The sequence below is a fragment of the Myotis nattereri genome (genome assembly GCF_964212035.1).
Source record: "Myotis nattereri genome assembly, chromosome: 8".
NCBI lineage: Eukaryota > Metazoa > Chordata > Mammalia > Chiroptera > Vespertilionidae > Myotis > Myotis nattereri.
The window spans coordinates 17,279,467-17,423,645 of record NC_138083.1 but is presented as its reverse complement, the minus strand read 5'-3'; the positions used below and the strand labels follow the sequence as shown (position 1 = coordinate 17,423,645).

Sequence of the window (144,179 nt, the reverse complement as noted above, 5' to 3'; positions counted from 1 at the left end):
ACTTTACAACCTGGAAAAATAATGAACCTGTCCTTCACCAGTTGTCTTCAGACCAGTTAGGGCTGCCTGTGAACAGAGTGAGGGGTGTCCCAGCTCAGGACCTTACACTCACCCCTTCCATCAAGGCGGCTTTGCCCTTTCATGGTGAACGTCACCTAGGATTTCACTTAAAGGATCCTAATGCAAATGTTAGATGTTGAAATCTGCCCTGACCGCTTTGGCTCAGCAGTGATGGCGAACCTATGACACGCGTGTCAGAGGTGACACGCGAACTCATTTTTTTGGTTGATTTTTCTTTGTTAAATGGCATTTAAATATATAAAATAAATATCAAAAATACAAGTCTTTGTTTTACTATGGTTGAAAATATCAAAAAATTTCTATATGTGACACGGCACCAGAGTTAAGTTAGGGTTTTTCAAAATGCTGACATGCCGAGCTCAAAAGGTTCGCCATCACTGGCTCAGTGGATAGAGCATCAGGCCGTGGACTGAAAGGTCCCCGGTTTGATTCCAGTCGAGGACATGGTTGCAGGCTCGATCCCCAGTAGGGTGCCTGCAGGGGGCAGCTGATCGATGTTTCTAAATCTCTATCCTACTCCCTTCCTCTCTGTAAAAAATCAATAAAAATATATTTTAAAAAAAGAAGTTGGAACCCACCAATGCAGTCTATTCACCCCATGTTAAATACAGGGAAACTGAGGTTCAGAAGACTGAGTCATCGACTTTTTAGATTATACAGCTAGTCAAAGACAGCCTCTACGAGGTCTGATCCAGGCAGTAATCTTTACACGACCACACCCGCCAGCATGTTCAAAACTAGAATGTCAGCCAACATCAAAGAACAGAGTCACTTTCTCTGAGTTTCTTTTGAGAAGAACCAATGTTGTTGGAGGTAAGTTATTCTGATGAAATACCTTTCAGTGCTCAGAATGTTTTAAAATAAAAGATGTTGACTTTATAAAGAATACATTTTATAGTTCTATAAAACATGCAGTGCCAGGGCCCATGAGCTATTTATAACTTTTAATACAACATGATTTAGGTATATTAGCAAGATTCAGCGTACAAATAGCTTAAATAGAGATGCCAGAAATCATATGTAAGTCCTTAAGTATGTCAAACTCCATTGCCACAGTGATTTAAGAGAGAATGACTCTAGAAACCATGTCCCTGGAGTGTTTTTTCAGCTTGGCTGGTGAGATTGGAAATAGTTTGTAATTGTAATCCTGTGCTCTTGGTTGCTGCCCATTCAACTTTTCATTGTCTCCGATATTTAAAGGATTAAAAAACATCACTTGCCTCTGAATCTGGGACTAATTATTCTTCCAAAATATAAACTAAAGGATCAAAGCCCCTTGACGTTTCACTGAAACCACTAGAATATACGCTTGATAAAAAATAGTTTCACTTCTGCTGAAATTTTTCCTATTGCCAATAGCATGTAACTGTATTACTCTCAACATTAGCCTATCATAATTCCAAAAAGTTGTTTTGTCACCTCAAGGTTATGTCTACCGCAGGGGACATAAATGCAAAAACCAGGTAGTCTTGGAAACAGGTGCGTGACTAGTGTGTGGCAACTGGGAAGGGTGCGGACTGTGACCAACTAGAGAGCGAGACTTCTGTGGGGAAGCGGGCACCTGCTCTTCCATCCCTCTGACTGCTGTCACGCGATCATGCAGCACCTGTGTTTCCAGCCCTTACAGTTTTTCAAAAGACGCCAGAAATTCAGATTTCTAAGTGGTCTCCTTTAATGTTTAAACATCAGCAACTATTCAGTTTGTCTTCTGTTTGTTTAATTGTTTTGTGACATTGGTAGATGAGATATTCTTTTACTGCCAAATAGAACAAGGACAGGGCTGAACTGCTGGAGATATTCTTAAGAGGTGATCATCAGTTCCGCTCTGTTCCTTTCTTCCTTTCATCCTTTATCTAAAGGATTTAGCATTCGTTGCCATTTGTTTGCTTTAGCTTGTTAGCAATATTTTTTCCCTAACAAAAGTCCAAGGAGTTCTGTGCTGCTCATCACCAACCCGTCTCCCCTTTCTTGTGAAGCTGTGAGTTTTCGGCAGTTCTTTCACTCTCTTTGTCCTAGGGATATGTTATAACTAAGAGTTAGTTGTAGGATCTCAGAATGTGATTTTCAGCTCACATTTTAAAGACTCGGGGAAGCTCACTGCAGAAATGTGCCTGTGGTTGGAGGGGAGGAACCCAGGCTGGCAGTGGGAGTGCCAGCCTCAGAGCCAGAGGCTGTCCCAGAACCCTGTTGTCCAGCACAGGAGCCGTGGCCACCAGACTCTTGAACACTTGGAGCGTGGCCAGTGTGAACTGAGATGTGCGTATGGGTGAAATACACACCGAATTTGGAAACAGTATGAAAAAGAAAAAGATTTCATTTTAAAATTCTTATTTATGGGTTAAAATGATATTTTAGAGATACCGCGTTAAATTATTTTTACTTTTTAACCTGGCTACTAGAAAATTTTAAATGACATCAGTGTCTCTGATTACATTCTACTGCACAGTGCCGCCACTTCTGTAAAGGTCCCGATAGCAAATGCTTTAGGCCAGGGGTGGGCAAACTATTTGACTCGAGGGCCACAATGGGTTCTTAAACTGGACCGGAGGGCCGGAACAAAAGCATGGATGGAGTGTTTGTGTGAACTAATATAAATTCAAAGTAAACATCATTACATAAAAGGGTGCGGTCTTTTTTTTCAATAGTTTTATTCATTTCAAACCGGCCGGCCTGCTGGCCGTAGTTTGCCCACAGCTGCTTTAGGCTCTTCAGGCCATATGGACTTTGTTGCAACCGCTCTGCCATTCTAGTGTAAAAGCAGCACTGACAGTATTTAAAGGAACGGGAATGGCTGTGTTACAATAAAACTTTACTTTAAAAAACAGATACGGGCAGAATTTGCTGACTCCTGCTTGATGAGAAGATAGAAGTCACTAGAGAGTGGACAGGGCGCTTCTGAGGGCCTGGTGGCTTTTGTTTTTTGGTCTGGGTGCTGCATAAGTGGGTGTGCTAATTTTTTGAAAGTTCATCAGGCTGTTTATGTATAATTTGTGTATTTTTCTATATGTATGTTGTACTTCAATAAAAAGCTGTCTTACAAAGAGCGAGAGATATGTATCAGATCTTGTCAATCAGTGACAATCCTCTTTCCACTTGTGTTAAAAACAGGACAACAGGTCAAAAATAGAGTCTCTCTTATGCTAAGATCCCTGTCAACAAACCCAGACTTAACATAATTATAGTTTTAGCACTTTGAGAAATGAAACTGTTTTTAAATTTTTTTATTATTATTGATTTCAGAGAGGAAGGGAGAGGGAGGGAGGGAGAGAGGGAGGGAGGGAGGGAGGGAGAGAGAGAGAGAGAAACATCAATGATGAGAGAGAATCATTGACTGGCTGCCTCCTGCACGCCCACCTATTGGGGATTGAGCCTGCAACTGGGGCATGCGACCTAACTGGGAATTGAACTGTGATCTCCTGGTTCTTAGGTCAATGCTCAACCACTGACCCACCCCAGCCAAGCAGAAATTGACTCTTAAACCAGTCAATTAGCAATCGCCTGATCAGTACTAGTTAGGTAATCTGTTTGGTAGGCTTCTGCATCCCCTAAAGGAAAGTACAGTAGTATCTTCCCTGCCTTATCCGTGGTTTCAGTTACCCATGGTAAACCATGGTCCGAAAACATTAAATGGAAAATTCCTGAAATAAACAATTCATACGTTTTAAGCAGCACACCATGCTGAGTAGCGTGATGAAATCTCATGCCTTCCCACTCCATCCCCCCCCAGGACATGAATCATCCCTGTGTCCCTGTATCTGTGCTGTATAAGCTCCCCATCAGTTAGTCACGTAGTAGCCGTCTTGGTTATCAGATTGACCATCGTGGTATTGCACTGCTTGTGTTCAAGTAACTCCTATTTTCCTTAAAAATGGCCCCAAAGCACAAGAGTAATGATGCTGGCAATTCAGATATGCCAAAAAGAAGCCATAAAGTACTTTCTTTAAGTGAAAAGGCATGTGCGTGTAGGAAAAAAACGAGTATCTATAGGGTTCAATACTATCTGTGGTTTCAGGCATCCACTGGGGTTCTTGGAACCTTTCCCCTGTGGATAAGGGGAAACTACTGTAATCTGGCTTTTCCCCAAGTATCTATACTAACAAAAGGGTAATATGCTAATTAGACTGGACATCTTCCGGACTTCCTTCGGGACAAAGCCATGGTGGCAGGGGCCACGGCAGAGGCACTTAGGGGTGATCTGGCCAGTAGGGGAGGGCAGTTAGGGGGCGATCAGGCCAGCAGGGGAGGGCAGTTAGGGGGCGATCAGGCCAGCAGAGGAGGGCAGTTAGGGGGTGATCAGGCTGGCAGGGAAGTGCAGTTAGGGGCATCAGGCTAGCAGGGGAGAGCAGTTAGGGGCAATCAGGCCAGCAGGGGAGCAGTTAGGGGCATCAAGCTGGCAGGCAGGCAAGTGAGTGGTTAGGAGCCAGCAGTCCCGGATTGCGAGAGGGTGCAGGCCGGGCTGAGGGACCCCCCCGCCCCCGTGCACAAATTTCATGCACTGGGCCACTACTCTGTAACTATGCCTTACTGTCCATTTGTTCTGTACAATGGTCACTACCTCTGGGAGAATTCAACAAGGACAAAAGTCAATCTCCAGGCTACTTTGGAGAGTTGTGAGGGAAAAGGATTTACTGCATATCAAAGTTTAAACTGTGTTAAAGCTGCAAATGCTTAAGCCACTAGGTTTTGCCAATTAAAGAAAAAAAATTCGTTCCCTGTGAGCTCATCTTGTCTGCAAAACGAATACATAGGTTTTACTATTTTGTCATTTAAATATAGACGGTCAGAAAATGAGACTTTTCCTCTGGACCTCATTGCCGACCAACGATGGCAGCACTGTGCGTGCATTTGTGCTTAGGTCTAAAGAGAGAGCTGGACAACCGGGGCCGAGGTCTGGGCACAGGAACTCAGTCCTCAGCCAGGTCCTAGGAGCTGAGAGGGCGTCTTCCTGCCCCTGCTCTTTGCTCCCGCTCTGCATCGAAGTTGCAGAGAGAGGGCTTCCAGAAATGGAAACATTTTTAAATGCCTTTTAACTTGTCGCCTGTGGATACAGCTGCGTTGACACAAAGCCATGTTTGAGGCGCGATGTCGCCGAAGCCTGGCACCAGGTCGTGTTTTTCTATGGGGACCCATAATGGCTGGCGTGTAAGAGTGGTCCTGTGTTCGGTTTTATCAATGTGGTGCTTGAACCGGACTTTCAGCTGACCTCCAAAAGGAAATAGTTTTAAAAGGAAGAATTTGAAGTCTGCCAAGAGTCAGATAATGGCACAGCACAGAAAAAGCAAGGGTTTTGTGGTTTTTCTATTAAAATACAAGTCTCTTAATGCCTCAAAACAGCAGCCTCCAGAAAATGTGAAGTTTAATCTATGAGGCTAGAAGAAGCCGTTTTAAGATCAGTTTTTCCCCGCTGTCCCTTGTGATTTATCGGAAAGGAAAGGAGCAAGTTCTTTCTCCTGAACCTCCCCCACCTCTATTTTTTGGTTTTCTGCAAGTGACTGCTCTATTAAAGTAAATTTCAGAATTCTCTGCAGGCGCCCATGCTGTGTTCATGGCCTCAGACCTGAGGAACTTTCAGGCTAGACACTCCGAAAAAATGTGCCCAAGGACAAAGGCCCTTAGCATTTGGTTACGCCAGCACCATCAATTATTTTCCCCATAAATTACCACCAAGAGGAAGCCCCACTGTTTGTTTTCTGAGCAGGGTCTTGCTGTCTTTAGCTCCCCCTGCACATCCCCCCTTTTTGCCCACATGTAACGGAATGAGAGCCTGTAGGACAAGGGGGAGGTGTGTTCGCTGCCCCTGCATAGTCTGTCTCTGGCTCAGTGGAGGTTGTCATCTCTCCTGAGAGGGGTCATTTGTAAGGAGAAGTGCTGTGCATCTCCTCATCAGTGAGGACTCGCACTAGATCTGGACAGGGACAGGAACACTTGTGAGTCAGTTCCAGGGAAATGCCACCTACAGCTCTCACAGACCGGTTGGCCACGACTGTCATCTTGCCTTCTGTTTGCAGCAGTCACACTGGTAGATGGGGCTGTAAAGAACAGCATAGGCTACTAAAGGAGTTTGGGGAACCCTGAACTCAGTGGCAGTGCCACCTAACCTTTATCAGCGACACATGCTCTTGGGGCAGTGGGTCCAGTTATAAGAACAGGTTCCAAGGGCATGCACCTGGGGTTAGAGATGGCTGAGAGAGGGGGTCTGCCTGGAGTGTGATGAGGCACTGACCTCCAGGCCTGCGGGAACTAGGGCAGGGAGAGAGACAGTGCAGCAAGGAGAAAAGAGGAAACCTGAGGCAGATGAGATGAAGGTCCGGGTGGTATTGATGTGACACTCAGCTAAAGAGGATTTTCCCCGAGAGGAAGGAAGGATTTGCAGTTTCAAGATTCCATTCACAGGTGAAGCTTGGAGCCAGATATACTAGGTGAAGGGGATCAGGACACATTTCCAGCCACCCCAGGGGCTCCTCTCTCCACCAGGTGCCAGGGATCCGGAGGGACAAGAACCCTGCGCTCCCAGTGGGGTGACTACACGCTGTGGGTGGGCACTGCGGCAGCTGCAGTGAGATTGGCTGGAAGGTGCATCACTTAGCTAGTCTCAAAAACACAGCTTAGCAAAGCACCCCCAGACTCAGAGGCGTATCAGCACCAGCATTTCTTTCTCGCTCTCACATCTGCAGGTTGGCTGCCGTTCAGCCATCTAGGCTGGCTCAGCTGGGCTTGGCTCCAAGTGCTGGGTTGGTTCAGGTCTACTGCCCGTGTCCCTAAGCGTCCTGAGCTCTCTGGGATGTGTTTTTCTCATGGCGGAGGCAGAGGCAGCAGAGCACAAGCCCCACTGCAAAAGCACTTTCACATGCATTTATTCTGTTGGCCAAAGCATTTCGTATAACCAAGCCCAACGTCAGTCTTTATCTCTGTTGAGGGGAACTGCAAGTTCATGTAGCAAGAGTGTGGATAGATTGGGGGTGAAGAATCGGAGGTGAGTAACATAATCAAGTTGATTTTTGTGAGAATGTTCAGGTTGTGTATGATCACTGCCCAGAGTGGGCTCCCACTAACTAAACGCACATAGCTGATGCGTAAGCCAGGATGCTGATTTGTTTATTTGCAATAAGATACCTGAACGTATTGTAGACTAGATAATCATCATCCACTCAATGTATTCTTTTTTTTTTAGTAAGAAAGCTACTTCGAGAAGGACAAATACCATGGGATTTCACTTACATGTGGAATCTAAAGAACAAAACAGAGTCAGAAAGGAGGAAGTTGGGAGCTGGGTGAAGGGATTAAGTGCAAATTGTTAAGAATAGTCACAGAGATGTAAGTTACAGAATAGGGAATATAGTCAAGAATGTCATAATACCTATGTATGGGGCCAGTGGGTACTGGAAACATCCAGTACCTGATTTACAGTACATGATTTTCTAACCACCAAGCTATGCATCTGAATCTAATACAGAATAATACTGAATGTAAACTAAAATTGAAATACACACACACACACACACACACACACACACACACACACACACTAAAGGCCCGGTGCACAAAAATTTGTGCACTCGGGGTGCATCCCTCAGCCCAGCCTGCCCCCTCTAACAGCCTGGGAGCCCTCACAGGATGTCTTACTGATGTCCCTATGGGGAGCGGGCCTAAGCCGCAGTCTGGCCTCCCTCTATGGAAGGCAACTGGCCGATCAGGTATATAGATACTTTCTGAAGGCAGCACAGACTCCTTCCTTATTTCTTTCCTCTGCGGTTGGAGAATAGGGGACTAAAAGGTGGAGAGAGAACTGTGGCCGGGCCTGGGGCTCTTGTAGGCAGCGGAAAGAGGGAGAGGGCTGGGAAAAGTATAGACATGGTTTTCTTCAATTGTCCTCCCTTCCTCCGGGCCCCTCGCTCTGTTCTCCCCTTGTCGTGGTGGACGCTTGGGCCTCGGACTGACAGGAGCCCAGCAACGGTGGAGTTCAGCCCCCTCACTTCTCAGCTGAACATCCAACCGCCTCACATTCCAAGTGGAGCTGTTTTCAAGTGGCTACAGTGCTGGCAATTCATGCCTCCCGGCCTTTCCCCTCTCAGGTTTCCTCCTTGGGTCAGTTGCAAACTTCACCGAGACGCCAAAGCAACTCTTCCCTGGTAGTTCTGCACCGGCCCCTGCCTGGGCCTGGCCGGGCACTCTTCCTTGAGATCTCTGGGTCCACAGTCTGAGCTCAGGGAGGTCACCCAGAGCCCATTCCCCCAGACAGGTGGGGCAGGGGGGCTAGCTTGAAGAGCTGGAGGAAGATGGCAGAGTAAGAGTTGGTATAAACCAGCGCCTGCTTAGCCAGACTTCCTAAGTTCCCCACCGGGCCCAGGCTGGGCCCCTTCCCCATACCAGGAGGATCCCAGCTGAGGTCCCCTCCCTGCACCCAGCGCTCTCCTCCCTGTTCTACCCCTGGGGGAAGGGAGTAGCTCACCTGCTCTGGACCCTGCCAACCTGGCAGGCTGAGGCACAGGCGGTGCAGCCTAGGGTGCTGATGGCTGCGAGCCTTCCCCCTCCCTGAAGTATGGGGCGGGGTTGCAGCAGCTCATAGCCGCCCCTGGGCACCATGCATGGAGACACTGCTCACCACTGAGCCACCATCTGCCCAGGACCTGTGGGTGTTGGGGTGGCCTCGGGCTCCCACTGGCCCCACTGAAGCCAGACTCGGCTTGGCCGGCCACCCCCGCCACCCAAGGGCTGTGCATGCCCCACTGGCCTCATCGCTCTCATGAATCGCCGTGGTCTGGCCGTCCCATCCCAGGAAGTGGCCATCCCGATCGCCATGGCTCACTCCCCGGTGCAGTTGGGTCTGCCCAGCAAGCATGTAGGCAGGAGCTGGGCCTCTGAGGGGAAGGAGGAGGGATGCGCGGGCCAGGGCAGAAGTGGAGAACTTGGCGGTGTAAACACAGGCCCCCCGCTCCCCCCACGTCATGCCGGCCCCTTGTGCTGCATTCCCAAACCCCTGGGTGCCCCTGCCCAGCACTGTGCTCTCGGGCCTGGGATTGGGGTGAGGGACCTGGAGCTGCGGCCTGAAGGCAGCCCTCACTGGCTTGGAATCGCAATGTCTCTGGCGGGCAGGCGGCAGCTCAGGTGAGGCGATTGGCATCGCTTGCCTTCTCCTGAGCCCCCACCCGCCCCCTCCCGCCCCTGGGAGTGGGCCCGTGTCCCCGGCAGGCGGGCAGGGCTCAGGCGAAGGCAAGCGATGCCGATTGCCTTGCCTGAGCCCCCGCCCGCCCCTGGGTCGCACATGGGAGTGGGCCCGTGTCCCCGGTAGGCAGGCGGGGGGTCAGGTGAGGCGATCGGCATGGCTTGCCTTCGCCTGAGCCCCCGCCCCCAGATCGCACACGGGGGCCTGGATGGTGGCTCGCACTGTCCTGCCCTGCCTGCAGTATGCAAATTAGTCACCACCTTTGTTGGCGGTTAATTTGCATATCACTCTGATCAGACAATGGCGGGCATAGCAAAGGTATGGTCAATTACCATGTTTGTCTATTATTAGTGTAGATATGGAAAAAATAAAGAAAGTTACTTAGAGCACCGAATCATAATTCAAATTGTGCTTACTAACATGTAAACAGAACAAGGGCATTGGTTGGCTGGTCAAAATGGCTTAAATTACCCAGTTCTGGCTGCTGGAGGGCTTCATATCCACAACAGGAAAATGCCTGCCAAAGGGGTAGTGGGCAGACCACCCCTGTTTAGGTGGAGACAGTGCCAACTTATGTTTTGTACTGCTCTTTTCTAACCTCTACTCTGATCATCTTTAACCTGCCTTCTTTCTTTAGGTACAAGGTAAGTGATTCCACTATAGCATTCGAATTAATATTGAAATTATTCCTCTGAGACTACAGGATGATCGCCATGTTGAGAATTAAGGCATTTGCAAAGCTCTCCAGTCACCCAATTACTTATCCCTTCAGAGAAGATGCTTTACATTTTCACTCGGGGCTCTGAAATTGCGATGGGTATTACAACTGATGGCATCTTGCAATCCTGTTGCCCATGTGGTCATGAGGTGGCTGTCATATTCTGTGTGTATATGAACTTGCTTATAATTTTGGGGGGACCTGACTGGATACCTGTAGCCCCAGTGTTTCAGTCACCAAAGCATTTACAGACCACTTGAGGAAGGAATAAGAATCTAGGTTGTTGTCTGAAATCTGGGTTGTTACATGGACCCCTTCTGTAAGAGCAAGAGAATGCCAGCATCGGAAGTGCGTAGTTGATGTCAGAGGCTTGGAGGGAACCCCAGAGACAGTAGTGGCGCACAGTAATGTTCTTGAAAGATCAGACTCTGGCCCTAGCTGGTTTCCCTCAGTGGATTAGAACATCGGCCTGAAGACTGAAGGCTCCCAATTTCGATTCCGGTCAAGGGCATGTGCCTTGGTTGTGGGCACATCCCCAGTGGGGGGTGTGCAGGAGGCAGCTGATCAATGTTTCTCTCTCATCGATGTTTCTAGCCCTAACTGGTTTGGCTCAGTGGATAGTGCGTTGGCCTGCGGACTGAAAGGTCCCGGGTTCGATTCTGGTCAAGGGCATGTACCTTGGTTGCGGGCACATCCTCAGTAGGAGGTGTGCAGGAGGCAGCTGATCGATGTTTCCCTCTCATCGATGTTTCTAACTCTCTATCCCTCTCCCTTCCTCTCTGTAAAAAATCAATAAAAATATATTTTTAAAAAAGATCAGACTCTGTATATGAAGAAGTTTTAGGACTATATTAATCAGTTCACTTTGCTTATATTTTCCTTGTAATATGTGCAGGAAAAATATATATGATAGCATTGTATGTCTAAATAAGCCTTCTAGCCTTTAAAGGCTCTTTTATAATATTAAAAAAATTCTAAGGGATAAGAAAGCATTGTGTCATGACTTATTTGCCAGTGTTTGGCCTACTAGGTGGTGCATAAAATAATAGTGCTGCAACTAATAGTGGCTTAGATGCTATCATATTTCATATTTCTCCACTGGTGCATCCCAGTGATTGGTCATCGGAAATGGAACTAGAAACATGAGTGGAGTGATTACAGACCCTGCAGGGTGGCTGGAAATGAACAAACAGGAAGAGAGACTGCTTGTTGTGTGGCCTTTTAAAGCCTTTATGTATATGTATACTGGAATATCTTAGTCTCTATCTGCCCTCATTTTAAAAAGTTTTATTATTATTTAGGTGTATTTCTTATGCAGTAAGATTGAAATCTTTGATGTACAGCTCAATGAACTTGATGTATACACCCTTATAGCCACCACTCAATTCAAGGGACATCCCCATCACCCCAGACAGTTTCTTTGTCAGTACCAACTCCAAAGGAGGGTGGTCACTATTCTGATATCTGTCAGCATGGTTTTGCCTAATCTATGGCATAAAACATACCCATTTTTTGTGACTGGTCTCTTTTGTTCAACATAATGTTTTTGAGATCCATCTACGTTGTCATATATATCAATAATTTGTTCCTGTTAATTCTTGGGTACTTACCTATTATTATATGAATATACCGCCGTTTGTTTATCCATTTTCCTCTTAGTAAATAAGTTGTTTCTAATTTCAGCTATTATGAATTAAGTGACAATGAATATTCTTGTACATATGACTTTTTGTTGACACGTGCACTCATTTATCCTGGATGTAGACCTGAAAGTAGAATTCCTTGTTATAGGGTAGACATAGATAGATATTAGTAGATATTCCAGTTTTTTAAAGTGGTTGGACCAAATTTTACTTCTACCAGCAGTGTATAAGAGTTCCAGTTGCTCCATATCTTTGTCAACACTTGATGTGGTCAGTCTTTTATTTTTATTGTTTTTTAAACTTTATTTTTATTGTTGACACTCTTAAAGATGTACCCATTGCCCCCCACACACACCTTTGCCCACCTCCACCCAGCCCTTGCCATCCCCTTCTTTCTGGCCATAACCACTCTGTTGTCTGTGTCTATGGGCTATGAATATGTTTTTTGGCTAATCCCTTTACCTCCTTTTATCCAGTGCTCCCCTATCCCCTCCCCTCTGACAGCTGGATATGGTCAATCTTTTAAATGTTATCCATTCAGATGATTAGAGGGGTGAATCTCATTGTGGTCTTATTTTGAGTTTTCCTGATGAGTATTGTAATAACATTGAACACCTTTTCATATGCTTTACATTTGTATATTCTCTTTAAAATATACTTTTATTGATTCCGGAGAGGAAGGGAGAGGGAAAGAGAGATAGAAACATCAATGATGAGAGAGAATCATTGATTGGCTGCCTCCTGCACGTCCCCTACTGGGGGGGCAGGGGGGGGGGCGCGGGGTGGATCGAGCCCACAACCCCGGCATGTGCCCTTGGCCAAAATCGAACCTGGGACCCTTTAGTTCGCAGGCCGATGCTCTATCCACTGAGCCAAACCGGGTAGGGCTCATTTGCTCCTTTTAAAAATTTGTTTTGCTTTTATTGGTTTTCAGGTTTGCTAGTTTTCTAAAATATATTCTTGTCATAAGTTCTTCGCTAGGTGTATCTATGTAGAATATCTCCCACTCTTTGGTTTATTCATTCACTTTTTAATGAAATGTTTTGTTGAATATATTTTAACTTTAATGAAGTCCAATTTATCTCTTCCTTAATTGTTTACCCTTTTTAAATGTTTTTTTTTTTAATTGAGATGGTTCATGCTTTTTACTTCCTGTTTAGAAATCTTCACCTATGCTTCAATTCCCTGGTCGGATAACCCCTGTTTCTCTTGCCAATTCAACCGCATGCCAAAGTCAATATATTTTCTTAGGTAGGGAGAATGGAAATCGGGTCAGGCTAAATCCGGGTGAAGGCAGGGTATGTGTCAGAGGTTAAGGTAGGAAGGTGAAGTCTGCAGATTTGCAGAACAGATTGAAGCAAGAGGCCTAACACTATTAGATTTTGGTCCAGGGACCTGACAGAAAAGATGTATTCTAGTGGCTTTATGGTTGGGTAACTGGACAATTTTTTGTGTTGCTGTCCAGCTCACACCGTATCTTTTGGAGTATTTTGCAAGCTTTAACTTCTTTATAAAATCAAACTCTTTTTATGTTCATAGTCCCTAAGTTATTGCCTAGAAACATTAAACAGTCAGTGAAGCCCTGGCAGGTGTGCAGGTGTGGCTTGGTGGGTTGGGCATTGTCCTGTGCACAGAGAGGTCACCAGTGCAATTCTCAGTCAGGGCACATGCCCGGGTTGTGGGCTTGATCCCCAGTGGGTGGTGTGCAGGAGGTGGCTGATTGATGTTTCTCTCTCCCTCTCCCTCTCCCTTCCTCTCACTCTAAAAAAAAAAGGAAAAAAGTCAACTAAGTTCATATTTTAGGGACATTATGTTAATGTCTAGTGACCATAATTTTCCTTCTAAGTGCTCAAAAAACATCATTTTAATCATCTTTTCTTGACCATATTCAGGAAATAAAAACCTCCCCTAACATTTACCCATCCCTAATTTGCTGACTCCCCCCCTCCCGCCATTCTCCATAAGTTTTCCTAAAAAAGATCAATGTCAATAATTCCATGATCTCATCTGTTTTCCTACAGTCCAGTGTAAATATTTGGGTCTGCTTTTCATAATGAAACCATGGCAGGGCCTGGACAGAACTGCCCAGACCGTGGGGTCAGAGCCAAGTGGGAGTTGGTAGGAGGCACATGGGAGGCAGGGAGGACCACTGTAAACTCTCTGGAGGACAGAAACTCATGTCCTTAGATCAGGTAGGAGCAACTGGGTTGAAACTCCGGGCTTGGGAGATGAGCCCTCTGGAGGCCATAGGACCATGAGGCTTTCTTGGGAAGGCAGGATGGCTTGATAGTGAGAACATAGCTTCATGCCAGGCCATCCCAAGAGTTTGTTGGGACAACAGGACTAGAGCTGGGTCTCCTGAGAGATTGTAATTGGCAGGAACAAGGTGGGAGTAGCCACTTAGCTTCCAAAAAGGTGAGTTGATGAGGCTGCAAACATGCCCTGGGGTCTGTCCCCTCAGGCATGGGGTAGATGAGCCTGGTGTAGTACAAAGAGAGGGCTCTTGGAATTAAACATACCTGGTTCTAGTTCTGGCTCTACCAATTACTAACTGTAAGACACTAGGCAAGGTGAGTCTTCCATCCTATGATTGACAAGAGGATCAAATAGGATTGTACATACAAAATATTGTTTCCCATTTTTCTCCCATTTTTTTTTGGCTCTTCCTTCCTGTTGCCACACCCAGCAGATAGCTTTCAGTCTTTGTCTTTCGGGCCTACTTTGCAGCACTTGCTCCGTTTTACTGTCACTGTGTTTTGAAATAAAACCTTCCCTTGGCTCTCATGTAGATCCCTCTATTCCACGACAACAGCTGCCATGTTGTATTAGCCTGTTAGAGCTGCCACAACAAAAAGGCACAGACTGGGTGGCTAAAACAACATTCATTTATTTTTTCACGGTTCTGGAAGCCGGAAGTTCAAGATCACGGTGCGGGCAGGACTGGATTCTTCTGAGGCTTCTCTCCTTAGTTTGCTGATGACCACCCTCTTCCAGTCTCTTCTTGGTGTCTCTCTCCCTGTCTGTCCTAATTTCCTCTTCTTATAAGGACATGGGTCAGATTGGATGAGGGCCACCTAACAGCCTTTTAACTCAGTTACCTCTCTAAAGGCCCTATGGTCAACTACCGTCACATTCTGAGATACTAGGCAATAAGGCTTAAACAGATGAATTTTGGGGGACAAATTCAGTCCATAACACATGTACGTGCTAACAGCTGCCACACTTGTATCTCCAGCACATCCCTCCCCCAATCAAGAGCCAGATCCATTAATGTACCTGCCTCTTGAACTTTCCACATGGAGGTCCTACTGATAAACTCAACAATTCCAAAATTCGCTCATTATCTTTTTTCTGAATCCTTCCCCCTCTTTGCCAACTTATATATGTATGTACGATGATTCCAATCTCATATGAGTTTTATCAATTTGTTGAATCAATTCTGATAGGAGAAATCAATACGAACAGCATGTATATGCCAGGAAAGGGCAGTATACATTTATAGCATGGTATTAAGCCTGTGGCCTCTGGAGTGATCCGTTATCTCTATCATTTACTTTCTGTTGAGTTTGCACCTCATTTCCATACCTATAAAATTTGGGCTAATTAGGATGCCAACCTCTCATGGGTGTTGTGAGAATTATATGAGACCATGTATGTGGCCCAGCCTTGGCCCAGCCCTGTACCCTATCATTTCAGCTCATACCAGCCTGACTTCTGGCTCCTAAATTTGCATCTCTCTGTCAAAAGAGAGCAGGAGCAGGCCTCAGACAACAAGTGATGGGGGCCGGTGTATAAATATTCCACCTCTCTCACCCTTTTGGGTAGGGTCACTCTGAGGTTCCTGGTTGACATTAGTTTACCAGAGTTTCTTTGTGGATTAAACTCCAGTTCACAGTGGTCATGGACTTGAAAACTGTCTTCCCTTCCTGCTTCCTCCCTCATTCCACATTCACCTACCGGTATTTTCTGTCCTCCCCTCCTCCCCAATCATAGGCTGAAATCCTCATGCCCAAGGTGATGGCATTAGAATGTGGGGCCTTTGGGAGGTGCTTGGGTCATGAGGGTGGAGACCTCATAAATGGGATTAGTTCCTTATAAACGAGACCTCACAGAGTTCCCTCGCTGCCCGTGTGAGGACACAGCAAGAAATATGCAACCAAGTACAGGGCCTCACTCGACCTTGCTGGAACCCTGTTCTTGGACTTCCAGCATCCAGATCTGTGAACAATAAGTTTCTGTTGTTTGGAATAGCTGTGGTATTTTGTTATGGCAGCTCCAGCAGACTCAGACCCAGTATGTGAAAGCTTGGCTTGGTGCCTAGTATCTAGCAAGTGCTCAGAACTGTTGTTTCTTCTGCCATTATTGTTGTTCATCGGTAGAAAGCAAAGATGCCCCCAGGCAGGAGCCCAGCCTTCTCATTCTGTGTTTATGTCCATGCTGACGGGAGAAACCTTGCGTGACATCAGGAGGCTGGGAGAACTCAATTCATAATGATCAGTGTGTAACATGCACTCTTAGTGGGAGCTTTGGTCCCAAGGAGCCAAAAATTGCTTTTGGAAGGGACTAAAAATCTTACTCTTTTTATCTGTAAATTACAGAGATGTATATGGCATATAAACAGATATACAGCATATCTGTGGTATTAAAATGCAATGAGGAGTCAATTAGAATAAAGTGTCTGAAAGGCTCCTGGAAGGGGTGCAATAGCAATAACAAAAGCCCCGCTGGTTCATCATAAGCAGGAAACGTTACTGTTGATGTTACCCTGGCTTTGGACCATCCTGGGTGGCAGTGCTTAGTTTGCAGGGTTCATGTCCTCTTTTCCGGAGTGGGGCGTTCACAGTTGAACAGTCATAAAGTTGTTGGGTTAAGTTTGCCCAGTGCAGCACCAGACTTTTTGGCAAAACATCCATCTGTGTGTGGTTAGGATTTTCCTGGTTCTTATTACAACCAGACTTGGTTACATTTTGAGAACCATGGAGCTTTGGCTCTGATGAACAAGACGACCAGCTCATCCAACACGGGTCCTTTGAATCTTTGCTTCCTGACTTCTTCAAAGCTGCTTCTCCTGGCTGACAACACTGAATTTGGCAAAAATAAAAAAAAAAGAACCAAATTCTTTAGTTCCAGCCCATATTTCCTTTGTCAAAGTATGATCGTTAAAGAGTTTTTTTAAAATAAAGTTCTCCTATGGACATATAATGAGCTTGGCTTAAAGGTTTATTTCACCCATTAAGAAGGCATCAGCAGAATGACCGAGCTACTTAAACGTAGGACACAGGGACTGATGCATATAGTGTTTAATCAGTTCAAAGCAAGGCTGCTGAAATACACTCGCTAACTGGATGCAGAACTGGTTACCATCCTACCGGGCAATCAAACCATAATCTTTGGAGTTGTTCTCTACTGGACAAATGTAATTTGTCAATTATATCTGGACTAGGGGCCGGGTGCACGAAATTTGTGCACTGGGTGTGTGTGTGGGGGGGGAGTGTCCCTCAGTCCAGCCTGCCCCCTCTCACATACTGGGAGCCCTCAGGCGTTGACCCCCATCACCCTCTGATTGCCTGATCAGCCCCTTGCCCAGGCCTGACGCCTCTGATAGAGGCGTCAGGCCTGGGCAGGGGATCCCCATCTCCCCCTGATCACTGGCTCTGGCCCCCGCCCAGGCCTGAGGCCTCTGGCCCAGGAATCATGCCTGGGCAGGGGACCCCCATCTCCCTCTGATTGCTTGCTCCACCCCCCGCCCAAGCCTGACGCCTCTGACCCAGGCTTCAGGCCTGGGCAAGGGGACCATCATATCCCTCCAATCCCTGGCTCTGCCCCCCACCCAGGCCTGATGCCTCGGCCAGAGGAGTTGACCCTCATCACCCTCTGATCACCAATCACCGGATCGGCCCCTTGACCAGGCCTGAGGCCTCCAGCAGAGGTGTCAGGCCTGGGCAGGGGACCCCCAGTTCCCCGCGGTTGCAGGCTCCGCCCCTGCCCAGGCCTAACGCCTCTGGCCTAGAAGTCCGGCCCAGGCAGCGGGGACCCGCAGTGGCAGCGGCCCCGCGATCGTGGGCTTCGCTTTAGGCCCAGGCAAGGGACCCCTAGCTCCTGGGACTGCCAGCTTCGACCGTGCCCAGCTCCCATCGCTGGCTCCACCCCTACTTCCTGCTATCACTGGCCAGGGCGGAAAAGGCACCTGATTCTCCGATCATGGCTGGGGGGCAGGGCAAAGGCAGCCCCAGGGCCGCCTTTGCCCTGCCCCCCAGCTCTTAGCTCCCCCCTGGGTTTCCGATCACTGTCAGTGGCAGGGAGCTTCTTCCTGCTTTCCCTTTCGCCTCCCTGCATTGTGCCTACATATGCAAATTAGCCGCCATCTTGTTGGCAGTTAACTGCCAATCTTCGTTGGCAGTTAATTTGCATATAGCCCTGATTAGCCAATGAAAAGGGTAGCGTCGTACGCCAATTACCATTTTTCTCTTTTATTAGTGTAGATACTTTGGGCAGTTGTTCTTATATTATCATCAAGATTCATCTTAACATTTTCTATAACAGTCTATCTGGGCTATGAAATCTTGACAGTCTTTAGTTCTTCCTTTTTCATTTTGAGAATCTGAAAGACTACATGAAAAACTTTCATTTTTCTCTTTTATATCAAAATCATCTAGAAGCTAGGTACATTCATTGATTTGTTGTAAATATTTACAACACCCTTTTATGTAGCACTTGCCTATTCCCATGGTGTCAGTCCTCCAACCATGGTGAATTTCAAACTACCCAAGTAATGTCATTGAAGGCAGAGTGGGAAGAGTTGTATACCATCACTGTTGTGAACCAGTATTTTCTGGTTCCAGCACTTCATTGTGTGTGTTCTGTGACATATACTTTATGGATTGTAGTCATGGTATTCAAGTTATTTCCAAGGACGTAGAATCATGGTCACTAGGTAGATATCTCTGAAGAGCCTGAACGATCAACCGATCTAATGGTTCTAAAGCTATAATCCCTGGGACCTTAGCAGTCTTTGAGGGTCCATCAGGAGTTACACCAACTTAATTCAGAGATACATTTTTAAAACCTACAGTGAAAGTATACACATACATACATACGTCACAAACACAAAAAGAAATATATGGGACTGATGAGTACCAAGTGTAAAAATCTTGTAACTTCTGAGAGGACTCCGAGGATATGATATGACAGGGGTGGGGAGCACAGAGGTGTGCGATTCTGCTTTTAAACTTTTCTTGCATATCTTAAATATTGCATAATAAACAAAACACACACCCACACATGCATTTTATATCAAATTTCAAAACTTTTATAAAACACTGACATCAAATTGTGCTCCCAGGCTTGCTTACTTTGTACACATGAGGGAATAAAGTGTTTCCTGTCCTGTTTAATTAAACATTTCCCAGTGCCACGTGGTGAGCTGCACAAAGGCGTTAAACTGTTCACTCAGAATCTTCTTTTACTTTGCGTAATGAGGTGGTGGAATGTGCTTTTAAGTTTTAAAGCAATTTCACACTTAATAAATGTTACAAGTATAGTACAAAGAATACTAGTATGACATTTATTTATCCAAATTAATAAATTTTAATGTATCACCACACTTGTTTTTATCATTCTCTCTTATACACACACACATCTTTCTAAATGATTTGAGAGTAAATCAATGCGTCATGTCTGTATTACTTAGTACGTCAGTGTTTACTTCTTCAGAACCAGGACATTCTTATGTTACCACAATACCACAGTTGTCAAATTCAGGAAATTTAACAATGATGCAATAATTTTATTGAATTTATAGTCCAGAGGCCAGTTTCACCAATTATCCCGATATTGCTCCTGATAGCAAGTGCATTTTTTGCTTTTTAGATTCAGGATCCAGTCGAGGATCACGCATTGCACTTAGCTGTCATTTCTCTTTAGACTTCCTCCATCTGAAACGGATCCTCAGCCTTTCTTTGTCTTTCAAGATCTTGATATTTTTGAAGCGTTCAGGCCGGTTGTTTTTGCAGTGACTCAGCTTGCTGTGTCAAATGCTCCTCTCAAGTGGATTCAGGTCATGTGCTGTTGGCGGGAATGCCACGGAAGTGCTGTGTCCTCTGTGTCTGATGTCAGGGGGCACATGGGCAGGTAGCTGATGGCGGGTGAAGGTGGTGTCCTCCAGGTTTCTCTGCAGTGGGAGTTTTTAAAAATAGTTTATTGAATTTATTTATTTATTTATTAAAGTGTATATACTATTTTTTTTATTGTTATTGTTCATCCTCACCCTAGGATATTTTTTCTATTGATTTTTAGAAAGAGTGGAAGGGAGAGAGAGAGAGAGAGAGAGAGAGAGAGAGAGAGAGAAACATCGATGAGAGAGAGACACATTCATTGATTGCCTCTTGCACATGGGGATTGAGCCTGCAACCTAGGTATGTGCCCTTGACCAGAATAGAACCCAGGACCCTTCGGTCTGCAGGCCAACACTCTATCCACTGAGCCAAGCCAGGTAGGGCAGTTTATTGATTTTTAGAGAGAGAGAGAGAGAAAAATATCGGTCAACTGCCTCCTGTACGTCCCCTACCAGGGGTTGAGCCTGCAACCGAGGCATGTGCCCTGACTGGGAATCGAACCAGCAACCTTTCCATGCATGGGATGATGCCCAACCAACTGAGGCACACCGGCCAGGGCTGCGGTGGGAGGTTTTTAAGAGCCATTATTTGGTGAAAAATAAGAGGTGAATCCAAGGGGGGTTATTTGGACCTTTCGGGGTGATGGCTCCAAAGTGGCTCTGAAAATGTCATCTCGCTGGGTGAGTCAGGCTGCTCTCTGAGCTGTGAGGCATTTTTGTGGCCCGGAAAGGGCAGCATCAGCAGCCTGGTCTGTGGTGGGGGATGCAAAAGCCGTCGCTGTCCGCATGTCTGGTGTGCGGCACCCTGGTGCGTAAAGAGCCGAGTTAAATTCTGTGCCAGGAGCTGACACCTCCCTGCTGATTGCTGAGTGTGCTTGTCCCCTGCCTTGGTGACGTGCAGTGCGGGTTTCTTGAGGTTTCCTCACTTTCCTGTATAAAGTGAAGACGGTCTTGCTTCTTAGCCAGGGCTGCTAACGTGCTGGGCCACAAGGCATGGATTGCTGACCCAGGCCGGGACTGCAGCCTCTCAGAGAAAAACAGGAAATTAGGACACATGCACTCTCCACATATTGGCTCAATTATGAGTTTCACAGTGGTTCCATGTGGCTGGAATAACAGGGCAATTTTTCTTTGGAGAGGAGAATACCCAAACTAATGAAGATGTATTTTATTGAATAACACTTTATTGCAGTGAATTATGGAGTGCCCAGCACTATTTTAAGTACTGTCACAGATTTACTCATGAATTCATTCCACAAATTTTTACTGGGCGGGGAAGCGTGAGGCGCCGTCAGGGCAGATGTTATGCGTTTGTCCACATTTTATAGAGACGCTGGTAACACTCTGAACATCAGACAATACCCCGGGCCCTGCCCCGCAGAAATGCACGGCTGGTGGGCGATAAGTAGAAACATGGAAATAAATCTTTGAGTCAGATGTCAGAAGACTGTGCATTATACGCTACAAAATGAATTGTTTTCGGGTTCAGTAAAACTGTGGTGAATTTTTAAAAAAAAGTTTGGACTTCATGTTCTGAGTGGCAGGGTGTGTTGATTAGAATGTGTGTGTTAGAGTAGGATTGTTCAAACTTAAGGGGAGGGTATCTGGCAAGGAAGACCCCCACTCACCCTTCGGAGGGAGCTGGCTTATATCGAGATGTGTAGGTTTGGGTGTGAAGCCTGGAGCCGCCACAGACATTTCAGCGCTGGCCACACTGACGACGGGGCCGCACTGCCCCCAGGAAGGCAGAACCAGGGGACAGAAATAGCCACAGAAAAAGGAACTTGTTGACATCATGCGGTCCCTGGTGTGGACTCCGCCACACCCCTCAGTCACTTTACTCCTTAGTGATTAAGTTTCTGTCTTGAAATAATTTCACTTCCAGAAAAGTTCAGAGCACTCCCGTTTGCCATTTATGCAGATTCACCGATTGTAGCTTTTTGCCCCATTTGCTGAATCTTTCTCTGACCCAGCTGAGAGCAGGTTGCAGACATCAGGCCCCTTTCCTTCTTCCATATGCAATTCTTGGGAACAGGCATGTTGCCCCGGCCAGTGCGGTTCAGTTGGTTAGAGTGTCATCCCATGCAGCAGACGGTCATGGGTTCCATTCCTGGTCAGGGCCGTGCACATGCCTGGGTTGTGGGTTTGGTGCTGGTTGGGGTACATGAGGGGGTGGTCAATTGGTGTGTCTCCCTCTCACATCGATGTTTCTCTCTCCCTTCCTCCCTCTCTAAAAAAAAAAAAAAATATATATATATATATATATATATATATATACACACACACATATATATATACTTTATATATATATGTATATATGTGTATATATATGTATATATGTATATATATAAAATAAAAAATAGGGATGTCCTCTTACATTCCCACCGTCCTATCATCCAAGACTGGAGCTTAACATTGATAATGGTATTTTTTTAATCTAAATCACAGATACCAGTTTTTCACAGTTTTCCTGTTAAAAAAAACATACTAGATAGTGTCCTCTCTAGTATGTTTCTTTCTTCAGAATCATGTCCTTTGCAGTGGGGTTTGGTTCCCTTTAATCTCTTTGAACCTGTAATGTTTACTCAGCATTTCTTTGTGTTTCATTATGTTGATTTTTTCCCCCAAAATCTAGGCCAGCTCTTTTATAGAGTCTTCCTCAGTTGGGGTGTACACCTCTAGCCAGAGTATTCTGTGACTGATGTGTTCTCGGGACATGGCGTCTGGAGGAACATAGCCTCTGTCTGCCCTCACTGGGGATATTAATTTTGATCACCTGGTCGAGATGTTGTCTGGCTTCTCCAGTGTGTGGTTACTGTCATTCCTCTTGCAATTAATAAGCAATCTGTATGGAGACATTGCTGTTTATTTTGAAGCCAGTTTGAATTGGCTCTTCTGTTACTTGAAACATAAAAGCGCCTCACTGATTCAAGGGCTCATTGATATTGTGGGATTAATTGCTGATTACCATAGAGAAACAAGCAAGGGATTATAATGAGAAAAATAAGAGGGGTTTCTTAAAAGCTTTCTTTGTGGTCAAATGGGAGCAGAGCTGAACCAAAGGGCATGGCTATCCTAAGAAATCTAATCAGTTAGTGATACTTCTTGGTCTTTAAATGTATCTTGTTAGGACTAGAACCCAAAAAAGATTCTTTATTAATAAAAATTGCATCCTCTGTTCAAAATAGTGTTATTACTTGCACTGAAGGGAACATAACATTTTCTTTGCAAATTTGCAACAATTTGCAAAAAAAAGTCTTTCCTTTCTGTTCTTTTTTTAAACACTCTTTACTGGATACTGTTGGTTACACTCATAAAGGATGGTGGTTGTTTACAAGGATATAGAAGTATTCATTCAAAATATGTTTGTTTGCTTTTTTTTTTCTGGCAAAAAATGTTTCCATTCACTGTAAGTGCAGTAGCCGTTGACCAGGATTCCTAAGAGAAGCAGTGAGCCAGACTCTGGGGCACAGATTCAAGTCCAAGTCATTTATTGGGAGGTGATCTCCGAGGAAGCCAGGAGGAAGGAGGACGGGAGACAGGCAGGGGGAAGCAGCTATTAAAGTGCGTTATCAAGTGCGCAAGTGTTTGCGTGTGTGCATGTGTGCGTGCGTGCGTGCGTGCATGCGTGTGTGTGTGTGTGTGTGTGTGTGTGATTGTCTGGGTTTGCGAGCTCCAGAAGCAGACCTTGAGATAAGCAGTCTGGTGCAGATAGTTTTTGAGGGAGACTAGTAGGAGAGTGTGGAAGTGGGGAAGGAAAGGCAGCCCTCACTGGGGTGTCTGGAGCCTAATCTCCCTGGGGACGCCTAGGAGAACACGCACCTCAGAGCTCCCCACCTGAGGGCTGAGGGAGCCGGGTCAAGGTGAGACAAGCAGTTGCGCAGTGCATGGTGGCCTTCCGATCTCACCTGCCCGGCACTGCCAACTCCGGCCACCTTCCACTCTGGTCCGGGTTTGGCAGTGTGGCTGGGAGGAGCCATAGCATGCACGTGTCACATGTGAAAATACTCAGCAAGGACGGGGGTGCCCGTGGGGATGCTCTCTGCCTCCACTTTTGTGGGATCTCTGTTCCGGAGGAGGCAGAGCCAGTCTGCACACACATCACTGCTGAGATTGCAGCACTGGGTTGGAAACAGATCATAAAGGGGCCCTGGGTACCCCGCTAGAGCAAATACATATTAAATCCTAAGAAATGGGGTGTGAGCCGGGCAGCAGAATGCTGGGGAAGGACCGTTGGTGTGGCCTGCTGGACGGAATGGAGCCGACACCGGGTGGCGATGCTTGGACGTTGGGAGCTGCTGAAACCATTAGGGCTGCGGCCTTCTGAGGCCTGGCTGGACGTGGAGAATGGAAGGAAGATGAGAGACATTTGAGCAGGAAGACTCTGGTGTTGTCATTAACGGGAGAGCAAGGACTTCAGGGGAACGGAATGTGAAGTGGAAAGTCAGCATTCGAAGTTACCTTTCAGAGGAAGAAACCAAAAATGAGGGCTTCTTTTTGTTCTTTTTTTTTTTATATAGACAGATATTACTGAGTTTAGAAAAAGACATAGGAAAGGAGGAAGAGGATGCCACAAACACTGGGTTTTGTTTTGCTTGTTGTTGATGTTTCTTTAAAGTGGAATCAGACAGAATAAATAGTTGCAATCCAGACAGCCTGCCAACGGAATGATTTGACTTCTGTCTACTCTCTCTGTACCCTTGAGGAAATAACAAAGGGATAGAACATAATCTGAAAAGGGCAGGAAGGGAAAGGCCGAATTGAGAACAGGGTCTGTGGAGAAAACCTTGGTTAAAATAGAAGCTCCAGCTGTAGGGGATCCTCGCATTTGTAGACAGAGGTGCCAGGTAGCCTGCGATGCCATAGCAGGCAGGTGATATGGGGATATATGGAGAAAAGCCCTTTGTAAATAAAAACAACGTATGCCAACTGGGTCGCTGTCCCCAGAGGAGTGAGGCATTAGCTCCCCACCCCCATTTGGGTTATGCCACTGGGGACTGTGAGAAGGTTGGTTTGGCCCAGTATTGAAACAGACAACTATCTTTCCTGGTTTAACAAAAACACTTTGAGCCTTCTGGAGAAGAACAAGAGGGTGAGGTCTTCAGGAAGATGAAAGCGTTAACCTCTAATCTTCCTCTTTGCTGGAAACGTATTATAGCCACCCAAAGAGAGGGGGTTTTGTTTTTGCAAGATAATCATTTGGGGGTGATGCTCAGGCATTCGGTCTGCTTTTATCTGCAGTACCTCTAGGTCAATAGAAATTAATTTTAGACGGTCGCAAAAGAGGGTCACCCAAAGCAAGTGTGCATATGAGGGGCTTGATCTCAGACACGGGGCTAGGGGATTTTTCAGTGCTTACTGGGTGTGTTTTGCTCTTCAAGATGGGGAGGATGATGGGAGGGAAAAGCAGCTGGTTTAGGATTAAGAGAGGATTGGAGGAGGAGGTCTAAGATGGTGGGTCCATACTGAAGGGGGCTGTGGTGTTTTAGAATAGCCAAAGCAGGAGAGGAGGTGGAGGGAGGGGCACAGTAGCTAGGGTGCTTTAAAGGAGGGAGTATGACCTCTTAAACTGGAATGAAGAGCAATAACAAAATTAGGATGCCTTAGGGCTGTTGAAGACAAGCCCATCTGTTTTCTCCAAGTGCCACAGGAGCGTAATCAGGGCCTCTAGAGCCTAAACCTCACACTCATGCAAAGCAAGATTGATGAGGCTGGGAGAAAAACAAAAGCAGTGGTGGAAGCTGTGTCCATTCTCTTGTGAGCCCTAAAATAATCCAGCCTGCTCACCCAGTAGCACCCGAAGATCTGGGTAAGAGGGACCTCGGCCTAGGCTATGAACTTGGTCCCACTTCAGCGTTAACCCTCCCCATGGAAAGAGAAGTCAGTGGGCCAAGGGTTGTGCCAATCTGGATCCCATGTTCTCCTCCCCGTCTTGCTCCAGAGTCACACACTCTGGAATCTGCCCACATGTTCAAACCTGCTTGCGCTGCCTACACAGGCTGGAAGGCTTGGGAGGGAGTGCTTGGGCAGGAAGGCTGGGGCGGCCACAGAGCTGCTGGAGGGAAGAGAAGGGTGAAGCCGTGGGGCAGGTTCAGAATCAGAACACTGTCGAGTACAGCACATAACACTGAAGAGTCTGAACATTTTAAATTGAAATTGGGCCTTCCAGTTCCTTATAAAGGTACATTTGTCATGGTAGGAGATTAGAACATATTTAGTTAACAGCTCTGTTAACATAAGAAACCATTGAAACCTGTAAAGAATTTTGTGAGTTTATTTGAGCCGAACTGTCGACAAATGCCGGGAAGCAGAACCTCAATGAATTGAGATAATGCACTGGAGAATGGCGGGTTACATCTGTATTTATACATTGAAATCAAAGGAAAGGAACGTAGGTGGGTTTCATGAAATCCATTGGTGATAGACTAGAGAGGTGGGAGAAAGCAAAGCAGGGAAACCTCTGGGATTGGATAAAAAGTAAAATGATAGACACATACTTAGGTGGGTGCAGGAATAAGTAACATAATAATGAAGGAATTTGTGGTATCTGTCCTGATGCCCAGCACATTGTTGTACCTCAAGGGGTCCAGAAAAAGGGAAGTTACAAGTTACCCAGACATTTCAAAGGGTCTGTTATTCTAGATGCAGAAAGACAGATAGGCTCAGTTAAGGTAAAGGTTGACCTTGTCAGTGAAGACACCGGCGTAGGATGTAATTATCCGCCATAACTGCTTTTAGTTAAGGTTTAATTTCAGACCATCCTTTGTGGTGACTTTAGGTCTCTGAGTTTGCAAGACCGCCATGCAGGTCTTCCCTGAGCTTGTCAGGTTAGCATGTGGCCCCTTTCGTCCACAGCTCATAGCCAGACGTAAAGTATATGAGCCTCCCTTTGTCTTCTTGCTCCAGGCCCTGCAAATATCAGTGTCCATCCAGCATCCCTTTGGGAGGCAGGAGAAGGTCAAGTCCCCCTGTCCACTCAGACCATCCATCTATGGACCCATTGACCATATCTCTTTGCCCTTCTTTTTTTCAGAAGTCTCATCCCAAGGCTATCTTTTTTTTTAAATATATTTTATTGATTTTTTACCCAGAGGAAGGGAGAGAGAGAGAGAGTTAGAAACATCGATGAGAGAGAAACATCGATCAGCTGCCTCCTGCACATCTCCCACCGGGGATGTGCCCGCAACCCAGGCACATGCCCTTGACCGGAATCGAACCCGGGACCTTTCAGTCCACAAGCCGACGCTCTATCCACTGAGCCAAACCGGTTTCGGCCCAAGGCTATCTTTATGACCTGAGTAATCTCCCTCAGATGTGAGTTTATACTCACCCTTAAATCCTCCTGGTGGGAAAGGGCTGACCCTGTTGCCTCCCCTGGCCCTTGGCCTCGATTCTAACGGTGCCTTCCCTGTCTGGCCTCCCTGCCATAACTTAGGATATGGGGGCAGACAGAGAGGAAAACCCCAAGTCAAAGAGAATCTGCAGAAACTATTTGGTTAGTTGAAGCTTGCCCAAAATTGAGGATGAAACTAGATTTGTGAAATACCTCAATCATATGTACTTGACTCTCCCAGAAAAAGATAGGAATGCCATTGGTCAACAAAGAGTGACTTTTAAACATGCCTGAACTCCCGATGCACAACTTTTGGCCCCAAAACCCACCTTTTTGGTGATGGCAGCAGATATCCCTGAGAGCCTCACGGAGCTGTGTGGGTTTCTCTGACTCTTTTGTGGACACATAAAATATTCAAGTATCTTGGAGATCAACTGTTTCTCTCTCTCTTTTTTTTTAATATATTTTATTGATTTTTTACAGAGAGGAAGGGAGAAAGATAGAGAGTTAGAAACATCGATGAGAGAGAAACATCGATCAGCTGCCTCCTGCACATCTCCTACTGGGGATGTGCCCACAACCCAGGTACATGCCCTTGACCGGAATCGAACCTGGGACCCTTCAGTCCGCAAGCCGACGCTCTATCCATTGAGCCAAACCGGTTTCGGCAACTGTTTCTCTCTTAATGCATCTCCCTTGATAATTTCTGGATTCTGGCTGCAAGATAGTAATACATGTAATAGGGCATTTACTATGTATAGAAGGTGTTCCATTTTGCTATTTTGATATTGGGTCATGCGGTTTTACTGACTGTCCCACATGGAATCTGCAGCTTAGAAGGAGGTGTTCTTCAGAGGAGGCCCAACTGTTTCATTGTTCTCCAGCCCACTTCTTATAAGCAGGAATGGGAATTTCAAGGCTCTATCCCATATCACACAGATGCACGCACATGCACAAACACACAAAGTCCATTTGCTCGGCCAGTTATGTTTCATTGGGAGTTTTGCATCTGTCTGATGGATTTTTGTTTTGTTTTGTGGTCTCTAATGAAAATACGATGGCTTGGAAACACACCTGGAAACCTTTCCAGAATTCTGATTTGTGCATCAATGAAAGAGCTGGGACACATGACAGCTACGGACTTGTGGAGAACAAAGTGGGTCTGTGTGTCATAGGGAAAGGAAAGGCCTCCAGATCACAGACTCCATAGGGAAAATCCAGCTACCAAAAGAACATGTATTTCAAAGTGGTGTAAGAAATGGTTTTCCAGCATGTATCTGTGTTCCTGGCATTTGATCTTATTTTGTCATTCTTGAAGCTCTGGTTCTTTCTGTCATCTGATGCTTTGAGGAAGCCATCCCTTAGAAACCATTCCTTAATGGAATACTATGCTGCTGTAAAAAAGGAGCTCTTACCATTTGCAACAGCATGGATGGACCTGGAGAGCATTATGCTAAGCGAAATAAGCCAGTTGGAGAAAGATAAATATCACTTGATCTCACTCATTTGTGGAATATAATGAACAATATAAACTGATGAACAAAAATGGAGCCAGAGACACAGCAGCATCTAACAGACCATTCAACCTCAGAGGGAAGGCAGGGGAAGGGGGGTGGGGGTAAGAGATCAACCAAAGGACTTGTATGTGTGCATATGAGCATAACCAATGGACACAGACATTAGGGGCAGGTGAGGGCATGTGCTGGGGGATGGGAGTGGCTGGGGACAGTTCAATGAGGGGGAAAAAGGAGACATATGTAATACTTTAAACAATAAAGAATTAAAAAACAACAACAACAAAAAAACTCCTTTCAACCTAGAAGACTTCTCTGTAAAATCTCATGCACTTATCCAACCAACTTTCACTGAGCACATATGCACAGATACTGTGTAAGGCATTGGAGATACTACTCTGATAAGGCATATAGGATCCCCAATGCCTCGTTGGCTAAAGGAGGATCTTTTATTCTCTTCAGCTTCTAATGAAATGGAGCCTACTAAGTCCGAAGTAACAGACTGAACATACAGCTTCCTTCCAGTTGCCCTGATGGTATCATCTAACTTGGTTAAGATGCTAGCCAGAAATATTTCACATCTTACTGGGGACAAACAATGCGGTTTCATGGATAAAGTATTGGTTTCGGTCTAGAGATCTAGTTTCTTACTTTTATTATCTTTTATTACTTCAGCGTATGAAGAATCAAATAAAAGCAGCCTCTTCAGAGGCCTTGTGGTTTAGAATGGGTGAATGAAATGCAGTGGTGAGCTGGAGTCCATTCTCCCTGCTCACTAGAGCTGATTGATACATTTTCATGAACTTTGCAAGCCCGTTGATGTCACCTCGGTAATTTGAAATTGCCCATGATGGGAGTGTTTACACCACAAAATAGGCAGATGCTAAAACTTTGGGCTTTTACTCTCCCCAGAAAGCCAGTTGTTAAACATTTTTCGGTATATTCCTAACTAAAGGAGTGGGTAAATATCCTAATGGTGAAGTGGAAAGTTTGGAAGGATAGGAACATATTAAAAGGCAGGACTAAAAATGAAGGAAAAAGTAGCAAATTACAGCATGAAATTCCAGGCAACATATGCCCTAGGAGGCTAGTTTATTATGTAGGAATGATGCCCCTTTTTTTCCTCATAGAGGTGGTTGTCATGACATTTTGGCCTAGGACATTTTTATTTTATTTTATTTTATTTTATTTTATTTTATTTATTGTGGTAAGAACACTTAGCATGAGATCTACCCTCTTAAACAGGACATATTTATGTAGCCATTTGGACTTTGTGTATGTTCTTATTCTTTGCTCTATTAATGACATAGGCTGTTGGTTAACCAAACAAAAAATATTAATCAAGAGGCTGTGGGGACAGTGACTCTTGGGAGGAGTGGGTGGCCTTTTGGGGACCCACCTGCATGTCTTTCACCATCGGCTCCAAACGCCTGCGGGCCGCAGATCAGCAGGGGTGTCCTGGGAGCTCTCCCTGGGAAAGGAGGAAAGGGTCAGAGCAGAACCCTCAGGAGGCCACGAGGGTGGGGGTTCCACAGGAGAGAATCAGGCCAGGTCTGATTCTCATCCCTGCTATAAACTACCCAGCCCTGGCACGTCAGTCTCCTGGGCCTCTGTCAAGGGAGGAGGTTTAGACTCAATGTAAGCCTTTGCTGCCCGAGACAGCAGCCACCAGCCACATGTGGCTGCTGAGCACTAGAAATGTGGCCAGTCTGAACTGAGATGTGCTCAGTGTAAAATACACCCTGGATAATAAACTATTCCTAGAGTCTCTCATTAAATTAACCACCTGGCCTTTCGCCATCATGGCCAGGGAGCCTTGGAAAAGAAAGCTGTACACTCAAGTGCTCACAGGTCGACAAGCAGACCCTGAGGAAGAAGTGCGTAGCTTCCTGCCCAGGTTGTCCTTTGGGTCCAAAGAGCCGATACGGCTTATGAAGCGTCTTCATTGTAGGCCTGAAGGCACATGTGCAGGGGGCGACCACTTACCACCGGGAGCTTTCAAGTGAGGGAGTTGGAAATGACACACACTTCTGAAACGCCAAAAGAGGGTGCTTTGAAGGTAACCCCCCCTTCCTTATAAACCCCGTTCCTGATGGGCCGAGGGCACCACCCTGAGGCCGGCGCCATGCTCAGGAGAAGCTGCCACTCAGGGAGGAATAGGGACGACTGCTGGGATGTGGAAGAGGGACCACCTCCGTGCCAAGGGGCAGAATGAGGGCATTGGGCGGTAAGAGAAGAGAGGCAGCTTCCCATCCAAGAAGGAATTTCTAGCCAGTGGAACTGCCCACCTATTGTCCACCCCTCGGTACCTGGGCACCACTGAGCTGCTGCCACATGGATGAGGTGAGTGTCTCTGAGACACCAGTAGTTCAAGGAGGGAAGGGATGAACCTCCACCAGAATTAGCCCCATTTACAGGCCAATCCTGTCAACAGCAGACATGCACGTTTCACCTCTGAGCACTTTTCTTGAAAAAAGAAAAAAGAATACTGGGGATGGGATGGGGGGGGGGGTGAATGGGGGGGAGTGAATGGGGGGGGGAAGGAAGACATCTGTAATACTTTCAACTATAAAGATAATTTTTTAAAAAAGAGTAGAGAAGCAGATTCCACCTCTAAGAAGTGTACATTCCAACTGAAATTACTATTCTTGATTATTCTTGGAGAAATCCAGGTGCTGAGCATGTTCCTAATTCTTTTTAAAAACACAGCTAGTGAGTGAGGGGACTGGGAGTACAGTTCTTTGCTTCTGATTTCTTCCCACAAATTAGTTTCTCTTTTGATTGAAGAGTTTTCATGATCTGTTCTTGTTTTTCTTTTAATTAAAAAAAAAAAGTTTGAGAATCAGTGCTGGATAGCGATGCAAGCTACTTAAAAAAAGAAAAATGTAAAAATTCACGTAACTTGAATTGTCAAACCAGAGCCTGGAATAGAGTTTTTCTGTCCAACTTCTAAAAGCTGTGGTAATACATAGAACATTATGAAAATATTCAGAGACATGCCCTGGATCCAGACACAGAGCCTCCCCACTTGCTTCTACCTCTTAGTAAAGACAAAAAACATTTAAGAAGGAAGACTTGCTGTCATCCGGCAAGAAGGTGAAGTGTATTTCTTGGGATTGGCCTCGACCTGACAGGTCCCCTGGGGTGAGTCACTTTCTCCTACTCCAGTAATTTGGCTGTAATGTAATTATAATAACGAGATCTTGTTTACTAAGAACCGAAGTTCACTTTGTCTAGCTAGAAAGAAGGAAAAAGGTGGTGATGAGAAAGCTTTTGTGGCAACTCTGTTGGAGGTGACTTGAATAAGCTGCATTTCTTTTAAATTGAACTTGGGAGTGGTGGATGCCAGTGTAAGTTAGGGCTGCTTCTCCCGGGGGTTTGCACTTGTGATCTAGGGCAAATAAAATAGGAAGGGTATAGTTGGACTAAATAAATCAGGGTGGAGGGGAGGGAAAGGGAGAGGAAGGAAGGATGAGGACACAACTCAGACCCTCTATCTCTCCAAGATCTGGCCAGTGGCCAGGAAGAGCAAAGGCTGGAAGAGTGCCCGCGACTCAACTCAGCTCCATTGATCAGCGAACTGGAAAGTGGGCACCCGGTGTTCCTAGCCCCGCCCGCCAGCCTGCAGCCAAGGGCCAGGCAGCGGAGCCTTGGCGTCTGTCTTTGGGGGGCTCTCTGTAGAATGGGCTGGAGCGTCAGCCTCGGACGGTCTTGCTCAGCGGCAGTCAGGGCTGCCTGGAGCCTGGCCAGGTGACTCAGCGAGTGCTTTATGCTGAGATTTCAGGACAGACCTTCACCTCAGCAGTAGCTCTTGGGGCACCTGCAGAGCCACAGCGAGGTCTCAGACGGCAGAGCCTGGTGTTTCTGGAGAGGGAGGTATAATCACTTCCTGCCTTTGTCCTTTAGCAACTGAAGCAATCAGCTCGTTTACATTCCTTCAGTGGTGTTATTGAAGAGGCTTGGCAGCTTCAAAATGTTTGCAGTGTCCTTTAGTCCCATTAGGACTTTTTTTTTTTTTTTTTTTTTTTTTTTTTTGCTAGCTTTTAACCAGCATCTGGAATGACCCATTGGATGCATTGGGCTGATGTGTCAAGAATCCTCTTTACCACTTCAGGGAACCCGGGAAAGCAGCCGCTCCCACCGCTAACTCGGGAGGAATTTTGCAGCCTCTCGAACTATGGTACTTTTTCTGTTTCTTAGTCTGGCCTGATATTGGGGTGGTTTTAGGATGAAACTATTGGTGTAAACCCTGGGAGAGCCGGGGAGGGGGGCGCAGGGGGAGGAGTAACCACGAATGGGAAGAAGTAATCGTTTTAAATTCTATTAAATTTCTGTCGTATTGAGCCAAGGTGTCAGAGGTTATGGTTTGGGAAGGAAACTATTGCTACAACAGGAAAGACGCTAATCCAGAACTTCTTCGGGGCTTTTAAGAACTTTCTTTTGAACAATTAGAATAATCTGTGATGTGTAATCCACTTGGATTTCCTTCTGTGGGAAGGACCTACCGTGGCACTAGGCAGCGTGTTCATATCACCTGCTGGCATCTCCATCCTGGCATAGCCTTGGGAGGAAGGGGTGGTTGCGACCTTCATCTTCTTAAAGAAACGTGATGGATCCGCCTGCCGCACGCTCCCAGAGGCCAGAGTGGAGGTTTCCTTGAGGACCACGGAAGCTGAAGTGCACGCCCGCGTTCTTTGGGCAGCTTACTGAACTATAAACGTCTGGAATCCAAGCTGCTCCGTCGCTATAGGCAAAATCCCCTGCCTGCCTGGCGCAGCAGAAAGGGCTTGCATACAGGAAATTTCTAAACAGAATGGAGAGACGCAGGTCTGGCTGAGGAATGAAGTCTTGGCTCTGGCGGAGCCGTTCCTTAACTGCTGTGCCCTGTCAGATCTCTTGCTGAGAAAACGTCTGAAAGGAAAGGAATTACAGACATTCGGCCTGGTGTCAAGAAGTGTACTTTCATGTGTGTGTGTGTGTGTGTGTGTGTGTGTGTGTGTGCGCGCTTCTGGGTCGAAGCACGGTTACTGCGCGGTCCCCATTCCGCTCTTAGTTCTGCACACGGCACTGTTTTCTTTCTGGAGTCGCTCTGGTCTGTGGACTTGGTTAATCAGTGATGGACTTCAAAGGTCGTGGGGCTGGGGCTCCAGTAAATTGCTGAGCCTGAGGACCTGAACCTCTGGAGTCAGCAGAACGGCAGGGGGAAGCGCGCCGCCCGGCTAAGGAGGTGTTTGGAAACCGGCCTGCATCCAGCGGGATTGCAAGTGGAAAGAAACACAGGAAAGACACCTCCGAACCTTTAAAGTGACCGAGCGGCGGAGAATTGACTAAAATAGGTGAACGTTCTGGAAGGTAGGGTCGTGCGCACTGCATTCTTAGTTTTTCCTGGATGGAGTCCCACAGGTGGCAGCCCACTCCGGATGAGCCTCTCTCCGAAGAGCATCGCTCACTTGCAGGGACGCCGTTCTCTGCAAAGGAATTCTGCTCTTCTGCTTGTTGAAATGTCCCCTTGGTGCTGCTGGCTCTCCGTCCCCCAGCTAATAATGTAATAGCCTCAGCAAATGGGCAGCACGGCCATCGCTTCGGTGTCTCCCACTCCATCCCCATGGCTGAACCCCTTTTTATAGCTTAATGTCGCAAAAGATGTTTTCACTGAAAACACACTTCCTTTACGGCCCTCCACCTGTGGCTTGTGCTTAGGACCAGCTACACCTTGTGTATGTGGTGGTGAGCGGGCAGGGTCTTGGGTGGGAGGGCAGCTTTATAATTGCTGCAGCTCCAGCCGTGCTGGGCAAGGACGATTTGGGGACGCTCCCCGGGTCTCAATGCACACTGGCAGGCATGGGGCCAGCTGCCTGGGTGTGTGTGTGTTACTTACAAGTGGACATTGAAGGCTTTGTGGCCGAGAGGAAAGCGTATTGGGTTTTAATGCTCAGATAAGGGAAGTTCCAAGCTCAGATAGCCAGGGATATGAATCAGAATCCTATGACGCCTTTAAATTTCCCTCCACGGTCCAAAGGGCGCCCCCACCTGAGGTTATCATGATGCTGTTTACTTTTGTTGCTTACACAAGTTGACCTTGGTAAACAGGGACATGGAATTTCATCCCGATCTTTGATGTCTATGGAGAAAATAGAAGGACTTATGCCCAGTGCCCTTGTGTTGACCTTGCCTCGGGGAGAGGGTTAGTAGAACTAAGGATGACTTTATCCCATCCCAGTAGGGATTCTTGGGACATGCACAGCCTTGTTCTTCCGCTGTCCATCTGTGATCAGCCACATGAAGTCCACGAGCTTTGGGGCAGAGTACAGTGACATCTAATATCGGTGCCTTCGGGACTTGTGCGTGAGGTCAAGCAAACACAAAGCCATCATTATGCGTTCTGTAGTCCCAGAGACCTCCTGCGTCAGCTGGAAAAGGGGGAGGTGGGGCAGTGAGGTGGGGCCGAGTCTAGGATCTGTGCTGTCGGAGGCAGGAAACCAGCCTGAAAGGGGATGGAAGGGCTTTGGTGGGAAATAAATGGCACTATGTTGTTGACGGAAAAAGATCTTGGCAGGACTGTTGTTGTGAGTGTTCTGTGGCTTAGAAAGGAATTTCCTACAGGCTGGACTAACCATTAAAAATGTCTCTACCTTCAGGAGTCCCCGGCGTGCAGTAGAGCCTCGCTGGAGGAAATGTCATCCTGGACCATGGGTACCCGCAGCCCGGACAAGCGAGGAAGTTTCTTTAAGGTAAAGGAAGCCTTCATTGAGATCGCTCAGCTGCAGCTTGCTCCCTTTGCTGGCTGGGCTGCGTGGGGAGCTGCAGGGGAAGCCTGCCCTCTGAGCCAACTCTGGCTGGGGGAGCGTGCCTGAGCCCAGCTGCAAGCTGTTACCAGGTTTGACAGTGGTTGGGATTTTTGTGAGCTTCAGGGCAGGCCCAGGACCCAGGCACCAGGCACCAAGAGATGCCACCCTGTGGAAGACAGTTGAGGTGATCTTTAGTTGCCAGCCACCCAGCTCTTCCGTTCTTAGTGGGATGGTTTTACGATGGAAGCTGGACTTTGCATTCTAGTGAATCAGGGCTGTTGGTCTTGGGTTTTACACTTTGCTTGATTGTATAAATCACTTGTGCTCATTTAAAACAACAACAACAACAACAACAACAACAACAAGAAACAGAGTCCTGGGCCTCAGCCTAGACTGACTGTTATTTACTGGTGTATTTTATCAAATTCCCCAGAGGTCTTTTATGGTCAGACAAGGACGAACCAAGGCAGCATGATTAAAACTGTACAACTTCTCTACGTGCATACTGATGTTGGTGCCGTGCAGTTACCTTGCTAGCTTAATGAGATGCGACTCTAAATGGATATTTTATATTCTCTCTGTGTGTATATGTTTTCAATTAAGACTTGGTGGTCATTCCTAATTTACACTTGGAAATTAATTCCCTTCTTATGGCTTTTGCTCTGTGTCCTTCTGCCCACCCTCAAAATAAAGCATCATAATTGTAGAAATTTTGGAAAATACCGAATCGTGTAAAAGAGTAGAAAAATGGAGGTAAAGTTTGCACTTGAAATCTGTCATAGGCAGGTGTTCAAACATCAGATCTTTCCTCAATAGGAGAAATGGTGTAGAGTCCTCTTAACTTTATTACAGAGGAAAACTGACAATTTTACTAGATTTCCCACCCTAATGGGTTGTAAGTACGTATTAACTCTCATTTAAATGTGTCCTGCTTCCAAGAAACCAAACCTGATTTATTGTGTCAGTTAGAGAGTCCTTATGATCCATTGGAAGAGCCTGCTGATAAAAGAAAGCTAAGTTCAGTAAACTGACCATGATAAGGAAGGACAGGGCCAGAACACAGGCCTGTTGGTGTCTAAGCCAGGGGAGGTCAGGAGGTGTAGGGATAGGGTGTCGAGGTCTAGATCCATGTCTTTTTAGCTATATTTTTCAAGGCAGAGAAGTGATTGGTTTCAGCAGAGTTTGTGACATCATTGTTCGGGATTGGTGGGTACAGCAAAACAAGGGTCTTTTTTTTCTTTATTGATTAAGGTATTACATATGTGTCTTTATCCGCCCCCATTACTCCCCCCCACCACCACCCTGCTCATGCCCTCACCCCCCCTCCCTAGTGTCTATGTCCATTGGTTAGGCTTATATGCATGCATACAAGTCCTTTGGCTGATCTCTCCCCTTCCCCCCCACCGTCCACTGCCTTCCCTCTGAGGTTTGACTGATCGATGCTTCTCTGCCACTGGATCTGTTTTTGTTCATCAGTTTATGTTGTTCATTATATTCCATAAGTGGGTGAGATCATGTGATAATTATCTTTCTCCACGTGACTTATTTCACTTAGCGTAATGCTCTCCAGGTACATCCATGCTGTTGCAAATGGTAGGAGTTCCTTCCTTTTTACCGCAGCGTAGTATTCCATTGTGTAGATGTACCACTATTTTTAATCCACTCATCTGCTGGTGGGCACTTAGGCTGTTTTCAAATCTTAGCTATTGTAAATTGTGCTGCCATGAACATTGGGGTGCATATATCCTTTCTGATGATTTGTTTTCTTGGGATATATTCCTAGAAGTGGGATCACTGGGTCAAATGGCAGTTCCATTTTTAGTTTTTTGAGGAAACTCCATACTGTTCTCCACAGTGGCTGCACCAGTCTGCATTCCCACCAGCAGTGCACGAGGGTTTCTTTTTCTCCGCATCCTCGCCAGCACTTGTCATTTGTTGATTTGTTGATAAGACAAGGGTCTTGAGTCCTGGCAAGTAAATCATCATTGATATGCAAGTTGTTTTCTCAGGTGAGCAAACTGTTTTTCCAGGACTGATTTTTCTGTGAAAATTTTCTGCAGCAAACAGAAAAGTTATTTATTGGTTTACAGCCTTAACTTCCTGGGCAAGAATATCCTGGAAGAAATAGTTATGTTGACACAGATGGTCTTGATTCTCAGCCCTCATAGCTAAGGTATGTGAATGTAGCATTTGCAATTCTCAAGCAGTTTACTCAATTTGAATCAAACTTGCATAACATCCACCATCCTAAGGCCAACCAGGGGCTCCTCAAGTCTCCTGTAGACCAGGCACTAGACCCACCAGGCTCGACTCAGCTCCAGTTCCAGGATTCTGTCCTAGGATGATATATTTATTGCATCCTGCTAGAAGGGAAGAACCCAACCCCCTCCTTAACCCAAAGCACTGCCTACATCTGCCTAAATACTGGCTAGTTCATAATTACCACCTTATGCTCAGGAAGTGTAGTGGGGCTGACTCTTACATAGTAGTTAGATATTAAATTCAAGACAAAATGAGAACCTTCAGTTTAGTCAAACTTGCCTTTGAAAATTCCTTAGGCAGGGGCCTTTTGGACCCAGTTTTTCCTACAGTCCTGAGGAAAATCTCCTTTTTTTTCAATTTTCAGTTGAAAAGCAGGTTAAAGGTAATTACTTTATATTTCTGGACTGTGTCCTATGAAAGAATCAAGCAATAGGTGAGAGCCCTGCTGGAACCTGCTGAGGCAAGCTCTACTTAGCTCTCTCCTGAGTTGAAGGCCCCTGAGGAAAATGTAGGCAAAGTGACCTGCACTGTTTAACTTGGGGTTGCCTGTTTTGTTCTTGGTTTTGTTTTTGTTTGTAGAGCTTCAATTTATTTGTTAGATGCTCCATGTAAATGATATTTGACCCTTAAATAACAGGGGTTTGGACTGTGTAGGTCCACTTATATGCGGATTTTCTGCAATAAATATAGTCACCCCTTTGTATCCAGGGCTTTCCCAACCATGGATTGAAAATGCTGTTTTCCATTCAAGGTTGGTTGAATCTGCAGATGCGAAGGTCCAACTGTAGAGTCAGCAATTACATGCAGATTTTCGACTGCTCGGGGTCAGCCCCTCTACCCCCATGTTGTTCAAGGGTCAACTGTATTTTCTTTCTTTCCTCTTCTTTATAGCCATTGTTATTCTTTACTATGGTAATCCACAGTTTGTTATTATGGGGAAATATTATTAATCATAATTTAAATAAATGATATTAGTTATTAATTATTTCATAATTTAGGCATATAGTTATCTGCAAGGATGAAGTAAGCTGCCCTTTGGGCATTTCATATTGGCTCCTTAGAGGTTCATTTTTAAAATGTTAGAGTTCAGTTGTTGAGATGGTTTGTCACTCAGCACATCCTGGGACCCACTGGGCCTTCTGTTATTCCTCGTGCTTTTATATTTTAAATGTTGAGCGCTTTTGATTAGCCAGGCTCTGTACATGGCACAGGGGAGAGAAAAACCAGAAGCCACCCCTGACCTCACAGAGGTTTCAGTCTGGTAGCCAGAAAGATATTAATCAAATAATCATGACACTGACCCCATACTAATAAATCATAAGAGAAAACAGTGCCTCATGTGAGAAATAAAAGGGGCTTTGAGACTATATAACATAATGCAGGGTTCCAGAGAAATCTTTCCTGAGGAAGTGGCTTTTGGTTTGAGAGCTGATATTGACTCTGTATTATCCAGGGATGTCGGTCGGGCTACATTTCAAAGAGACTCTTCAGCTGCTGCAGTGTCATTCTCCACACACACCATAAGGCATGAACATTCTCGGTCATGTTCTTGGCTCACAGCTGAATTCCACATGCTTGTTATGCTTTTCTTGCTTATTGGGGCTCCTGTGATTTTGTGTAAAGCGTAGGTAACTGAAAGGCAATCATTGGGCCTCTTTTACATCAGTGTGTCCCCCCCATCCAGCTTCTGGTGTATTTAAACCGGAGTTGCTAACCACTAGAAGCAAGCCTTGATTTGTGGCTTCCCATCTGTCCTGGCTCATGGAAATGACTCAGATAAGTCACAGGACACAGAGTCGTGGATAACGCACTGATGGTCTGAGCGTTCTGGGGTAATGAGAGTGCCCAAGGCTATTGTTCATGGAGAATTACACCCTGGAACCCTGGCCACAGAAATCCTGTGCTGCTGGGCCAACAGGTCAGAGCCCTTCCCAGCGCCATTGTTAATTTCCTCCACCACCTGTGGGAAACAGTATCTTCCTGCTCCCTAAGGTCTCCGTGAAAACACACGGGGGAGGCCAGCGATGCTCTGGACAAGGCAGCCGTTACCTGCCCCTAAGTAAGGGGGTGGACACCTATTGCTCTCATATTTCAAGAGTGCTCTGTGTGAAAGGGATTGTGTAAGAACAACATTGCTAGGCTGGTAGAGTTCTAGATCAGCGGTTCTCAACCTGTGGGTCGCGACCCCTTTGGGGGTCGAACAGCCCTTTCACAGGGGTCGCCTGAGACCATCGGAAAACACATATATAATTACATATTGTTTTTGTGATTAATCACTATGCTTTAATTATGTTCAATTTGTAACAATGAAAATACATCCTGCATATCAGATATTTACATTAAGATTCATAACAGTAGCAAAATTACAGTTATGAAGTAGCAACGAAAATAATTTTATGGTTGGGGGTCGCCACAACATGAGGAACTGTATTAAAAGGTCGCGGCATTAGGAAGGTTGAGAACCACTGTTCTAGATGGTCCTGCACTAGGGCAGAGGAGCTCAAAGTAATCTTTGATCCCTCCTTTTCCTGAACTCCACAGCTTCCTCCAAGCCACCCCTGTGCCCACACTACCCAGGTGCCCAGTGCTGGCAAATACCCCTCAAGTCTCCAAAATCTACACCCTTCCTCCCTTTCCTACATTACCTCCCTACTTGGGTTCTCATTCCTTCAGTTGTGGGCATGCTTGTGACCCATCTGCACTGTCCCCAAACATGTGTGCTTGCTTTATCCCGAACCATGACACCCATCACGTTACCTCCTGCAGACTCGGGCTCCGTGCTGGGCCTAGCACCGGGTCTGCACTCTCCCCCTGCAAGGACTTTCAGACTGTACTTCCACCTTCTCCTCAGCTCTTCCTCTGAGGGTCCTCATGGGTCTGCTCCTGCTGATGCCCACATTCTGGGCTGTGCCCACCTGCCTCCTCTCTCTCACCCTCCACCTCTCCCCATCAGGCTCCCACTTACCCTCCCAGGCTGGCGTACACCCATTTTATTCCCCTGACAATGGAGCTCTCATGGCAGAGCTGGTATCTACCTTTACTTTTGTCTAAAGGTTAAATTGTGGTAGAAATGTTGTGCACGAAGGCTTAGCTGTGGCCCCAATGTAGAGCCAGGAAGTAATCCTGAACTCTGAACTCTGCCATGAGGGGATTTGTTTTGTCTTTTTGTTGCCACATTGCTGACCCCCTTATAGCGGGGAACAATGCCAGGAAGGATCCGTGGGGATTATCCACATAGCAATTCTGATTTCTCCCAGGAACGCCTGGGGCAGCCTGCCCTCAGCCTGCAAGTTGGTGGAGTTCCTCCTCTCTGAGTGCCTGCTTCCTGCCTCCCTCTGCCTCAGTGACAGGGAAACAGTTGGTCTTAGCTGACCAGGGAGAAATGTGTTTTGATTATAGGGACCTTGCTCTCCTGTGCCTCCAAACCGCTCATTCAGTGGGGAGGCGACCTGAGCGTGGGTTCACACACAACCTGGGGTGTAAGAGGGCCCAGCTCAGCAGCAGAAGCTCAGCGTGAGGGACCGTCTTCTGGTCACTGTCCACAGCTTTTGTAACAGGCTCATCGTGGCTGTCTCTCAGAAACGGAAAGCCTGGGATCATGGGTCAGAGAAGCCGGAGGAGAGATCTCTGGCACATAAAGAACAGAAGTGCGGCTCATTTGAAGAAACCTAATTGCTAAAATCTGACTCCACAGAACAGATAAACCAGGAGTGATGATTCACTTCACCACAGCAGACTTCCTGTAACTATCAGACTCTCCTTGGCATTTGAAAAGTTATTGTGCCTTCAAAAGTCCTATCTGCAGGCGAACTTCCAGCCATCCACAACTGGCACCATTGCACATCTCGGGCCTCAGCGGTTTGGGCACCTGAGGGTTCAGGCTGCTCTTTCTGTGAGAAGCCATTTCTCTGCATACACAGCCCAGGACAGCAATTCACTGTTGTGACAAGGGACGAAGAAGGCAGGGGCTTGAAAAAAAAAATGGGTGGACCCCGAATCACATTTTACTCAATAATTTAATTGAAGAAATCCTTACATGGATCCACAGATGTTTAAAAGTCATAGATGTGAGTGTTGTGCCCTTGGTCTCCTAGCTGACGCCTGGACAGCGAGTAGACGTCACGTGCCATACCCAGTGTCCAGGGAGGCACCATGTACCAGTCTAGGACCAGGAAAGCACCTTGCAGTGGAAACAAAATAGTGATTAGAGGTTTGGTTACAACAAGTAACATATCGATAGCTATTCATAATAATATTTCAAAGCATATCTCACATCAGAGTTTGTGTGTCTTTTGTTTTCCACAAATAAGTTTTTCTTAGCTACTTCCTAGGCACTTACAGCTGGACAGGCCTTAGCAGTGCTCTCTCACAGAACTACAAAGTAAGTCACAGATGTCATTTTAAATGATCTAGTAGCCACATTAAAAAACAAACAAACAAAAAACCCAGCCTAGCTCGTGTGGCTCAGTGGTTGAGCATCAACCAATGAACCAGGAGGTCATAGTTCGATTCCTAGTCAGGGTTCAAGCCCAGGTTTTGGACTCAGTCACCAGCAGGGAGCATGCAGGAGGCAAGCGATCAATGATTCTGTCATCATTGATGTTTCTCTCTCTCTCTCTCTCTCTCTCCCCCTTCCTCTCTGAAATCAATAAAAATATATATATTTTTAAAATCAAGTAAAAATGATTTAAATAATATGTCTTATTTAACCTAGTATATCTAGAATATTTTCATGTCAACATGTAATAAAATATAAACATATTTTAACTAGATATTTTACACTTTCTGTACCACACCTTTAAAAATCAGTGCGTATTTTACACTGAGCATGTCTCAGTTCAGACTAGCCACATTTCTAGTGCTCAGTAGCCACATGTGGACTCCAAAGGCTTACATTGAGTCTAAACCTCCTCCCTTTACAGATGGAGAAACAGGCCCAGGAGGCTGACATTCCAGGGCTGGGTAGTCTATAGCAGGGATGAGAATCAGACCTGGCCTGACTCTCTGACGTGAAACCCCCACCCTCGTGGCCTCCTGAGGGTTCTGCTCTGACCCTTTCCTCCTTTCCCAGGGAGAGCTCCCAGGAAACCCCTTCTGGAGAGGCCGTGGGGACAGCAGCTCTCTGGAGAGGGGTTGGCTTTTGTCAGAAACACATGCATGTCTTTCACCATCTTCTCCAAACACCCCCAGGACACAGACCAGGCCTCTAGGGCATGACTTTGTAGGGATGCCATGAACTTATTGGACAGCAATTCCTGTTCTTATTTCCAAAAAAGCAATGGATTTCATAATTTTAAGGGTAGTTTTCCCAGCACATTTTGGCCATCCATTTCTGATGCCACATGTTACCCATGGAGGCTCAACACATTCTCACTTGCTTCAGGCAACTTTGCTTGTGTGTGTGTGTGTGTGTGTGTGTGTGTGTGTGTGTGTGTGTGTGTTTTAAATCAGGAATTAAATAGATTCCTCTGGTTCTTCTCAATTACATATTTTTCCAGGCTTAGTTGAAATTCTGAGTTTTTATAATTAGGAGGATGCACAGGAGGGAGTGTAGAGTTGAAGCTGTGTCAAATGTGTAATTTTCAAAAAGTTAAGACAGGACTCTCATAAATTAGAATAAACTGCTGTCAGACTTTATTCAAAACCAGGAAACAGGTGCAAAGCTAGTTCAAAGAGCACTTTGACAATTAATGACTTAGACATTCTGTGATAAGTTTGCCGAGTTAAAATCAAAACTGGTTAAAGTTCTAAAAGGCAATAAAAATAGCACATAGGAAAGTCAAACATCTTTAGGTGGCCAGCATTGGCATCGCCCAGAGCTTGGTAGCAAGGCGGCCTTGAGCCGTGGTTCTCAAAGTGTGGTGCCAGCTTCCAGCAGCTGCTTCACCAAGACATTTCTAAGAAATATAGATCCTTACATTGCACCCCAGAACCAGTGAATCAGACACTCTGGGGGTGGGGCCCACGGGTCTGTTTTAACAAGCCTGCCAGGGGATTCACGTTTCAGAACTACTGTTCTATATATTTGAATGAGTGAACAGGACAACACAAAAAGCATAGAAATGCCTGCATTCTAGGCCTGGCTTCATGTCCCTGCCTAGACAGTGGAGTAATAGCGCCGTCCCCGCTGGGCTGTGGGCACCAGTGTTCTAGAAGGGAAAGAGTTCGCCCACCCAGTGCTAGCAGAGCCAAACACCGGGCGCGGAGAATGGCAGTTGAAGAAATAAAACCCACTAACTTATTTTACTGACGAATGGCACCACCCAGGAGAATGGGAAGGTAAGGGTCAAGGTCCATCCCCCCGATGGCGTGTAGGTTACGGATTATGTAGGGCAGAATCACAAGACACCATGGGTCAGGGGTTAGGGGTCGTGCTGAGAGTTGTGAGGTGAGAGTGATGAGTCATTTTTTTCAGGTCTTGAGGGCAGCTCTGAGGTCTTCTCTGGCATCCTTCTGTCTGGTCTCAGGGGAAAGTAGCTATGTGGCTATTTCACCTTAGGGCTGAGGTGCAGAAACATAATTTAGGTCAAGTGGGCTACTGTTCCCACGGTAGAGGGGAATTGGGGGGGGGGGGCCTCAGGCTGCTCATTATCCTGGGGAAAAGTTACATAAAGAGAGAGAAAGAGAGAGAGAGAGAGAGAGAGAGAGAGAGAGAGAGAGAGAGAGAGAGGATTCCTAGAGGTAGGATTCAAAACTAAATTTAATCAAAGTCATAAGAACCCTCGGTTTTACCGATTAGTTCATACATCGTACTTCAGTCACCTAGTCTCTGTAAGCCTTGGTGCTATTGCCACCATCTGATAAGATGCTCTATTTTTTTCTGTCTGCTTTCCCAACATCTCCACATTCTATTTGCTCACTCAGAAGTGGCTGCCCGTACACACACACACACACACACACACACACACACACACCCCTATGGAGATCCTTAGAGGCAGGGTGATTCAGCTGTGATAGACTGAAGCAAAATCTCCCCGCTAAGCCTCTCACACCTGATGAGGCCATTTACACACACACACAGGTGCTCCAAGTGTGCCCCCTTCTGGCCAACCAGAGCAGTCCCTTTCAGATGGCTGCCTCCCAGTGTCCTGCCTCAAAAAGTGGGGATTGTTCTTCTCAACACCAGCAACAATACATACTTCATCAGAATTAGGTTTACTAGCTTGCTGCAGCCTGGGAGAACACACCAGAAGAACCACGTGGGGGCGGGGGGAGGTCTCAGTATGTGGGAGTTGGGAGGGGCTTATTATAGCATTTGGGCTTATGCTGGTTAATTCTAAGGAAGGAAGGGTTGCAGATTTAGCAAATGAAAATACAGGACACACATCTGAATTTGAATTTCAGATATAGCATAAATATATGCACTATTTGAGACATACATATACTAAAAACTTATCCATTGTTTACCTGAAATTCAAATTTAACCGGGCATCCTGTGGTTTATCTGGCAGCCTTGAAGGAGGAGTTGAGTGTTGTCAGGAAGTGAGGAGAATGCAGTGATTGGGTAGTGGAGTAATTTTTATCTAGAATTCGGGTGGAGTTAAAGGATCCAGAGGCCTCAGTGGTAAAGCAGCAGCGGACACTCAGTGTGTGACAGAATGGGCCGTTCATTTTTGTAGTCTGGCCTGTGTTCTGCCTTGTCTCAGACCTGGTCCCTAGGGGCCTTGTGGAATCGCCTGTTTTCATTGTGTGCTCATCATTATTTATGTTCAGGTGGGAGCATGCCAGGAGCCTTTCTCACTCACTCATTCTGCTTCCAGATTCTAGGCTTGTTTCTGTGGAGAAGGTGTGATCTCATAGATGCAGGTGACTTGTAGTTCTGGTCCAGGATGGCCAGTTAGTTCAGGCTAGGCTGCTAGTTTTCTGGAAATATTTTTGGTTGTGACAACTTGGGTGGAGGTGCTACTGGCTAGTTTTTACAATGCAGGAGCAACTCCCACAACAAACTATCTGGCCCCAAATTTCCACTGAGGTTGAAAATTCCTGGACTGAAATGGAAATTAGGAAGTGACCCATTTCTGAGGTCTCTCTGACTTTGGGGCAGGCCTTCCAGAAGTAGAAGAAATGAAAGCAAGAAAAGTGTGTGCGTGTATTTCGCATGCACTGTCTTGAATGTGTATCACTGGAACTAGCTTAGTACCTGGCCTTTAATAATAGGGGTTCAATACATATGCTGAATGGATGAAGATATGTGTAATGCACATATAAGTCTATTATACATACATTATTCATTTATTCAGTCTGTAAAGACTCAGCACCTATAATGGCAGCACCTCTCCTGGGACTGAGAGTGCAATGATAGGAAAAATAGATAATAATTAGGGAAATCTGAATTTGCAGGGCTGCCTGAGTGAGTGATTGGGGAGGGCTTCTTGAGGAGGTGGCATTTAAGCATAACTTTTCAGGAGAGAGAGAGTCAAGGAGAAAACATTCCCAGGTAAGGGGGACACACATGCAAAAGCCAGGGAACAGTGCCCAAGACTCTGAAAGAACAGGGTAGGGAGCATACTGAACAGTGGGAGTCACGGGGGTGGGGGGTGGGGACTGGCATGAAGTAAGGGTAGGAGGGAAGCAGGGGCCAGTCATGCCAGCTGGATGAGAAGTTGAGATCCCATTATTATTCCAATTGGAAGCCATGCAGGGTTTTGAGAATGGGAATGACATAATCCAACATAGGTGCAAACCTCACAAACCTTGCTGGGCATTAGCAAGGATTACAGCCGACCAAGAAAACCAAAGTACAATTCAGATCTTCCCTGTTGTCCTCAAAGGACACCAGAGTTAGCCTCCCACCCAGCACCCTTGCAGTCAGCTTGCTGGTCCTTCTCTGCACCTAGTTCAGGTGCCCAGCAACTCCCTCCAGAAATGTCCCTCTCCACTCTCTCAGAACTTCTCCCTGAGTTTTGCAGTCATCTCCCTTTACTCTGCCTCACCCCGCCCCCCCCCCCCCACCACCACACACACACACACCTTCTTGTCTTTATTGTGAAGATCGTTTTGGCCTGTCTACAGTCTCAAGCTTTATGGTTTTCTTCTCTGCTCCTTAGAACCCACACAGCTAACACTTGGTCAGAGCTGACTTCCTACCTGAAAGAAAGAAAGAAAGAAAGATTGTAAACTCTTATTTATTTGTTGTACAGGCCTGCCCCATGCATTTGACATAACTACTGCACCTGAAATATGTGGAGTAGATTGGAGGGGAGCAGCTGAAGGAACAAGACAATCACTTAAGACAGTCAGCAAACTGTGACCCACAGGCCAAAATATGGCTGGGCGCCTGCTTTTATAATTGGGACACAGCCACACCCCTTCATTTATGTATTGGTTATGGTTGCTTCTGTCCCACAACTGCAGAACTGAGTTGATTCAGAGACTGTATTGTGCCCAAAGCCTAAAATATTGACTCTCTGGTTCTCTGTGGAAAAGGTTCGCTGCCCATTGACTTGGGAGCTAATTGCATTTTGTCACTGAATCATCAAAGGCAATCTTGGGTGCGGGTAGCAGTATCTCCAGTTTACAAATGAACACATGCCAGGGTCAGTAAAAAGTTGGTCTCTGGGGGCAGGGGCCACTCTTTCCTGAATCACACAACCTGCCTGAGTTCGTCAGAAATAGCTAGATTGAATACATTGGAGCTGGAGGTCTCAACCTCAGGTGCCTACAGGGGCCAGGTGGATACTGTAAATCAGTAAAGCTAATTCAGGGGAAAGTTGATAAATGGCAACTGACATTTGGGGTCCATATTGGAGCACAGCAGGGGATGGTGAGGACTATAGCAAACTGAAGAACAGATGTTGCATCTAAAGATGGAGGGATAGGTAAATTCGGTACTTGCATCCTCCCACAACCACGTAAAAATTAAACTAAACTACAGAACAACCATCATCCAGAACCACCTGAAATCTAGCTGAATGGAAGCCCTACAATTAAGAATATAAAGAAGAAACCACTCAAGACTGGTAGGAGAGGCAGAGATGCCAAATGGGTTGGTCCCACTCCCACGTGTGGCGGGTAAAAATCAGGAGGAATATCTTGGCTGAAGAATGAGGGGTCCCAGCCCCACACCAGGCAATCCAGCCCAGAAAGAGAAGTGCAGTGCCAAAAATAGAAGTCTCCATAAATTCTGGCTCTAAAAATCAGTGGGATTGTGGCTGAGTGAGAAGGAGGGTTGCTGGAGTCCCAGTAAGTTCCTTTTATAGGGCCTGCACATGGACTTACTCAGACTCACTCACTCTGAGTTCTAGTCCTGGGACAACAGCTCGAAAGGCACCACCAGGGACATATGGGGAGGAACTGAACTGTCTGGATCAGGGTGAGAGCTGGAGGGGCAGCTTTCTGTTAGACAGTAGTGCTGGCAGAGGCCGTTGTCCTATTGATGAACCTTCCCCCAACAGAGCCAGCAGGTGGGTGTCATATCTGAGTGTCCATCAACAAGGTTCACACTTCTCTCCCTGCTCTGGTGATTCCCTGAGACACTTCTCCACCCAAGCTATGGGCCAACTGAAGCAGTTTCCAGTGGCTTTTCTATGTGAATAGCTTATATTGGCTCAGGCTTCTGACTAAACTAAAATTTCTCAAACAAACAGCATCTGGTTTCAGCATGCCCTGTATCTCTCGTATCTCTCACTAAATGACTCCAGGCCCAGCACTAGGGGTAGCAGGCCTTGGTTTGAAGCTTCTAAGCCCAGCACAAGTAGCAGTTATCTACAGATTATACCAGGTGGCCCTGGGCAGAACACAGTCAGTGGCTGACCTTTGCCTGTACCTCCTAGAGGTCCTAGAGCCAGCACACCCAGTAAACAGCTTCAGACCATGTTGAAACACCACACAACCACCTCCACAAGTGGCACACTCAAGGGGCAGACTCAGCAGGCACCAGAGCCCTGCTGAAGTAAGTTCTGTTCTGTGTGGTGGGTCCCTGCACAGCTGGTCCTCCACAGTGGCTTGGGTGAACTGGGAGGCTGTGCCACCTACTATATTATTCCACTCTACTAAGGCTAGGAGATGTAGTAGTGCTACCTGATACATAAAAACAGAAATGGGGAGGGTGCCAAAATGAGAAGATAAAGAAAAGTGTACCAAATGAAAGACACAAACAAAACTCCAGAAAAAGAACTAAACCTAATGGATACAAGCAATCTATTAGATGCAGAGTTCAAAACACTGATTATAAGGATGCTCAGTAACTCAGGGGAAGAGTAGATGAACTTAGAGAAAACTTCAACTGCTTAAAAAAAGACTTGGAAACCATGAAAAAGAAGTGATCAAAACTAAAGGATACACTAACTGAAATGAAGAATAATTTACTGGGAATCATAATAGAGTAGATGAAGCTGAGAATTAAATCAGAGATTTGCAATATAAGGAAGCAAAAAATACCCAATCAGAACAGCAAAAAGAAAAATGAATCAAAAATAAATGAGAATAGTGTTATGAGACTCTAGGACAATTTCAAGTGTATCAACATTTGCATCATGGGGAGCTAGAGGGAGAAAAGAGAAGGGCAAGATATTGAAAACCTATTTGAAAAAATAATGACAGAAAACTTTCCTGGTGAAGGAGATAGATGTACAAGTCCAGGAAGCACAGAGAGTCCTAAACAAGATGAACCCAAAGGGGCCCACACCAGGACACATCATAATTAAAATACAAATGACTGCCAATCCTTGTTGCAACCACTACCGGATCCTTGATGTGAGAAAAACTCTCAGAGCTTCAGAGAGTTTCTTAAAAGCAGCAAGAGAAAAGCAGTTAGTTTCCTATAAGGAAGCTCCTATAAAACTGTGAGCTGATTTGTCAACGAAAACTTTGCAAGTCAGAAGAGAGTGGCAGGAAATATTCAAAGTGATGAGAAGCAAGGACCATCAGTCAAGATTACTTTACCCAGCAAAGCTACCATTTAGAATTGAAGGACATATAAAGAGCTTCCCAGGCAAGAAAAAGCTTAAGGGGTTCATCACTACCAAACCAGTATTATAAGAAATGTTAAAGGGTCTTCTTTAAGAAAAAGAAGAAAAAAAGATTAAAAAAACATGAACAATAAAATGGCAATAAGTGCATATCTATTAACAATTGAAACTTAAAAAATGAATAAGTAGAAGAGAAACAGACTCATAGATACAGAGAACATTTTGATGGTTGCCAGATGGGTGGGGTGTTGGGGGGATGGGTGAGAAAAGTTAAGGTATTAAGTAGTATAAATTGGTTGTTATAGAATAGTCATGGGATGTAAAGTACAGCACAGGGAATACAGTCAATAATCTATATACAGACAGTCCTTGAGTTACATCGGACTCAGTGTATGTCATTTCATGGTTCCGTCGCCATCTCCCATTTATATATATTAAAAGAAAGTTTTGTTATTTTGACATATGTACATATGTGCTTTATGTTTTTTAGTATTTATTTACCACAAGGTCAGGAATTGTTATCTTTCCTTTAAATTTTTTTACTGTTTCACTTCATTACTGCTGGGTATGTGCTCCATGTGAGTGACGTAGGTGCTTATGTAAGTGGGTTCTGACTTACGGCAAAAATCGCGTTACATCGCGTTGTAGGAACAGATCTCCGATGTAACCCGAGGAGCTACTGTAATAAAAGCCTAAGCGACCATTACAGCCGAACAACCAGAACGACTGGTCACTTTGATGCACACTGACCACCAGGGGGCAGACGCTCAATGCAGGAGCTGCCCCCTGGTGGTCAGTGCACTCTCACAGGAGGAGCACCACTCAGCCAGAAGCCAGGCTCACAGCTGGGTAGTGGCAGTGGCAGGAGCCTCTCCCAGCTCTGCTGCAGCGCTAAGGAGCAGCAAGCCAAGCAGTAAGGAGCAGCAAGCAGGCAGGCAGTAAGCAGCGAGGGGTCCCAGACTGCAAGAGGGATGTCCAATTGCCAGCTTGGGCCTGATCCCCATGGGGAGCGGGCCTAAGCTGGCAGGCGGACATTCCCTGAGGGGTCCCGGACTGCAAGAGGGCACAGGCTGGGCTGAGGGACCCTCATACACACACACAATGCACGAATTTTGTGCACCAGGCCTCTGATATAATACCTGTGTATGGTTTCATATGGGTACAAGATTTATTGGGATGATCACTTAGTAAGTTATATATCTAATCACTGAGGTATATACCTGAACCTAGTATAATATTGAGTGACAACTGTAATTAAAAAATTAAAAAATGGTTTTAAATTAAAAATATAAAAATAAAGACAGCATCACCATGACAGACGTGTTTCTAATTTTCAACAAACTAGAAACCTTTGAACTTTTAAACTTGAGCTTGGGTTTTATGCGAGTCTCCTGATTTTTACACAAAATATTCTTTATGTTTAAAAGATAGGATAAGCCCATGTGAGGACAAAGCAAAAAAAAAAAAAAAGTGAGTGTGTGTAGAGGCCCTCAGGGACCTCTGATATGACGCACACATTGGAGACTGTCAGAGCCTTCCTCAGGAAGGGTGGCTCCATATCCAGGTGAGGAGCAGCTCTAGATTAGGCCACCAGCTCTCACCAGAAAAACTTCCCCACCCTGGAAGCCCTGGCTTCTGGTCAAGCCTTCTGCTGGACACAGAGAGCAGCCTTATACTCTGTAATCAGCAGAGGAAAGGAAGCACCCAGGAGCCAAAGCAGATACAGAGATGCAGGAAGGCTGAGCTCAGAGGAGGGGAATGGGTCCCAAGAGAGCCCCGAGTCTGAGATGGAGCTGGTCAGTTCATCCTGGGGACAGCCATCAGAGCCTTTCCCAAAGTGCACAGGCCAACCTCTTCAAATTAATACGGCCCAATATTACTTTTAGTGCATCAAAGCTGAATGCCCCACCTGGGGAAATATTGGTGGAAAGGTCATGGGTTTATAACCGTGAGAACCCTGGCTGCCAGTCCTTGTTGCAACCACTACCAGGTCCTTGATGTGAGAAAACTCTCAGAGCCTCAGTTTCCTCATCTATAAAATAAAAATACAAAAAGTCCCTGTCCTATCACCCAAGGACAGTGTGAGGACTAAGTGACACAGTGGAGGATACTTGCTGCAGAGAAAGCCACTCATTAAGTGGTAGCTACCGTCAGCTGAGTTGACTGGCAAAATGCATTTCTTTCCCTTTCCTGTGACATGTGATGTGGACTTCCTGAGATTTTCCCCAAGTTAGGACAGCTTCCATCCGGTCTGCTTATCACACCCTAGTGCTATCAATTAAAGACCTGGCAAGACTCATCCAAGAAGCGTCATGTTATGTGCTAGACATAGAAACTTTAGAAAGATTTTGGACATCAAAGGGAATGGGTAAAATAACTCTGGTAACTAGAAGAATGCTGTGGAATGTGTCTCTCATTTCTGGCATGCAAATGAATGAGGGTTGAGAACAATTCACATAACCCAAAGAAGTCTTCATTTATTACTAAGGCTTCAACGTTAAAAATTCAAAGCTTTTCAGACGCAAGCTGGAGAGGCAGAAATTACTCCCAGCACTCTACCTTCCCTTCTGTTCTGAGAGATTCAAGGTAATTTGTTAAATATCTATTATTTGAATGAGCTGAACTTTGGATGTGCGTGACCAAAAAAAAAAAATACACACAGAGAACACTGTGCTGCTCTCGTTTTTGCTAGTAACCTACTAAGGATCATAAAACAAATACACCTGTCACCAGAGCAGCCTGTTTTATAATCTTCCCTTTGAGCCCCTCACGGTCTCCTTCACCCCAACACTCACTCCACTATCCTTTCCTTCCCCACCCCAAGGCCACATAAAATGCCTTTGGAGTTTCCAAATATTAACAAATTTTGACCCACCACCACTGTTGATACATAAAGAAAAATAAATTTATATTTTTCTCAGGTGAAACACAAGTTAACTCTATGATGAAATTAAAAACTGTTTTATTTCTGGAAACTAGACAGCTAAGTGCTGACTGAGTCCATCAAAGATGAGCATTTATGTGTGTGTATGTGTGTGTGTGCACGTGCACACATGTCCCTGCGTGTTGCACCACACACAGCATACGCTGCACAGCCCAGCCACCACTGACATGGACTGATTTTGAGTGGGGCTCTGTGCCCATAACTGTGCCAGGTAACTTCCTTCTGCGGGTTCCCTTTCATCCTCCCTTTACAGATGAAGAAACTGAGGCTCAGGGAGGCTGCGATCTTGCCCAGCAGGTCCCACAGGTAGCAGGAGCCCACGCTGGCCTTCCAACTGGGGCTACGAGGTTCAGGGCTCATCAGTGAGCTCAGTTGGCCTGCCTGGTGGCCCCTGAGTGTTGGTTCCCCAGGGGCACTAGGCAGGACCCTGCTGGGTGTGGTTGGTGCGCTCAGGGGTCACGGAAGGCCAGGCCTCGGAGCCCAGCAGCCGTAGGCAGGAAGAGGTGTGGCCTCCTGAAGCACGCTTCCTCTGACTTGTGTTCCAAGGACACAGGGATTCTGAGGACAAGGAACTGAGCTGACCAAACTTTCCAAAAGCGATATGTCCTAACAGTTAGAGTGTGCAGAGTGAGCGTTGGAGATGTGCTGGGAGGAATTAGGGAAGGGGCCCCTGGAAGCCTGCTTTTCATTCCTGTGTTCATGGTTTTAATTTTTTCCACCCTGGGGATGGGGGAGATGGTTTTTATTGATATAATTTCAAATTTACAGGAGAGTTGCAAGAATAGTACATGGGATTCCTTGTATTATATACTTTCATGTATGTGTGTACTATATCATTTCAAATTTCCATAAACGTTGCAAGAATAATACAAAGGACTTCTATATACACATTACTCCAGGTCCAGATTCACCAATTGTTTACATTTTGTCCCATTTGCCTTATCATTCTCTCTCTCACCCCCTCACAACACACACACATTTAAATATGTAAATAGCCCATACATATATAAATTTCTATGTGTAATTATACACTGAGTGGCCAGATTATTATGACCACCTGACATTTGTAGGCAAATTAGCTATAATTTTGCACTGAAGTTGCTAGAGGGCCAGACCATTATAAATAGGGAAGCAGGTTGTTTACCACGACAGTAGAAGTGATTTTTTTCTGAAGATGTGGGTAAACAACACGATTTAACAGCCTTTGAACGTGGGATATATGTACTATATGTAATAGATTTTCTGATCCATTTGAGAACACAGTGAGACATCATGCCATTTAAATCCTTTGGCATGTATTTTCTACGAGGAAGGACAATCTCTTATATAATCACAGTAAAAGAATCAAAACCAAGAAATTAAACATTGACTCAAGGCTGTGCTCCAGTCCACGGTCAGTATTCGGTAATGGTTCCTGTTACGTTCTTACAGTATTTCTTTTCCCATCATCTTGGGTCCAACCCAGGTTCACTCATGCATTTAGGTGTGTTGATTCCTTTTAGTCTACCAATGGCACTGTTTCTTCATTTTATTTTATTATATGTTCAACTTTTTGTTGAAGTGTTAACATGCACATGAAAAGAATTTGCATCAGCATCCAGCTTCACAAACAACAAAGCTGTACTGGTTTTAAATGGTACCTACGTAAGAGGTCGAAAACATCAATCCCATGGTTACCAGAATAGATGGTTCTCAGGACATGAGCCCAGCATATGGATGTGCAGCCAGCTAGGGCCTTGGGACCAGGCCATATGGGATGACCGTGGCTTTGATTGAAGGTCTTGCAGGGATCGCTTTTAACTCAGCTTTTACTACCTCACCTGCACATTCCTATGGCCCCTCAGACCTATTTCAGAGTAAAAAACCCTGAATATGTTTTGACAGTTGAGTTAAATTGAACGTTAAAAGCAGATTCTGAAACTCCAGCTTTAACTGCAGAAGTCTTCCTCAAAATCACCCATCAACTAGACCATAGATAAGTTTCTCATCTGAACCAAAATGCCCTGACCCAAAACCCTGGGGGCTGTCAGGCATTGCAAATAGACACAAAAGAAAGACGTGTGGGGTTCCACCCAACTCTCCAGCTCCAGGCCTGATCTCAGGTTTCCGGTTTCTATTGTAAGATGTGTTTTTCCATCTCAGCCTAGCTGTTTGATCCCAAGAGGCTCATCCAACGTCACAAAAATGCCCGGCATCCTTTGCTGGGATGGTCATTCCTAACCATCTTGGTGTGTGAACAGCAGGCCCTTCTTTTCCATCCTGAAAGTTTGATGTCATAAGGAAACAGAAGAGGCCCCGGTGTGGGAAAGGCATGGCGGAGGGGACTGCATTTTTTCCCTAGCATCAAGAGGCACCGTTGGGTCCTGGAAGGGGGCTCAGTTGGTTGGAACATGGTTCAAAACACCAAAAAGTTTCAGGTCCCATACACCAAAAGGTTTTGGGTTCGGTTCCTGGTCAGAACATGTACCTAAGTTAGAGGTTCAATCCCCGGTCGGAGAGGAGGACACGGGAGGCAGCCAATCAATGTTTGCCTCTCTCTCTCTCTCTCTCTCTCTCTCTCTCTCTCTCTCTCTCTCTTCCTTCCTCTCTCTTAAAAAAAAAAATCAGTAAAAACGTATCCTTGTGTGAGGATTAAAGAAAAAGGAAGCGCTGTCTGCACTGCTAGCCCAGGGTCAGCCCCTAGCCATGTATGTGGAATCAGTGTTGTTGAGAAGTTATGCCTTTTCACATTTCGGGCCCTCTTGAGCTTTGCCTCAGATGACTGTTACCTTTCTAGGGGAGCCCAGGGCTTACAAGCTGGAGCTGAGTTATTGTAAATTATTTCCTCCAAAGACTGTCTCTATAGCATATATCTGTTGTTAAAAAAACAACAACAAAAACACCTCTGATACCTCATTTTCTAACTTTTATGGATTCTGGCTTGTTTTTAATTGTGGTAAAATATACATAATATAAAATTTATAATTTTAACCATTTTTAAGTGTGCAGTTTTGTGGCATTAAGGACATTTAGATTGTTTTGCATCTCCAGAACTTTTCCATCTTCTCAAACTGAAACTCTGCACCCATTAAAAAACTAACTTCTCATCCCTTACTCCCCCGGCCCCTGGCGGCACCCTTCTACTTTCTGTACCTATGCATTTCGCTATTCTAGGGACCTCTGGAATAGAGTTGGAATCCTTCAATATTTGTCTTTTCGTGCCTGGCTTATTTCACTCAGTATAATGCCCCCAAGGTCCATCCATGCTGTGGCATGTGTCAGAATGTCCTTTCTCTTTAAGGGTGATTAATAGTCCATTGTGTGTACAGACTACATTTTATGATGGACATTTGGGTGGCTTCCCCCTTTCAGCTATTGTAAGCAATGCTGCTGATGAATGTGGGTTGGATTCTGTTTTTTTAATATATTTTATCGATTTTTTACAGAGAGGAAGGGAGAGGGATAGAGAGTTAGAAACATCGATGAAAGAGAAACATCGATCAGCTGCCTCCTGCACATCCCCCACTGGGGATGTGCCCGCAACCAAGGTACATGCCCTTGACCGGAATCGAACCTGGGACCCTTCAGTCCGCAGGCTGACGCTCTATCCACCGAGCCAAACCGGTTAGGGCTGGATTCTGTTTTTAAAGAACATGTTCTTAGTTCATTTGCCCTGAATAAGAATACTAAAACTTCTCTGGTGAGGGGTACATCACCCACAAAGTATGTGTGCATGTGTGTTGTGGTGGGTGCACGCTAGAACTGAAGTTAAGCCTGAGCCTCCCTTACAAAATTCAGCCTCCCGTGATTGTTGGCTGGGCAAGGCGAATGGCTTTAGTAACAGTGTAGTCTCATCAGGACCAAGAGGGCTGTCCTGGGACATCAAGCGGGTTAGGTCAAGCAAGTTAAAGTTATCAGTGCTACTACCGTCTCTGACCACTCACCAGACGTGTTTCTTTTTATTTTTCTCTGTCTTATCTTCCCAGTCACATTGCAAGCCTTTGTGGGACAGGGACAACAATATATTATACCTCTTTTGGTGTCCACTTAGCCCAATACCCTCAAAGGAGCAGGTCTCCAATAAGTGTGAGCTGACAATGACTCGAATTCCAGATTTGCCTGTCCACCCATTCTGTGCACTGACGTCTATACTTTCCCACCATCAGAAGGACTTTGCGGGTTTTCACTAAACAGAGGCTCTTCCCTTATTTGCAGTTGGGAAACTGAATTAAATTAGTGAATTGCAGTAGCAACCAATACATATTCAGCCCGCACTGTGCAGCCAGTTGGACGGGACACTGGATATACAAACTTTATGCAAAAGAATTGGTCTTGCCCTCAGGGCTCTCTCAGACCGCGGGAACCTTGCCCCTATGGGTGGGCTGTCAGTCAGCCGAGGAGTTTGTCAGAAATGCAGAACCTCAGACCCTCCCCAGACCTAGGCATCAGGACCTGCATTTTAACAAGACTCCCAAATGGTGCGTATGCACATTCCAGTTTGAGAAACACTAGTGGATATTATTCTGTTAATTCCACTCCTAAAGCTAAGGAGGGTTGCAAACCTCTTTATCAAACTTGTTCTGTCTGTGTAAAGGAGAGATGAGGCCAAACTGGCACTGGAGCCCTGTGCCCAATTCTGGACACAACCTAAGCAGAGTTTCCAGAAGAGTCCAAGACACCCTGCATATACCCATTGCTTGGGAGCTCTAGGGAGGGGGAGAGGCCGCGAGGGAGGATAACGGCACCTGGCTGCTCAAGGTGGAGGATGTAGCCAGAGAGGTCTTGCTCTGAATTTATCGTGAAAAGAAAAACATTGATTGAGTTCCCCAGAAGCAGATTCGGAGGCAGGATGAGAATGCCAGGCATCTGTGTGGGAGGTGATCACAGGAAGCTCGGGTAGCAGAGTAGGGAAGAGAGAGCAGCCGCTGGGGCTCGGTCCTGCTGGCGCCCCCTGGGAGACTGTGTAGCGAGGTCAGAGTTGGCCCCATAAGGGCAATGAAGCCCGGTGCTTATGCGGTAAGTCCCTTCCAGCTCTGAGCTCATCCAGCCACCGAGCATCGCAGGCCTTGGGCAGAGACTCCTGGTGCTGGCAGTAAGAAGGCATCACCGTGTAGGGGAGCAGTGACTCCCGGGGTCACAGGGAAGGCGCTGGTAGTACCTGCCGCGTACCTCCCATCTGACATTTTGAGACCAGCGTCTCTGAGCAGACTTCTGCTTCAAAGCCCGGTTCCTCCTGAGGAACAAACGCTTTGAGTTCTAGTAAGCTTCAAAGCCTCGGTGATTCATCCCCTCAGAGTTACTAGTCATCTTCACAAGACTGAAAATGGCCAAACTTGACATTTTTAAAAAATTCAAATTCCCTTTTCATAGTCCCTTTGCCTTCTTCCTTCCCTAAACTAAATATATGTGTACAGACAACACTGTCACACTCAACTTACAGAAAAGAAAATTTAATGGTCTATTTCAAAATTTTCATTTTAATGTTGCAAGTTGTAGATCCATGTCTCCTCTCCAGTCACTTTCCCTTTGAATCCTAACGCCATTAACTTGTGTGTGTGTGTGTGTGTGTGTGTGTGTGTGTGTTTAATTAAAAATGGTATTACAAATGCAGTACTTACCACCCCCCAGGGGCCATGCCAGCATTCCCTTAGCTAGGATTTCTTTAAGAGTTTCAGCAGGCCCGCTGGAGTGGCTGGGTTGGTTGGAGGGCTGTCCTGTGCACAGAAAGGTTGCTGGTTCGATTCCCGGTCAAGGCACATACTTGGGTTGTGGATTCTACCCCCAGTTGGGGCAGGTACGGAAAGCAACCAATCCATGTTTCTTTCTTTCTCTCTCTTCTCTTCTCTTCTCCTCCCAATCCCACACACTTCCTCTCTCTAAACTTGTCCTCTGGTGATGATTTAAAAAAAAGAGAGAGTTTCTGCAGAACTCTGCTCCCCAGAATGGTCATCAACAAAAATTCGTGATGTCAGTAGGCCTGTGGAACCTGCACACTTGTCCAGACGACACAGCACACGAGCATCTTAACACAGGGGTGGGGAACGTCCAGCTTGTGGGCTGTAGAAGGTCCATGAAATCATTTGGTCTGGCCCTGCCAAGGCGTTAGGGGTGAATTAATTAAATGTTTGACCAAATATAGCAGGCTAATTTTTAAGTTGATACTTTTGTATGTCCCAGGAATGATGTTATAAATATCCAAACGGCCCTTGGCAGAAAAAAGGTTCCCCACCCCTGATCTTAAAAGTTCCTGAGGAGCCCACAGTGACCTTGATGAATCAAATGTTTAACCCAGTTTCATTGGATGTTTCCAGTGCTATTCCAGTGAAATCATGCTTGTTCACACCCTACATTGCTAGTGCTGGGTGAAAAGCATTTGAGGAAATGCTGCTTTAAACACATACCCCAGCTGACTCAGTGCCTTTGAAATTAGTAGGCATTTGGAGTCAGTTGAGTAGAGGCAGCAGGGCACAGAGAAATTACAGCTTAGAGCTTACTTTGTTTTTTTTGTAACTAGGTGGAGCAGGGGGGAAGAGAAAACTTTGTTATGTAACTGATGTTTTGGAATTAAGAGTGACTTCGATCCATATGGAAGTTAACCCCTGGTGTGTAATTGAGTATATTTGTCCAAAAATAATGTAGACTGGATAGGTGAGGCACAGCTCTGAACGACAAGGCCAAAGTTTTAGTAAGCGAGGAACATCTCATTTCCTTTGTTTTATCAAAGCCTGCAACAACCAAGTGTAAGTATTGCTGGCACTTCCATTTGGTAAACTTCAGCACCTATAGTCCAATTTTTGTCGCCGAACCCAGGAGCTCTGAAGAAAGCTTGTCTAATTGCTATGCTGATAATTCCAGGCTCTATATGAATTCCACCCATCAAATTATTATTTTACTTTTATTTTCCCCCAAAGTGAAATTAGCTATTTTTTCCTTTTTAAAAAAGTGTGTAGAAAGAAATAAAAAGTGTAAAGAAAAAGAATATCACCTGTATTGTATCCCCTCTCGCTCCACCTGGAAATGAACCCTGTGAGTATCTTGATGCTGACGCATCCAGAATTTTGCTCTGTTTGCATTTCTATTATATTATATAAATCCATAGATGCATGTTTTACATAAATAGGCTTTGAGAATACACATTGTTATTCAACTCTTTTAACACTTAATATATCACTATATATTTTTTACTATATTGATATATGACATATATTGTGCATATCAATTAATATATAACAGGATCACAATGTTAATAGCTGTATAGTATTCCAGTATAATGCTCTACCACACTTTGACGAATCCACTGTTAAATATTTAGTCCTTTTTTCATTGATTACTATTATAAATGATGTTGCCAAAAACATGCTTTTATGCATTATCTGATTATTTCTTCAGGTCAATTCCTAGAATTAGAAATGCTGAAGCCAATAGTTTTCATACTTACATTGTTGAAATATACATTCAGATGGACTTCCAGAAAGGAATGCGTCATTATTTCTCCTCCAGCGCTTCTAGAAAGCCCAGTGAAGGAAACCGGAGGGGGTAAAGGGAAGTGAATGTGACTGCAGCACTCATGCCACTGCATTCCGGAAAGGCAAAGGACAGCTGGCAATTTCAAAAGTTTGAGCCAAAGGAGGTGTTAGAAACCTAACACTTGAGGAAAATGAAATCTACACACACACACACACACACACACACACACACGGCCAAAGATACACAGTTGTCATGCCTCTTAGAACAGCACGGATATGGATGAACTTCAGAGATCGTTTTCAAAAAGTGAGAAATCATAATTCTTATACAAATACATAGTGAATCTGTATCAAAGAATTATTTAACATATTAAGGGGGAGATCAACAGGATGTTAAAGTCAACGCCAGATGGCAGAGACAGGTAAATAGCCCGTGGACAGAAGAATCCCATCTTGAGCCAGCTGTAACAGCTGCTGCCAGCCAGCTTGTGTGTCTAACTGCAAGATTAGACATAAGCTTGACATTGCTGATATTCAACCGTTTTTTACCTTCCATCACTGCAAGTTCATATACTTCAACCTAATACAAACTGACTGCAGATGTACAGGGCCATCTTGTCTACCAAACAAATATCAGTCTTCCACAAGCTCTGCATGTGACTTTGTAGAGTCTGTGCCTTAATCAGAGAAAAGAATCAAACAAAATGACATCCCAGGTGACTCAGGTAGGTTTCCAACTATGACTTTGAAAACAAACTTTTTTTTTTTTTGCTTCAAGTTTTGCATAATTTTCTCAACTGTAGGAACCTTTTGTGGCTGAACCCATGTGTGGGTGGACAAGGTTATCTCAGTAGTGACCCTACCCACACTACATTGGTCTTGCAATTCCTCTAAATGTTTAAAGATTGAAAGGGCATCACAGCCAGGGCTTCGCTCTCATTTCCCATGCAAATTGCCTTCCGACTGTGTGTTTCCCAGAGACCTAGGGCAGAGGTGCCTGCTCACTGCAGGAGCTTGCTCCTGCCAGGCTGCCAGCCATTGTCATGGCAGAGTGCCTCCCGAAAGCCCTGTGACACCTGAGAGGGTGCCAGGTGGAGCTCAAGAGGCTGGAATGCCTGCTGGTCACCCTGTTTTGTAAATTCCAAGATGCTAGTCTTCACGCAGCATGTTTGTCACTAATACGACAGCAAAACAGGACATTAACAATTGACCAACACAATCTCAGACCCCAACTTGAGCTCCATGAAGACATAGGTTAGCACACTTCAATCTAAGATGTTCCGATTGTTGTATTTTATCATCTATGAAATCATGTATATTTTATAATTAAGAGTGTGGTATAATTCTAATTGGGGAATCTTTTTTCTTGATGATATATAAAATAAGTGTATCTTATAATTGACCATATCCCAAATTTGATGGAGCACATTGTTGTGTTTGTGTGTGTTTTTTCAATGTGTGTGTGTGTGTGTGTGTGTTTTACTGATTTGAGAGAGAGAAGGAGAGAGAGTGAGAGAGAGAGAGATATGAGAGAGAAACATCGATCTACTGCCTCCTGCACACTCCCGACTGGGATGGAACCTGCAACCCAGGTATGTGCCCTGGCCCAGAATCAAACTGGTGACCTTTTAGTGCACAGGATGGTGTTCAACCAATTGAGCCACACTGGCCAGGGCAAGCACACTGAGTTTTTGTTTTTCTTCTCCACTATAGACCTAAAGCTTTCTGTGTAATAAATATAAAGAAAAAAATGCATGATCAAACGTAAAACACAAATGCTAAAACTAGCCAGGACTATAGGAACATTAGTGCCAACTCTTAGGAAGAACTTTATTCTTCATGGGCTTCTCTCATTTGCCTTGTTATTTAACCTTAAAACTCAAAGCCACGGGCAGTAATTTGGTGATATCCAAGACTTCCGAGGTTATTGCAGAATCTAATACAATACTGGCCTCAGAAACTGACAAAGTAAATCAGTACGTTAGCACAATGACTGTTTCAAAATATACCACACTAGCTGCTTCCATATTTCATGTACTGAACTATTTTTTTAAATTATCTTCTATTTTTCCAAATTGAAAGTTATATCAGAGGGTTTGCTCTGCAGTATCATTGCAATATGGTTTAGAAAACGCACACACACACACCCACACACACAAAAAACGAGCCTAGGCCTCTAGAAGTTGCATGGAGCCAGCGGCACATGTATCAGCGTGGTCCACCCGGCCTTTCCCAGCTGGCCAAGGTAGAGCCAAGTCGGTTTCTTCCATTTCAGTAGAGGCAGCTTATAAATTAATCACGGGGGGTGGGGGGGGTATGTTTAAAGCCACCGGCTTCCTCTCAATGAGAACTTAACCGTGGATAAGGAGAGCACAGCTGCATTCCGGATGTGCAACCACATTTTTGGTGGCGACTAACTGAAAACTTGAGCAGCCTGGCTGGCATGGCTCAGGAGGTCATGGTTCGATTCCCAGTCAGGGCACATGCCTGAATTGCAGGCTCGATCCCCAGTGTGGGACGTGCAGGAGGCAGCTGATCAATGCTTCTCTCTCATCATTGATGTTTCTATCTCTCTCTCCTTCTCCTTTCCTCTCTGAAATATATATATATATCTTGAGCAGTGCTTCTTTAATGGCTGCTACAACGTCAGCTACTTCCCCATCATGGCCCAGCCAAGGTCTAATGGACTGGTTGGCGCTCAACCCCCCTGTGTCCTGTCCTGACTTACCCCTGGCCTAGAAGGAAATGAACAGGGAAGTTACAAAGAGGAAGGTGGGGAAGGACGAGCACTCATTCGTTCAATAACCCATGAATGCCGGGCCCTGTCCTGAGCTCAGAGGATGGAATGGGGAGCAAAGAGACAACATTCCTGCTGTGAAGAATTTACATCCAGGTGGGGGCTGATCGGGAGAGCACCTGGCTCCAGGAATAACCCACAAGCAGGACCATCCACCTCAGATGGTGAAAGAGGGGGCCAAGCAGGAAGGTTGGGGCATCATGGCTCAGATTCTCCAAAAACAGGCCCAGCGTCAACGATTTTTATGAAAATAGATTATTAGGAAGTGCTCCAAAGAGAATTCCATAGTGGGGCAGAGCAGGAGCTCAGAGGAGGGTCCAATTTCAAGCAAAGTTCCCTGATGGTAACTTTGGGGACAGTGTAGATCTCACCTCAGAGTGGTCTCAGCCAGAGGAGAGGAAGCTGAAGTATTTACTCCCCAGCGCCTGTCACTCATTGGTGGAAGACTCACTCTGGAGGCCCTTTGGGGTCTCTGCGCACCAGGCAAAGCAGGTTCTGGCTGCTGGAAAGCCATCCTCAGACAAAGGACTTGGGGCTGGCTGTGTAGGGCCAGGTTTCCTTCTCATGGCCGCTCTCTGGGGGCCTTCAGGCCCCCCTGTGGTGGAAGCCCTGGTCTCAAGGGAGACTGGTGCAGTGCGATGTTTGCAGGGATTTTCAAATCTGAGGAGGGTCCAAGAAGCTAAACGGTATGGAAACCTGGTCCATCAACATGTTGAGATTCCCTCGGGGATACCAACACACACACACACACACACACACACACACACACACACACACACATGGGGCACCAGGTCCTGAATTTTGGGGGGCTTTCCTAAATTAAAATATTTCTGTCCATTGTGAGTACATCCATGCTTATCAGGCCTCTAGCAAATCTCGTGGAATTCAAGTGCCTGTGGGGACATAGATGCGAAGGTCTCCCTCATCAGCGTTGCACAAGAACCTGGGTCCCCCAACAGACATAATTATCCAACACATGTACATACCCACACGTCTCACACCCTTTAAACCAGACTTCTGACTTTCACCTGTGGATGGTGTAAACGGCTAAGCCCTCAGCCCACCAGCAAATACTCAAATACTAAAGAACATTGGCTGTGGGCTTTGCAGCATCACCTCAGTGAACTCTTATTAGGCAGCCCCTGGGAGGCAGGCCTCAGCGTAGCCTCAGTTCTCGGATCAGGATATTTAATGGGTCAGATGACCTGGTCAAGGGCACGCTGCTCGAAGCAGCAGAGCCAAAGGAATTCCAAGCCAGGCATTTAGCCAAAATTTTGCTTTTAAGTATTAAAGTATTCACGTGTGTTTGTTTTCTCTAAATACTACTATGTACTACTTTGAGCTAAAATCAAAATTATTGACATCAAACCATTTCACTTAACTCAGAATATGGTATGGGGGTGGATAGAGAAAAAGTGTGTGGAACTGTATTGTATTGTTTTTAACTCAAATAGGGAAAGTAGGGTAAAAAGATAATGAATATTGTTATTTGCTAAATAGGAGGGCTCTGTGATTAAGGGGACGTTTTGAATCAGCAGGGCTAGGTGAACTATTGCATAAATGCCGTTGAGCTCATTTGCTTTCCTTTTGGAATGAAAATCAAGGGCAGGATTCTACCTGCTGCCTCCTGGGCCACTCCCAGCCTCCAGGCCAGTTTGGAAAGGTTGCCCTCTGTGTACATCCCTTGTCCTGCAGAAGGCACCTTGGCCAATAAAGCCATCCCAGAGTGCAGTGTTTAGGTTTGGGGAAACCAGTTCGGACCCTAATATAGTCACCCCTCACTCCCCCATCCTGACTTCACACCACACTCAAAATGACATTCCAGCCTGGCTGATGTGGTTCAGTGATTGAGCTCCAACCTATGAACCAGGTGGTCACGGTTTGATTTCCCGTCAGGGCACATGCATGGGTTTCAGGCTCGATCCCCAGGAGTGGCTGTGCAGGAGGCAGCCAATCAATCATTCTCTTTCATCTTTGATGTTTCTGTCTCTCTCCCTCTCCCTTCCTCTCTCAATAAAAACATATTTTTTAAAAATGGCATTCCAGATGAATGAAAGGCCTACAAATAAGTAAATACAATATATGTAAATAGGCAAAACATCTTAGCAAAAAGTAGACTGTTGATTGCTTCAAGATAAGAATGTCTTCTGAGACAAAACAGGAACCATAATGAACTTCTGACTCTAATAACCTTAAGAGCTTTAGGAATTTAAAAGACAGGAAAGCATTATGAGAGAAAAATCTTTTAAATAGTTGAGGCAGCAGATTTATATCACAACTTAAGAAAAAATAAGGAACCTCGAAATGGTCAACAGATAAATGAATAGGCAATTCCTCAGAAGAAATGCAGACAGTCAGTCAGTATACAAACAATATAATCTCAACAAAGCACATTGAGACAATAAAAAGCCACTATAATCACCACGTTGGCCAAAGCTTAAAAGTGTGATCAATCAAAATCCTGACAAGTGCGGTGGATGCTCTCAAAGAAGGCGGAGACAGCAGAGATGGACACAGCCACCTGGAGAGCAATGCGGCATTTTCTCTGAGGTTTCACACACTACACAGGATGTTCATCACAGCACTGCCTGTGACAGCAAAACATTGGAAACGACCTACATGTCTACCAAAATAGAATGGATATGTGGAATGTCCCTGAGCGGTATATTCCTATGATGGAAAACCATTCCCACTTAAAATGAACTAGGGCTTCCTTTACCAGTGTGGATAAATTCCACGGCCTTTTGTTGGTTATGATAAGCAAACTAGAGGACATCAATATGATTCCATCGATTCCACTCTGTAAAAAAAGCACAGGATCATAACATTCAAGAATGATACACACAAAACTGATAATAGTAGATGGAAAGGATTATGGGCCGTGGTCCAGGGAGATTAATTTGAACTACAGTAATCTGTTTTTCAGTGGGAATGTATTCATGCGTTTATGTTTGTGAATATAATTAAAATTTTTAAATATACATGTAAACACCCATAGGAGATGTAAAAAGGGCATGGTTTTGAGATATTTCAGCATCATTCCCCAGACACTCCTCAACAAGTGAAGGGAAGACGTCTTCATTACTTTTTTATTTCCATGGTGACAGTGTGTACGTTTGTAAGAAGCCCATTATGTTCCAGACTATTTAGACAAACCCCAGTGGGGTGTACCCAGCAATCCAGCTCCTCTACCTCCGCGGAAGCAGACGGGAGAGGGAATTGCTTGGCCATGTGGCTTTCATGACCTGGATGTGGGTCTAATCCCACAGAGTTGATGGGACTGTAAAGGCCAAGCTGATGCACTTGGGAAATAGAAACTCCATAGCGGAAAGCCAAGCACTTGACTTTTCCCACACCCTCGGTTTCAAGTCTCCCTCTATCAGCTACACAGCCCTTTTCAAAGAACTGATAACATTCCTGAGTTAGACTTGGAATTTACAGTGTTGTATCACAACTTGCTCTATAAGCACTTTTCTCATTTCATTTTTACACGACCTTCAAGATAATTTTTCTCCTTTTATCTAACCCTAAAAGAAAGAAAAGATTTGAAGTCCCTCCTTCTCCCTCCCTCCAACCTCGATTGCAAACAGGGACTGCACATGGCGATGTCTCTCCCTCACCCAGCCAGGGAAAATCGACCTCTAGCAGGCAGATCTCGAGGAAGGAGACTTCTGGGCAGTCAAGCAGAAGATTGGGCTCCACAAACACTGGTCTTTTGTAGGCCCAGGTCTGCTGCTGGGGCTGACATGGCCCCTCTCCAGGTTGGAAGGGGTATAATTCCTTTTTAAGTGTCCTTTAGCTTTATGGCCTCTCTGTTTCATAGCAATAATCACCATTAATATAAAGAGAGAATTTAAATAGGAAGAGGATTCAGGAGCATTCAGGTACTTGTTACAAAGTGTTTTAATCTCATTGTCCTTTTTAATCCTCCAACCCACCTTGCCCCCAGAGTCAGCCAACAGGAGGCCTTGAGGATATTTGAGGGGAGGTCTTTTTGAACCCAGAGCTGGGATGCTCACCACTACTAGCTCATGCTGCCAAGCTACCAGGTAGTTGCTGCAAGCTAGACTGCCTCTAAACACTACAAGGCTTGAAGTGTGGCCCCCCCAGGTGAGGTTCCTGCCTATTGGAAATTTACCTAGAATGATTACAGAATGCTGCAAATCGGGGTAGATATCTGTGCCAGGCTGGAGTATAGCAGGCTGAGTCCTGGGTGTGACCTCAAAGGGCCAAGAAAAAACGTGGAGCTTCTGGAATTCTGCCCTGGGCCTGCATGCCAGTTTGCATGAAAACCACCTAGGTGAGCACTCCAGGCTTCCTGTGTCATGCACAGAGGCTTACATGTTAGGGGGCCTAGGGCACTGGGCTTCTGAGTAGAAAGAGGAAGGGGACCCAGAGACTCAACGCCTGGCCTGCCTTCTTCAGGCTCCCTCTCTCTGGCCTCTTCCCCCTAGAGTGGCTACAGACCTTCACTTCCTGCCAGCAACACCCTCTCTCTCTGCACATACTCCCTCCTCAAACCACCCCCGCCCCCTTAGTTTTGAGTTCAAAAAGACTTACCCTCAAATACTCTCGTGACCTTCTGTTGGCTGACACTAGCGAGGGGCAAAGGGTATTGGAGGATTAAAAAGGAAGATGAGATTAAAACACTTTGTAACAAGTTCCTAAATGCTCCCAATCCTCTTCCTATTTAAATTCTCTCTTTATATTAATGGCATCATTGCTATGAAACAGAGAGGCCATTTCATCCCCAGCCACAGAGCTGGACCTCACAAGCACAGGTACGCCCGGGCTTTCTCAGTGCAGCTCCGCTATGCCCTGTCTCTTGGACTGAGGCCTTAGGTCACTGCTTGTGGAGTTTTCTGGAAAGAACACAAATGTTGCCTTTTGTTATAAGAACCACTGTCTCACCAACTTAGTTTCCTGGAAATTGGTGTCCTGTCTCATTCTCTGATTGTACTGAATAACAGCCTCTTGCCTCTGTTGCCACCTCCCCAGATGCCCACACAGCCTTGGCAGCAAAACAGGGTTGTGGAAGCAGCGCTTGCTCACTAGCTTGGCGGATGCTCAGGCAGCCCTTCCCCTTCTTGTAGGAACTCTGGGCAAGGACAGGGATGTGCAGGGGTCTTGGGTTGTATTCATGGACCTTGAGAAACTTGTTAGCAGCATCAACTTTGGGAAGGCACTTCCGTTGACACTGCTGTTGGCTTTGTGGATCCTGAAAAAGACATCTACCATAAAGGACTCCTGGTGGCTAACTTCTCAATTTAAAAAGGAAGGAAGGAAGGAAGAGAGGGAGGGAGGGAGGGAAGGAGGGAGGGAGGGGAAAGGAAGGAAAAGGAGGGAAAAAAATTAAAAAGAGCCTAGCAACCATTTCTACACAGGGGCCTCCAGGCTCTCATAAGCAACACTTTAGGGACAGGCCTGCACTGAACTACCTGACTCCTACACTGAACTGCCTGCTTGTACTCTGCTCCTGTCCCCTAAGGAGTTCCTGGAATTGTGTTTTAACCAACAGGACTGAGACTTTCCCCACGGAATCAGAGCTGTGCAGCTCTATCTACATTAGCATCATAAGCAACCAATCAGAACAACTCCATTCTGGCCAGTCAGGGCAATGCTTTTTGGACCAATCAAACTGCAAGGATTTGGAGCCCTCATTTGCATGAGGATGGACCAATAAGAGACTATAGAGGTCAGTTCCCCCTGGCTTCCAGAGCACGTTCACCTTGCACGTAAAGAAAGGTAAGGGAGCTGAAACCCAGAAGACAGAACCCAAAGATGTCCTGCTGTGCCGGAGAGGAGAGGGCAGGGCAGAATGGAGCAGAACAGAGTAGAACAGAGATGTCCAGCTGGAGAGGGCCCTCACCCTCGGGCTGCCTCACAACCGTGCTTTCCACAGCCGCTGTGTCATTATGGAGCTGTAAAACTCTCAAGCTGTCCCATAGGCACACTGTTCTCACCATGGTGCTGTATCACAGTTGAGCTGTTTGCACTGAATAAAGTTTTCTTCTTCACTGCACTCCAAATTGGGGATTCCTATTGGCATTGAATTGGCACCAATGACCATTGGTTGACAACAGACCTGGACCATGGGAAAGCTTAGGTTACTGAGGGATGCTATCAAACATCTACAGGAATTGAAAATGAACACAAATGTACCTGGGAACAATGGAGGGCAGATCAGGGACACCTGGGCAGACCTCAGCGCGGACTGTTGCTGGTGGAAGGGTATATAAACAGATCATTTGGAGAGGCAGGCCCGCCTCTGGAACAGTAACCTCTGGTCCATTTCTCGGGTAAATCCCTATGTGCTGCTGTGGGTGATGGGCATAATGGGTTCAGGGTGAGAGATGGAGGGGACTGAAAGACCCCTCATCCACCAGGAAGGGTCCCATAGCCATCCAGCCAGTTGCAGCCTCTGTTCTTGTCCACCTTTGTGACTTGGCATCGCTGTGTCCCTTCTGCATTGCAGGTAAGTGGTGTTACCCGTGATTTTCCACTGAGTGCTGCTAAGTGAGAACTGAAGTTTGTAGGTTTTTTGTGTTTGTCCAGGTATAGAGAAAGGAGCAGTGGGGGGCCCAGGGCCTGGCGATGCAGCCAAAGTGTCAGCAGGAGCAGTGTCGGGAGGAAGCAGTCTTGCTGGAGGGGTCAACGTCTTCTCCTGGGGAAGGCCACTGGGGATTTTTAGTTCAAATCAATATGGTGGCCGTGAAGGTGGCTGAGGATGGAGAGGGTGAATGTACCCAGTGACCCTTCTTACTGCTGGGATGGGAATCTTTTAGCTACTGTAGATGTTTGCCTGAGCCTGTGGCTAGCCCTCCATCAGCAGGGCTCTCTGCTCCCTGGTGGGCTGTGTGTGGCTGTCCTGTCTGAGATCACAGCCGTGACCAAGAATGGGAGGGGGGACCCCAGCCTAGAGTGGTAGGGCTTTGGCTCAGACACTCAGACTCCCCTGACTCACCACACTTCCTCCCACTTTCTTAATCTCTCCATTTCCTCCCAGTTTCGTACACATCCATCTCTTTTATTTTTCTAAAACTTTGATTCTGAAGTATTTTAAACATACAGAAAATCCCATATAATACTAAAACAATCACTAGCTCTGTCAAATCTTATCAGTTTGCCATTTCATTTTAAGAAATAAACTCTCCCCCCTGGCTGGTGTGGCTCAGCTGGTTGGGAGTGTCATCCCTTGCACCAAGAGGTGGCAGGTTCGATTCCCAGGCAGGGCACATACCCAGGTTTTGACTTCCATCCCTGGTTGGGGTACATGGGGAGGCAACCAATCAATGTTTCTCTTTCAATATTTCTCTCTGTTTAACTCCCATCCTCTCTCTCTAAAATCAATTTTTTAAATAAAGTTTAAAAAAAAAAAATCTCACATGTGTTTAAGCTCCTTTACCTGTAAATACCTCCATCTATTTCTCCTCCAGAGGGAGTCGCTGTCCTGGGTTAGGAGTGTAACCCCACAGTGCATATTGGAGTAGTCTTTATATCTATGTGTGTCTCTACAGACCCTTAGTAATACAAGTTTGCATGGTTTTAAACTTATACACTGAATACAACCATTTTTAGCTTCTCTTTTTTAAAGATGTTTTTTCTTTCGATTTTATTTTGATTGGATTCAGGTGTAAAGCTTAGTGCTTAGACCATCGGTTCTCAACCTGTGGGCCGCAACCCCTTTGGGGGTCAAACGACCCTTTCACAGGGGTCGCCTAAGACCATCGGAAAAAACATATATAATTACATATTGTTTTTGTGATTAATCACTATGCTTTAATTATGTTCAATTTGTAACAGTGAAATTGGGGGTCACCACAACATGAGGAATTGTATTATAGGGTCACGGCATTAGGAAGGTTGAGAACCACAGGCTTAGACAATCAGATATTTTACATAGTGTTTCCTTTGATACTTCCAGTACTCCAACTGGAAGTATAGTTATCACAATATTATTGACTATATTTCCTGTGCTTTACTTACATTTCCGTGACTATTTTGTAAGTACCATTAATCCCTTCACCTCTTTCTCCCAGTCCCCCAACCACCCCCCCTCTGTAATCACTAGTCCACTCTGTGTCTATGAGTTTGTTTCAATTTGGTTTGTTCATTTATTTTGTTCTTTAGATTCTACATATAAGTGAAGTTATATGGTATTTGTCTGTCTCTGACTGACTTATTTCACTGAGCATAATGCCCTCTATGGTTAAAGATTTCATTCTTTTTTATGAAATGGTTAAAGATTTCATTCTTTTTTATGACTGAGTAATTGTCTGTCGTCTTTGTGCATCTAAGATAACATATCTTTGAAGTGTCTAGACCCCTGAAGGCACAGCTGCTGGCACCAGAGCGTGAGACCGTATTATCTTGCAGCTCACATACCATCTCTATGTGCTACTATCTCTATGTGCTATGAATGTTAACTATCCTGGGTCCACCGAATAGCTCCATCATGAATGTCAAAAGCCACTTTACATAATGTAAAATAAGTATGTGTCTCTTCATTTTACTTTTTAATCCAAGCTCAGAGATGCCCCTCTTTGTTTTCTCCTGCCTCCCTAATCTACCACCAATGGATTTCATGCACCCCTCTCCCCCTTTACATCCTCCTTTGATTCTTGTATAAAATAAGCTGCAGAACTGCCATTCTCAAGAATATTTTCTCAGTCCATTGAGATTTTTCTCCCCAGCAATTGTCATCAGTTTGACTCAACTAAACTCTAAGACTTTTTCTTACACTGGATGTGTTTTCGTCAACACTCTGGTTCATTAATTTTAACTGCTGTATGGTATTCTATACCTCAATTTATCCATTCTGTTGATGGACAAATAGGTGCTTATAATTTGTTTTTCTTAAAAGTAGTGTGCAGCAAATATTCTCATAAAGGTCTCCCTGCACCCATGTGCAAGAGTTTTTCTAGAGTGCATAGCTAGGAGGTCGGTGTATCTTCAACTCTACAAGATATTGCAAACTCCTCTCCAGAGTGACTCTGTGAGCAGTACTCCCCAGCAGCATATGGGTTCCTGTTTTTCCGTATCCTCGAGTATTATCAGACTTGATAATGGATTGAGAAAATATTCTTGAGAATGGCAGTTCTGCAGCTTATTTTATACAAGAATCAAAGGAGGATGTAAAGGGGGAGAGGGGTGCATGAAATCCATTGGTGGTAGATTAGGGAGGCAGGAGAAAACAAAGATTATGCCATTGGGATATGTGTAAAATGAGATCTCCTGATTATTTTCTCTTTCAAGGCCCCAGTGCTTCTAAAAGCTCCACCCACAGCCCACACCCAGTCACACATAAACGGGATGGATCAAGCATGGAAAACTTGGGAGGCCTTCATTCTTCTGACCTCTAGGTATTGGGAGTGCACAGAGCTATTTGTGGGGACACCTTCTCCATCTACACTCTCCCCTTAGATAATCTCTCCCTGACAAAGGACTTTGAAATACTAACACATAGGCCAGTGACTTCTAAATGTATAAATAGCTCCATCAAGAATGTCAAAAGCCACTTAACAAATTTAATGAATGACTAGTACAACTCCATTAAAACTTAACCTGCCCACTGCCCAATTAGATTTCCTCCTCAACCCTAATTCTTTCCCATTTTTCCCCATCTTTCGATTCAGTTTCTATGTCATATTGTTCTTGGATTTCCCCCCTTCTTTCCAGTTTCACTGCTGCTCTCACAACCTTGGTCCAAGCCACCATCATCTTTTGCTGGGATCACTGCAGTTGCCTCCTAACTGGTCTTGCTATTTGTCCTCTTGCCCTTACAAACATCTCTAGCCAGCAGCCAAGACGCTCTTTATAGAACATTAAAAAAGTAAAGTGCCATTCCCCTACGTAAAATCCCCCAATGGTTCTTAGTATCGAAAATTCAAATTCTAGGATACTGTAATCTAGAAGGCCAATGAGATCTGGTTCCTGCCTGCCTCTCCTTCCACAATGCCTCTCCAGCCTCTGGGACTTTCTCTATGTGGAGGGCTCCTCCCTTGATCTTTTCATGGCTCCCTTGTCATTCAGGGATCCACCACTTCTTCAAAGTTCTGTCCTGATCACCCCACCCTAGCTATATAGTAGTTCGATCCTGTAACATCACCCTATTCTTTTTTTCATTCTGGAACTTCTTTTTTTTAATAATATATTTTTATTGATTTCATAGAGAGGAAAGAAGGGGAAGAGAGAGATAGAAACCATGAATGATGAAAAAGATAGAAACATCAATGATGAGAGAGAATCATTGATTGGCCCCCTCCTGCATGCCCCACACTGGGGATGGAGCCCACAGTCCAGGCATGTGCCCTGACCAGTAATCAGACTGTGACCTCCTGGTTCATAGGTCGATGCTAAACCACTGAGCCACACCAGTTGGGCTCATTCTGGAACTTCTTATTGCTAAGTGCTATGGTCTGTACCCCACCAGGATATCATCTCCATGACAACTGTCAACCTTACTCTATACTTGCAGTGCCTGGCAAGAAGTGGGTGGCCACAGAATTCTGTTGAATTAGTGAATGAATTGATGGGGTCAACAATTTAGAATAGCCTAGGGTCGGCAAACTCATTAGTCAACAGAGCCAAGTATCAACAGTACAACGACTGAAATTTCTTTTGAGAGCCAAATTTTTTAAACTTAACCTATATAGGTGGGTACATTGTTATTAACTTAATTAGGGTGCTCCTAAGGCTGAGGAAGAGCCACACTCAAGGACCCTAGGCTGTCAAATGAAATTTCTCCCGGAGTCTGGGTGGGGTAAAAGCTGCTGGAGACAATACAACACGTCTTTAGCTAGAATTGTGATTCTCAAACTTTTAGTCCCAGGACTACTTCACACTGTTAAAAAAATTATGGAGGACTTCAGAGCCCTGTGTTCATGTCAAATGTATCTACAGATATTTGCTGTATTAGAAAATAAGTGAAGAAAATGTTAAGATATTTGTTTTTTAAAAATAAGCAATTACGTGTTGACATCGTAAATTTGTATAACATTTAAAAAAATTCGTGAGCAATGGCACACTTTAAGAGCCGCTCTACACATACAGTGCCTAATTATAACCAGGAAAGAGTCTGCTGAATGAGTGGATATATGTGGGCTCAAGAATTTAGACCAAACTTTAGGGACAGATGTAACCCTTGCCCAGCATGTGGGTAGAGGACAAAAGACCACGCCTTTCCCCCTCCATTCTCCTCATGGTTCACCCACCCACCCACTCACACACTTCCAGCCCAATGTAGCCCTCTCTTCCCTTTTCCCTAACAGTTTTCTCTGACCAGAAAAAAATAAAAATAAAGTGAGAAATAAGTTTAGTGTCACTGGGAATTGATTTGCAAGCTGTGTACGTCTTTAAAATGTGCTTATTCCTGTAACCAGAATAATGATTGTATAAGTTTTAATCCAGGGAATTCACCTTGACAGTATGAGTGTTGAGGCCTGATTTGACCAGGATTTGCTTATTCCTTTTTGGTTCATATTGAGAAACCAAACTGAGTGTCATAATATTTTTTCAGGGCAGTACCGAAACAGCGTTCTTCCTCTTTCTAAGAAGAAGCTGCTCCCTCCCTTTTTATTTCTTTCCTCTGAGTAGAGGAAATTCACAGAGCCATGGTAAAAAAAAAAAAAAAAAAAAAAAAAAAAATGGTCATCTGTGTGCCCCTACTGAAGTGTCTGAAGCTCCCCAGGCCCTGGGCACGCCTTTTCACTTCCACTTCCTGACGTCACACTATTTTTGTCTTTGAATAGCTTATTGACACGATCGCCTCGGAGATCGGAGAACTGAAACAGGAGATGGTGCAGACAGATGTCAGCCTGGACAATGGCCTGGAACCCACCGAAGCCCACAGGTGACCGAGGCGATGAGGCGAGATGGGAGCTAAGCGGACCCTATTCGTGTTGAGGACTGTGCCGTTTCCGGGGCTCCTCAAGTTTGGGAACTGGGAGTGTGGTGGCCGCTCCAGATGAAACCCTGGAGGAGGTGGGCGTGGCCTAGGAACCAGCTGTCTGCTTGTTTATTTTAATCCCTGCGAAGGCACTTGAACTTTACCACCTTTCCCTTCCTCCTGGCACCAGAACCCGGAAACCTAAAATTCTATCTGCCATATCCACCTACTCACAGTGATGGAAACAATAACGCAGCAGGATCCTCCGTGCGCAAAATAGAACTCAGTGTAGCCTGTATCAGTCTCCAGGAGGTTTACAGGGGAGCGCTCAGAGGATGGACTCATTTTGCGTTCTCAGGTCAGAAAACCCCCAGCACCCACCATAGCCGTTAGCCTGCGGTGCAGCCCCGCGTTCTGACAGTTGGATGTGATTGTAAATGACTAAGAAAGGGGAGGCAGTGTGTTGTCCTGGTTAAGCATGATATGTTGTGAACGTATTTCATGGATCAGAGTAGGTAGTAAGGGACTGATCTTTATCTGGAGAATGGAGGTGCCAGATCAGGGTGGGGGTGGCAGGTTGGAGGAGCTTGTCAAACCTCATCCAGCTCTTGGACCGTGTAATTCATTGCTAGCAAAACAACAGAATATACTGACGGCTGGACGGCATGGACAGTTGGTGCTTGAGAGGCCAGATTTGTGATCTGTGTGCCCTTTTCCCCAGGAAATGGGGTTGAGGCTGCCTGTGCAGGGTGAGGGTGAGCTTCACCCAGTTGGATTTGCTTGCAAGTCTTGAGACAGGCAGGAGTCGAACTGCAAAGGCAGGCAGGGGAACCAGCTGGGTTTGGTTGTCCAGGCAAATTTTAAACTGGCAGGACTGGTTCCCTGCCCTAGCCCAAGGGGAGAGTGGCAATCCCACTTGGCAGCTGTAAGGTGGTGCTTTAACTCCTATGTCTCTGGAGGAACTGTATTCTCCCGTAGCTGTGCACCTTCTGCCTTACGTTTCCTTCTCTACAAAACGACAGGGGTAGACCAGGTGGCCCCCAAGCCACTTGGAGCAGAACTAGGCATTTTATAATTTCTCTTGATTTCAATGTGAGTGGCTTTGATTGGTGAACTTTCCCCCCATAATCTGGACAAGTACACCATGATTTCTGATTCTCTTTCCACCTTCCATTCAGAGTAGTTTTAAACTCCGTGGAACTTTAGCCAGGGGATTTCTCCTTACCCTTTTCATTACTAAGCTAAAAATAAATTGGGAGTCTCGGCTAATGACAAAAAAGTAAAGAAGAGAGAGTTCATAGCACTGATTTCCCCACATCCAGGAAACATAATACTACAAGGTGAACCCCAAACTCTGCAGAGGACAGGACCCTTCCTACGTATAAGCCACGGAGATGCTAGGCTTGCGGGAAGGAGTAATAATGTGATAAGTAAGGACTGGCAACAGCTTGGTCTCTGACTGCAGTGGGCATTGCAGTGGGAGAGCTGGGCCTTCATTTAATCTTTAACATCGCTGCTAGTCTTTTCTTTTTAAATTGAAGAGTGACTATAACTTGGTTTTATCAGGTCCATATGTATTCTTGAATGCTATGTTGGTTTACACTGATTTTATGAAACTTCAGAGGCATTTTACTTGGCACGTTCTTTGATGGGAAAGAAGGGGAAAAAAGGCAAGATTGTCTTGATTTAACAATGCCTATGGTGTTTACCACGTGCCAGTCACTGTTCTAAATGCATTGTAGCTGGAACTCATTGAAGCTGCTAACTGTGCTGTGTGACCCTCTTTCTGCTGATGAGGGACCCGTATTTTGTGGTAAAAGTCTCACTAAGAAGGCTGTGGCTTCTGTGCTGGCGTCTCTCGCTGAGTTTTAGAAGCGTGGATTGGTGACTTTGCTATCAGTTCCTCCGTTTTGCCAGTGACGTCAGGAGGGACGGATAACCCAGAAGGAGGGGACGGAGGACATGGTGTTGTTTCCACAGTGAAGGCGGAGCAGAGCTGTGGGTGGTCGCAGGGAAGCAGGCAGGGCCGCCTCCAGTGGGAACACTGGAGAGAGAAGAAGCAGTCGGCCCCTCAGGACCTTAACTGGGCGTGTTCTGGTGGCTGCACAGATGCCTGGCAGTGGAGGGGCCTTTTGCAGCCTCATGGTTGGTGAGTGTGAGCTGTGATATGACCTCACCCACGCCACCCACAGTCACCAGGAAGTGTCTGTGGTTCCCTAGTTTGTTGAATGCTGGATTAAGTTTCAGGCCGGTGCCCTAGGTTAGAAATCGCTGTTCCCCAACCTGCATTGGCTTTTCGTTGCTCTTTCGTGGTTAATAGTGAGATGAGCTTGAGATCTGAAACCTCTTCTTGTATTATGAACCCCTTTGCAGATTAATATTTTGAATGCATAAAGTAAAATATGGAGGACAAGGGGAAAACAATTATAGTGGGATACAATGGTTAGAATGTAAAAATGCATGGTTTCATAGCATTGGTACTTCTTTATTAACACATCGAATGATGAGGCCTGGCAGTGGGACTAGGAGCTGCTGTCCTCTGGAAGCGGAGAAGAGAATAAGCAATACTTATGCGCAGATCATGGAAACATCTAGAGTTTTGGTTGGGGCAAAGCTTCAGCTGCTGAGATTTTTTTGCCTGCATTCAAAATGGGAGTGAATTTCAAAACCAGGTTGGCGAGAGTGCAGGTGTCCCTTTTTTCCGCCCAATAGTCAGTTCCCACTTCCCAGCCCACCTGACCTACCGGCATCGCCTGACACGGGAGACCCCCCCCCCTGGCTGGGACACTTGCTTGGCTTGGCTTCTGGGATGCCCTGAGCCCTGGTTCCTCTCCCCTCACCAGCTGCTGCTTCGAGGCTCCTGGCTGGCTCCTGCTTATCTTCTTGCCCCCCCTAACCCTGGAGCACCCAGAGCTCACTGCTTGGGCCTCTCCTCTTCACATCTCCTCTTCTCTCCCCCACCACCCTCGAGGAAGACACGGAAGCATCTCTGCCTCAGTGAAGTGAGGATAATGAGGGAACTTGGCCCCAGAGTTGTTAGGAAGATTAAGTGAATGCCTAGCTGCGAAGGACTTCGCCCGGTGCTGGCACGTGGTACACACATGCATGGTTTACTGAAAGAGATCTCTGATTTCCTAGGTAATTTCAGTCAGTCCCGCGGCTTGAATACGTCTGTGTATCGGTGATTCCCAACTTACATCCCTAGGCCTGCCCTCTCTTGGAATCCAGACGTTTGCATCCAGCTGCCCACTCAGCCTGACCTTTGGGAGGGCAAACTTAAAAAGACCAAGACCGACCCCGTGGTTCCCTTCACAGACCTGCTTCTTCCCTGGTCTTCCTGTCCCAGTGACCATGCCTCCAGGTGCTTGGGCCCTCAGTCATCCCTGGTGCCTCTCCTTCTTTCCTGACGTCCTCCCATCCATCTCTAAATCCTGGCATCTCTACCTTTAACTTAGATCCAGGATCAGACCACTTTTCACCAGCACCAGGACAGTAGAACCCTGCCTGCTGTCTCTACTTTCACCCCTCCCCGCTTCTCTGGGCGTTAGCTAAGCAGCATCGAAACTGATCTGACTTTAGTTCATTTAAATCCACGTCATGTCACTCCTGTTCAAAGCCCTTCAGTAGTTTTTCATTGAAAACCAAAATCCCCACCATGGCCTTCGGAGTCCCCACAGGATATGACTCACATCCCCTCACCATCTCTTCTCTTACCGTCTCTTCCCCTTCAGCGCTCTGCTCCAGGCCCGCCAGCTTCTTGCTAAGCAGCCTTTGTGCTTGCTGTTCCCTCTGCCTGGAATGCCCTTCCTCCAGGAAGCATTCACCCTTGGACCCTGCCTTTCTTCTGTCACCTTAGCTGGCTTTATTTTTCTTTCTAGAACTTGTGCAGACCTGAAATATATTCACTTGAGTAATTGTGCATTTTCTGCCTCCCGGCACTAGAAGGTGGGCGTTTTGACAGCGGGGGCTTGGTCTGTGTCTGGTGCTGTTTTTTCCAGTGCCTAGAATAGTGTCTGTCATGTAGCATCCACTCAGTCAGTGTGTTGATCGGACGAATGAAAGGTGCTAGCCCTTTGGATCTTCTAAAAGTATTCGAGCATCAGAAGCCTCTTGTATAAAAAAGACTTCACCCTTGTCAAGCAATTAGGGGATCCCAGCCAGTGCATAAAAAAAAAGAAAGTTGAAAATGTGTGACAGGCCTTAAGCATCCTCCCTAGAAAAGAAGAGAGACCAGAATCTCTTTCCCCTACATTCAAGCCCCACTTCCTCATCAGTCCAAGTATGGAAAAGAGGAAAAGATTTGTTTTGCTGACTAACACTGATGAGGCACAGATACTGTGCAAGAAGACAAAATGCAAAAACGATTTTTGCATCAATGACTTGAACTTGCTTCCTAATGACCTCATATACACTCCCCAAAATCCTTAGAAGAGTAAAAGTTGGTATAAATCAACAAAGAATAGTTACTTTTTATCTGATGTTTAAAAAGGAAAAGATGGGAAGAAATAATATAAAGTGACATTAAATTCTGTATTCAAAGTCACTGAAATGGAGGACATATTTTTTTTTAATATGGAAAACTATTGGATAGATGCAGATTTATTCTAAGCTTAGAAGATTTAAGTTCCAAAGATAATTATATCAGATTTAGGCACATATGTTTCTTAGTTATCATGCAGCTAATGGCCTTGACCAAACCAATTCATGGCATGGTGAATATTTCTGCATATAATATTTCTGCATATTGAACAAAGTAAAGCAAGCAAATCTAAAAGATGGGAAGAAATTCACTGGGTTTTGTTTGTTTTGCTATGAGTTTATGATCTAAGATTCATGAGCAGAAATATAAATAATAGAAGTACATATATATTTGTACTTTTCTCATAATTTCTAGGTTATTTTCTCTTTTCATCTCCTTCGCCCCCTGACCCTCGATAATCCTTTGTATAAAGTTACGGTTTCCATAAATATGAACCAGTGAACTGGCTGCTAGCTCAGAATTCCCATGACTTTAGCCTGGAACTTAGACTAGACATGTGAAAATTGTAAAATGATACGCTGCTAAAACTGGAGAGTCCCCACTCCTGAGTCCCACAGCACTGAGATAAGTACTTGAGTCACAACATAGAAATACCTCTCTTCGTTCATCATGGTTTCCAGGCATTAAAAAGACACACACCCAGGCAAAGAAATAAGAGAGCAAGCAAACAATCAAAAGCGGTTTTGTCTCAGGTGTGGGTTCATGGTCGTATTTAGTTTCATATTTTTGCATTGTTCTTTTTGCACAGTGTAAAGTTCTACTTTGGTAATAATAATAAAATAGAAATCTTACATGTTCTTTAAAAAACACACAAACAAAAAAACAACAACACAGTTTCCCTAATATAATAGGTCTCACCATTTAAGACGGACCAAACAACCTCCTACCTGGAATGACCTGCTTCCTCCCCAAGGTCCCCAGGGCATCTAGTATATTCCTCTATTATGTACTCATTCCATTATAGGATGCTTGTTTACAGTTCTTTCTCCCTTAGGTTGTATAAAACGTCAGGCTCCACTGTCTAGGTCAGTGGTTCTCAACCTCTGGCCCTTTAAATACAGTTCCTCATGTTGTGACCCAACCATAAAATTATTTATTTTGCTACTTCATAACTGTAATGTTGCTACTGTTATGAATCGTAATGTAAATATCTGATATGCAGGATGGTCTTAGGCGACCCCTGTGAAAGGGTCGTTCGACCGCCAAAGGGGTCGCGACCCACAGGTTGAGAACCGCTGGTCTAGGTGTTTTGGCAAATAGCACCCACTCAATAAATATTTTCTTTAAGTTGAACTTAATGGTTGCTGCATTGGTAACAGTAGGAGCAAAGAGTTAGACAATCTCATAGAATTCCTTGAAATCATATTCTGAACACTCATATTCCAAACACTCCTGGTGGCTTGAAATCAGAAAACACCTTTCGGGCAATTGACCAAGCTAGTCACAACAGAACATCTTCAGTGGGCACGGTAGGAAAATGTCTTTTTGCAAAACTGTTTCCGCTACGTAACCTCCTCTGGTTTGAACAAAGCAATGCCCACCCCTCCCCACTGGAGGAAAGAGCAGCCGTGTCTCTGGTGTGACTTGGGTGTTTCAGATGAGTAGATTTTCAGCTGCCTCTCCGAACACAATCCCTACCCAATAGTCACAGAGTTTCTCTATTCTGTTTCCCATCAGATATTCTTTGAGAAAGAATATGGACAGGCAGGCACCAACAAATTTCCAAGAATTATGGGAATGTACACTTACAGTTCTTAGAAATAGATCCTGTGCAAGAAGAAACAATAAACTTTGATAACACCAGACACTTTTTTCAAGGGGCCTAAGATACTGCAAAATATAATTGCTATTATGTAGCAAATGATGTGAGCCTCTCCTGACCTATTGAACCAGACTGGAGCTCACAGGAAAGGAAAAAAAAAACACGCGCACACACACACAAAAACCAACCTTTCGGACAGGTGCAACCAGTGATGGCGAACCTTTTGAGCTCGGCTTGTCAGCGTTTTGAAAAACCCTAACTTAACTCTGGTGCCGTGTCACATACGGAGATTTTTTGATATTTGCAACCATAGTAAAACAAAGACTTATATTTTTGATATTTATTTTATATATTTAAATGCCATTTAACAAAGAAAAATCAACCAAAAAAATGAGTTCGTGTGTCACCTCTGACACGCGTGTTAGGGGTTCGCCATCACTGGGTGCTACTGTCCCAGGAGAGTGGCCTGCTCTCAGATGCTGGGGGACCTTAGGATGTGCCCAAGCCCTGAGCCAGGGGCCTGTTAGCTTGTTGGCTGTCTGATTTCTTTGCCTTGTATGTATCCTTTCCTTGTTTTTCTGTGCATTTAAATGGTAGACCACACATGATTTCACTGACTTACCAGTGTGTGTGTGTTTTTAGCATCCTGGAAATCCACAGTGTATCCTAGGCTGGCTCCCCTAGGTACACACAATTTTCACAAGGCGGACTCTAAGATAGATATATTTTACCCTTTACAGACCTTGCCTTGCTATGTTGGTAGTTGATTCTGCCACTAAATATCTGCTTGGTTAGAGTGCAGTACGGACTGAATCCAGCTATGAAATAACACCAGAGTAATCAAAGGCACTTAAAGGCTAACAATTGCAAATCCACGAAATGCTTGCCAATTTGTGAAGCCTGGTGCATGCCGCTGCTTAGGCTCAAGGTCAGTGGGCCAAGACTGGGAGCCGCCTGGCGCCTTCTCCTGTTTTCAGCTGCAGGGGTGCCCGGGACAACAGGTTCTTTGTTTCATTTCTTAGTTTTACAGGAATGAATGAAGGTCCCTGCCAGCGTTGGCTCCATATCTGCCCTTTTCAGCCTTCGCTGAAGAGTCCACGAGAGGAAGTTCATAAGCAAAAAAAAAAACAGCCACCAAATCTTCCTCCTCTTGTGAAAATGGCAGTGCCTCGTCCCCGGAGGCAGACACACATTTTTGTTCCCATTTCCGTGCTGTTCTCTCTTCCCAGCCCTCAGTAGCTAGAACTTAAAAATCCGCCGAAGGTCCTGAAAGTTTTTCGCAAATGCCCTGCGACATGGTTTTAGAAACCTCTTTTAAGACGTCGAGGCCTCCTCCCGCCGAAAGCAGCAGTCCTTAGCCGTGCAGGAATAAAATCTGCGATGCGAAATATGTCAGTCATTTTCCTTTTGGAATTTAAGAGGACAAAAAAGGCCCCAAGGGATTGGCATATCCACTGGTGTAGGGTCAGTAAACGGCACAAGTCAGAGAAGTGGTCCCAAGCCCCGTTCTATCATTAATTTCTAACATTTTCACCTCAAATAGGAGATAGAAGGGTGGCCTGTACTATCTCTCACAATGTAGGTAAACAGGCCAGGATCCTTACAAGAATATTGCCTACCTGAGGCCTCTGCCCATTGCTTTCCCATCTTGGGTGGTGGGTAAGTTTCCTCAACTCACCTGGTAATTTCTCAGCAATAAACCGAGAAACTAGCCAATGCCCCTTCTTTAGCCAGAATGAATTTTTACTTCCCTTCTTCTCCCAACTTAAATACTACAGAGTAGGCGTGTAATTCAGCCTCAGAGATTCTAAAGAACTGTTTTCATGATTGAATGTGATTAAGGAATCACTGGACGTCAACTACTAGGTATCTTTGAAATTGAAGGTTTTCTGGGAATTCTTTGTTTGCTATGTGTATGCATATGTGTTTAACAAAAATTAGAATTGGTCCCTGTGCCAGAAATTTTTATCAGATGGATCTCTTCAGTATGAGCTGTTGTTTTCTCTGTCTCTCTACATAAGAGGCCTTTTCTATTAATATATTTTCAGAAACCACTGATCACAGATCCATCACTTCTCTTCTCCCAGTCCTGGAGGCCCTGGATCCAGCTTCTACCCAGCCTGGCATCTTTGCCACTGCTTGCCATTTGGGCTGTGTTTGCTTTCTTCTTCCTGTATACACAAGGATTTACTGCTCCAGGACTCCAGCTTCTGTCTGGTCCTTAACTCTTAAGACACCTCTTCATTGGCCTCTTGTAGCTGGCATCCTGAACCCTCCATAGTAGTGCCACGTCCTGGGCTGCACCTTCCTGCCCTGGCAGCAGGTTGAGGCAGCGTCATGTGAAAAGGCTTTGTGAGGCTGGGACACAGCTGAAGGCTCAGCACCAGCAGAATGAGGAAGGGAGGCCCCAGAGAGGTGAGAGATGGGTGGACATTTTAATTTAAAAATATCAAGAGAAGTAGCCTTTCATTCTTTTTTCTTTCCGTCTGAATGTTGAGGATGGCCAGCACCAGAGTATAGGTTGGGTCTAGATCTACCAAGGATGGAGATGGCTCCAGCCTCAAGGGCCTGCCAGGCAGGAGCCACCCTCAAAAAAGGTTGCCATTGAAATGACAAAACTAGCCCCAGAATTTTGTTTATAGAATAGTCTTTGTGTCCTAGGATGGAAACACATTGCTTTGCTTCGTTTTTATGGATTTCTAAAATTAGGAGACAATTAAAGAGACATTCTGGAAACTCTACTAAGCAGACTTTTTACCCAGCGTTCTCAAGATAGTCCAGGCTCTTAGAATCAGTTCTTTTCAGATTTTGTTTTAGTACCATATTCCCTTTTTTTCCCCAACAATAATCTATCTTTAGAGACGGGGAAACTGAGGCTAAATGACATGTAGTAACAGGTCAAGGCCTTACAGGTATCAATAAGCAACTGAGGCTTTGATTCACGTCTGCCGACAAATGCTCTTTCCATTAGCCATTGAAGGTTATGAGGCCGAGGGAAGACTAGAGTCGGGGGTTGACTAGATGGAAACTATGACATGCCTTACAAAAGTTAGCTTTCTTTTGTAATCTCACCTGAGGATATTTTTTCCCATTGCTTTGCAGAGAGAGTGGAAGGGAGGGACAGAAGGAGGGGGGAGGAGAAAGAAACATCTATGTAAGAGAGACACATTGACACCAACTGGTTGCCTCCCCACTGGTCCCGATCTGGGGTGGGGAGTGAACCGCAACCCAGGTATGTGACCTTGATCGGGAATCAAACCTGAGACCCTTCAGTGAGTGGGCTGACACTTTAACCACCGAGCAACACCAGCCAGGGCCAAAAGTTAGCATTTTAATGTTAATGCATTTACATGTGCAGGAAATGGGTTTTGACTCTGGGTAAATGAGAACTCATTGATAACTGGCTGCTAAAGCTCCCCCCCACCCCCACCCCCTTGTTGCTGGTGTGGTTCCCACTTTGGGTTTTTCCATACCTCACTCCCTGCACCTGCCTTAACCTCGGGCAGCTTTCCTGTCAGTACTATTTACTAGTACTCCTACCTCTTTCTGTGGTCAGCCGGCTGGTGTGATCAGTTCTTTTGTTGGAACCTAAATCTCATTGCCAATGTTGGAGCACTGATCACCAATGCCCTGTGTCCATGGGCTACAGTTACAGTTCTAGGCTCAGACTCAGCAGTGACTTTTATACCCAGAGCCACCCCTTGCTAGTTGACGGGGAGTTGGAGAGGGGCTGTGCATAAAGGAAACTCATGAGCCAAGAGGAAGGGGATGCTAAAAGTTTGGATTTGTTGTTTTGGGAGGATTTGGGTTGCTTTGTTTTCTCACCCCAGACCTTAGGATGGCTCAAGGGGGAGCGGGGGGGAGCTCTTGGTAGCTGAGGGGATTTTTGCCACCCATTTCCTGATAAACACGGAAACAAGAACACTTTGTCTCCTGAGACTGAAACGGAGCAGCCAGGTGATTCTGTTGTTGGGACTTGGCTGAGGAAAGGCCTGAATCAGAGGTAATGGGCGGGTGGGGGCGGGGGTGCAGAAAGGAGCTAAGGGAGACCCAGTGCCCGCCATGTTTCTCTTTGTCCGCTGAGCTTCTCCCCTTCTTCCCTCGCAGGAACAGATCTGTTGTCTGCAGATCACCTCCTCCCCAGCCCCTGCTCATGTGCAGCAGTCATTTAATCAATGCCTGCCCTGGCTAGGCCTGAATAGAGCCAGGCTAGTGAGAGAGAGAAGCACATATATATAATGCCTCATAAAATGGGGTGAGTGCCCCCGAGGTGTAAACAAAATGGGTAAAAGAATTACCTGTGCCTAAAGTTCACTTGCAGCTACAGGAGACAGGGGAGGAGACAGGATCTGAGCTTGCTTTTGACAGGTAGCTTAGGGGCCAGTTACAGCAATAGACCCTCAGGAACAGCTTGAACACTGGAAAGAGGGGCTGAGCAGTGGCACACAGATACATTTTTCAGGGCGATCTTCCCCCTGGAATCTAAGAGGGAGGTTTATAAACATTAATACAGGAAAAATATTATGTTCTAATCCAAATTATCTTATCCCAAATTTCCTCTGTTGTGTTACAGTTTTTCTTTTACTCATACAGCATCTTTACTGTTAATTGCCTATTTCTTTAAATTGACTCGCCATCTACATTTATTTTAAAAAGTAAATTCAGGCCCGGCTGGTATAACACAGTGGTTGAGCATCTACCTATGCAACAGGAGGTCACAGTTCGATTCCCGGTCAGGTCACATGCCCCACTTGTGGGCTTGATCCCCAGTGTGGGGCATGCAGGAGGCAGCCAATCAATGATTCTCTCTCATCATGGATGTTTCTATCTCTCTCTCTCTCTCTTTCTCTCTCTCCCTCTCCTTTCCTCTCTGAAATCAATAAAATTATATTTTTAAAAAATAAATAAATAAAAAGTAAATTTAGTAAGCCAGTCATGAAAAGACAAGCACTGTATGGTCCTCTTATGTAAGGTTCTTAGAGTAGTCAAAATCATAGAGACAGAAACTAGAATGGTGGTTGCCTGGAATGGGAGGAGGGGGGAACTCAGAGTTATCTATAATAATAAAAGTGTAGTATGCTAATTAGACCAGATGTCCCTCCGGACGAAGCTGGGGCTTCGAGCGAAGCCCAAATCCCGGGTGCCAGAGGGAAGCCAGTGCCGGCAGTCGGGGGGAAGGAAGGCCTACTCTTACACGAATTTTGTGCATCAGGCCTCTAGTTGTTTAGTAAGTTTAAAGTTTCAGTTTTGCAAGAGGAAACAGATCTGGAGATAAATGGTAGTGATGGTTGTACAATGATATGATTATGTGTGATACCCCCAAACTGTATACTTAAAATGATTAAGACGGAAAGTTGGGGGGGAAAGTAAATTTAATATCTCCACCATCCACTAAATACAAGTAACTATTAAAATAAGTCCTGGATATTCAAATAAAAACCATGCTCTCATGTACTGCCTTGGTATATGCAGCACTCTTTGAGAAATGTTGTCAATTTTTAATAGCATCGAGAAGTTATAAAATATTAGAATTAATCTACAAAGTTTTTTCACCTTATAGCAGCTCTTTATGTTAAGGCAGTGGTTGGCAAACTCATTAGTCAACAGAGCCAAATGTCAACAGTACAACGATTGAAATTTCTTTTGAGAGCCAAATTTTTTAAACTTAAACTATATAGGTAGGTACATTATTATTAACTTAATTTGGGTACTCCTACGCTGGCCTTTGCTAAAAACGTCCTCAGTCTGATTGAGGTACGTTCGCTGAGGTCGACCCCTTCCAACTCTCCCATTCACAGTCGTCTTGTATACTTGTTTCGTCTGTCTCCTTTCATTCATCCTCTCTATATGTCCAAACTATCTCAACATACCTTTCTCAACATCTTCTTTCACTCCACAATGTTCCCTACAATTAACTTAATAAACTTTACTTAAAGTTTTAAGTCAACTTTGCACTGTACGTGCGCGCCCGCACGTGGTATTTTGTGGAAGAGCCACACTCAAGAGGCCAAAGAGCCACATGTGGCTCGCGAGCCGCGGTTTGCCGACCACTATGTTAGGGAGACAGGCGATGTGATGAAACTTAGCCGTAATTAGGTCCTAGGCAAAGGCACCTTGGAACACTGGGCTCCGCTTTTGTTGTTTATTTTTGTTTTGCTTTGTTTTGTTTTGTTTTGTTGATGCAGTTAACATCCTATTGATAATAATTAGCCCCATCAATTTGTCTTGATTCATTCTGTGGCTGTTTATTAGGCATTTACCGTGTAAACAAGGAAAAAACTATTGGTCTTCTTAAGTCTGGTAGGCTCACTGGGGACCGTCAGGGAACCAGCCCTCAGGCTGAAGAGCACTGAGTCTTTCCTAAGGGTTTTCAGGGACACTTTGCTGGAAATCCAGGTACAGCCTGGGAAGGTAAGACTCGGGTGGAGCCTGCCACTCATTCCTTCAAATTCCAAATCCAGGGCAGCCCTTGTGGATTACTACTCAGTCCTGCATCCAACACTGGGATTGGCCTGGCCGGAGCAGGCGGCACAAGCAGGGATGCCCTCCCAAGAAGAGAATTCCCTCCCACACCTTGGTAAAGTCTGATATTGGAGACCAAGGGTGGTCCCTGGGGCCAGGCATGGGGAGCAGGGAAGGAGACAGGGGCCAGGCCAAGTGCATTTTAGGAGGCTGTGATGATCTGCCCTCCACCCGGTTCTGCTGACTCAGTCAGCCAGCCGTCTCCAGGTGACTCAATTCACAGAGCCCATTAACTCCGCAAGTAGGAACAAAACAGAACAAGAAGGCAGTTCACAAATGTACCAGATTCCAGGGCAGATGGGATCGTGTTTGTGCTAAGTACCCACACTCACACACGCACACACCGAGGGAGCCTGAGAAGCGTGGAACGAGGGTTCGGGGAGCATTACTTGATCAGAGGCCCCTTCCACCTGATTCAGTTCCAAGAGGACTTGCCACTCATTCTGTGAGAGGTTTCCAGAAGTTGTTAATTAACTGTACCACTCTCTTTAGTTGAACTTTGATCAGGCAGTCTGCTGTAGACAGGAAAATTCTTAGTAGGCAGTCTGCTGTAGACAGGAAAATTCTTAGTACTCTTTATGTATTTAATTGAAACCAGTCGTATCCTTCAAAAAAAATCAAGCACATCTTATCACGGCTGTGGATACAAATTGCCCACTTAAAATATATAATCGTTCAGCTTAATGAAGGTGTGTTTTTGACTCACGTGGAGAAGGTTTGGGGGCCCTACTCGTTTTGTCCCCGTGTCCTGACACTGAGCACAGAGCCATCCAGAGCCCTGTGCCAGTGCTAAGACCTTATACATGGACGTATACCAGCCTTGTTGATAGTAAGGACTTGTCATTTTGCTTTATATCTTAGTTCTCTTAAGCTTTATTTTTGCTATTCAACAAAACAGGATTTTTATATACTGATATAATATTATCTATATATTATATTCTTACATAGAGAAGTTTGTCAACTATATTTAATACACCAGTGTTTTTTCCACAGAAACAACCTGATATCAAAGTTTTATGTGTTTTATGTATCGCTTTGTCAATTATTAACTAGCGGCCCAGTGCACAAATTTGTGCAAGAGTGGGGTCCCTCAGCCAGGCCGGCCTTGGGGAGGGACAGTGGGAGGTTGGCCAGCCATGGGAGCTTGGCTGTGGGAGCGCACTGACCACCAGGGGGCAGCTCCTGTGTTGAGTGTCTGCCGCCTGGTGGTCAGTGCATGTCGTAGCAACCAGTCTTAACAGTCGCTTAGGTTTTTATAGAGAGAGATTTGAAAAATCACACTGGACAGTAGAGTCAAAGTCTACCCCTGCTGTGTTGTTTGGGATGGAGCCTGGGGAGAGGGGGTGGTGTACTGAGAGGGGCAAGGGAGCTTCCTGAGTACCTGGTCACGAGGAGCTGCATTGATAGATTACGCCATCCTCTGGAATTCTGTTTTAGGGCGAGAGAGAGCATTGTTTAGAAATGGCTGCAAGTTATTGGTTTCTCTGAGATGAATCTGATCCTGTGAAACTCGCTAAAACTATGCCTAGTGGCTTTCTGCCTGTCCTGCTATTACTGGAAAGGGGACCTGGCCCTGAGCGGGGCTGCCTAGGGCCAGCTGGTAGTGTGTGGGTTCTTGACTTCGTGCAGGAAAGATTTCACAGCACAAGTCCAGGTGACTATGAGGGAATGTTTATTCAAGCTGGGGATAGCGAAACAGGGAAGGGCGCAGCATAGAAGAAGCAACACTAGGCTGGGCTGCTTTAGCTCACTGGGAAGTCAGAGGAAAGGGGGCCTTGGAGACAGGTTCAGGGGGTTAGCCTGGGACAAGTTGCTGCTGCCCATTGCTCCCCTGGTTGCAAGTCTCATGGGGATCCTTTAAGTTTAGGAGAAAGTTCGTGCCAGAGAAAGGAAAGGCATGAGCATACTCAAAGAGCCTGCGCTAGCATCCTTTGTCTTGAGGGCTTTATCTCTTTCTCGCAGGTGGGAATTTTAGGGGAGATCTCCGGGGAGGGTTTCAGCAGAATATTCATCAATTTTCCAGGTGTGCCCTTTCAGCAACAAGGTCTCTGCTGATTGGTCAGTACCAGGGCCGAAGTTATTAGACATTGCAGCTGGTCCTAGCGTTGCCCACCTGGTTCTGCTGCTTTTCTGGGCCTGGACTGAAATGCAACTAGATGTGATCTACAGGAGGTGACCTTCTGTAACTGGTGGTAAATTGCTCTGACAGTTTGTTCAGCTAGCTGTCTCAGTTTCCCCATGCTACTTGCCAAGGAATTTCCCTAGCTTGTTACCATCCTGCCTCACTGCATTAGAATGCACTTTCTGCAGTCACTTCTTCTTGCACCTGCCTGGGCTGCCTACTAACACCTGGCCCAGGGAATGAAGGGAATGCAGCCTTAAACTGGGTGTGACCAGAAGGTAGCTGGTGCTGGCAAGCGCTGCCCCCTGAGTGGGTGTAATAGCTTCAGATCCATGAGGCCTGGGTTGTTTGAAATGGGAACAGAGACAGTGTCGAGTTCTCTAGTGTTTGTTCTCCGCCCCCAGAGCCACCTTACATTTGTGGGGCATTCTATGGCTTGCCGAGTATTTTTACATGTGGGTGTGTGTCTCACTGAATTCATACTTGAGCTTCATCGCCCCATGAATGCAGACCTAGACACATGAAAACAGGATTATTTTGAGAAATTTCAAGCATTCTTAAATGTTCCAGAAAAGTTGCATGAAGAGTATTGCTGTTCATTTAAATTGACCAGTTGTTGAAATTTTGCCACATTTTCTTTACCTTTATACTTTTACCTTTAAAGATAGAAAGATCGCCAAAACCGGTTTGGCTCAGTGGATAGAGCGTTGGTCTGCGGACTGAAAGATCCCAGGTTCGATTCCGGTCAAGGGCATGTACCTTGGTTGCAGGCATATCCCCAGTAGGAGATGTGCAGGAGGCAGCTGATCGATGTTTCTCTCTCATCGATGTTTCTAACTATCTCTCTCCCTTCCTCTCTGTGAAAAATCAATAAAATATATTTTAAAAAAAAATAAAATAAAGATAGAAAGATCAATGATGAGAGAGAATCATTGATCGGCTGCCTCCTGCACGCCCCACACTGAGGGTTGAGCCCTCAACCTGGGCATGTGCCCTTGACCAGAATCGAACTTGGGACCCTTCAGTCCGCAGGCCAACGCTCTATCCACAGAGCCAAACCACCTAGGGTACCTTTTTTTTTTTTTTTGAGGGAGTGAGGGAGCTTAGCTTTTACCACTTACTTTCCAACATTTTCACACTGTGCCCCTAAATTCTTCAGTATGCATCTCTTAAGAACAAGAACCATATTAAAATTATCACACTCAGGAAAATAAACATCAATGTCATATTCCCTATTATCCATGCTTATTCAAATATCCCTAAATGTCCTTTATAGCTGTTTGTCATTCTTATGCCATATGTGATCAGTTCTGTGCTCACTATATCATTAGTAATCATATCTCTTTATTCTTGTTTTATCTACAGTCAGCCTTTAAAAAAAATGATATTGACATTTTGAAGCGTTCAGGCCAGTGGTTTTACAGAAAGAGCATGAAGTTTTGGATTTGTCTGATCCTCTTGCGTAGGTTCAGCTCAAACACATTTTGGGGCAAGAAAACTACGCAGGTGATAATATAACCTCTGTTACCAGGCCGAACCCGGGCCGAATGCTCAGTAGTCACCAGCCCAGAGACACAACTTCAAGGTGATTTTATGAGAAGGAACTTAATCATACAAGCCAGCCGGCAAGGACACACCAGGGATGGTTCCCAGAGCAGTGCCCCTGAACAGAGCATCGGACCCATCTTTGTTAGGGAAAATCGTGCATAAACACAAGGTAGACTTTGTCATTGTGAGCGTAGGTGGGGACCTGCCAGCCCACTCACAGTCAGGAAATGTGGCTGCGCATACAGAGTATGTTCAAAACTGGCAGAAAGTCTCTGCCCCTGGGAGGATACTTTAGTTTTATGAAGGAAGTGCATGAGGAGGTCACTGGGGGGTCCTTCAGGCTGCTCCATTCACCGCCTGGTCCCGCAAGACTTCCTGGGCTGTTTCTGAAAAACAGTTCTGGCTGCCATTGACGTCGGGGATTGCGTGGGCGTGGATAAACATCTCACTAAGCCTTGGATTTTCTGTGGGACTCTGAGCAAATTACGAGAACATTACACAAACCTTCTAAATTTTAGAGGAATCTGAGTTAACCGAGGCTGAGTTATAACCCTAAACTGGCGGTTCTCAACCTATGGGTCGCGACCCCTTTGGCGGTCGAAAGACCCTTTCACAGGGGTCGCCTAAGACCATCCTGTGTATCAGATATTTACATTACGATTCATAACAGTAGCAACATTACAGTTATGAAGTAGCAACGAAAATAATTTTAAGGTTGGGGGTCACACCACGAGGAACTGGATTTAAAGCGCCAGAAGGTTGAGAACCACTGCTCTACATGAAGGTCAGTCTCTGCCAGGCCACATGTCCAGCTTTGGCTGCACCTCAGAGCATCGCAGCTGTGGCACTTTTGGAGGCTGATCAGTTGGTTCAGTTGATGTCTGCCATGTTTCTCCATTGTCAGGTCCCCTTTCCTCTTCATGATAAGCAAACTCTGGGGTGACGTTTTAAGATGGCGAATGACCTGTCCCCTAACACCTTCCAGCGACTCATGTGAGCATCCACTCATGATTCATGCTTGCATCAGTTCTACCTGGTGGTGGGGTTTCCACGTCCAGGTTGGAAAGACGAAGCTCAGAAAGAGGTGGGTCTCTCATGAGGCCTTCCCACTGTGACTGCACCATCACACTATCTCTTAGGTTAGATCACATTGTTTCATCTTTTGTAAGCCACTCATTCTTTGCCCTCCCTTATATTTATTTGCGAGCAGACATCTGTCTTAGGGATTACAAGTTTCTATTAATTACAAGTTTCTATTTCTCATCAGCTTCTGTTTTAGGTGGAGTTCCCTAAGTGCAGAGCCTGAGGCAGGGAGGGATTCCTGTGCTGTGATCTCTTGAGGGAGGCTCGGGAGCAGCGTGTGCAGGACTGAAGGATACAGGGTGGAACGGGAGGAAACCAGGCAGAGAATTGGGGCCCGCTCAAGTCTAGCCTCAGCCTGAGGACAGGGAGCTCTGAAGCGTGAATAGCACCCCAGAGTTGTCCTACCCGTAGGCAAAAAGACCACTCCTCTACACCCTGTGTCATTAGCAGTGCATCCGCTCCCAAGGGAGAGCATAACTTCCCAGGTATGTTCAAGAAAAGGGGACAGCAGGGGCATGGGTGCCCGATCTGATACAGGGGGACTGGGCAGGGCACCACCAGCATTCACTATAGGTTCAGCATTTCCTTCATTAGTTCTTTCTGAAGGCTGTCCTTTAGGCTGGCTGATAAAAGCCAATTTGTTCTGTAATAACAGGCCACAAACATCAAAGAATAGCTAGCTGAATAAAGGCACTTGCTTAGTCATTGGCAAAGACAAGGTCTAATTTATGGTTGCTCCTTTATGAGGCCCCATGAATCTTATTTACCAGCTCCCTGTTGAGGCCCCGGCTCTTTCGGCTGAGGTCAGTTGTCAGAACAAAGTTTTTAGCTTCTTGAAACAACTGAGGTGTCAAGGGATGTACCCTCCTAAGGAAGGAAGACTGTCAACATGTTTACTCTCAGCACACCTGGGTGTCAGGGTTGCTGTTTAGAGGTTGCAGAATTTGGTCTTGGTAAAATATCGCCAACTCGAGACGGCAGGAATAAAATGTTATTTTAATTGGGTTGTGAGTTCGCTCAATGTCATGCTACTGCCCCCCCTCCCCCCTAAAAAAACACACACAAAAAAACAAAACCTAATTGGATCTGAGTTCCAGTGCATATTTTGCACTTAGGTCTCAAGCAAGTGCTCCTCAGACTGGCAACATCACCCAGATCTTGGTGGAAATGTAGAGTCCCAGGCCCACCCCAACTCTTCAGGATTAGAATATATGGGGCTGAAACCAGGAATCTGTTGTTTAACAAACCCCAGGTGATTCTAATGTAGGTTCAAAGGCGGGTCCAAAGCAGTGGTTGTAAACTTGGCTGCATGTCAGGATTGTCTGGGGAACTTGAAAAAATTCTGATGCTTGCATCCTACCCCATGTGTGTGATTTATTTTATCTGGGTGCAGTCTGGCCATCAAAATATTTTTAAGCTCCCCACGCAATTTTAGTAATAGGCAGCCAGGGTTGAGAATCGCTGGTCTAAAGTCTCCTCTTACCTGATGTGAAAGGAATTTTAACACCAGATTCATTTTGAAGAGTGTGTTCTTATTAGCTGCAAAGATTCACTTCAAAATACCCAGAGGCCCTGGAATGTCATATGTACAATGAGAAATTGCCCTTTCTTGTCAGATTCTCCATCTGGAAACATGTAGCAGAGGTAAAGGGAAACACATATTTGAGAGAAAACTAAATGGAACTCTTGACATGAGTCTTTAGAGATGTAGAAAGTCAAGAAGGTATAGGGGAGAAGTTAGGATGGGGTTCCTGGCCAGCCCACAGGCTATCCATTATGGGTTGTTACCCAAAGGAGACCCCAAAATGATCACCTTGGATGGGCTTCTTCCATATTCAGTCCACCTTCCTCGGAGTGGAGAGGTCCACATGGAAATAGCACACCTCCTACCCCCCGTCTCACCTTATATTTGGAACCATCCCTCATCTTTTTCAGTGTTGAGGACTTCACCCAGGCTACACACTTGGGGCTGGGGGTGGGAGAAAGGTTAGACATTTCAAGTCGTTTGTATTCCAACCTGAACTTGGCCCTTCAGACATGAAGGGTCAGGTTTGATGGTCCCGCTGGCTGCTGCAGGACAGGAGTTGGTGACCAGCTCATTGAGACCAGGGAAAGTGAGAGTTCTGAGTGTGGGAGAGGGGAAGAGACCCCCGAGCTGACCAGCCTTGGCTCGGAATTTCCACTTCCCTCTCTTAACAGAGCCATGTCCTTGAGCAAGTCACTCAGTCAGTCTGAGCCTCCCAGTCCTCTCTTTTTAAAGTGGGATCCTAGTATCTTGCTTTCAGGGCTGTTGAGAGGAGTAAATGAGAAAATGTTTGTAAAGGCCCTGGCCGGGGGTAGAAACCACATCGGTACAAGCTATCCTGTGATCATGATCTTACTCGTTACCGCAGAGCTGGGTGAACACCAGACCACTTGAATTTCTAGTTCTGCCGTCTCATGGCTATTTATAACTCAGGACAGCTTGATAACTTCTTGGGCCTCAGTTTCCTCATTTGTAAAATGGGGGCTAAATGCTCAATAACGGGATTAATGTTGGGGTCAAAGGCAGCCGCAGAAGTCAGTGTGATATCTTTTTTATTGAGCTTTCACTCATATAACATACAGTTCAAAATCTAATGTGTAAGATTCAGTGGTTTTCAGTATATTCACACATCTCATTCCAGAACATTTTCATTTCATCAAAAGGAAACTCCATACTCATTTGCAATCACTACCCATCCTGCACCCCTTCCCAGTCCCGGGCAGCCACTAATCTTTCTGTCAGTATATATTTATCTATCTAAATATTTCATATACATGAAAACATAGAATATTAGGCCTTTTGTGTCTGGGGTTTTTCATTCAGCATGATGTCTTCAAGATTCATCCATGTTGTAGCATGGATCAGTACTTTATTCATAAAAGGATGAATGAATATTATGCTGAAAAAAAAGTATGGCTATGCCACATTTTATTTATCCATTTATTACCTGATAGAAATTTGGGCTATTTCCACTTTGTGGTGATTATGAACAATGTCAATTTGTTCATAATTTTATGAATAGCATAGCAACATACCACTGTAAGGTTTCATTATAAATAATATTAGTAATAAAATTCCTACCTGGGTGAAAAGAAATGAAATGCAATTCATTTGGACACAAAATGAGGTTGCCTGCATGTGAATGGTTTATTTTTGCTTAGAGCATGCCATGGTCATTCTTATGATATAGTCTCTTGAGCTTTAGGACTTCATGGTTCTCATATGGAATTTAGTACTTAGGGGTCTGTGCCCAAAGGAAGAAATGCTTTATGCCAGAAGATAGACTAAACAGCACTTAGGATGTTTAGAATCTTTAACAAACTGGGTTAGAAATAGAAGGTGGGGTCTGTTGAGTGTTGTTGAGTTTGCCAGTTAATATTGGGGCTACGGAGGGAAATATAACCTGGTGTTTGCCCTCAGGTTTCCATTCTGGAGGGAAGACAAGTAGGTGGTGATGACAAGATGGGGTATGTGCTAGGACAGGCCTAGCCTACGAGGTTGTAGAACCGTCTCTGTTAGGGAAGCTGTGCCGCAGCCATTTGACCCCTGCCCACTCTCTCTTTCCCAGCATGGTAAGACACAAGGACGATGGCTGTTCCCAGGAAAAGGATGTGAAGACCTGCCCCCGGGACTCTGGCTATGACAGCCTCTCCAGCAGGCTCAGCATTTTGGACCGGCTTCTCCACACCCACTCCATATGGCTGCAGCTGAATCTGAGTGAGGAGGAGGCGGCAGAAGTCCTACAGTCCCAGCCTCCGGGGGTAAGACTCACAACCTCAAGGAAACAGGTTGAGGCAGGCAGCGCTGCTGCATCCTTAAAGACAAAGAGACTTGGAGTTCTAGAAAGTTCTTCGCAGCCCGTAGGGAGTACGGTTCCCAATGTGTACCTGGGTTGCAGTGCAGGGAAATTCCAGAGGCAGCTCCCAGAACCCTTCACAATTTGTCTTTCTCTCTCCATCTGCTCAATTGCCCCCAGGAAGTGCAGGACTCAGTAGGACAGCAGGGCACCTCAGTCACGAGGAGGGGCTGCTGCCCAGAGGCCCCAGGCCTGACTTCTTGAGACCAGACATTTAGGAAGAGCCTGGTTGGAGGGGTTTAGTTGTCTCTGTTGTTTTATTTTCATTCTGAGTCTGGGAACCCTTCCTGGGGCCCAACCATCCAACCTGGGACCTAACCTTCGAAAGTTCGCTGTCCATAGACTTGTCTGCTCTGGCTGATGATGGTGAATTTTCTTGGGCTTTCTCAGTGGCTTTGCACATGAATCAAAGTCCAATTCAGTTTGTTCACCTACTCCCTACTCAAGTCCATCTCATCTTAATCAAGACCAGGCCACAACTCTATAGAACTTCCTTAAAAAAAAAAGTTATTCAGTGAATGGTATATCTTTTGCTGTCCAGTGTGGTAGCCACTTGCCCCATGTGGCTATTTAAATTTTTTTTTTATTAAATGAAATTCAATTAAAAATTCAGTTCCTCGGTTCCCCTAGCCACACTTGAAGTGCTCGCCAGCCACAGGAGGCTACCATTCAGGACAGTGCAGACTATAGAACATTTCCATCATCACAGGAAGTTCTCCTGGACAGTGCTTATATGCAAAGCCTACTTCCAAAGGACAGGATGACCACAACAAATCCTAGATAAAGTAAGACTTGAAGCAACACCTGGCAAGAGGTAGACATTCAGAAGTATGGGGAAAGGCAAGGATAAAATTCCATCAGTAACTGGCTGAGGAATGTAACAATTGGGCAGGAAAATAAACTTTTGCATTTCCTTTCAGCCAGAGCCTGCCTGTTACCACTTTTTGATTTATAAGTGAGTCTTTGTTTCTCATCTGACAGAAGGCAGACAGGGCTAAGAACTCTGTTGGAACATGCTCAGGATGTCAGGCGCGGCATTTGATCATCTTTGCAGAGAATTCCTTGGCCAGCACCCTGGGTTGTTGCCTCTGGTTTTGGTCTGTATGATCAAGACCCCCCCCCCCCCGTGAGGCCCCCACTTGTTGAAGGTTGTGTTGTCTGCTCCTGCATTTCTGCCAAAATTCTTAAAGAAGGCGGTGGCCCTGTTGCTAAGTAGCAAGTCCCCTTCTGGAGTCAGGCACGTCCATTCCTGCTGAGACCTTGTGGGGAGCAAGTCAGGCAGGATGTTGTCTCTAGCCACCTACTTGGTCCCTGGCCAGGGCCCGCCTGATGAGATGGGCAGGCTGAGGGCAGGCTGAAGGCAGGAGCAACATGGATCAGGAGAGGCCAGACGCGCTGGAAGAAGCTAGAATGCTGAGAAGCAGGTGCAAGAGGGAGGTTTGAAAGGCTAGCCATGGTGGCATGGGTTCTTGGGATGCCCATCATCCTTGGTTAATGTTCAGTTGAAGATGGGCAACTGTAGACTGTTTCTGTAAAGGGCCAGAGTGTAAGTATTTTTGGCTTTGTGGGCCATACAGTCTCTGTCACAACCACTCAAGTCCGTCTCGTAGTGCAGACGCAGCCTTAGACAATATTTAAATGACTGAGCATGTCCGATTCAGTAAAACTTTGTTCCTAAGAACAGGTGGCAAGGTCGATTTGGTCTGCTGGCCATACTTCACTGACCCCTGATCTCAGGTTACAGAGACTCAGGAAATCGGCCTAGAGGTTGTGCTGTCCCTACCTCCAAGGCTCAAAGAGATCCCCACCTGCATAAGGGAATATGACTTCTTTTCCACTCACCAACAGGTGCCTCTCACAGTGCTTTGGGCTTTTACCCATCGGGATAGTATTTAGGAAACATCTGCTTCATTTTAGAGTGTCCTAAAGACCTGGACTCCCAGAACTGTCTTCTAGATAAATTCCACGGCTACCTCCTCGTGGATGCTAGAAGGGAAGGGAGAACTATTTCACTCCTTACCAAACACCCCATTCCCATAACTTCCCCTGCAACCCCACCCCCAAAAATGTTTCTTAGGAGCTATTGACTGGACATACAGACCGCAGTGAAGATTCGGTGGAAAATATAAAGAACGGTAGGGGAACGGACCCCGTCCTCTCGATTGTGAATGATGCAGAGCACAGCCTGGAAAGGAGTTGATGGCATACTTGCCTCTGCAGTGACGGAGGCCGGAAAGCTTAAAGCACGTGTCTGAAGACATTAGGACCTGAGGGAGCTATCGAGAGTGAAGTGAGTCAGGAGTCAATGGACCACAAGCCTTGGTGTTGGCCGTGATGAACTTCAGAGCACACCTACCCACCTTCCCATGGAGCCATCATAGTTGGGCTCCAGTGGATTGTTGCCATGCCTGGTCTTGCCAGGTCATCGCATTTTCCAAGAGAAGCTAAAAATTCAGATTTTAATGTGAAAAAAACAAACACATAAAAACTCCTGTCTTTTCATTGTTAACAACACATTCACATCTCTATCACAAATATACCCATGAGCCAAATTAGTCATTGAATTCCCAGTTCATCACCCATATTGTTGCCATGTTGCCTGTGTTTAGAATCTAGGTTTCATCAACCAAGACACCCATAGAAGGCCACGCCAGAGAATGTGTCACACGAAAACAATCACCAAACTGAAAATGCTTCTGCAGAGTAAGGGAGCTCTTACCTCCTGGGGAAGGTTCTGGGGAAGGTTCTGTCGAAGGGAGAGTGGAATTCTGTGGAAGTCAGCTACTAAGGAATTTTATGGAAATCAGTTATCAAGGAATGCTTCATAACCTATGGCATGCTTGCTGCTGATCCCACCTTTCTTAGGGAACAGCGTGTCCTGCATTGAGCCTTGCAGTTAAGCTACAAAGGGGGACTCTATTTGTTGGAGGTATGGAAAATCATATGCCCAGGTTCCAACCTTCTAGATGTTTCCTAAGCCTGAATTTTTTTTTCCTCCTAGATTTTCCTGGTTCGTAAATCCACCAAAATGCAGAAGAAAGTCCTCTCCCTTCGCCTGCCCTGTGAACTTGGAGCCCCACTCAAGGAATTTGCCATAAAGGAAAGCACATACAGTAAGTGGCCACTGGGTGGTTGGGTCCTGGTTGACAGGAGGCCCTCAGGCCTCTCAAGCAAGTGGGAAGAGCCTGTGCTTTGAGACAGACAGGCACGGGTCTGAGTCCTGGCATTGCCGTTGGTTCACTGAATGACTGGGTGGGTAAGGTACCCCAGGAACCTCAGTTTTCTCATCTGTATAGTGGGCTGATGGTAACCTCAGAGTTGTTAACAGTTCAGTTTAACAACCTGTGTGCAAAGTGTGCAGCCTACTGCTTGGCATATGGCAGAGGCTCAGTAGAGTTTGGCTTCCTCACCCGCTTCCCGGTTAAGTGCAGCGTGGATTTGGTGCCCAGGTTTGCTGATGACTAAGCTTCGGGGCAGGCTGTCTGTTTATAGGATCAAATACTGAAACATGTGTCTGCACATCTTTGTGAATAACCCCTTGAGCAGACATTTCCCTCCAGGCCATCGCTGTTCACGTTTCTGGGAAATGCAGCTAATCAGAGGCAGGATCCATCCCTTTGGAAAAATTAACTACGTTTTGTGGGGGGAGAGGTGTTCAGTAGCATTGGTATTTCTTCCATGGTCCCTGGAAATGTGACGTATCGGGGGGCCAAGTTTCACATTTAAAAGGAAACATATAGTTCTCAGGTGCTGCCAGCCTCCAAGAAGGAGGGGAAGAGAGGTCTGCACCCCAAAGGGAAAGGCTGCATTGAAATCGCAGGTCAGCAGGCTGAAGTGTGAAGGCAGGAGGAGCACGTGGGGAAGCCTGTGGGCTGTCTCAGTAGCGAGGCTGAGACCAGGATTCTCACTTCTCAGTTTTGACCCAAGTGTCTGCATCGGAAGAACCTGAAGGTATCACAGTCAGTTTAAGGGCAGGTATGGGACTCTCCTCAGACCGGCCTTCATCGTCTCACTAAGCCAGTGGCTTTTCCCTGAGTCTGGAGGAGACATTTGCAGCAGAAACGAAACCTCCCCACCTCTGTGTGATCGGCCTCAAGTTCAGCAAGGCCCTGCAATGTTTTTCCTCCAGGTCTCCCGAGGTCACTGGTGCCAGGGAACAGCTGCCACGTGCAGGCAACAGGAGCGGTCGTGAAACCTGGTGAATGATTCATAGTTTATTTACATGAGGAGTTGATCAGAAGATAGATTTCAAACCTACCATTTTAAAGATAATGAATTAAATACTAGGTGCAAAGGCAATGCTGAACTGGCTTTTGGAAGTCTGCCAGCCAAGAACTTGTTTTTAAATATCTTCTAATATCTAAGGTTAACCATGGTAAGTTAGTCTGGAAACCCCTTTAGTGGCTTTCTTGATGTTCATCTGAGGTCCCTCCCAGCTAAAATGTTTTCCTCCCTCTTTTGTCAAAACCTCTGTCACTTCCTTATTCCTTTCCAGGGGACTTAAAGTGGTTGAAAGAGCTATTTATGCACCAAACATTAAGGTGCCATAACTAGTGACCACAGGCCTTGGTCCCGCTGTGATCGCCCCTTCCCAGGCCCTATTTTCTCCTGGAATTGAGGTGAATTGGAAGAGGAACGGCTTATAAAAAGAGATACTTGTTTTGTCATAACATTTAGAAAATGTGGTTGAACAATAAATACCACCTTATTTTTGTATAGATTGTTTTCACATAAATTACTCCGTTTTTTTAAAATTTCAGTTCCCACTGCTACCCTGCTGGAAGACAATGAAAGCACTACTGTTGTCCACTTTATAGATGAGGAAACCAAGGCTCAACAATGTTAACCTACCCCAAATGGTTTCCTCTTATTTCACTCACTAAGTTGTGGTGAGAGTGTGTGTTTCTGTGGGTCTCTCTGTTGTGGTATATGTGTGGAGGCGTAGGTGTGTTTTGGCTGCCACAGAAATGCTAAATAAGCAAAATAATACAACACAAGCAAATGATAGGCAAAATAAATGAGGATATGGTGTGTTATAAAAGGAAGAAAAACTCATTTGATTGAGGAAATGAGAAATCTTCCCAAACCTAAATGTCTGGAATGTTTTGGGAAGAATGACTGCATGAGTGGTACCCCAGCCAACATGGTGTGAGGAGTGGTTGGCAAATCCATGAACATTTGAAGTCCAACCACAGGCTGTTCCATCCTTCGGAAGACGTACAGATGACCCACTATCTTGCCAGACGTCTCTTTTCCGTTCGGAAACTTGTGCACTTGGTAGTGGCAGTGGTGGGGGTGGGGCCACTCTATGTAGATGGGTTTTAGAATTTTTCATACTGAATTCAAACAAAAGCTGACTCATGGAGAGCTTGTGTCGTCCTCCAAGCTTTGTGCTCCTTCTGCCGTGGTCTTTACCAGAAGTGGCCCGTTTTGCTAAAGCCGTATGTAACCCAGGAGGTCCATCTCAGGAGGGCCAAGGGCAGTGGGGGCCATGGTGTTCCCCAAGCCCTGTCATATGCCGATGGCCTCTCTCTCCAGCCAGACTGGCCCCTTGACCCCTGCCCAACTTTGTATTCTGAACTTAAAAAAGAGGCAGGGGGTGGGGAGGCATAGTTGTGCAATTGGAGTGTGTGCCGGTCTGTTTACCAGGATTGGAGCCTGTGCTCCGAGTGAGTCAGGGACTGCGTTTCCCGACCATCCATTCCGCACTGGCCTGTTTCCGGCTGGCGTGCACCCTCCTCACAGCTGGTTCTGATAAGCCGCACAGTAGTTGTCTGAGAGCGCTGGGCGCTGGGATGGTCCCGTACTCGCAGCAGGCAACAGTGCAGGCCGGCCTTTCTTTCCCAGAACGTGCTCAGGGACACTCAGCTGGTTTCCCAAATCTCTCTTTTCCAGCCTTTTCTCTGGAAGGCTCAGGAATCAGCTTTGCGGATTTATTCCGGCTCATTGCTTTCTACTGCATCAGCAGGTAAGGCCTCTTCTCTTATAATTTTCAACACCTGCTGGGGATGCAATATAACTGGGTAGAGGGATCTCTCAGGTGTACACCGATTAGATGTCACGGGAAGGATTAGCCACGGAAATAAAATGGTCGCCAAGCCCACTGTGCCAGGCTTCAGATCAAAATGATTGCTCTGGCCCCTCCAAATGTAGGATCTCATTCATTAGTACGATTATGTTCTCACGCTGCTCCCATGGCTCCTTTTACGGAGACCCGTCAAGCAGGGGAAACACAAACATTCATATACACGCACATGCATACATACGCACACATGCACACACAGAGAGAAAGGGACCAGTGATGCCAACCGGTAACATTGAAAGATCCTTGATAAATTTCCCGAAAACCCTTCAAGGAGTGCAGTTCATTCTAAAAACGTGGGTTCCTTAACCCAGCCTACACATTGTGTGTCACCATCCCTCAGGGCCACTGGGTGCTCATGGCCTTTTCCTCATTAAAGCGACTGTCTCAGTCGACATGAAGTTAAGCCAAACACCACGAGGTTAGCAAGTGTCAGGAGGGTGGGAGTTGTGCAAGACCTTTTTTTTTTCTTTTCTTTCTAGCCATAACAGTTGTTCACATCAAGTGTTTTTTCAGCAATATAGGACCCTAGCTCTTTATCTGCAGCGATGATTGCCCCTCTGAGCTCAGTTGGCCTCCTGTGCTTTTCTGTGTCTGTCGCAGTTGGAAGAGTGGTGACGGGCATGCGCTATTCATGGTGGTTTTCAAAGATCACTTCTCACAGCCTCTCTGAGGCCGAGAAGCTTACTTGGGATTGGCTTATTTTATGTGAATTTGAGGATCAGGCTATTTCTCCAGGACTGAGTTAGATGCTCCTTTTACTGGTTGGACTAGGCCTTTCAGGGGCAGGTACTAAACTCTTTGCTCCTGGAGGTCACCAGGCCAGGGGAACCCACACAATCGATGGCCTGAAGATGGGGAGACCCTTTTGGAGGGGGACCCTGTGCTGCTTCCCAGCAGGGAGAAACAAGGGGCTTCACCTAAAATTGGACCAGAGCCCTGTGAGTGTCCCAGGGGGCGAAACCTGCCAAGGTGTGGGCAGGAGCCCCTGGCCTGTGTGAGGACATTTGCTGCCCCAAGACGGGAGCTGGCTCAGGAGCCTCCACCGTCCCCAGGGGACCACACCTGGTCTGGCTGGAGGCTGACCAGGCCCTGGGAGTGATTTTCAACACTAACATGCCAGTTAGAGGTGAAGTTGGCCAGTAGTTACTCTTCATAGTTTGCTTGTTGGTGACTGTGCTATTGTTGTGAAACATGGTTACACCTATAAACCAGCATCGGGCAGCAGCACACAAAAGATACCATCTCTCCCCTCGATGTCATAATAGACTGGAATGCCTGCTGTCCCAGGCTGTTCCATGATTGAAGGAGAATGCAAAAGCCTTTTATAAACTGCAAAGCATGATGGGAACAAATATAATAAGATGCTTACAGAAAAATCCCAGCGTTGACATTTTGTGACGAGGGAGACCTGCGATTCATTTTCCTATTTATTTCAAGATGCAAAGGTTCTTGATGTTTTTGTTTCTCCTTTCCATCATGTTACTCATTTACTTACATCTGTGTTCTTAATTGATTTGATCCCATCTTACCAAAATATTTTTGAAATGTCCTAGTTCTGTGGTCGGCAAACTGTGGCTCGCGAGGCACATGTGGCTCTTTGGCCCCTTGAGTGTGGCTCTTCGTAAGCCTTAGGAGTACCCTAATTAAGTTAATAACAGTGTACCTACCTATATAGTTAAAATTTAAAAAATTTGGCTCTCAAAAGAAATTTCAATCGTTGTACTGTTGATATTTGGCTCTGTTGACTAATGAGTTTGCCGACCACTGCCCTAGTTGGTTGTTAGTACCTGAATATATTCAGGGAGAGAAGGTGGCTGGACTGTCAGCTCTGGCATTCAGAGCATATATGCACGTATGCACTAGACGAGAGAATTCACGGATCAGTAGGCATGTGATTTGCCACAGCGGGAGGGCATTGAAAAGTATAGCTGAGAATACAAATGGCAGTGCACAGGTTGGCCATCGGTGCCTAGTAGCTCACTGTCGGTTGGTGTCATCAGTGAAGTGTAGGGCACTGCCTGGCAAACTTCTGCCAGAACCACCGGGAAGCTTCTTAGAATGTAGACTCCAACTGCGGGGGTCTGTGGCAGCGCCTGAGCGTCCATTTCCAACGAGTGCCCAGGAGATGAGGCCCATGCCACTGGTCCTAACCTGCACTTTGAGTAGCAAGAGGTTAGAGGAAATAATTACCATGATTAATTATTAAATGTCATTGTCATTTCAGGGGCTTTCTGTATCTGTGCTAGGCAGCATTCACACATTAGCTCTAATTCTCATCGAAACCCTGAAATTAGGATCATGAAGACTGTGGGTTGGCGAGAGTGAGAGACTTGCCCACATTCAATTAACCAGGAGCAAGTAATGGATTTGAACTCAGTCCTGCGTTGATACCAAAGCCCATATTTTCCCACTAGCCAGCACAGATCCACAGGCTTGGGGTCCCACACTTCATCCCACATCAGCTCTGTGAGTGGGTGTAGGGACCTATTCATCTACGTTATCCTATGTTCCTGACCTATGGAAAGAGGGACATGTAACTTTCCTCCCAGGGTGTGTATGGGCCCCCCATGAGGTAAGGTGCTGGGTGCAGTGCAATAGTAGGTGGTCAATGAAGTTAGTGTTCTCCCCTTTAGAAATACAACATGTATAGAGCAAAGTTAAAATAAAATAAAAAAACTCTTAGGTGAAATGTTTATACCTAAGATGGCTTTATTTGATCTGTTATGCAAGTTTTAGAATCAGGGCCCCTTTACTTAACAGTGTGTAGGTGAGAAGGAAGTGCCCGTGTGTGTGTGTGTGTGTGTGTGTGTGTGTGTGTGTGTGTGTGTGAGAGAGAGAGAGAGAGAGAGAGAGAGAGAGAGAGAGAGAGAGCATCTGTGAGCATGTGCTTGTGTGCTTGGAGGAGATGCTGTCTGTGCTGGGCCTGGCTGGCACAGTGGGAGAAGACTCATGTACAACATCTAATTTTCTAGTAGATCAAGGCCTAAAACCACCCATTAGCAAATGGCAGATGTTGTTTCCTGTCATCTGTGTCATTAAGAAAAAACAAAAACAGTCATGTGATATTTAAGCTCAAGGTACTGCATTGGGCAAGGTAAAAGCTTAAAATAAACATAGGTTGATTGTGTTATATGTAGCTTTTCTCCCCCAAATTGTAGATACGAAGTTGGTACAGCCATAAAAACATATATTCGCGTGGCTCTTAGGCGTTACAAAGTCCTGGTTCCCACTGATCTTCGTGGAAGATTATAACCAGGGTCATGTGTCTCCCGGGGTCAGGCAGCAGCTATTAGAGATGCTGCCATCCCTGAGGCTCCACCTGCTTCCTCTGGAACAGATGCAAGGTGACAAGTAGAAGGAGGTGCTCACAGCATCTGGGGGCAGGTGAAAGGGTCTTCTGGAAGCAAGAGGTGACCCAGGCTAGACACCCCAGGAAACAGGAGCCTCCTGACTGCCAACTTGTAGCATTTTTTTAAAAAAATCTTCATTGTTGAAAGTATTACATATGTTCCCTGTTTCCCGCATTGACCCCGTCTAGCCTGCCCGACTCCTAGCATTTTTATTAGCAGTGTGTTAGAGCCCTCGTGACACTAGTACATTTATTTATGTTTGGCTCTTCTCATTGACCTTTCTAATTTGTTATTCATTGTCAGCAGCTTCAAGGGTTCCAAAGTTCTCAGTCATCCGGATTTAATCCGATGCAGCCAAGAATGTTGCCTAATCTTAGAGTAGACAACAAGGTTTTTTTTGTATAGTTATTCTCTTCAATGGAAATTTTCAGGGCATCTTGTATAGACAGAACACAAGCAGAAGCACCAAGTTTTGTCCCTCACTCCACCCCAGCCGCGATGGCCCCTGGCTGTTCTCCACACATGCCACACCCTCTCCCACCCTAGGGCCTCTGCTCCTGCTGCTCCCTCTGCCTGGAGAGTTCTTTTCCTCACGTTTACTCCCTGGCCACCTTTAGATGCTCAATCAAACGCTATCCTCTCCTGGGGCTGTCCCTGGCCAACTCTCACACGTGAACACTCTTTATTATGCCCCTTTTGCACTTTATTTTTATCCAGGGCACACGTCCCCTTCTTGTAGATTCTATCAATTGCATAATTGTTTATTGCCTGTTGGTGTCCACTTAAATGAAGCTCCGTGCAGGTGGGGACTTTTGTCTGTTTTTTTCCCCACCACCTGGAACAGGGTCTGGCACATCGTAGACAACTATAAACATTTGTTGAATTAATGAATTCACTATAAATTCAATACCACCACAAAAAAAAAATAGCACCATTGTATTGAACATTCATCCATTCATTTATTCAAAACACACTTTCTCCCTGTCTGTTATAGGTGAGGCGTTGTGCTGAGCCCTGTGAAGAACTCGCCAATGCTTAGAGCATGGCCCTACCCCTTATATATGAAAATGAACATATGTTTATTAAGCCTGCCTTTACCCTTTCTGAGAAAGCAAGAGATCGTGGTCCATGCGTTTTCTAGGGGCAGAGCTGTGCCCTGGACATGGAAGCACCCTGGTGCCAGCTCAGCATTTTCTTGTTGGGCCTGTGAGTCTGCGTTGCTGCAGTGCAGTGTGTGTCGGTCTACACATGGCGCCCGCATGCTGCGTGGTGGCCGGGATGTTGCACGAGGTCCTGTAGATTTGTCTTCCTACTCCAAGTGTGATCTCAGGACAGCAACATGGCCTTGGAGTCTGGCAGAAATGCCAAATCTCCAACCTCACCCAGACCTTCCGAGTCCGAGTATGCAGTATAACAAGATGCCCCGGGGTTCATGTGCACTACCCTAAAACACAGAGGAACTCTTATGTCCATATTCATTGAGAATCTGCCACGTGCAATGCAATGGAACAATAAATGTTGGTTTCAAATTGCACATTCCTGCCCTGGGAGTTGGGAGCCAACATTCAGAGCATCTAGGAAATCAGTAAGAATGTTTTATGTCTATGATCGATCCACCGACAGTTCCGATATTATCCGGAGGTACATTGTAACTAACCAGGAAGGAAATCTGGTCCTGAGTGTGTTAACACAGGCAGAAGTTTTCCCGATTAGGCATGATTTGATGTCTACTTAGGACACTTAAAATAGTTTAAGCTAAAATATGTCTAGGATGGAAATAAAAGTAAGAGATAGAAACATGACATGTAATTACAAATATTCTCTCTCCTGAAAAATTAGGGACGTTCTGCCGTTTACCTTGAAGTTGCCTTATGCCATTTCAACAGCCAAGACTGAGGCTCAGCTTGAAGAACTAGCCCAGCTGGGACTAAGTAAGTGGGGGCCCCGGCCCAGGTGTCTTTTGAAATGACTCCATGGAGCAGAGTCAATGGTGGGCTGGCTGATGATTCATCAAAGAGTAATCCCGATCTCCATGGCAAAACTTCAGGTCCAAAAGGTTCCTGAATCACATCTTCTGAGAGTCTTTTCCTAAGTCAGATGTTGCACCAGTCCGCAAAGGCCCGTGCTGAGTTTGTCTGGGTAACAACCCCCATATCCCCGCACTGTCTTTGCGTTTGAGCTATCCTAAGTGTCCTGTTGTAATGCACAATTCTGCAGTGTGTCATTTCTCTCCTTTCTGGGGCATCGTGCTGGGGAAAGGCAGTGCCTGACAGAAAGGGAAACCCAGTGCGGCGCCTCTCATGTGCACGGGTTTGATTCTAGAGGAACCACGGGCATCGGGCATCGATGGAACTCCTGACAGCACAGGCGTCTAGAGTAACATCTGCCGCGCTTCCTCTCTTGTTCAGTTCCGGTCCTGGTGTTCTGGGCCATGTCTCTTACTCCGCCAAGCATCCTTGCTCTGGCCGGCACTGGCTCCTCCCCCGGCCTCTTGGAGGCCCTAAACCCAACACCGAGCTGCTAGACAGTGGTTGACAGTGGGTCAGGACATACAGTTCACCCAGTTTCACTTCTTTGTCCTACTGTCCTGGGGATTTCATGTGGGTTTAACTTTTACAGAACATTTTCCCTCCTAGATGAGAAGGGAAAATTCTCAAGATCATAGGGCTTCGGTCTGCAGACAAACAACCAGGCCATAGTCTTTGAATGGAAGCTTGCGACTCCGAAGGGCAAGTGCTGGGATTCCTAAGGCCTAAGAAACTATATTTGACCCAGCAAATAAAAATGTATGTGTTGCCCCTTTGGCATATTTTTCTGTTAACATAAATTTGTTTTGAAGCCGATGTCATTGCCAAGGGAGCCTGCATAATTCATAGAGAAGCCCGGAGGTAGATTCAGATTCGGTCCTGCAACCCGATTGCTCCAAAAGAATTGCCCAGTGTGTCTGAGCCTGGCCATGGGCAGTTGGGTAGTAGGATTGGGGAATAGAATCTTGCTAAAAAATACCAGGAGCTGTATAAATGTCCCCACTGAAAAGCTATACCATCTCCTACAAACTGAGTTTTACACACCTTTAGCATTTTAAACAGTTCCTGAATTTAAGTTAATATAACCAGCTAGACTGTAGACCCCTTGAAGACATGCATCAGGGCTCAGTTTTCTCTTGTGACGTCTGTCCCCATAACTCCTGGATTCGGGGTTCAGCGTGCAGTGTATGCTTTGTGCTGGCGCGGAAGGACTGAAGCGTCATGGGCAGCAGTAGTGCCCTGCAAAGAAAAAGGCAAACATGGCCTGTGTTAGCCCTGGCTGACAGTCGGGGCAGTTCCACCAAGACCCACACTGGCCGATAGAAGCACATAGAAGGCCAGCCAGTGTGTAATTTTTAATTCCCTAGTAGCCACATTAAAGAAAATTTAAAGGACATAGGTGAAATTAATTTTTATAATTTATTTGATGAAAGATATCTGGAATGTTATTTCAACATATAATCAATATTAAAATATTAATGAACTATTTTACATTCTTCTTTTCATACTAAGAATGTATCTTCTCCTTCCAGCATATCTCTGTTTAGGCACTAAATTTTCAACAGAAATACATGATGTGCATTTAGATTTCCTTAAATTTACGGTTGAAAAAGTAGATTCACATACCCAAATGCCAAGCCTGCTTCACAGTTTTCCAGGAACTGAATTGAGCATCAGTCTTTAAATCTGGATTAAGTAACATTAAATAAAAGTGAAAGCTGAGTTTCTCTGAGGCACTTGCTGGTTCTCAAATGCTCAACAGCCATAGATAGCGGACTGTTGGCTGTCGTGTTGGACAGCACAGAACGAGAGGGAGGGGAAGGAAGGATGTGAGAAGGCAGGTGACACAAGCCCCATATCAGGCGTGTTTCCATCACAGACAAGGCAGGGCAAGTGCTCCCAATATCAGTCTCCCCCCACACCCCATGACCAGCCATTCTGGGCCCACAATAAAGAAACACATTGTAAGCAAACACAGCAAGGCAGAGCTAGAGAGAGAGAATGACCTATTCCAGATGGAAATTACAACGGACAGCACTGCCTTCCTCGATTGGCATGGAAAACAGACCCAGCTGGAAAAGGGGACTCTGGCAGTATGACTGGCAATAGGCAACATGTACTGCTCCGAAGAGTGTTGAATATGTATAGCTCTGGGTGAGGAGGTTATAGGTTTTGGGGCGGATGGTCGGCAAACCACAAAGATAAATGGTTGAACTTGGACTTAGCATTTGCATAAGTTTGCTGTCCTCGTTTTTGCTGATGGGACCCATGAGTATATTTTTTCCTCCTTTTGGGGTTTTAATGCTGAACACGTAAAACCCCAAGCGGGTTGTGTAACATCCCTCAGGCCCCAGCTGCCGCTCCTGCCCATTAAAGGGGAACTGCCCGCCCTCTGTGGAGGGCATCCCAGGAGAAGGGAGTTGGGAGGGTGCTGTGGCTTTGAGAGTGGCTTGGTTTTTGTAAAGTCAGGGAGCCCTCTGGCCTTTTCTAAGCTTATACTGTAAAAGAAAACAACACTGTATCTGGTTCTTTTTGCCTCACCTGGGAGAAGGCTGGGCTGGCTTTGTATGTTGGCCAAACCATTTCTCAAGGGCTTTGAAGGTGAAAATCCCTGGCGCCTGCCTGAGCCCACAGCTGGGCCTGCAGCATTTCTACCCTCCCAGTAAGGGAATGATGCAGTTAAAGCACACAAAACAGAAACAAAACAAAAACACACAAAAAAAACACCAACGAAAGTGCTTCCCCTTCCATTGTGATTGTCATGAAACTGTGCTTTTTTTTTTATTTGTGAAGGAATGACCCCGTGTACTGTATTTACATTCTTGTGTTCACTGATGATGACTTTCAGATTTTTGGAGCTCTCCAGCTGACAACAAACCCCCAAACCCTCCACCTCCCCATAGGACTCCCTCCTCAGACGGTGTTTGTCCCGCCTCCCGCCAGCTCTGCCTTATAAATGGAGTGCATTCTATAAAAACCAGGACGCCTTCGGAGCTGGAGTGCAGCCAGACCAACGGAGCCCTGTGTTTTATTAATCCTCTTTTCTTGAAAGTGCACAGCCAGGACCTCAGTGGCAGCCTGAAGCGGCCCTGCACAAGGACTCCCAACGCGAATGGCACCGAGAGGCCTCGGTCCCCCCCACCCAGGCCCCCGCCACCCGCTATTAATAGTCTGCACACAAGCCCTCAGCTGTCCAGGACTGAAACCCGGGCGGGCATGCCAGAAACAGTCAACCATAACAAACATGGGAACGTAGCTCTGCTTGGAACGAAACCAACCCCCATCCCTCCACCCCGGCTGAAGAAGCAGGCTTCTTTTCTGCAGGCGGGAGGCGGCGCAAAGACCTTGACCAGCAGCCAGCCTGGCGGGGACCAGGCTCGGGAGCTGCCGCAGGAGCAGGAGCCCAGCGCAGCTGGCAGCCCAGGTGGCGCCCCGCCTGCCGAGGCCCCGGGGGATTGCACAAGGGCCCAGCCCGCCTGCTCTGAATCACGGCCCCCGTGGCATGGAGGCAGACAGAGGCTCAGCAACATGAGCATTTCCACTTCCTCCTCCGACTCGCTCGAGTTCGACCGCAGCATGCCTCTGTTTGGCTACGAGGCGGACACCAACAGCAGCCTGGAGGAGGACTACGAAGAGGAGAGCGATCAGGAGACCATGGCCCCCCCCATCAAGTCCAAAAAGAAGAGGAACAGCTCCTTCGTGCTGCCCAAGCTCTTCAAGTCCCAGCTCCGCAAGATGAGCGGGGTGTTCAGCTCCTTCATGACCCCCGAGAAGCGCATGGTCCGCAGGATCTCCGAGCTGTCCCGGGACAAGTGCACCTACTTCGGCTGCCTGGTGCAGGACTACGTGAGCTTTCTGCAGGAGAACAAGGAGTGCCATGTGTCCAGCACGGACTTGCTGCAGACCATCCGGCAGTTCATGACCCAGGTGAAGAACTACCTGTCTCAGAGCTCGGAGCTGGACCCCCCCATTGAGTCGCTGATCCCCGAAGACCAAATAGGTAAGTGCCCACTTTGCCTTTATGCAGAGGCACATAGATGATACAGTAACCTCGTAGGACAGTGCATTCTGTGTTCGCCCGAATGAAGACTTCTCTGGGAGTTCAAAACATCAGCATACTCAGCCTCGCCCCAGTTTGAATGCCAGCTTAGCTTCTTAACATAGACCTCACAGGGCTGCTACCAGTCAGGCTGGAAAAGTGGGAGCTGCTGATGGGAACTGCAGAATGGTTCGGCATGGGGATCAAGTTTGCTTTCTGAGCGTCTGGTTGCCGTCTGATGTTGTGCTGTGTGTGTGAGGCATTTCTGCTGAGGGTTTTCTGAAAGTGGCTCTCTACAGGCTGTGCACGCACAGAAAGTTATGTTTGCTGTCTTCGGGGGCGGGGGCAGTGGGTGTTCGGTTTTGCTTTGTTTGGGAAGGACTTTTTATTGAGGCATCGCTTACATTCAGAAAAGCGCAGCGATGACAGTGTGCAGCTCAGCAAGTAGAACATGACCAGCATCCAGAAGACCCCTGTCACCCTGGTCCCCAGAAGACTTCTGATCTTACAGAATCCAGTGACAAGCACCGTTTTGGAGTAGGGGGGGAAAAAGTTTATTTTGTGTGCCTTTAAAAAATAAGTAATAGTCTGGAGGTCACATGAAAGGTGTTTTCTCCGAAGTCAAGGGGAAATACTTTCTTTATAACCTCATTGAAAGGCTGAATTGGTGGTTACTTTGGCCAAGGAAAATTTGAACTTGGCAGGCAGTCTTTTTTTCCAGGGTGAGAGTGTTGAAGGCTTTTTTTTTTTTTTTTTTTAATTTCAGAAGGTTGACTCTAAAAGACTAATTTCAGAAACCTCATTCACTGGGCAGCCACAGCCAAAATAGCTCTCAAACTCTTCCAGGCAGTTCAGAAAGCTAAACATAAGTTTCTTCTTTCTGACTGGGGCTGTTTGTCGAAAGTAGTACACAGTATATGGTAAGGAGTAGTCTCTCTCTCTCTCTCTCTCTCTCTCTCTCTCTGTCTCCCCCCCCCCCCCCCCCCCTTTGAGTGAGTTTCAGCAGTTCTTTGATTTTCTCACAACGGAATCAAAGCCTTGTTTGTTTTTCTGTGGTTGGAGCCTGGGTCCATGAGGCGTGGTTAGAGCTGAAGACAGGCTGGGAGGAATGTGCCCTTGTGATATGTCTCAGAGTTGGAAAAGGCTTCACGGAAAATCAAAATAACCACACAGCCCACCTCTTCCCCCCATCCCACTGGATCCTGCTTCTCAGGGGAGACCTGCTCAGACGTAATAGTATAATAAGGACCCAGAACCTACACAGAAAGCTTCCTCTGAGGCGGCCCACGGGGAGAGCAAGGCAGCGCTGATGTCAGCCCTGAGGTATGTGGCAGGCATCACCAAGCCAACCAGCCTACAGAGAGGAGGCTCGCGAGGGGACAAGGGCCTTCCCTCCCTTCCCTGCTGAGAGTATAAGCACCAATCCGCATACTGGTCCCAAGAAGCTCTTCTTCCAGCTTGTTGTTTCCTTTTAATCCTCACCTGAGGATGTGTGTGTGTGTTTTCAAATTGGTTTTTTAGAGAGAGAGGAAGGGAGAGAAAGAGAGAGCAACATCGATGTGAGAGAGAGGAACATCGATCGGTTGCCTCCTGCATGGGCCTCGACTGGGGATGGAACCCGAAGCCTCGGTGTGTGACCTGACCGGAAATGGCACCTGCATCCTTTTGATGTACTCGCTCTTGGAGTGCACGACCCCATTTTCTCCAAAAATAAATATACACTTGGCGACTTCAGAAATATGCAGCTTTTAATTTAAAATCTCAGGTCCTCTACAAGAAGGGAGGCTGACATCTATGGAGCCCCTAATTTGAGCCGGGCGGCCTAATCAGACGATCTCAGTGAGTCCTGGCCTCAGCCGGGAAGCAGGCATGGGCACCATCCCTGTGGGGTAGAGAAAGGCAGGGCTTTGCCAGCTGGAGTCCTTGGTCCCGAGGCCACACCAGCTAGTAACCTTAGCAGGTGCAGCATTTGAGCTTCCTTATCAGATTCAAAGCCCAGGTTCTTCTAACTTACCCCCTTGCTGCTGCCTACATTCATATTTTCGCATCAGAAATTAAGGGGAATTGAAAAAAATTTAAAGTACATTGTACACCTAAAACTAATACATTGTTATATGTCAATTACATCTCAACTAAAAATTAAAGAAAAATTTTACATTAAGAGAGAAATTAAGGGAATTGGAATAGAAGCTGACCCTTTGTTGAGGCAACTCAGACTAAAGCTCTGTGGAGATGTGGGTGGAACCAACTTAAGTTTTGCTATGATTTTTTTTTTTATTGGTTTATTTGTTTTGGTTTTTAAAGCTTTTGCATTCTGGGTTGCAGGCTCGATCCCCAGTAGGGGGCGTGCAGAAGGCAGCCAATCAATGATTCTCATCATTGGTGTTTCTGTCTCTCTCTCTCCCTCTCCCTTTCTCTCTGAAATCTATAAAAATATATTTTAAAAAAATAAAGCTTTTGCATTAAAACAGGTACTTCACATCTGCTGCTTCCCCAGGAATCATCATTCTGTTTTGAAAGTACAGTGAATATGCTGGGCTTTTGAAATTAAGAGGAAGGTATTCCGAGCAGAGGTTAACCCAAAAAACTGATTACAAGTCCAACTGGAGGGAAAGAGGTGACCCAATTTTTAGAAAGCCAATCCCGTACATGCACAAGCTACTCTATTAGAACTGAGAAGAAATTGGACTTAGTCTAGTTGTCTGTTTTGATGTATTCATAAATGAAGGGCTCACTCGTTTACTACAGGCTTAATAAATTGACTCCTTTGAGCCTCATAACCAAGTCAAGGTTGGCACATTTGTTTAAGTATTGTTTGTGGTTTGCATATTTATGAATGGAGGCCAAGATATATAAAGTGGCATGCAGAGGGTTATACTACTGGTAAGTAGGGGAGCCTGGGTTCAAACCAGGTCTTCTCTCTCTGGTGTCTGCTCATTCTCACCACATCTCACTTCCTGGATGGAAGTAGTCACTTTGAATAGACTCAGTTGGATTGCCATCCCTAGAATCCCAAGCCTCAAATTTGTTCTGAACAGGTGTCTGCTAATGCTTGTAAGGCTTTTCAGGAATGCCAGTTATGCCCTGGCCAGTGTGGCTCAGTTGGTTGGTGTGACTCAGAGTGTCATTCCCTGCACAGGAAGGTTGCTGTTTCAATTTCTGGTCAGGGCACATACCTTGGCTAATGGTTCAATTCCTGGTAGGCAGTCGATCAATGTTTCTCCTCCCCCCCCCCCCCCCCCCCGTCTACTAGCACTGCCCTACCCCACCCCCCCGCCTTGCCCGCTCTCTGAAATCAGTAAAACATATCCTTGGTGAGGATTGAAAAAAAAGAAGAATGCCAGTTAGGGTTCTCTACTTCTGGAAAATCTGGTCCTGTCCTTTTCTCCCGCAATTCGTGAAGGAGATAGTTCTGAACTAGGAAGTGAGAATTTAAATTTAAAGCCTGGATTTAAGAATTTCCATCCTGAAATTAAGGACATTGAAGGAGGCATTTCGCTACCCACGTAGAATTAGAGTCAGCGTTCATATGTGAAAAATGACCATATGAATGCAGTTGTGTATGCATTTAGTTTATGGAGATAGTGCTAATCTCTCTTCTTCAGAGAGTGGTTCTTCAATTACAAAGAGAAAACCCAGTGGAAAAAAACTAAGTATCTCTTACCCATTGCCACTTTGCCCATATGTTCCAATTATAACCCTTTAGGTCAGCACTTTCTAGGTGAGTACAAAATGATAGTCAATCTCCAAAATGAAAAAAAAAAAAATGCTAACAAACAACAAGTGTTGGTGAGGATGTGGAGAAAGGGGAACACTCGTGCACTGTTGGGAATGCGGATTGGTGCAGCCACTGTGGAAAGCAGTATGGAGTTACCTCAAAAATTAAAAATGGAACTGCCTTATGACCCAGCAATTTCACTTCTGAAGAAACCCAAAACACTAATTTGAAGGAATATATTCACCCCTATGTTTATTGCAGCGTTATTTACAATAGCCAAGATTTGAAAGCAGCCCAAGTGTCCATCAGTACATGAGTGGATACAAAAGCTGGCACATTTACACAATGGAATACTACTCGGCAATAAAAGAGAAGGAAATTTTACCCTTGGCAACTGCATAGATGGACCTGGAGAGTATTATGCTAAGTAAAATAAGCCAATCCGAGAAAGACAAGTAACATATGATTTCACTTATATGTGGAACCTAATAAACAGAATAAACTAACAAAATAGAAACAGACTCAGGCATAGATAACAGACTGACAGTTGTCAGAGGGGAAGGAGGTTGGGGAGCTGGGTGAAAAAGGTGAGGGGATTAAGAAAAAATAACACCTCATAGACACAGACAATAGTATCGTGATTACTAGAGAGACAGTGTGGTGGTAGAAGAGTGAAAAGGGGGGTAAATGGTAATGGAAGGAGACGGGATGGTGAACACACATTACAATATACAGATGATGCATTATAGAATTGTACTCCTAAAACCTATATAATTTTATTAACCAATGTCACCCCAGTAAATTCAGTAAACAAAAAAGAGAAAACATGACCGAGAATCATTTGAGCCAAGATTCAATTTAAAATGTAGTTTCATAAAAAGAACTTATTTTGAACTAGCTTTTGCTTACTTAAAAAGTAAATGCACATCTTAAAATTAATTGGGAAATACAGAGAAGTATAAAGAAGAAAATAAAATCCCCTGGTAAGTTCTATTGAGTTAAAACACAAACGAAAAAACACCTGCCATTCTACATGGTTGTGTCATGGAGAATTTGCAATTTCTTTGGCTGATTCTTTAAAGCACTTCCACCCCAAAGCCCTGCTATTTAGAGGTTCTTGAATAAATATTAGTTGGTTGACATCAGCTTCACTTTTCTGGTTGGAGAATGAAGCCAATGAGGATAAGATGTGAGTTCCCAGGTGAGCCAATTCTCTGTTCATTCCAGGGCCATATACAGGGTGGGGCAAAGTAGGTTTACAGTTACAGTTGTGAGTATGCAAAACACAGAGTCTATTCTTGTATTATTTTTTATTAACTGATAATAATACAAACAGCTGTAAACCTATGTATGCCACACCCTGTATTATGTTTCCCTGTGAACAGTTATCCACTCCAGTCACCCCTCCCTCTCCAAAGTGGTACATGGAAGGACAAACAGATGCTTTAACAAAAAGTGCACACAGTTTCGGGTCCTACTCAACAGCCCTGGGATCAGTAACTTCATCAACAGAGTGAGGTATATGCATTATTGCTGTGTCCCGCCCAGGGAACTACAGACAGGGTATGACATTCCTCCTTACCCCAACATGTGTTTCTCATTGGTGAGTGTTTACATCATACCACCCTTTTTCAACCAATGGGAAACCAAAACTTCTGGTGGTAAAATCTCCACTTTGCAAAACTAGTTGCATTTTTGTGGTTAGTGTTTTTATTTTATTCAAGCAAAATAACTTTTTATTTCTTATTTGATGCTAATCTTGGGAAATCCCTCTGTTTTCAAGTCTTATTTGAAGAAAAACAAAATTTCTGCAACTCCAAAAGTTTTACTAATCCCAGATTTTCTATTTCACTCAAACTGCCCACCACAGACTATCAACGATACAAAAAAGCCAACTATTTGTATTCATAAAAGACAATAATGAAAAAAAGACAATGCTATTTTTTCTTTAATTGCTGTATACTAAAATGTGTAATTATTTGAAGAAAAGTATTCTTTTTTTAAAAAATATATATATTTTATTGATTTTTTTACAGAGAGGAAGGGAGAGGGATAGAGAGTTAGAAACATCGATGAGAGAGAAACATCGATCAGCTGCCTCCTGCACACCCCCTACTGGGGATGTTCCCGCAACCAAGGTACATGCCCTTGACTGGAATTGAACCCGCGACCCTTCAGTCCGCAGGCCGACGCTTTATCCACTGAGCCAAACCAGTCAGGGCGAAGAAAAGTATTCTTAAATTGAATTCCCTTCTATTTCAAAAGGAGTGTCAATTTACATATACATATGTGTTATTTTTTTATTAAGCGATTTTATTTTTTAAAATTTAGAAAAAAATTAAAAATGTTTAAAACTTTATTGTTGAAAGTCTTACGGATGTCCCCCTTTTTCCTCATTGACCCTCCCCCCCCCCACAAAGGTTACATATGTTTTTATTAATAGAGAAATACTAAAATGTGGTTAGACACCAGAGACCATAGAATGAATAAGAAAGGGGGTTTGAAGAAATCTCTTAGGTGTTAAACAATTACAACTACTTTGCTCCAGATCACTCTTTAAAAAATGTGTGTGTAAGTCTGGCTCTGACTTGTTTTTAATTTTTAATCCACAGTTGGATTTAAGCCCTTGAGCTATCTGTCCTATTTTAGATAAATAATCATTCTGAGAGATGCAGCCAGAGAGGCATATTAATGCCAAGTTGCAATTAAAACCTCGGATCTGACTTCTAATCTAATCCATGTGACCATATTGCCAGGAAGAACTGAACATCCTTACACAGTTAACAAGGGGTAGAGAGAAAGGAGAAAGATTGGCCTTGCAGCTTATAAAAAGAATGCCTATATTATTTTTGAAAATTAGTTGAAATAAATAGAGGACCACATCAAGAAGACCACCTCTCTTTCTTGTGGGGCATCATCTATATAAAGTTAATATGCAAAGTGTCCCTGCTGGAGTTCGACCAGTAGACCATGAGTTCTATCACTCGCTATGATGTGCACTGACCACCAGGGGGCAGCGAGGAATGAAGGGAGGCCCCAGCCAGCAGCTGGGGAAGGAGGCTCCAGCTAGCAGCCTGAAGGCCCCAATCGGTCCTGATTGCTGGCCAGGCCTAGGGACCCTACCCGTGACAAATTTCGTGCACTGGGCCTCTAGTTTGTTATATAATTTCTACTTTAGGGCACTAAAATTGGGTTAGTTGTATTATCACAACTAAAAGAAGGTGGCTCGTAAACCTGGAGTTAAGAGTCTCTGCCCAGGAGCCCCCGATTCCATGGTACTCTCTACAAGGGAACTGTTAGCCCAGTAACTCAGAGAGTCCTTGCCAACTAGGTGGAAATTGGGTGTGGCGTCACAAAATAAGGCACATGGAGATATCTGTGCGAGAGTGTTTTCTGACTATAGAAGCTTCCATCTCAAGAGAGATGAGCACCTCCTGGTGCTTATGGTGGCAGGAAACACCACCATTACCTGGAATTGACATAGGAATTGAGAGCACGAGCCACTTGAAATGCTGCATTGATTGAAATGGAAGCATGACGTCTTTCAGGCTTTGAAGTACTCTACTCCAGCCAAAAGGACAGCTTGGATTGGCTGCCTTGGTGAGGGGAGCACCGCATGGAGGAGTCCTCACTGTCCAGGGGGCTCACCCATCGCCTTGCCTCACTCCTCCAGCCTGTCAACAGGGACCAAGTCCTGTAGGCACAGCCCCCGCCCTCTCGCCTCAGGTTCTCGATAATTGTGCAAGTCAGGGGCTTCTTCCAGAAGCCAACATTCACAGCCCGCCTCCTGTCCAGTTAAAGAGTATGTATTACATGCATAGTGTGTTTGTAATAGAAACAAGTAAAAGCCCCCATAATCCCCTCACCCATGTGTGGTTCCTGATGGCATTCGAAGCACTTTTGTGCATAGAATCCACTTAAATCTCCTTAATGCCTTGAGAGGTCCCACTTATTATCCTCATTTTTATAGACTTAGCGAGCTCAAGCCAGCATGCACCTGAGAAATCAGCTCTTGTGGCCGGCTCTCCTGTATCTCAGGTGGGAGCTCCACTGCCTTTCTCATCTGTTGTATGAGGAGGAAGGACACACTGTGCAGGTGAAGTCACTCCGCAGCAGGCCACCTGACCCACGTGACAACATGGGTGTTGTTACTCTGCATCACCAGCCCGTGGTGGAGTCTGCCAGGTTTCTGCTCCGTAAAATTAATGTCCTCTGTGTCCACACTCTACTCTTCAGAAGCAAACAACTAAGTCCTGCCCACACTCCAGGGATAAGGATAGAACTGAGCTCCAATTCCTGAGGCCAGGGGACTGACATAAATTCTTTGGAATTTTTCTGTAAGGAGACTTGCTCTCCTCTCTCCTGCCTTTGCTTTTACTGGCCTTTTACTAGAAGACACTGAAATTAATCTGATGGATTTCGTACATAAAATATTACATGAATATAGCCTATACTTCCTCCCCCCATTGGGCTGTTTATTGTTTGTTTTCAGTTTTCTCCCCCTTCCCCTTTTGTTGAATTTATTGGGGTGACACTGGTTAACAAAACTACACAGGTCTCTGGCACACAACTCCACACACACCGTGTGCACACTGTGTCGCCTGTTCACCATCCCAAGTCAAGCCTCTGTCCATCACTGTTTATTCTCCCTATACCCTCCTTCACATCCCCCAGCCCTGCCCCCCGAAAGTTACCACACTGTTGTCCATGTCCATGAGTTTTTCCCCTATTCTTTTTTGCTCAATCTCTCCACCACCCCAATCTCCCCACCCTCCCCCCACCCCAGCTGTCAGCCTATTCTCTGTCTATGAGTCTGTCTCTCTTTTGCGTGTTTTTCATAATGCCCTTCCTTGAAGCCCACCAACAGAAACAATAATGCAAGCAAATTACCACCTAGTACTTGTCATTTTATTTTGGCACCATGTCTGCTGGGCTGGTGGGATCTTTATCGTTTATTATTAATGGGCCAAAGTATGCATTGCTGACAGTACTCAGAGCAAAGCCAGGTACAGGGCACCCCTGCAGGCAGACAGGGACTCTGCAGGACTGGGACCGGCTGCCCCACAACACCTGGGCCATGGCTGCATCACCAGAGTCACACCTGCTGAATGCTGCAGGGGTAAGGAGAAGAAACAGTTGCCAAGTAGCCTCCCAAAGGCAGGATTTGTAGTTCAATTCAGCAGTCACTTTTGGAGCACATGCTATGGCTGGTCCTTGGACTGGGGACTGCAGGTGGCTCACATCACAGCCTCCAAGTCTGGTGCTCAGAGGGCCTTCCTTTGAGGAGAGAAGTCTAGTTCTCTAGAAGTCTATGCCATGGCAAAGGCAAGGAAGAATGCTGAGTTCACAGGAAGAGGGAGGAGCACAAGGAGGGGCAGAAAAGCAAGGCCTTGTAGAAATCCACGTCAGGAAAGGCAAGGGGCCCACCAGACACAGGGAACAGCATGTGGAAAGGTGCAGAGGCACAGAGGGCTGCAATTCTGTTGGTTCGGCAAGAACACGGGCTATTTGTGGGGAATGTGGGGGAAGAAAGCCAGGGGCGCATCCCCAGGAAATGTCTGAGTCTTTAAGGAAGTGGAGAGCATTTTAGAAAGCTTACACCAGTGGAACTCTTTATCACTCTCTAGCTCAGATACCAACCACTCAAATCAGACACTGGCCATCAACACCTGCAGACCAGTGTGACCAGCAGGATGCCAGGGGCCTGGAGTGGCAACATATAGCAGAGACAGCAGCGTGACCGGAGCCCTCCCCAGTTAGTAGAGCAAAACAGTTAGTGGTGAACCAAACCTGCCCTTTACCCCACACACTTTCTCATCTGAAATGGGGCTGGTGCTCTCTGTGCCCAGCACTTGGATATACACAGCTGCCCAGGATGTTTGGCTCACTTGTGTTAGGGACAGAATGAGGCTGTGACAAAACACTGGGGGTTTCAGGGCAGAAAAACCCAGAGGGCCAGACTTCAGATCTTCTGTCTTTGTACCTACGGATGCGAGGGGCTGAGGATGAGTAAGAAGGCATGAGAGAGAGAAAGATGTACAGGAAACTAGGTGGCTTTTCAATTAATTTTTCAAAGCACTTTCAGTTCCCATTTCAAACCAAGCAAACCACAGTTAACACCAAAAAACCCCCAAAACAAAACGGGCCTGAACCATTAAACCTGGTGTCCCTTTTCAAAGGCATATACCACACATTCAAAGGAACACGGGGAATCAATGGTTTTTGCCCACTCACTAGTTGTCCGGTGCATACGAGGTGCTCATTGTGTGAGCTCTCACCCAGCCCTCCCAACAGTCCAACTGGGAACCTCTGAGTGGACCCATTTCACAGATGAGGAATCTGAGACCTGGAAAGGTCATCTTCTTTGAACTCCAAGGTCACCAGGTAGGAAACGTCTCCTTTGGACTCACATCTGACCCGAGGCCACTGGGACACCCGGTGTGCTTTATGGGTAGTTTGGACAGGAGGTATCAAAGTGCTGTTGTGGCTGCCTGGGTGTCACCTCCCAGCTGCACTGAGATGGGAAGGATCAGTTTCTGGGCTGAGAGGCAGGAGTGTGTGGAGGTTCACACAGCTGGGTTGGAAGTCCCAGCTCTGCTGCTGCTGAGCTATGTGTACCTGGCCATGTCTTCACATATCTGCGCCTCAGTTTCCTCACATGTAACACAGTGTCATAGACATCGTTGTGCTTGCCCCACTGACACTCACCTGTTTGGCTTCCAACTGCCAGTACGTGTGAAATGTTACCTGACGTGTTCTCGTGCCACCAGGGCCCTTGTCCAGGGTGGATAGAAGTGCCCTCCGCAGCATCGGGAGCAGCCCTCCAGCAGGGTCTGAAGGGAGCAGGTGTATCAGTGCCGCAGCCGCCTCTCCTCCGGTGGGACAGCGCCGAGGCGTGCTCCACACCAGCGGTCGCCAACCAGTGGCCCGCGGACCACTGGTGGTCCGTGAGGTCCAAAAGGTTGGCCACCACTGCTCTACACCGTGTCTTGGACTTCTTAGCAGAGCTGAGCTCCAGCTGCCCCAGTGATGACTGGCTTAGGGAAACACTACAGCTGCCTTCCCTCTTGTCTCACTTCCACAGCCCACTGCTAGTGCTTCCTGGGCTCACCTCCCCAGTGAACTTCTCATACGCAAGTCCTTGTCTTAGGGTCCGCTTCTGAGAAAACGCACGCTGAGACAAAGAAGGATGATGTACTCATCCAAGTTGAAGGGGTGGGAAGTATATAACAGTGCTTGGAACTCACTGAGCATCACCTAGTATTCAGGTCTCATCCTTAATCCAATTATACAGCCAAAGCGAAGTACTTGAGCACATAAAGGAAAATCAACTCATTTCCCCTTGTTCAGAGGGAGGCCCATCATGCCATCTCCTGACTTGTTTGCAGCAGGAACAACCAGGCTTGCATTTCATTCCACCATCCAGGAAGTCATCTGACTTCTACGCCTCCAGCCCCTGTGCATCGTGGGGATGGCACTAGTTCCAACTTCAAAGCACTAAGTGAGGGTTAGCATGTAGTGAGGCCGTATATCTGGGCCCCCTCCGATAGGAACGGCACAAATAGATGCCCAATAAATGTTAGCAATTATAAACGTTTGAGTTTCCTACGAAAAAGGCCCATCTCTTGTCTTGAGCTTCTATTTGTACTGCTTTACTTTTGAAAATTATCAGAATTCTAGAACCCTCATCTACCAAGAGGCGATATCTTTGTCCCATAACCTTAGGTTGCAGTCTGTACATTTTTGAATGACACGCGGCTTAGACTCTGGGTTCTGTTAGAATCCCCTGGAGAATATTTATTTTGTTTTGTGTTAGGAACCAATCAGGTGCAGACAGCTAGTTCTGTCTTGCCTTCTGTGAGCAATGATGCCTCTGGCAGTTCCGAAGTTCGAGGCAATGACAGTGAGAGAAGTGAAGTGACTTGGCCAAGGCTACTTAGAAAGGGAGGGTTGGGCTGGCTGCCAGGCCTCATGCTTTCTAAGACACACATTTTCTCCGGACTTCACCTTCACCTCTCCGGCTCTCACTTCCCCCTAGACAGCATTGGGCAAGCATGGCCCAGTCTTGTGACGATTCCCTTCTGATGTCTGGCCTTTTCTGGAACCCACACTGTCAGTCAGAGTGAAGCAACAGGGCGAAGGCATCTGTCTTCCCTTCCTAATAGGGGAGTGATCCCTCATAGCGCGGGAGGGAGACACATGAACTTTCTTATAAATAACCACATCAGGTCTCATTAAGGCGAGGAGCATTCGAGGAACTGCCATGCTCCTTACAGATGAGCACTGGGGACACAGACTGTAATTTACGAGAAATGTGACCCTTCCTTCCGGGTGCTTGTTTGTTTTCTCTGAGCTAGTCTTCATTCTGAAAGATTTTCTGTTCCTTTTGTTTACTCAAATCACTTTCCCCTGATCCTTCCCAAACAGAACCTATTTTTCTTATTAGAGAAAACCAGCTGGGTACCAGGTCCCTTGGACTTTAATATTCCATAGATATATAAGGATTTGGGGTGGGGGTTGGGAGTAAAGTCCTGAATAACAATGCAAAGAGAGCAATCTTATCTATAATAATAAAAGCATAATATGCTAATTAGACCAATGACCTTCCAGACAAAGTCGGGGCATGGAGAGAAGCCCAGGTCCTGGGTGCCAGAGGGAAGCCGGTGCTAGCAGCTGTGGGGGGGGGGGGGGGGCGGGAGGCCTACTCTTGCACAATTTTCAAATAATGGCCTTTAAAACTGGACTAAAAAAAAAAAATCTAACACTGGCAAATTTGTTTTTCATTCTGAGTTTCAAAACAATAGGCACTTGGCCATGGATCCTAGGTTCCAACCCTCCTTACAGATTTCCACAGCCCCATCCATGGGTAAGGGTGGAGTTTACAGCTCAGAGGCCGCCTAAGGGACCTACCTGCTCAGCTGGCTGGGACTGAGCTTGCGGCTCATCTCCCCCAGGAACAGCACAGCGCCTTCTGGAGACAGTTTGTGTTAATAGTCTGACCCAGACATGACCTGGCTCGCTGTGATATTTACGGTTGCCCTTGGGGTTCAAGGAGAAAATCCCAGGCTGGTCTCCAGCTGTTTCTGTTTGTTTGATGTGTACGTCGTTACTGAAGTTTAACTTACATCCATAGAGTGTGCATATCTTAAGGGCTCAGCTGGACCAATTTTGACGTGTGCACACATGTAGCCACCACCCAGATCCAGATATAGAGCACCTTCACCCCCTGGAAGGGTCTCCCCACAGCCCACTTATTTCTCGGGGTAACTGCCATCCTGCCTCAGTCCTCATAGATTCCTTTTGCCTATTTTTGAACTTTATATAAAAGAAATGCTAAAGGAGATCCTCTTAAGTCTGCTCCTTCTATGCAGCATTTTGTCTGCGAGGGTCATCCCGTTGCATCTGGAGCAGCAGTGTCCTGTTTTTCATGAATGAATCTTCCATTGTCCGAGTCCCACTGTACAAATATATCCTTGTATCCGTTCCGTTGGGATGGGCCTGTGGGTCGTTTCCAGATTTTGGCTATTAGAAATGATGCTGCTATCAACATTCATGTACAGTCCTAGTTAATGATTGACATGACTTCCCTCCCCCTTGGGTGACCTCATTCTAACAGAGTCACTTATAATCACAAATGTAGCTTTTGGAACCTTTGGATAGAGAGGAATAAACTGGTGAATGTTCATCAAGAACTTTAGAATTAAGAGATTATTTACTTTGAAAAGCAATAGGAGTGGTTGTTTAAAATAGGTGTGCAGCCCTAACCGGTTTGGCTCAGTGGATAGAGCGTCGGCCTGCGGACGGAAGGGTCCCAGGTTCGATTCCGGTCAAGGGCATGTACCTTGGTTGCGGGCACATCCCCAATAGAGGGTGTGCAGGAGGCAGCTGATCGATGTTTCTCTTTCATCAGTGTTTCTAACTCTCTATTCCTCTCCCTTCCTCTCTGTAAATTAAAATCAATAAAATATATTTTGAAAAATAAAATAGGTGTGCAGCCTCCAGCAAGCCATTAGTCATCTCCAAACCTCAGTTTTCTCGTCTAGAAAATGTCAATAATGTCAATATTATGCAAAAACAATACAGTTGTGCCTGGCCGGCATGACTCAGTGATTGAGCTTCACCCTATGAACCAGGAGGTCGTGGTTCAGTTCCTCGTCAGGGCACATGCCCAAGCTGTAGGCTCAACCCCCGGTGGGGGCGGTATACAGGAGGCAGCCGATCAATGATTCTCTCTCATCATTGATGTTTTTCTCTCTCTCTTCCTCTCCCTTCCTCTCTGAAATCAATCAATAAATATATATTTTTTAAAGTAATAGAGTTGTAAGAATTAGATGACATAATGAAATAAAGCACTTCAAGCCTCGCCCAACTGAGGGCTCAGCATTAATTGCTATTATTGACTTTTCATCGTAATAAAGAAAGTAAAGTCAAAGATGCTGTGAAGTTGCACAAGATTACTAACACAACATAACCAATGGAGACCAAGTAATCTGTTTTAATGCCAAAAGTCAAGTAAGAATGTGATTTTTCTTCTTACTTTATAACTTCTTCTGCTTCAACCTGAATCTCTCTAGTTAAATAAAGCTCTTTGTTTAAACAAAGCAATCTCCTGAATTGGATATGGAAGTAGAACAGAGAAAAACTTGGGCTGGGGAAGCTGATTACTGTGGGCTCAGCATCAACTACAGGCATCCTTTAATTTAGGTTATGGGAAATTGTTTTTGGTGTTTGTGTGTCTGCCTTAGATTTCCTTGTCCTTGACCTCCTAATAATAGGTGATAACTTGGATTCAATGTGATCTAATCCAGTGTCAGGAATTCCAAAGGCCAGAGAGATAACTCAACCATCCCCAGTCGTATAAATAAACGGATCCATGTGCCCCCAAATGAAATCACATTGAAGTGTCAGATATTAGGTGTGATTACTACCCAGGTAGTTTTGATGGAATAAGCAAACATTTGAGATTGGAAGGCTGATGTTGAAAGAGCAGAGAGCTTATTGTAGAAATCATCTTCAGTCTGATCCCCAGATCTGTGGTCCTGGTCATTTTGCTGTTGGCCAAGAGGCTACTCCATTGGACGACCGTTCAAAGGAAGAGAGAGAAAACATGCCTCCCACCTAAAGGTGTTTCCTAACTCTAAACAAAAACACACCCCAAAACCTTTTACTTTTTATTTTGAAATCATTTAAGACTTAGAGAAAAGTTCCAAAAATGTACTAAGAAATCATGTCTTCTCTTTGCCCAGATTCCCAGAATATTAGCGCCTTGTCACATTTGAATCATTCTCCTTCCTCTCTGTTCTCTCTCTCTCTCTCTCTCTCTCTCTCTCTCTCTCTCTCTCTCTTCATTTTTCTGGGCCATTTGAGGGATAGTTCAGACATTGTGTCCTTACTCTACGTGTGTATTCCCTAAAAACAGAAACATTCTGTTAAAAATGACAGTAAAATTAACACTGCTTAAGTGTTAACACTATTACCTGATCTGCAGACTTGATTCAAATCTAATGTCCCACTAACATCCTTTATAACAAATGAAATAAAGAATTATTATTTTTTAGTCCAGAATCCAACCTAAGATAACATGTGTATTTAGTTGAATTTATTTCCTCAGAAAACATCTTAAGGGATCTTGAACCCTTGCTATTAGAAAATCCCTCCATCAAAATAAGACTTGCTTACCTGTCAACACAGTGATCCATGGAAGAACTGGGTCAAAAGAATGTCTTCTGAAATATTTGCCTGTGCTTATGGGGGGAGGGGGCATAAAAGTAGTTAAAATAAATATAGTTCATTGCATTGATCGTATGCAAGAGAAACTGAGAAGGTTTTTTCCTTCCTGGCTTTACGGAAGAAAAGGTGGGGTGAAGTACTGCTGCTGAATTGTGTGGGTTGCGTGGGTGTGAGGTTGCACCTGGCCTGCCTTCTGACCGAGGCATAGAGCTGCAGATGTCCGTCCCCAGGAAGCAGAGCTGCACTGCTTCTTTCTGCAGACAATGGTCACAGCAGCTGCGCTTTCTTTGGCAGATGTGGTGTTGGAAAAAGCCATGCACAAGTGCATCTTGAAGCCCCTGAAGGGGCACGTGGAGGCCATGCTGAAGGACTTCCACCTGGCCGACGGCTCGTGGAAACAGCTCAAGGAGAACCTGCAGCTCGTGCGGCAGAGGAATCCCCAGGAGCTGGGCGTCTTCGCCCCGACCCCCGATTTCGTGGACGTGGAGAAAATCAAAGTCAAGTTCATGACGATGCAGAAGATGTATTCGCCGGAAAAGAAAGTCATGCTGCTGCTGAGGGTCTGCAAGCTTATTTACACTGTCATGGAGAGCAACTCAGGTGAGGCCACCACTTCCCACCAGGGCCGGTGACCCGAGCTTTCTGATTCCCCATTTCTCTTTCAATCTCGTGATTCTCACCAAGCGGCTCAGAAAAATACAAGCGTTACTCTAGTGCAGGGGTGGGCAAACTTTTTGACTCGAGGGCCACAATGGGTTCTTAAACTGGACCGGAGGGCCGGAACAAAAGCATGGATGGAGTGTTTGTGTGAACTAATATAAATTCAAAGTACACATCATTACATAAAAGGGTACGGTCTTTTTTTTCAATAGTTTTATTCATTTCAAACGGGCCGGATCCGGCCCGCGGGCCGTAGTTTGCCCACGGCTGCTCTAGTGTCTGGCAAATTAGTCACATGCATGCAACAGATGAATAGCACCAAAAGCGTAATCGAATGAGGGCAACAAGGTGTTTGCGATGCCAGTTTATTAAAGATTTAGTGTAGAGTAGCGAATACATGTGCAGTCTCTGGAGTCCCAGTTTAAATCCTAGCTTTGCAAACGAGTTCATTAACTGGGGACTTTGGCCGCCTTGCTTTGCCTTCTAAGGGGCAGCGTCTGCACCTGTTGTTGGCTGTGACCCTTTCCTTCATAAGGTGGGTGTTAGATGGGACAAGGCCTGCGTAGCCCCGAGGGCAATGGAAATATTAGCGATGATCACGACTACATTTTGGCCAGTGAGGGTTGTGTTAAGTGATCTACAGCATGTGTCAGACACACAGAGCATCCAGTAATGATGCAGCTTCATTACAGCCACTTCATTGGCTCTCCCTTCATTGCCACAAGCTAAAGCAATGTCCTTGGAATTCCTATTTTAACTCTTTACAATGGAAAGGAAGCCCTGGGACTCCCCGTGCTGCCTCTTGTAGATCATAACTGTGACTCATACGCAGAGATCGAGCCCTACATTGTTCTAGGTCTTCGGGGAACCTGTTGTCATTGCGTGGGTGACTACCACCTTTTCCTCTAAGTCAGTGGTTCTCCACCTTGACTGCACATTAAAATCACCTGGGAATCTTTTTAAAATCCTGATTTCTGGGCCTCATCCTCCAGAAATTCTGTTTCTTTGTTACTAATGTTGTGGCCCCACCCCATAACAAAGAAACAGAATTTCCAGAGGATGAGGCCCAGAAACCAGGATTTTAAAAAGATTCCCAGGTGATTCTAACGTGCAGCCAAGGTGGAGAACCACTGATCTAAGTGAAACTGCTTCTTGGAGAAGGACAGAGAGCAAACACAGGCCCTGCTAACCACACCGGTGTGTGTTATCATGGAAATGCGCGTGCATTCAAATTGTTGAGGAAACACGTTAATGCCTGAGCTCTTGGGCTAGCCATGGTCGCAGATGGACATCACCTCTTAATTTCGCCAGCATATTTGACGTGTAGAAAGTATATTTGTGTAGCTCCTGAAATCACGTCTGAAAGACCCCAGAACACACCTGCACAGGGTTATGTTCTTCTGAAGCAGTTTCTCAGCCTCAGCCCTGCTGTCATCCTCACCAGATAACTCTTTGTCGTGGGGGCTGTCTGTTTCCTGTAAGTTTACCGCCGGATGCCATGTGCACCGCCACCCCCAGTCCCAACACTAAAAATGCCTCTAGATCAGCGGTTCTCAACCTGTGGGTCGTGACCCCTTTGGGGGTCGAATGACCCTTTCACAGGGGTCGCCTAAGACCATCGGAAAACACATATGTAATTACATATTGTTTTTGTGATTAATCACTACGCTTTAATTATGTTCAATTTGTAACAATGAAAATACATCCTGCATATCAGATGTTTACATGACGATTCATAACAGTAGCAACATTACAGTTATGAAGTAGCAACGAAAATAATTTTATGGCTGTGGGTCACCACAACATGAGGAACTGTATTAAAGGGTCGCGGCATTAGGAAGGTTGAGAACCACTGCTCTAGATAAAGCCAGTTACCCCTGGGGGCAAAGTCACACCCCATCCCCATTCCCACCCCTCATTGAGAATCACCACGGTCATGAAAAATAGCAATAAGGACTAAGATTTTTCTGCCATTTATAAATCGTGTGGATCTATGCAACACAGGCTGGATTCGCACGTTTAAATGAATCAACCGTGTGTTCCCGTGGAGCAGAGAGCTCCCTCTATTCCTGGTGTGAATGTGCTCCTGTCATGATGTTTGGGATTGACTTGCACAGGAAGCAGTAGGAACAGGACACAAAGGGGTGACATAATAAGCAGATCCTCTGTAAACTGGCTTGTGACATTACTTGCTGCAAGGTAGACGGTTTGAGGTTACTGGGTCCTATTGCATGACGCTGTAACTCCCGGTCGTGGGGAGGAAGAACACCTTTCCCCTGTTCATTGACTCCTAGATGCTCACGCTGAAGCTGTGAGTTGGGGCCGGTCTGGGACATGCGCAGCCGGGAGGGGTGTGGGCGACACCGGATTCCAGAAACGCCCACCTCTGCCTGTGAATAGCACATTGCCCCAGGATGACTCCCCACTGTCTAATAAAAGCAGCAAGCAGGAGATGAAAGCAAGAAGTGCTGGTAAAAATATTCCTGTCTTCCCCTTTCCTCCTACTCCCAGGGAGGATGTATGGCGCCGACGACTTCCTACCAGTCCTGACCTATGTCATAGCTCAGTGCGACATGCTGGAACTGGACACGGAAATCGAGTACATGATGGAGCTCTTAGACCCTTCGCTGTTGCACGGAGAAGGTAGCGTACGTTCGGGAAGGTGGGAGGAACTGGGTGCTGAGCGGGGCTTTTGTCTTTGTTGCTGAGATGAAGTTCACGTAACAAAATCAGCTCTTTTAAAGTGAACTATTTGGTGGCATGTAGTACACTCACATGTTGTGTAATCCACCACTTTTTTCTAGCCCCCAAAATAGCCCTGGCCGTATGGCTCAGTTGGCCGGAGCATCATCCTATTATACACAAAAAGGTTTCGAGTTCTATTGGTTATGGGAAGCAACCAATCAGTGTTTCTCTCTCTCTCCTTTCTTCTCTCTCTAAAAATCAGTAAAACATATCTTCAGGTGAGGATTAAGCAATTTTTAAAGACATATATAACCCCCACACACACACAAATAAAACCCTGTACCTATTAAGCACTTATGTGGGAGCTTTTTAGAAATCCTAAGGATTAAGTCTAATTTTAATTTAAAAGAATGTGCTGACTTTTTTTCTAACAACAAAAGTAATACACAGTCATTGTAGAAAATTTGGAAACATCGGAAAAACACACAAAAAATGTAACCCTGCCATAATTACACTTCACCAAGATTGGTTGATTGCAAAAAAAAAAAAAAAAAAAAAAAATGTTGTTCAATAGAATAAATGGTATTTCGAAAAAAGAAATAGTTTCTTCGCTTTCAAGAGGAAATCGTAAATGTTTGTTAGAGACTATTTCCACTGTCAGGAGAATGCTCTGCTGTCACTTGGTTTTCATCATTTTTTAACGAGTTGGTGTTCAAGATGAAAACAGCATTGATTTTCTTTTTTATTTAAAAAAATAGTGTCTGCTCTTGGTTAAAGTAAAAAGACAGTGGAGTTAAAATCTGGGCAGTTCGCTTTTGATTTATCTTGGCAGTTCCGTTTTCTTCCTGTGCCTGCCTGACACCAACGTGTCCTAGCAGAAATGCCTTCTCCTTACACACTAGTTAGGTATTTTGCCATGGAAATAAGCTGGCTGAAAAACAGAAATAACTGGGACTCTTCTGTGGGCTTGTCTTTTTAAAGGAGAACCAATCAGGGCCTGTGCGTTGTGAATCCGGGTCATCCATTTCCATGTGTCCCCTGAGTTCTGAATTGTTGCCTATACTTTTTTTTTTTTTTCTCCGTCTTTTCTCCCGTGAGTTTTAGTCCAGGCTTGAGTGAAAAGGTCCAGGGGCTGATAGCATTCCCCAGGGAAAGCGTCATACTTGCATTTTCCCCGAAGGGAACGTCAATGTATCGTCATCCCCACAACGTGTTGCTTAGTTTCCTACCGTTGGCCTTTCTTACCAGGTCTGTCCTCCTCCTGGGAGCCCATAAGGGACACCCTTCCCACCTCTCTAGGGCTCGTGCTGACTCAGGATTAGGGAAAATACCTTCCATCCCGTTCCTCCACCCTGGACAGATATGAATGAGCCTCTTTCATCCCTCTCCCCTCTTGCCTGTTTATCGCCCCTCATTTTCTTTCACAGCCTGAGCCACCTCGGCCCTACCTGGAGCTCTCCTTACCTGCTCTGCCCTGGGCTTTGATGGGGGGTGGGGGGGAGGGGTTTTGTCCAGTGACCAAGAGAAGCACCTGGGCCATCATGCTTACATTTTGCATCATTATTATATATTGCATCATTTTTGGAATTTTGTGTGCATCCAGGTTTGTTGTTGTTTTTAGCTCCAATCATGTTTAATTCTAGTGATAAGTATGTCACATTCTTGGCACTTTAGGGGAAGAGCATGCCAGTTTCACTCAGAAAATAACCATTCCGTTGCTGACCATGTGTGCTTGGGACAGACATATGCTTACATCTGGTGGCCCGAGGATCTAGACAGCCAATTCCTGCCACCTCTCCCAGCCTTTCCCCAAAGGAAGACACTGCCCCGGACACTGTGTCGATGACAGATGAGCAGGTTGCTGTCCTCACCTCTGGGAATCACGCATGAGAGAGACACAAGGGCCCAGCTGGTGAACATATAGAGCAGCCTGTGAGCTCATGCCCAACTGGAGCCTGCCTCCACAGAGCTGTGTCTCGGGCTTCTTGGCTGCCTTCCGGGGCAGAGCAGGGCAGCCCAGTCGGCTTGGCTGTGGTTACAGACCAGGCCTGCGTGTCAGTGAACTGAAGCTCTGCGACCAGCAGCAAGAAGCTGCTGAGCAGAGAGCCACATCACCGACCCCGCCCTCGAGGCCAGCCCAAGGCCCTTTGGTTTGCAGGGCAACAGCCCACATCTCTTCGGCTGCTTATGCGGGGAGTTTCATTGATGGAAAAAGCATCAGAGAACCCTTTTACGTGCACAGCTCTTGTGGTAGGGTTATAGTTTTGCTGAAATGTAAACCTTCCTCTAATTGCTTCCTCATGTTTCAAAGTGTGGTCAGTTTTGTGCTTCCAGCATTTTGAGTTTTCTCCTTGTGGCCTGAACAGATCACAGCTATGGAGTCTAAAATTTTTTTTTTTCCTTTTTCCCCATTGGCCTCTCCCCAGCTGCTCCCACCCCCCAGCGCATGCCCTCACCCGCTAGTGTCTGTGTCCATTGATTATGCTTATATGCATGCATACAAGTCCTTTGGTTGATCTCTTACCCCTGCCCCCCCCCCACCCCCAACCCTCCCCTGTATTCCCTCTGAGGTTTGGTGGTCTGTTCAATGCTTGTATTGTCTCTGGATCTATGGAGTCTAAAATTTGATTCCAAAGGAAACACCCTTCCCCCCAAACTTGATTGTAACAGCCCCTCCAAGTCCCAGCTCTAAGACACCTCTTTCTTGAATATTTAAGTCGATATTGATTTCTCCTGAAATTCTGTGGCATTTAAATGTACTACTGCATTTCACGGTCAATGATGTGCTGATTTGTTTTTAGAACAAATATTTAGGAAAAATCAACTACTCACAGTTCTGAATTAGTGTATGGAGCTACCTTGGGGAACTTACCCCCAGCTGGTGGGGCCATAAAACTATTTAAATAACTCTAAACAAAAAGCCTGACATGTGATCTGTGCATGGAAAGTGCATTGTTCAGAGTGGCCTGCTCCCATTAAAAATTCCCAGCCCTGGCTGGTTTTGCTCAGTGAATAGAGCATCGGTCCGAAGACTAAAGCGTTGTGGGTTCTATTCCGATCAAGGGCATGTACTTCGATTGCAGGCTCGTTCCCTGCCCCAGTTGGGGCGCATATGGGAGTCAACCAATCAATGTGTCTCTCTCACATTGATGTTTCTCTCTGTGTGTCTTTCCCCCATTCCTTTCACTCTCTCTAAAAATCAATGGGGAAAAAAATATTCCTGGGTGAGGATTAACAAAAAACAAAACTAACCCCCGAGCCTCCATCCGTGACCTGAAAACCACAGAGGTGTTCTCTTTCTCAAGTTACCTGTCCACTGTGATTCACGGGGCTCATTTCTCAGATGGGGGACCAGTTGCCATCTTGACTGTTGTCACTTGTTGAACTGAGATAGTTGTTTAGGATCTTGCATTGGCAGCTAAATACTTTGGCCATGAAGGTGGCACTTCTGCACAAAACTGATTTCACCACAACTAACTTTTTCTGGTTCCTGCATGAATAAACTACCAGGGTCCATTTATTTTAGTAAATTTATAAACTTCTGGAGAGCAGGGACTCAGACTCTACTTCCTGAAAATCCAGCCCCTGCTCTGTACGTGTCTTGGGCTCATGGTAGAGATTCAAAAGTATGTTGACAAAGAATGTGTCTCAATTTAAAATGCAGTGTCCATGTGGACATTTACTTCAGCCAGTTTCTTCTTAAAGTGAAGAAAACTCTTTGTAAATGTCCTAGAGAAATATAGTAGCTTTCTGTTCACCCTTTGCAAGTGGAAAGGGTGGATCGTTCCTCTACTGACATATATATAATTTTTACAGTGGGGGTGCCCAATTAGGGAATTTTTAATAAATATTTGGGGCGCCTTCTAGTGGTTCTAGAGCACAGTGCTTGCAAGTTCCCCAGGAGGCACCAATTTATAGTTGAGGACAAAACGATGAACACCTTTCTGTGTATCTCACGGTGTTGTAGTCTTTTAACATTCCCCAAGCATAAAAAATCATTCCTAAATGCTGCAGAAAAGGGTCATTACTTGCTTCTCCTTGTAAATTACTTTTTTCCTAAATGTGTCACCTTAGTTCCCAAGTAAGGGTAGGGAAAGGAGTCAGGAGGAAGTTCTTTTGAAAAAACCCATATTATTGGGAACACACTTGTATATTGTGCAGTCCTTTCGAAGCATATATTGTACTTAAAATTTTGAAAATACTAATTCCTTTAAAAAAAAAAAAAAAAGGAAGCCGCAGAAAGTATTGCCAGGAGATATGCGGACTCCTGTTGCTAAAGTAAATGATTCTGGCCTCATAGAAGTTGACCTCCCACCCACACATGCCTCCCCACCTCCCTCAGGGCAACAAAAAGGCTTGACCTTTTCTGGCAAAGCATTTTCACAATTGCACTTAAATAATTGAGATTTTTGTATGTCTCGCCCATTGGAATGGGAATCCCACCAGTGAACACAGGGCATTGTCAGCCAGGGCCATCAGTCAGGCCCATCGGTGTCCCTGTGCCAGGGACAGGTCACCCAGTACCTCCGTGGGGATGATGCATGAATGGACAGATGGAGGCGCGAAGGACGCTCTCTTGGCTGTGTGCTGCTGTGGTCCCATGGGACATGCAAGAAAATACAGGGCACATCTTCTACAAGTCCCCTAACTCGTCACCAGAGCAGGAAACTTGGAGACTCACCCTCTGTGTCCTTTCCAGGGGGCTATTACTTGACCAGCGCCTACGGGGCACTGTCTCTGATAAAGAATTTCCAAGAAGAGCAAGCCGCAAGACTGCTCAGCTCCGAGACCAGAGACACCCTGAGGCAGTGGCACAAACGGAGAACCACCAACCGGACCATCCCTTCCGTGGACGACTTTCAGGTATGGGGCCAGCGATGGTGATGGGGTTGCGGGGGGCGGGGGGAGGGGGGGCGCGGGGGAGTAGGGAGGGCCTGCTTCCTTGGCCCGCCACCAAGGCTGAGCTGGCTCCGGGGCACACAGAGCTCAGGGTGCCTGAGGTCCCTCTTTTGTCAAATCATCCGGCGGAAGAGATATTTTAAACCACCCTCTGACCTTGTTGTTTCACTTCTCTGTTTTGCTTATAGTAAAAAAATATATGTGGGTTTGGCCCAAGTTTTGCTGCCCTTAAGAAAGCAAAGTCAACTTAAGGTGGGATTTCTAGCAGAATGTTCAGCAGGAATACTGAGCCCTAAGCAGACAGGAAATCCAGGAGGAAGCTCTCCGGCACAGGTGGCAGGTTTCTTATTTCATCAGAAGACTGAGCAGAGCCCTGGCCGGGTAGCTCAGTTGGTTGGAGCATCGTCCCAACATGCCAAGGTTTGCGGGTTCGATCCCCAGTCAGGGCATTTTCAAGAAGCAACCAGTGAATGCATAAATAGATGGGACAACAAATCAATCTCTCTCTCTCTCTCTCTCTCTCTCTCTCTCTCTCCCCCCCCCTTCCTCCCTCCTTCTCTCTCCCCTCTCTCTTCCTCTCTCTCTAAAATCAGTAAATAAAAATTTGCCCAGCCGGTATGGCTCAGTGGTTGAGTATCGACCCAGGAACCAAGTGGTCATGGTTAGATTCCCATTACGACACATGCCCAGGTTGCAGGCTCGATCCCCAGAAGGGGGCGTGTAGGAGGCAGCCAATTAATGATGTTTCTCTTTCATCATTGATGTGTCTATCTCTCTATCCCTCTCCCTTCCTCTCTCTCTAAAAAAATAATAAAAACATATTAAAAAAAAAGACTGAGAGGAAATAGCAGGGTTAGGCCCTGAGGCCACCTGGTCTCTCTGAGAGGAGGGAGAGGTGCAGTAATGCCTTCCCTCCTCCCCTTTTTCTCCACCCTTCCCCCCAATAACGGAAGATCCCAGAATCCCACTGGCAGCATCAGCTCTGGCAGGGTCCCTATCTGGAATTTTTCATGACGATGGGCAGGTGCCCAGGCATGTGAGATTTCCAAAGAGCTTGTTTCTGAGAGAGGAGAGGCTGATTGGGGCGATAGAAAACCTTACCCAGCACAACCACCCTTGATTGGCTCATTGTCTAGGAAGTTACGAGTAAGTCTGCAAATGAGTTTGAATCATATTTTGCAAATTCCAAATCATATTATAAAACTCAGCTGTGTTTTGTTTCTCTGTGCCACGTGGTGAACTTTTAAGCAGGACAGATTTGTCCATGTCCGTATTCAGATTCACCTTCCTTGCCTTTTCTGCCTCCCAGTGCTCTGAAAATGCTCCAAGGTACATGTCGTACAAAGTCAGCCCTTCCTGGAAAGGCAAGATCTTCACGTTCTTCTCTAAGATAGCAGTGTTCTCAGAAATTCCTCCCTGTGTACATACATCTAAAAAGCAAGAATGCATTCCGTGGCCTCCCCTGGGCTGTTGAAGAGCTGTCCATGTGTTAAGTGGCTTTGCATACACAGGCCCTTGGGATACTGTGGCTGCCTGTCCCAGGAGGGGACTGCTAAGGCTGCCCACCCTCTGAGGAGAGGAACAGAAGAAATAAGAAAAGCTCATTCGCCCATCTCCCCACCTGCCACCAGCCCCTCCTCCCGCCCCCTCTCTCCATCTGGAGTTTCTAACCTGGAGATCCTCAGCGGCCACAGGGCCCCCTTCCCTCTTCACACTCCTTCCCACTGGCCCTGCTTGCCCAGGAGATGGAGCACCTTAAAGTATAACCCAAGAGGGGAGTTGTTAGCACTCAGTTTGGTTGTAAAAACAAAAACAGAGACACAAAACTCCACTTGGAACTCCTAAGTCGGGGGTCGCAGACACACACAAGTCTCCTCACTGGAGAAGCAGCACGCAACAGTGGTAAAGATGCTGGGTCTGCCACTCACTAGCTGTGTGGCCTTGGACAAGTTGCTCAGCCTCTCTGTGCCTCGGTTTCTTCACTAGTCAAATGCAAAAAATGTAGACTTTCACAAAGTCCTCTTCCGGAGTCAGTGAGTAAATGGATAGCAGGTGTGTGGGCCGGGTGTCGGGGTGGCGATAGGAGAGGAGGGGGCTGGTAATATGGAGGATGTGTGTTGGCTGAGGTTCTAATTCCAGCATGTCCGTTACCAGTGCTGATGGAGCGTGCCCTTCCAACATCCCAGTGAACCCACATGGTAACCATGGAGACCCCGCAGAGCAAACACCACGTCCCTTCACTCCTGAGAAAGTTTAGAAAGGGAAACTGTTTGAAGCCTGAGAAGCCAAATTTAACTAGGTGTTCTCCATTTTCTCTGGGAACCCCATTCCTAAAGAAGAGGACACTGAAGAAGTTATTCAGGGTCACAGACTCTCAGAGAGCCTGCTATGAGTGTAGGATTCTTTCTGCCTCATCGGGGCTTTGGGTCTGTGATACAGGAGGCTTATTGTATTTTGTGATGGCATGCACCTGGCCCTAGTCACAGCGCCCAGCCTGCAAACCTCTCCTCCACGTCCCCCCACACCACTGTGCACTCAGTCAGCTCCATGTCCAAAGCCTTCTGGAAGAATCGACATATTCCTCCTGCTGACTTTTTCCATACTGCACGGAGAGCCGTTTGTATTAAATTGAACTACATACAGTTGCCATGTGGGGAGGTGGAATGGTCAAATATTGTCAGTATCCTGTGGTTCAACCTAACATTATTGCCCCTGCTTACGCCTCATGGAAAGTCGTCCAAAACAAGTACATGTGCTCTTGTGTCCACGTGTGTTACACGTCTCTTCCTGCTGACTCCTGGCTCGGGGTTCTTCCTCATAGTTTGTTTTTCAAGCTGGGAATCCACCCAGTATCGGATCTGGCTCACCCTCTTCACCAGGGATTTCTTACCCAGGGTTCATGAAGGACACTCAGGGGTCAGACCAGCTCAGTGAACTTCCTGCTCCTTGTATTTGTAAGGACTTAAAATACAACCACTCAGTCCATTGCTCCCCCACTGCCCACATTTAGCTCAGCCTCTGTGCTTGCACTTGGCGGCCTCGCATCCTGACATGATCTGGAGGAGCCGGAGCCTTGCTTGAGGAGTGGCTTGCAAGTTAGACTGCTCCCTCGCATCTCATCACGCTCACTTATGGCTGCTCGTTTCCCCCTTCTCACCCGGCCCCCCACCTCTCTCTTCCCACCTGCAGAATTACCTCCGAGTTGCCTTCCAAGAGGTGAACAGTGGCTGCACGGGAAAGACGCTCCTGGTGCGACCGTACGTCACCACCGAGGACGTGTGTCAGCTCTGTGCCGAGAAGTTCAAGGTGGGGGACCCTGAGGAGTACAGACTCTTCCTCTTTGTCGACGAAACGTGGCAGCAGCTGGCAGAGGACACCTACCCTCAGAAAATCAAGGCTGAGCTGCACAGCCGGCCGCAGCCCCACATCTTCCACTTTGTCTACAAGCGCATCAAGAACGATCCTTACGGCGTCATTTTCCAGAATGGGGAAGAAGATCTCCCCACCTCCTAGGAGACACCGGACGCTCCCGTGGTTAGGAACCTCGCCTCCCGCCTTCCACGTGCTTCTGCTTGAAAAGCAGGCACCTCCTTGGCGACCCCTGGGTTCAGTGACTAAGCCATCCACGGGCGGACTTGACCAAGGGCATCTTCAGCCACATTGCCCAAGCCAGGTAGCTGAGGTTCATGACACAGGAGGCTTCTCCCTCAGAGATGGAGAGTTGAATTTGATGGCCTAAGGGTCCTAGACGTGTTTTCTGCCGACCCACAGCCAGGCTCACAACTATGTGTATGTGTTTAATAAACATGTAAGGTACAAGCCCTTCTCCTGAGTTCATTCAGCAGCAGGTGTCTGACAGGACTGGCCGATGCAGTGCGTCAAGTCCTTCTCAGTTCTGTGGATGGCTTCATCCTTTCACTTTTTTTCTATTCTTTCTTGGGTTTTTTTGTTTTTGTTTTTGTTTTTTTATTTTACAAAGAGCCTTTGTGTTTTTTTATATATTTCATAGAAATTTTTATAGCAGTTGCAGGTAAACTGTCAGGATTGGTTTTTAAACTATTTTTGTAACTTTAAAATATTCTATAATTACGCGTGTGATTTTAACATTTAATCTTCCAAAAGAAATCTCTTGCTGGATTTGAGAGTACTGGGTATTGTCTGAGTCTTCTGTAACTGGATGTTTCGGCAGCTTTGTGGGGAGAGACTGCTGGACTTCGTAACGTGATGTATTCCTGACACTGGCCACAGGGTGCCTTTGGGAATCTGATGTGCTGTTCCCTTGTTCACGCTCTGTGAGCTTGTGCTGTTTTGTATTTTAACCAAGTGATGCTGAGGATAAGGAGAGACAGGGATGTAGAGAGAGGTCGAGAGAGGAATACGGACTCTAACAAAGGACTAAGGAGTTAGTCTGCTGGTTCAGGCTCCTTGAAGAAAGTGAGAAAAGAAGATGGAAGGAACCACCTCTGCTGAGGTTACTATAAACAGTCAGTGAGATTTAGCAACGTTTTTCCATGTCATTTGCCTTTGGAAACAATTTTGAAAACTCCACGAGGAAAGAAAAAAATACATACAACACTTGTTTCCCTTTTGCACGTAAGTCAAAATGAACAGCATCAAATTGTTTGGGGCAGAGACCAAGTAATGTGTACGGTGACGTTCATGGAGTTCAGTAAGATGCTGCTCGGGAAAGAGTTTGCAAATGCACCAAAAGGCCATCTGCATTTTAAGAATGTGTGGCGAAGTAAATTCATGTTTTGTGAAACCTGGTTGGGGGCGCTCAAAATATGAGGGTTTTGTATCCATGCAACACAGGTAGTTGCAAAAAACATGTTATTGTTCTGTGCAAAGATGCGTAGGCATCTGACTTGGTTGGCTTTGTACCTTGTCCCTTTGGTAGCTTTTGTGATACATCCAGAACCCTCAGCACATACTGTGTTATACTTCCTTTTGTAAATGATTTTTTAAATGGAATTTTGCACATAATACATTGTAATACTGTACGATAATCATGTGTGAAAATAATTTTGAAATATTCTTTGGTTGCCTTTTTTCTTTGAGAAGCAAGATATAATTGCGCGCCACATAACGTGATGTGAATCAGAAACCCACGCTGGTGTTTGTGGTTAGATAATCTGCAGAGAGGAAACAGAAAACTTTACCTCTTCAGCAGCTTATGTACGGATGTGAGGCAAAACCCAAGGAAAAGGGTGTTCTAACCGGAAAGAATACCCACTGTTACCTACACAGTAATGGGCATGGCTGGACCTGGAGGATGGTCACAGTTAATCAAACGGGCCCTGCGGACAACCTGCCCATTGTTTCGCAACCTCTGAGCTGCCCTGGCTGAGCTTTAGGGGCTCTTTCAGAATCAGGGCAGAGGCTTGGTCTTCTTTCCTGGTGCTTGGAGCCCCGCCTGGCAGTTAGAAGTGCGTGATAAGCCCTATGTCTGAGCAAACTTCCTAACCCAGTAGGATGGGTCCTTCAACCCCAGACGGCCTGCTCTTTGTATTTACAAAGAATCAGAAATGACAGTCCACCCATGTAGTGGTCCTCCCCACCCTCCAAGTTAAGGTCACCAAGTTGTTCTTGTCCTTAGAAATCCGAACTCTGCTGATTTAAAAGCAAGTCACAATGTCTGAATGGGAGGCAGTCTCAGGACAGCGAGATCCAAGCAGGAAAAGTTAGTGTGAGCAACAGAAAAACATCACAAGACAGCGCCTGGTGTTGTGTTGCCATTGGGCAACATTTCCCTGCTAAAATTACAACATCACACGTGTCTTCGCTTTTTCCCCCCACGCAGACATTTCTCAGTTCTTCAAATTGTCAGGAAACAGATTTTGGTAGTTTGGCAGGAATAGAAGGAGAGTAAAAATATACATGCTGGTGGACGGAGAGGAGAATGTATTTCCAGATCTAAAAATGTGTTATAAAAGTTGAATGCCGGCCAGAGGAAAGGAGTTTTTAAAAAAATCTTGCATGCACTGCCAAGGATCCCCCCCGGGGACACAGAGTAGAAATAGAAACTGTTTGTGTGGTTTATGTCATGTGAAAGTTACAACTTGAGATCTATAAGAAAACACATCAGGCAGGAAGCCCAGCCATGAATGCTTTCATTCATAAATGTGCCTGCATTCACTGGCCAGCTCTCACCTCCAGTGACTTGGAATGAGAGAGCACTCGGATTATGAGCAGCACTGCCTGGGTACTCCCCCAACGTCTGAGAGAGAGGTGTCAGTACCCGGGACACGGGTATTTTCATCATCTGGCAGTATCTGATAGTAAAGCCCTAAAAAACATGATCTTTCAGACCATATTCATGATGGTGAATTTGAGATGGCAACTCATTTACTGTTGCCCATTTACTTAGCCCTGGTCAAGTGGGGGATCTGAAAAAATTCACATAACATTGCAAAATTACAAACAGATAAGAAGATATGGAAGGAGAGAGAAGGAAAGTAGCGTTTTGTCTCAGAGAAGAGGTTCTTGCTTGAGAAAGATCTATTTTTCTCCGGTATCTAAGGACGATTGGCCGTTGACACAAGCGTTTGGCACGTTAACACCGACTTTGCCAGGAAAGGCCTCGAACATTGAAATTACTCAGAAAAGTCTGCTTTTGAATAAAGTGATAACCAAGTTGGGCCCTGAGATCTCAGCGCTCAGAGAAGTCTGCAGAAGCTCGGGTCCAAGTGCAGCAGCTGTAGGAATGGGAATAGCTTCTTCCTTTATTCTGGTAAACTAACATTCCTAAGCAGACTTTGCCTGCATTCTGAGACTCCACATGACATTGAGAATAGCGTCATGTACATGAATCTGAGATGTCCTTTGACTAAATGCACTAGAACCACTGCAGTCGGCCCTATGTGCTCAGCCTGGAGGGCGAAGGTGACCACCGACCAGAGGTGGCCAGGGCCAGACTCAGCTAAGGCTGCGGAGTTCCTCCAGATCTGCCTCTCAGCCCGCCCGGGGTGAGGGCCTGGGGGTGGTTTGCACCTCTGTAACCAGCCCTTGGTGTCCTGGGGGAAATAGCACCTCCTATGGAGGCATTTTTTGGCGGTGGCTTCCCTTTCCCCTCATTTCGCTCCAACCCTTCCCTTTCTCTAACTTCTCCCCCTGACTGGAGGGCAGGTTTCCCTCACACTAGTTTTCAATGAGAGCCATTACGAGGCTCTTTGCCAAAAGCAGGGCTCTGACTTGCCACATCCTTTCCACAACCTGTTTCTCTAATTTCCACTAGAGATGCAAAGCTTGGGACAGACCCCACTGCAAACACTCCCACCTGCCCATCACCAGGACTGAGTCCACTGTTCCTATTTGGATCTGGTTCTCAGCTTTGGCTAATTCTTCAAATCACCTGCAGGTGTTTAAAGCTCCTGAGTCCCAGGCTGCCCAGACCGTCAACATCTCTGCAGATGGCACCAGGCTGCCGTATTTACTAAAACTTCCAAAGTGATCCTACTGCGAAATCAGGCCTGAGAACCACCTGGGTCTTAAGATAGAAACACATCTGGGAGAGGTAAGACCTGTCTAGGGCCACTAACACCTAACCATGTGTAGGGTCTCCATCTTATTTCTTTTTTTATTTTTTTAAAATATATGTTTATTGATTTCAGAGAGGAAGAGAGAGATAGAAACATCGATGATGAGAGAGAATCGTTGATCAGCTGCCTCCTGCAGGCCCCACACTGGGGACCAAATCCACAACCCAGGCATGTGCCCTGACCAGGAATTGAACCGGGATTTCCTGGTTCACAGGTCAGTGCTCATCCACTGAGCAACACCAGTTGGGCTCGATCTTATTTCTTATTCGGCTGGCAGAAGTACTTCTAGCATGGCACTGTTCTATAGAAATATGCAGCAAGACACATAAGTCATTTTAAAATTTTACAGTAGCCACATTGAAAAAGGAAAAATGGGTAAAATCAACACTAATATATCACTATGTTACTAATAATTTATTTTAGTCATATACTAGAGGCCCAGTGCATGACATTCATGCAATGGGGTGAGAGGGTCCCTCAGCCCAGCCTGCTCCCTCTTGCAGTCTGGGACCCCTCGCTCCTTACCGCCCACTTGCAGCTGAGGCGGGAGAGGCACTGACCACCAGGGGGCAGCTACTGAGTTGAGCGCTGCCTCCTGATGGTCATTGCGCATCATAGTGACTGGTCATTCGCCGTTCAGTCAATTTGCATATTAGCCTTTTATTGTATAGGATTACTAATCTATTTTATTTAACCCATGATATCCCAAATATGCTATTTCAATAATCAATCTAAAACAATAAAGAAGTATTTTACATTCGTTCATTTGTTAACATTGTCTTCAAAATCTTGTGTATGCTTTGTACTCATAGCATCTCACATTTCACACTAGTCCTGTCTCCAATGCTCATTAGCCAAACGTAGCTAGTGGCTACCATATTGAACACTGCAGTTCTAGCATTTTAACTAGAAATGATTTAAAAAGCTAAAACAAATAATGATATCCTATATAATAAAGAGCTAATATGTTAATTAGATTGGACAGTGGAATGACCATCTGGACCACCTTCCGGACGAAGCTGGGGCTGTGAGGGCCGAGGCCCTTGCATGAATTTTGTGCCTCTGGCCTCTAGTCTTTATATACAAAAGCCTAAGCGACCAAATGACCGGTCGCCCAGTCACTATGATGCACACTGGCCACCAGGGGGCAGATGCTCAACACAGGAGCTACCTCCTAGTGGTCAGTGCGGTCCCACAGCAGGAGCCCCACTCATCCAGAAGCTGGGTTCATGGCTGACAAGTGCAATTGTGGCGGTGTAAGCCTCTTCCGCCTCCGTGGCAGTGCTACCAAGCAGCAGCAATGGCAGGCACAGTGGGGCTGGGATGGGCGGGAGCGGCACTGCTCCTGGCCCCGGTGCTTGGGCTCCTCCCCGGCCGCCTGCAGCTTCGCGCA

The 144,179-nt window shown here is 45.8% G+C and overlaps 1 protein-coding gene across 1 annotated transcript; it reads left to right on the top strand.

Annotated features, from left to right (window-relative positions):
* Positions 1-74,485: 74,485 nt before the first annotated feature.
* Positions 74,486-140,277, top strand: RIN2 (Ras and Rab interactor 2). Its single transcript, XM_081097216.1, has 10 exons — positions 74,486-74,561; positions 95,768-95,960; positions 99,057-99,168; positions 101,951-102,023; positions 107,330-107,421; positions 110,366-111,517; positions 127,299-127,604; positions 130,176-130,307; positions 135,049-135,212; positions 138,438-140,277. Exons 1-10 carry the CDS (start codon positions 74,506-74,508, stop codon positions 138,759-138,761), a joined length of 2,604 nt encoding a protein of 867 aa, XP_080953342.1. The 5' UTR covers positions 74,486-74,505; the 3' UTR covers positions 138,762-140,277.
* The last annotated feature ends 3,902 nt before the right edge of the window (positions 140,278-144,179 follow it).

Bases quoted from the DNA above. Each gene is read 5' to 3' on its own strand.
- RIN2 (XM_081097216.1), top strand. From the start codon at position 74,506: ATGGTGCAGACAGATGTCAGCCTGGACAATGGCCTGGAACCCACCGAA. The intron at 99,169-101,950 runs GTAAGTGGCCAC...TCTCTTTTCCAG, and splicing joins CATAAAGGAAAGCACATACA to CCTTTTCTCTGGAAGGCTCA. The intron at 107,422-110,365 runs GTAAGTGGGGGC...GATGACTTTCAG, and splicing joins ACTAGCCCAGCTGGGACTAA to ATTTTTGGAGCTCTCCAGCT.